Consider the following 124,373-nt stretch of genomic DNA (forward strand, 5'->3'; position numbering starts at 1 on the left):
AATACACTAACGGTACACGGCGACATTCACGCACGCCACAGGAGGGAGCTGCATCCCACCTGCACACACGCCTCCCTACCTCTTACAACAGAGTATGACTGGGGAGTATATCTGGTGTCGTCGGTGCTGGTGGAGATGTCGAGGGTGCAGAGGTTTAACCTGCGCACTGCAGTGGAGGAATGGTTGCGATAGAAGGTAAAGGAGTGAGGTGAAAGGGGGAAAAGTCAGAGATGGGCAGAAGAAGAAAAAAGGAGGCCGCATTTAAAGGAACAGTAGAGGGAAAGAGAAGAGATGCCGAAGAAAGATTGAGGAGTGAGAACGAGGAGCATTTAAACCAGGAGTAAATGACGCCGCTGCTGAGAAACTCCTCCACGTGGTCGACGTCATCAGCAGTCACAAACCTCAAACTGTCATCCCGTCGATGTAACCTCGGTGTGTGTGTGTGTGTGTGCGTGCGTGCGTGCATGCGTGTGTGTGTGTGTGGCCCCCGTTGCCACTTGTCGCAACCTGCACCACCCAGCCTTGTGTGAGTTGTCAACTAACTGAACCCTTAAACGCCTTGTATTACGATGGTGTCATGTAGGAGAAATGTACAGGATTTACGTGAGCGATCAAGAGTCAGTGTAAATACACAAATGGACCAGATTGGATTCACAGATTTAATAGATAGAATATTTAATTCTATATATATATAAAGAGAGTATAAATAGTATAGATAGCTTGCATATTAAAATCACCCCCTCCGTGATATGGTGTAAATAATGTAGGTGTTATAAAATCCATTCTGTGTTAGTCCATCGATGCCCCACTCTGCTGGTCTAGGATGAGTATGACGAGCCCTATATGTGTGTGTGTCTGTCTACACCAGTCGTTTCTGCTGCCGATGTTTTAATAGTGCAGTTATAGATTATGGATGGTAAACTGCAATTTGCCATAAGCACTTTTTTTGGTCTTTTTAAGACTCTTATTTTGCCAAATTATTAACTGTTTTTTCCTCCAAATCCCAAGCATAATATTGCCAGGATCCTGTGTTTTGTTTGTATTGTCTTTCAGGACATGAGTTTTTAGGTCATGCAGACATTTTACATGCATCAAGCGCGAGTCGAACAATCATGTAGAAATAGAGTTAACAGATATATAACGTCAATGAGATTGCATGGCTGGCACGTGCCAACTAAACTGTCCCTTTACACTTCATGTAGTTTTAACTACATTTCTCAGCTGGCCTTTATAAGTTTGATGTTACGGGTGCCTCTGGCCACATCAGCCACACAAAGATGTAGCCAATGGATCATGAAAAATACTTTTCTTTATTTAATTCAGTCAACGATTTAGTTTTTGAGACACGCGATTCATGTTTCAAAAATGATGGATTGCTCAGACAACTTTATGTTAAGCAATAAGAGCGCTGGCACAGGTCCACTCTGTTCATGTTTTTTATTTGATGCTCGCCTGCGTGGTATTCGGGGGTTGTGTGGCGGCGGCGTGCGGGTTTTAGGTGTGTTTGTCATTCAGCAAATGCACATGCCAGCATATTGTGTGTCAAGGCTACTTATATGGATGCAGGCAAGCAAGGGGTGTGTACAGTATGTACACTTCTGTCCATGTTGCACATGGATGGGTCATCCTCTGTGTATGAGTGATGACGCACTGGTGAGGTTTCACAGTCTGAACTTTTGCCCCCTAACCCACACTAACACAGACTGTCACAGTCACGAGCTCAGTGACGTCCACGTCGGTGGTAGAAAATGTAGCAGTCTGAGGCAAAAGACGAGTGATAGTTTGATGTTTATATCGAGGATGCTGCTTCTTATAAAAAAGAAACAGAACAGGGAACCTTTACAGGGCCATAACGTAATGGGAGAATAAATTTGCTGGTACAGGCTTAAAAACCTGTTCACAACCAATAGTGATACATTTAAATAAGTCGGTGCTTCTTCGTGCAATTCGGTTAGCTAGCGCTGTGTTTGTACCATTGACTTCTGTCTGCAAACCCATTTGTTGAGCTGTTAATACTCCTGTAGCGGAAGTTCAAAGAAAAATGAATTAGCAGCTAATAAGCTACGATAGCGTCCGCCATTTTGGTTCTTCGCCGCCTCAAAGGTCAGCGTTCTTAAGGCAGCGGCGAAAAAATGTATGGGTCAATCTTGAACTCTGTGCAAACAATTCTTTCACTGATATGCTTTATGTTGGCGTATATATTTTGGCTCCATAAGTAAATTGCAGTTCAGCAAAGCCAAAAATATCTCAAGATGATTTGAGAATAGTGTCTCTATTATATCGTTTTCACAAAGTTTTTTTTTTTTTACTTTTATGTCCCGCTCAGTACATGTGTTGGTCACAGAATGAACTGAATGAAAGGATCCATCGCACAAATGTTTCTTTTCTATTATGTCTTACAAAATATTAATTGCTCATATATCTTTTTTGGATCAAATCTGGTCGACAACCAGTCTCAGCAATTCCTTGTTGGTCAGGCCCTGCTGTGAGGATGATGGACAGAAATGACATTTATACTGTTTTCAAAAAATATGTAGCATTAACACGTAGCAGTTTATATATATATATATATATATATCTCAATCGGCAAAGAAGTATATGTTTGGAAGGTGTTAGGTCATTGAGGCAACATTATGAATCTGGTATTTCAGTGAGACCATGACACTCATAGTGATGATTTATAGATGGTTTTACTAAAGAATTTAATGATGATTTGATGACAGAAAAAAAAAATCTAAAATTTTCCTCCGTGTGGCTTCTTTCTCTGTAGAAGTTACATCCTGGATTCTCTGTCGAAATCAAAACCTAAATGAAGCCTTCAGGGAGGAGACATTTACGTGTGGGTGTGTGCTGCAGTGCAATAATATAACCTGAAACTGAAGAAAATGAACTTAAATTTCCATTTATTTATTTGTCTTAAACCCCCTTGCCTGCATGTTTTTGCCTTCTCTCTTCAAAAGTCAGATTTCTGCCTTATGATAATTGACTGCTTAAACAGAGTTCTTTATGCCAGTGCCAGCATAGGATTTATGTTTTTATATTTCACATTTGTTAATCAGCTATTTATTTCAGGTTCGTTATATTAGTGATATAATGATGCTGGATGTGCTCAAATATTGTTGATTAATATTTTTGGTTATTTTGCACAGTTCTAATTATGTTTACATGTGTTCTCTTATCTGGCTGAGAATATCTATCAAACTACCTTATTGTTCTGTGTGTTGGTGCAATACTGTCGATTCTCTGACTTTCTGTCGACGTGTAACACTGAAGAAAATGCACATTTTCACCCCGCCAGTCATTGCCGTGATTGCATGTTTGTCCATGTGTTGAGATGTCATTTGGTAAATGTAAAATATTCATATCATAATATTACAGCAGTTTGGTGTTAGTCCTTTGTCTGCTTCAAACAGCATTGTAGAAACAGTTGAAAAAAATGAAATACTGAGGTCAAATACCAAACTTCCTGTTGGGTCTCAGCTCAGCGGGCTGAGGTCGTCCTGCTGATCAGCTGATGACCGGTGTCTCTACTCCCTCTCACCCATTACAGGAAAAAATAGCAAAAGTCCTTCCAGATCAGTGTCCGTGGGCAACTTCATCTGTCTCAGTGTTCCCCAGCAGTAAAAGGTCAGAGGTCAGGGGTTCAGCCCTGTCGCGTGAGTCCCTTTCCCATCAAGATTTCTGCTTATAGACTGTAGAAGCAATACTGCATTGTCTCCTGCTGTTGTGTGTGTGTGTGCGCGCGTGTGTGTGCGCGTGTGTGTGTGCGCGTGTGTGTGTGTGTGCGTGTGTGTGTGTGTGTGTGTGTGTGTGTGTGTGTGTGTGTGTGTGTGTGTGTGTGTGTGTGTGTGTGTGTGTGTGTGTGTGTGTGTGTGTGTGTGTGTGTGTGTGTGTGTGTGTGTGTGTGTGTGCAAACGCAACTCATCAAACTGTAAATAACAAAGACAAATGAATATTTGGAGATGACCTAAAAGAAATTGTTCTGTAACATAAAGATTTCAAAAAAAAGATTCTTATGAATGTATCATACCTAGAGATATAAGAAAAAGCTTTATGACAATGGATTACACATAATATTTCATTAAATATCGCTGTGTTATTTTCCTCTTGTTTTGTTTCAGTTATTTTGTTCATCAGCGAGTGGTAAAAATCACATCTGCCTGCGGAGAAACGGCTCCGTATCAACACTTAGAGGTGGGTATACTCGGGCATATATCTGTCTCGTAATCCCTCTCCCTCTGCGCTTGCTACCGTACGACAATACTAAGCCCACCCAACAATGCTGGAGGATTAGCTCGCTGCCCTTTTCTTTGTGCTCGTGCTGGTGCTTTGGAGAACGGCAGAGGAAGAGAAAAGGGAAAGTCGTGGGAGCACCACTGAAGGGACGGAGCATGGGTTTGGGGCGAGAAATTGTGGGGGGGGGGCATGAAAAGGGAAAGAGACGACTGATATTCGACGATTCTGGCTGGTTGCATTTCTGTCACCACTGCGCAGAATCCCAGGGAGATCCCGTCCACACAAGGCCGAGGAGACAATTGAGAACTGACAATGACACCAGAGTAAAAACCCTCTCTGGTGAGTCGGAGACGGCGTACTCTCTGTCTGTCTGTCTGTCTGTCTGTCTGTCTGTCTGTCTGTCTGTCTGTCTGTCTGTGTGTGTCTGTGTGTGTCTGTGTGTGTCTGTGTGTGTGTGTGTGTGTGTGAATAATGCAGAGGATGCCTGTAGGAGCGTGAGGGCCAGGAGGAGGGCAGATGGTCGCCTGCTGATAGGACAGAATCCAGGCAGTATGATCCTCTAGAGAGCTGGCTGTGTTTAGGCCTGGCTTAACATGCACACACACTCTCACACACACAAATATCTGTCTTTTCTTTTTTCTTTCACAAATCACTCGCCTTTTGCCCTAAATCTTCACATACTCTCTCATATTATAGCGGAGATGAGACAATGAAATAACCGCAGCTGTAAACAGGCAGGATATGACAGGAAACAGAATCCTGTCGCTGAAAACAGATTAAAAACAAAAAGACGAAAATATCTCATTCACACTTCCTGATGAAAATCTTCACCCCAAATTTCTCTATTATTATTCATACATTTTTGTTTCAAATTAAATTTGTGATTTGGGCAATTTGACTTCCCTTGACTTAAGATAAGAGCGAAACAGATAAGAATTCTAAATTATAAGTAGGGTTATAGCCATGATTTCAGAAACACTGAGGCCATAAACCAGGGTTCCCTGAAACCACTCACTCCTTCAAAATAAAGTTTTAAAATCTTTTCAATGACTTGTGTATGTGATGTCAAGGACACTCCTTTGACAGTGGCCTGAAAATCCAACAGAACTAATTATATACATAATAAACTCTATAAAACTCTATAAAACCCTCAAAATAACAAACTCTAGAATTTATAATACACGACCTCTTGTCCTCAATCTATAGCCATGATCTGGTTACACATTATAATTTGAAAGAAGCAATTGTTTTCATAAAAGTTAAAGAAGAAGTTAAAAAAAAAACCTGACCACTAACTAGCCACTAGGTGGCATCAGTACACTTGTTTCAGATTTGGCCTTTGATCAACCCAATGAGCAAAATTTCGCCATGAGGTGAAGACAACCATAAGGAGAGAGATATGCTGAAGAACAATAATTTAAAAAATATATAATGGTGAAAACTCTTTTGCTACAGAGTCCTGGAAAATGTCTGAAGCCATAGTGAGGTTCGGCGTGTGAATGTGCACCTCGCCCAGGAACACTGTCACCCCTCTGATTTTTTCATTGTTTTTCACTTACACACATTTTTGTCAGTGTCATATTTGCATGTTCACAAGTCTTGAATTTCTCAAATATTTAAATTGCGCCATCAAAACAATACACAAGATTCGTTTTTCTAACATAATTGTATGATGTGATGAAAACAAAAGGCCATATTTTCCATAAAGAAGTCTAATAAGTCCAGTTGATATTATGTCGTCCAGCTGTAGTGAGGCCTGCCACATCCTGCATGTGAGTCCTCTCTGAACCATCGTTCACTGACAGGCCTCCCGTTCTCCTGTGCACACACACACAGCTGCATTCACTCTCTTGACATCCTTCCTCATACTATTGTCAAACTAGTTTTCCCCCCATATTTATCCCGATGAAAATATTAGTCAAATTAATGTCGTGTATTTGAATTCAGGGCCCATTCACTGACTGTCTGTCTGAGCATCCTGGCCGGATTATCTCCCCCCACACAACAATATCGGTGCACATCAGCGCTGGTAAACACTTTGCAGAAACAGCTGAAGGACAATTCTAAGCAGCCGAGACGGATTGATAAAATCCACGATCACAATGCAAGGCCGCGCGCAGGGAAAGAAAGAGAAAAACAAAGAAGAAAACAACAATAACAGCTTGTTGCCATGTTGCCACTTTTTTCCCCCTCGGAGCTCAATAATCGTGCAGAGACTGCAGGGTTTGTAGAAAACAATTACGATTTAATGACAAAAAGCATGTAGAAATTGTGCAACGTTGATTCCCCCCCCCCTCCTCCTCCTCCTCCTCCTCCTCTTGGTTTGATCACAGATTTCAGGTCAATGCTATTTTGTTTTGGTTTGGTTGATTTTCTCTTTTTTTGTCCTTCCTCAGAAACTCTGATTCATCTGAAGGATTGAAAGGTGATGCAGTCAGAATTACAATCGTCTTATTTGGGGGATTACAAAGACATTAGGTGTTATCTAAATCAAATGTTAATTGTAATAATAATTATTGTTATTATATTAATTATTATGTAAAGTACCCAAAATATTGCTACGCGTATCTTTAATTTTTTTTCAAAGGAAGTGTTTGGTTATGGATCTACATTTCACATTGTTGGGCCTATAAAGTTTTTGAAACACACAACACCTCATGTAACAAGTCTCAAATGTATATTAAGGATCTATTGAAATATGACATTCCTTCACCAGCCACCTAACGCCCTTCAGTTGGATTTGTGCTTCTGAGAGAGGAAAAGAAGAAAAAAAATTAAAAATCCATTATTTTCTTTGAATTGAAGCCAGAGAATAAATCTCCAACCACTGGTGGATTGTTCCCCCTCGAACCCTCCACTGATCAGATCAGGTTTATTAATCACAGGACTGAAGTGGCACAAGAACACGTGTCCGTGTTTTGTGCTTTGGCACAGACTGACAGAGGAAACGGAACAAACAAGTAAACACACAAACGAACGAACGAACGAACGAACGAAGCCGTACAAAAACGGATGGAGATACATCCCACGAATTGTCTTTGAATGAATGAGTCACACAGTAAGTAGAATGGCCACTGCGGCCAAGAGCTGGTACCAAGATATATTCAGTTCTTTTTATCGTTATTATTATTATTATCATCATTATTTTGTATTTTTTTTCTTTCTTTTTCTTCATTTTTCTTCTTCTTCTTAGGAAAGGAAGGCGAAATGGGCTGGATTGCTTTGAGTGTTCCAGCCGGACAGTCTCGGTCTTTATCGTCACAGCATTTTGGAAAAACAAAACAAAAACAAAAACAGAAATAACATAATAAACAGCAAAAACACGCACTGTAAACAGGCCCCCAGAAAATATCTGCACACGAGAGAAGCATTAAATTGAACCAATACTCAGTCTGTGTGGTATGATAAAAAATCCTCATTATTACTATTAGTGTTATTATTATTTTTATTATTATTATTTAGTGATGAGAGAGATTTTTTTTTTTTTTACCATTTTAAGCAAAGTAAAATGTAAACGTACATAATATCATATAAATGGTGGATTGGATTTGGCATTTGACACAAGACAAGAATCAATGCATCCGATATTTGATTGATTCTGACGACTATATAATAATAATAATAATAATAATAATAATAATACAAATAATAATAATAAAATAATAACAATAGTGATTGGCTGGTATTGGCTCTCCTTTGTAACACTGTACAGCAGGTGTCTGCCATCTCAGCCCCCCTCAGCCACACGCTGCGAAGAGCCCCTGTTGCTTTTGTTATGATGGGAAGATGGCGTGTATTTACCCACTCTCACTGCGACGTAACATCGTGCCTCGGAGCGTGTGTCCATGTTCCCCCCCGCGGACACCCCGTGTCCACATCGCGCCCTCGTGCCTCTCTTCAAATGACACGTTACACAATGACACACCGGCTGCCCCGGTAGCAGGTAAAAGAAAAGCATAATCGTCTCAATGTCGCTGTGATTTTTTTCCTCCCTCGTTTTGTTTTTTTTTTTTGGGGGGGGGGGGGGGAGCGAGCCCCCGCCAGCCGTATGTATCCCAATATGCTTGGCAGTTCCACGGCGTGAAGCCTCTTCCGCGCAGCTGCTCTCTGCTATGCGTAATTTCAGTGCCACCGCGTGTGTATATCCCCGCCGCGTGTGTCCGTGTGGGTCCAACGTGTGAAAACTGGGCCGAGGTCCAGTTCCGAGCGGTCCTGCACACAGAGAGTCAAACAAATGAGGAGGGATTACACCTCCGCGAGGGGTCCGTGTCCTGCCCTGCACAACTGAGGTCACTGCACGGGAGTTTGTCCTCCGTGGTGAGGAGGGGTGTCCCCGTACATGTCCTCTCCCCCTGGCATCTGTCCCCCAACCGGTGTCATCCTCTTCTCCTTCTGCCGCCGGTTACAGAACCAGACCCGCACCACCTCCTTCTCCAGCTGCAGGCTGTCCGCGAGTGAGGTGATCTCCGCCGCTCCGGGCTTTGGACATTTGAGAAAATGGCTCTCCAGAGCCCCCTTGACGCCCACCTCGATGGAGGTCCTCTTTTTCCTTTTCCTCCCCTGCGCCGCGATTTTATCCAGGCTCGTGGGGCTCCCCGAGGTGGAGTCCGCCTCCTCCAGCCACTTGTTCAACAAGGGCTTGAGTTTGCACATGTTTTTGAAGCTGAGTTGAAGCGCCTCGAACCTGCAAATGGTGGTCTGAGAAAAGACGTTCCCGTACAGCGTCCCGAGAGCCAGTCCCACGTCCGCCTGGGTGAAGCCCAGCTTGATGCGCCGCTGCTTGAACTGCTTGGCGAACTGCTCCAACTCGTCCGAGGTCGGCGTGTCTTCGTCCGACTGGTCCTGGTGGCCCCCGTGCTGGTGATGGTGCGAGAGAGACTGCTGGTGGGCCCCGGGGCCGCCTCCGTGATCGCTGAGATGCGGACTGTGGCTGTGGTGGTCCTCGTCCCGAAGGGGGTGGTGGTGCATCGCCCCTTGCTCTCCCCCCGGCATCAGGCCGAAGCCGGACTGGGAATACACCAGGCTCTGGCCCTCAGACGTCGCCATACCGGGGATGTGCGTGGTGGCTGTGCTGGTTCGCCATGCTCTGGCGTCGTGATGCGCCTGCTGGTGCGCTAGGTGAGGGTGTCGCTGTTGCTGCTGCTGCTGCTGCTGCTGCTGCTGTTGCTGTTGCTGCAGATTGCTGGAGTTCTGCAGCTCCTCTCGGTCACTGTCGTGCAGCACGGGCTTCACGTCCTGTTCTCCGAGGGGACTAGGTGGCCAGGGCGCCCCGCTGTCACCGTGCGACAGCGCCGTTATCCACTGGTGCGCGTGGCTGAGAGGATGTCCACCGCCCGGCAACGTGCTGTAGTCGTTCTGGAGCAGGGTGTGCGCGTCCCTGTACGCTGCCGCCTGCTGCATGCTCCCGGACTCCGAGTGCGGCGGCGGCGCGCTGCTTGGGGTGGTGAGGACGCTGTAGTGGTTGGACGTTGCGGTCGCCATAACTATCGGAGCCAGAGTGATAGCCGGAGTTAAAAGGAGGCTGTCTTTGACAGTAACTCTTTTGCGCCACGGGGCAGCAAAGCGTCTCTCTCCAGCATCTCCCGGGCGCTGTGCCAAGGGGACGCAGAGGCGCGCACCTGTGGTCCGCCTCGCTCCGCTCTTTATTGGCCAAGAACGGTTGACAGATGTGGTTACCCCTGACAGCACCCCGCTCATTGGTCACGGGAGATTGTACAGAAGCCCCAATCACTCTGCCCAACAATACTCGCAGGCCTGCAGCATGCGAGAGTACAAAGTGGAGAGGGGAATCGCGCTGCCGCGTGTAAACACAGAAAAGACCTAACAAGCTCAGCAATAAGAAATAATAGATGAGAGGAGTTTATTAACCTCGATCTGGTTCTGTGCTTCACGTTGGTTCGGTGCGTCAAAACAATGCGTAAAAGTTGCATAAGAAACACAGAATTCTCACATTTATTCATGTGGTGACCACATTTGTGCGCCCCAGGAAATAACTTTCAGAGTCCAAAATCTAAAAACTGCAAAACCACTATTCGATTCCATTTCCGTGCATTTAAAGTGGACTAGAATAGTTGGGATTTTTTTGCGCCACGACACGGTAAGCAGCGACCACGAGGGGAAACTTCCAGCTGCCTCTTTGCCCCCAGGACGCGGTCTAGAGAGAAGGGGCTGCGTGCTTCCAGGGCCTCTGCCCCGTTGCCATGGCGAGCGCGGTGAATGGAACAACAACGCCCACGTCACAGCTGCAGTTCGCTCCTTCTTTTCGTTCCGTTCCAAAGGGCTCATTGGGGCCGCGCGCTCGGCCGCCGGGACAAATAATGGGGGGCGAGTGGAGAGGGCAGCTCGGGGCCAAAGAGAGGAGGCTGCAAGAATGGATCCTTCAGCCCCGCTCTGCGCCCACCGTGCCCCCTTCCACCTGCTTGTTGGGTAAACTTTGAGACGGACGCGGCCACAGTGGCACGCGAGGCTGGGTTTCCCCCAAACCTCAGTGAATTTCATTAAAACGAGGAAAGAAATTCTCTCTAAAGATTTCACTGCACATAAACAGTGATGCCTGTCGTGGATTCCCAATTTTTCCATGACAACCACTCGAACAAATGTCTCAATATAGCATTGGTGGAAAAGTAACTTGGAACATTTAATCTAGTGTTGTAGCGTTTAAGATATATTTTCATTTGATTCCACTTTATACTCCACTACATTTCTGTGTCCTTTAATAGAATATGAATTTGTTTCAGTCGGATCCACATTGACCTGCTGCAACATTTGAATCCTATATTCTCATAAGTACATTTTCTTGATAATACTTTTTTATCACAGTATTTTCACACTGTATTTTTTTCTTCTTGATCAAGACAAGTAGTGCTTCTTCCATCACAACAAATGACCAAAGAGGTGTTAATACTATCTTGTCATGGTCAAATTTACCCAAGCACTTTAGTTTTGCCCTTTTTGCCAGTCCTACCTTTAAATGACTGCCATGCTATTGCAATTAAAATAATTCTCATTCTGTTGAGCCCCCCTGAAACCTTGTTTTCAGACCCTTGGGGGGTCCCTGGACCTACTTTGGCAACTCCTGGTATTTAGGAGATGTGATTTTATTGGCTCAAAGTGGGACACCAGCTGTAACAGGCAACAGCCAGAGGTTACAGGAACCTCCAGTGACAAAAAGAATATGCAAGTTTCACCTTCAAAACAGGGAAACCGTGCAACAATTGCGGGCACCAATGGTAGTGAAAATATTTGTCAAATTTGAAGTCACACTTGAAAATACAATACAATTCCCTTTTACTGTTTATTAAAGGCCGCGCTACGATAAAACAACACATAGGCCGTGATAGCTCAGCCAATAAATCATATTCAAGCCAAGGATGCGCACACCGACGCACATTGAATTATAGAGATTGAAAGTACACTGGTTTATGATTAGGGTGTAATTCTCAGAATTACCAAATGTGTCGCCAGGGGCTCTGGCAAGCCGTGTGTTGAGAGAGGCAAAACATATTACCCTAATAGACTAATATGCAAACTACTGGCTGCCCAATTACAGGACCTAATAACGCATAAACGATGCGAGTCCTGTTCTTACAAGAGGAAGGGGTCGCTGTTAATTCAGTCAAAGGGCCGGGTAAAGCTGTCAACACAGGCCGCGGTTCCACGCGCACATACTGTCTCTGTTTCCCTGTAACTCGCTCTGTATTCACGAGTGAGAGTTAATGATGGAGAATCTGAGCGTTAAATTAACTGTAATTATATGGCCCCAGTGCTGTAAAGATTCAATTTCTTCGCAAGTCTAATGGGCCAAAGTGTCCCTGTGCGCGGGCAGAGCTCTCTGTGAGATATTTATGATTGAAAGGCACACCGACACAGAACAACAAAAACACACACACACACACACACACAAACCAACGTGCAGGTAGAAAAACTATAGAATAAAAGCATCTTTGGCTTTCTACATGTCGATTACATCAGTTGGAGAAAGTGTGGTTCAAGTGCGATGTGAGGCCGTTTATCTGGATGAATGTTTGCGGGGGAACACGTATTCTTGTTGCTTTCACTTTCTCTAGGTCAGTGTGTGACCGGCCCATGTCCCTCCCCCTGTGGGAACCCTAGAACAGGGGTAACTAGGGCAGGGGGGCTTCTTTATGCTGCCGGACACAGGGAGATAATGGCCATTCCTCCACAGCTGGCCCACACAATCAAAGCGAGAGGGGGCTCGGAGGATTCCAGCTTTAACCAGGCCATTGTCTGGGCTAATTACATCTGAATGCAAGACCCCGAGAACCCACCTCCCCCCTGAGAGAAACCTGCACAGAATACCCCGAACAACCCTTCAGGGATGAGGGAGAGTGCACAGACATGGGGTGCACACAGAGAAATATATAGACCCCGGACTCCTTCATTACCCCTAAACATAAGCACACAAGCACACACGCACACACTCGCTCATTACCAACACACACACACACACACACACACACACACACACACACACACACACACTCACACACTCACATCCCCCTCATCAAAGTGTTGTGTCTCTCCCGCGCGCACACAACCAGTCACATGTGGCACTCAGCATTAGATCAGATCTCAGCTTGCTGCTCTCAGATGAGATGAGGAGGCCTTGGAGGACTTAAGTTGAATAGAAAACTCACTGAAGAGCCTTTTCCCCCAGTGCACCGCCATAATCCCAATCTATACACTCCCTCTGCCCCCGACCGCCAGTGCCCGGCTCCATCTGTGTAGCCTCGGCTCGGTACAGCGAGAGAGCAGAGTGATGTCAGGATGTCAGGATGATGTCACAACGTACATCCAGGTTATCTGATCTCATCCCGTATGTTGAGTGTGTTTGTTCTGTGCACGTAGGACACGTGAACGATCCCAAAGAGAAACTCAACACAAATTAGAGAGCGCTCACTTATGCTGAAAATTACAGGCGCAAACACTAGTAACGGGCCAACATTGTAAATAGTTTGCGTCTGAAATGCTGAACGGGAGTTGCAGTACAAGTACAAGCTTTTACAGCTAAAGTCGAAAGCACTGAAAGGGTTCGAAGTGTCTTTTGAAGTGCCATCGCTGAAAGCGCGTGGAGTTTTTGATTTAGCGGCGCGCTGACAGCTGAGGTGCGAAAAGATGAAAGCAGTTGAACTGTCATTCGAAGTTGAAGCGCCAGAGACGGAGTGAAGAAGTTGAAGTGTGAGTTCGCATATAAGAAGTGACAACATCGAAATGGCTGTAAAAACATTAGCCCGAGTGGCCGCTGATGTGCACGGCTTGAAAGCTGAAGAAAATGTCTGCTGAAGTTGAAGCGGTGGTTGAAGAGTGTACACTGTAAATGGTTGAGGTGTCAGGCCGCTCAACAGTAGGTAAGCGGTACTGTGATGATGTCACCCACTCTGGGTTTGACCACTGTGCCAATACACACTGGTACAGAAACTACCCACCAGCCCCCTTTCCCATTTCTCTCATAGCGAATGTGTGTGAGTCCAGGTTTGTCAGGACTTTGTTGGACTTAAACACCATTTTCCCTGGACACGTTTTACATTTTGCCCGCGTGTGACAGTGTCAGGGTTAGGAGGTCTCACTGGTGCTCAGTTTAGCATTGATTTATTCTCTTTCTCCAATTTATTTCCCCTTCCGTCCCAATCTGCCTCAAGGAGGACAAATGGAGGAGAAACGGCAAGCCCAGTAACCATCCCTCACACACGCACAAACACAAACACATACGTACACAGTGACAAATGTTTCCACAGGCAGAAATGCGCTCAAATTCATATTTCTGCATTGGACTGGCAAACGCCCACAAAAACAACACGTACTCGGATACCTCCACATGCTGCTGCAACTCAGGTTCTCAATTTCCAACGTTATTGTGCTGGACCAATCAGAGAGGTGACCAGTCTGTGGAACTATAAATTCACAACACTCCCCCAAGTCCCAAGGCACCAGGGCTCCTATAAGACTCCCATGTTGTCCCATATAACTGTCTTCAGAGGACCCATAAAGACATGAGGGGGAAGCTCCCACCTCTGGGTGAGTGGTCATAATTCATTACCAGGTATTTTCACCGTGACATTGCTGTCGAGGTGCACAGATTCATCTCGTCTCCTGCTTTATTATGACCTACACAAACTCCGGATAGGGGAAGCATGAGTGCAGTCATATTTTAAAAGGCGGCTCGCTGTCACGTCCTGGTTTAGTGTTGAAAAAGGAGAGCGTGAGAGGGCTGTTCGGGCCCGGGGGTCCAGCTTTAACACCTCACGTCACTTCTGCTTTGGGGTGCAATAACGAACCTCTGCCTTTCCTTCCCGAGTGGAAAAAGGAGCACATCTGAAACGGGGGGAGCGAGGGACAGAGGGAGGGGCAGGTAGGTCGTTAAACCCACTTGAAAGCTCAGCGCCCTGATCGATAGTCTTGGGCAGAGCAGGGATTAAAATCAGTCTAAGTCTGTTCTAATCAATACTGATGGCTCACCCCAGGGTTAAAACTGGTGTAAATCTCCATACGTCCATACACACGTCTGCACTGTGGCCTACAGTACAGATAAATCTACAGCTATCCATGCAAATGGACACACAATGGGTGACCGTGCGTGGCGCATGCAGTCGATATGAATGAGTGCTGTGTGGGCCTTCAGCCGCAACATATTTAGTAGCATCTACGTGAACGTACACTCCAGTGTCCAGCTAAGAGGTCGGGGCAGTAAATTTTGACCTGTCGTCGATGCAGATGAACAGAGTGAGTAAAGCTCTCGTGAGAAACGAAAAGCTCATTTTTTTTGCGTCTGTGCCTGAACGCACAGCAGAGCAATGAAGGAGGGAACGACTTAAGACAGAGAGCTGACATGCATGATTGGCGGTTTCACACCCTGGTGGTGGACGGACGTCGCCGCTTGGATTGATTTTTTTACAAGCACAGGTCTGCGCATCAATTACCAATACTGATCAGCGCGGCCACGGACAGACAACAGCACGGAGGAACTGTTGCACGTCTATATCCTGATCAGCTAATTCTGCCGGTGTCGAGATTTATGTCTCCTTCTCCAATGGTTATCCGTTTCCTCTAATCACCGGGGACAGGTCTCCGAGCACAAAGCAGTCCTCGTGAAATTGATCATGTTTCAAGAAATTGTTTTATGTTTTTTGAAAACATGCTCATACGCTGTGTTGCAGAATCTGGATTGGCTCAGGCCCAAGAGAGGGGAAACAGTTAGCCTCACATGAAACCACAACTTGTTGTTTCTACACATCGGGGTTTTTTTTTAGATAAAACAAACGAGTAGTGTTAATTAATGACCATGAAAGGTGCAGGCGGGTGGAAACTGTTCCTCCTGTTTCCAGCTTTCTGTGCAAAGCTAAGCCAACAGGCTGCTGGTCTTTGCTTCACATTTACTGTGTGCAGACATTTTGTCGTATCAAACTACTTCTGCAAAAGAAGCTCCAATGTGACATGAGGATATGTCTTACAAATCACCAATTTTTACAGCGAGTATTATTTTAATACATTTTATAACACAATATACTGACAAATAAACACACAACCCCCGGACCAAATCCTTGAAACCAGTAGAAACAAGATTTTCTGCCTTTTTTTCAGCCCCTAAAATGGCAATTCTAATTCTAAAGAGGTTCTAAAGAGGTTGAGCGGGTCATCTGCTGATTGGAGGGTCAGTGGTTTGATTTCCAGCGTGTCCCCTCCACGTGACGAAGTGTCCTTGGGCAAGACTTTATCGCCCTTGACGGCATGTTTATGAGATGCATGACTGATAGATACATGTCGTGGTACTGTAAAGCTCTTTGAGTGGTCAATAAGACTGGTAAAGCACAGTATACATTCAGTCCATTCACCATTTATTTTTGTTATTATTATTATTATTATTCCTCACCACATTTTGCACAATCTTCCTGATTGTTCTACACTCAACTCTCATGTTCACCTGGACAGTATTGTCTTTCGAAATATAGTGAAGCAAAAACGTTCAACCGGCCACACGACTCACGGTGGAAACACTAGTTATTACTGAATTGGTCAATTACAAATCAGAGCAGGGGGCAAAAGGTGGACTCTCCTGTTTCGGAGAATAGTGGAAGTGATGCAGAGACACATGCAGGGACAGGAGAGTCAGAGGAGGAAGATGAGGAGGCGAACAAAAGCAGAGGATCACAAATTTTTACTGTCGCTCCCACCAGTTGTACTTTTACAATAAGAACATGCAAGTGAGCTATGCTCCCTATGTGCTCTTATTAAACTCATTTAGCGCTCACATGCCTATACCAGTTTTCTTGATTATTGTACTTTGTAATTCCTATTCTGCACTTGAATTTCACGTGTTTGTTTGTCACATTTGTTGTATGTGGACATTTAAATATCTGAATTAAGTTGAAAAAAAATCAGCAGTATCATCCATATATCATCCAAATACACTATATGCAGATACATACAGCCTCTTAAGCTGAATAATGTTATACGTATTTATATAATGATGGGGTTTGTTTCTCTGTAAGAAGGAGCGTTACTGCTTTTTATCATCCTGTCCAATATATATGTATCTGCATATCTACATTCATCATTCATTTTTTACTGATCAACTTTTTTCTCCCTCCCTTTTGCCAGAGTCTCTCCTCCATGCTGGGGGACAGGGCCTTGTGTCGCCCTTTTAAACACCCCACCCAACACAAGGACCCCCTTCTGCAACATGCAGCGCCCACATGCAGAAGCTTAATTCATAAGAAAACTCTAACATCTCTTTTCCCCGTCACCGTTAAACCACACTGAACTGAAATGAATTACAGTGCTGCTGAAGCTGTCTTCAACTTTTCCAAACATCAAGGTCACAATGAGTCCTACCCCAGTAGTGATGTTGTAAGGCGCGACTAAAACCACGGCTTCATTTGGAGATGGTGTCCTGTAACTGAGCCAAGATGTACGCCCGGGGATCGAACCAAGATGGATGGGGAGGGACCTCGGGGAGCAATAGCGGTTGTTCTCCGTGTGGTAATCAAACTAATCTCTGTCTTGTTCTCTTACTTGTTTTATGTCTCTAACGCACAAGCACAAACGTTAGTCTCTCTTTCTTCTCAAGGTCTTTTGTTGCCTCCCTCTAAATGTATCTCTACTTAGCAGGGACAGTTTTCAGGACATTCAATCGTAAGGGTATATTCCCCCAGTGTGTCCTATCTGTAGTCACCATGGGATACAGATGTGGTTACAGTGTCTCTCAGCATGTGGAATTTGTGTGACTCGTAATGAACGGACAGATACACCTCCACATACAAAGTGAAAAGCGGTGCAGCGTGTGCCGAAAGGAAATGTTCCTGCTGGAGTGTATCTAATATCTGCTGCTCCGAGCTGTGCTCCAGTGGGTTATTAGTCTATATGTTCAAGCAATTACACATAGACTGCCATATAACCCTCATGCTCTCATTATGTGAATGGCAGATGCAAACACTTCTTTTGCGATGGAACACTGCGTTACACGCTCCCCCCCCCCCCCCCCCCCCCCCCCCCCCCCCCCCCCCCCCCCCCCCCCCCCCCCACCATGCATATCAAATGTGTCTCGGCAATTGGAAAGCATCATTCAGGGTGGAGGAAAAACAGAGGAACTGCTCTTGGAGGCAACCTTGCCAATTAATTTGCTGCTCAGATCTCAAAGCCTCACTGGTGAGGTGCTAGGCTACATACCACTGGGCTAATTTGCGTAGCAGGTCCGTGTTAAATATATGCATGAGGCAAATTCAGTTAGTGTCGTAGCCCCGTGGCTGTGGTGAGCACGGCGCTCGCTCCCATTAGCGATGTTTCTGCCTCCAGTGGAAATCAACAGAAGTCGAGGGCGAAGCCGCTTTTTTTCTTCTTTTTGTTTTTGCATAAAGCAAACAAAATTAAATTTGCTTCACTAAATCAAAGTGTAGTGCCAAATTTGTGACTCTCTCTCTCTCTCGCACTGACTCTCTCTCTCTGTTCCTCTCTCCCCTGCTGTCTCTCCCCCTCTGTACATCCGTCCGTCGGTCTCGCTCTCTCTCTGAGGGATAAATTACTCCAGAATCATAAAAGAGTCGGAAAAAGAAAATACACACAGAGAGGAAAAGAGAGATTTCAGTCAAGTGGGAATCCCCCTCCCAAACAATCCCAGCATGCTCTTGCTTACCGAGATGTTGGCTCATGTGTCTGTCTGAGCATGTTCCCCTCTGTCTCTTTGGTTGTACGCTGCATGTATTTACAATATTTGTGTGTTTCTCTCTCACAGGAAAATTTGCACTTATTTGTACAAAAGCCAATGTCATATTTTTTGTGTGTGCGATATGTACAAAAGTGTGCTCAACACTACTTTTGGAATCAGGAGAAAACACTGTTTATTTGGCACCGGCGGTGTTATACCCAGAGAAGACGGATGCTTGACAATGTCACACCATCATGCAGTTTATTTTGTGCAGTTTTATTGTCAGGTTCAGTGTAGAAAGAATATAGGGAGACAGAGTGTACGTGTATGTGTGTGTGTGTGTGTGTGTGTGTGTGTGTGTGTGTGTGTGAGAGACAGAGAGAGAAAGAGAGACAAGGAGTGGGAGCTCCTTGCAGTATACTGCAGAGCTGGTCTGTTAAAAAAATAAAAGAAATAAAGGGGGCCGCTTGGCTGTTCCTATTGAACTTGACCTGCGGGCCAGATCAATGTATGTGTTAGTGTTTATGTGTGTGAGTGTATGTGCGCGCATCCACGAGCGTGAGTGCGTGCTGCCAGATCAATGTGTCTCCGTGTGCCACGGAATGAGAGAGCACACTGATTACCCAGGGGTGGCGGGAGGGAGGAGGGGGAGGAGGAAGAGGAGGAGGAGGAGGAGGAGGAGAGGGCGGTGGGAGGGATGAGAGGATGGAGGAAGAGGATGATGATACAGCGGGGAAGGAGGGAGGGGAGGGAGACGGGGGTGATGAGATTGAGCAGAGGACAGAGCTGAGACCAGGATCAGGGGAGAAGCTCAGCTCATTTCATTTTCATTTTCCCTTCATTTCACCGCGAGCCGAGCCGTGTGCGTCGGGGCATTCCACATGGATGGGGTGCCAGAATTTAGATCCACAGCCAGATGGCATAGATCAGTCGGGAAATAGCAACACAATCTGGATGGATGGGGGTCAGTGATCCATGCTCCTTTCCCCCCCCCCCCCCCCTTTTTTTGTCTGCAAAATACCTGAACATTGATAAACCGAACACTAACATGGCCGGAGAGATGTGCCTCTGTTTTGTAAGGTTCTTTGGAAATAAAACCCTGCCAACCTCAAGGCCACGCATGACATCTCTTTATGTGTGTGTACCAAAATGTTTGCTATCTGTGTCCTCTTCTGTATGTGTCTTCTCGTGCTTTTTTTTTGATGTTTTCATCGTCGAGAGTATGAAGGACTGTGGCCCAATCGTCAGCGCTGCAGGGGCTCCTCTCATCCCTCTCACTCTCTGTATTTGCAGTCACTAGCAGAAGTGTTTGCAAACCCCTGCCCGTGTCCAATCAGCACGTAGCCAGGGCAAAGTGTGTGCGTGTGTGTGTGTGTGTGTGTGTCTGTGTGTGTGTGTGTGAAAGAGAGAGAAGGAGGTATGAATGGAGGTGGGAGGTTTTCTTCTGCCTCCTCTCTGAAGGGCTATATTTCATCTGTGATGTATTCTGTATGTGTACACACAGCCCAGGAGACTTGTGCACCTCATCCCGATTGTATTAATCTGTAATGGTGTATGTCTTTATGTGTGCATGAATGAAAGAGTCCAGGGATAGTCTCAAAACCGTTGCCAATTCCCAAAGTTGTGGGAGAAAATTCATTTCCAGATTTTTGCGTTTTAATTAAAGCTGCAGCGTTGAGAGAGAGAGAGGGAGGGAGGGGAAAAAAGAGAATGTTTTGGCTTTCACACCAAACATTCAAGTGCAAAAATTGTTCAGGGTAAGACCTTTATTCTCAGTGAGTGGAGCTCTGCTGTGCATCTGTGCAGAGCCATGGCAGAGCGTTTTTTTTTTTCAAATAAATTGAACTTTGACCTCCAAATACACTGACTGGCATTCCAGCATGGACGGTCTAGTCATGTATCTCAACTCTTTCAAAGTCTCAAATGGACTTCTTTTAAAAAAAAGAAAAGTGGAAGAAAAGGAAGGGCAGGAAGAAAGACACAAAAGATGGATGGTGATTCTAGTTGTCAAAAAATCATGGTGAGATTATTCAAAATGTTACAGGCCAAGAGTCACTTCACTAAATTCTGCCAGGAGAATCATAAACATGACTTAATTAAAATTAAATGAATTAATTATTTGAGACAATGATGAATAAAAAAAACCTTGCAATACATTTCTAAGGAAGTTGGAATGGTGTCCTTTCTACAGTGTGAATATGTATCGTGTGCATACTCTCACTGCTGCGGCTTATTGATGGTTGGAGGACTGTAATACTGTATTGAAGCGAATTTGACTCTTCCACTGTGTGTAAAGGAAGTGTGTGTTTTGGGGATCCACACAAACACACACTCACACACACACACCTCCCTCCCTCTAACCCCTGTCTGTGCGGCTCTACCTCAGGAGGAAATTGAATTGGAGAGTTGACCCTACCTGACACCAGGCAAGCACCATTGATTTTTATTGAAACCTGAGCCATCGATACTGAAATTGCTTTTGATTTGTGGTGAGTCTGCTTCCACGTATTTGTTTCCCCCGGTGAGCGGCACAATCTGGATCTGATTGTCATTTCGGTCATCTTCTTGTCACAATTTGAGTTGTAGCGCACTTATTTGCAAAAAAATTAATCATAAAATAAAATTAGATTGTTGTAACTTTCAAATTAATATCAGATATTTACAAAATAAAATCGGGTTTCGTGATTAAGCTTTTATGCTGACAGCAAAAACTGAAATGGAATTTGACTTTCATCAACTGAGTTGATAAGGATATGATTTATGGGCCATGTAATTATTAATTTTGGAAACAGAAGAATTCACTTCTTTATATTAAATTTCCAAAGTTGAGTTTCAAAGTTGATTCTTGGCCTTGGAAACAGCAGTTGATAAAACAATCTCATCTCAGGGTCCATTTTGTAGCTACTCCAGAGCTTTCAGTAGTATATGACTTGATCTTCATCAGCAGATGGAACTCGCTCAGTGTCAGGGATTTGCAGATTTTCTAATTTCAATCATTTCTAGAGCACTTTAGTAGTATTAGTTAGTATTTCAGTAATCTGAACTGCTACTATTCGACAAATTCCATCCGCTGATGAAGAGCATGTGATATGATCAAACGCTCCAGAATAGATATGATTTTCTCTTCTTCTTAAACAAAGGTCCTACCGGAAATTGTACTTTTAATTAATTTAATTCTTGAATAGCCTACCGCATACGCCCAGAGATTTTGTTTGTTTTTCTTTTAATTTTCCAAACGATTATTTACCAATTTCATTGCATTATGAAGATAAATTGCTTGTTTGGCCAGGGCTCACCAGTCCAGATAATTTGTCTTTAATGTTAATGTTTACAAGTCAAACTAACACACAACACTACACTCTGCAGGATAATACTATATTGTGACTACTGTACTTTTATATTAAATACTAGAGTTTCATTTTGATACAAAGATATTACTGCTGTGGAGTGTGTATATGTATTGCACATAAATCATTATAACAGTATATCATTTAATATGTTACTATGTGCATTGTACCATTATTATTATTTTTATTTGTATTACAAATGGTACACAAATTATGGTTTAACAACACACTCATTCATACATACACATGCGTTCACACACATACATACTTGCCTGATGAAATCCTGTGTGGAGAGGCTGTGGTGGTGCATACTGATGCCCAGCCGAGAGCTCCCTGCTGGGCTTAACTTGATCCCGATGCACCGCTGGATGGCTTAGCAACTCTGGAGACCTCTTCTGTGGTTAACCTGCAACATATACACTCAGTCACTCTCTCTCACACACACACACACACACACACACACACACACACACACACACACACTTCCCACAGAGCCAAGCACACCCTCTGCTCTGGTATATTTTATGAGTCTGAATTTGGCTTTCAGCAAACAGCCGCAATTCACTGTCACCAGAAAACAAAGCACGGCGACCTGTGTGTGTGCGTGTGTGTGTGTGTGTGTGTTGTGTGTACCTCCACACTACTGCTTGTGACCAGTGTGTGAGGCTGTCAGCGCTGCTCCTAACAGGGACTTTCACTCTTTCCCTCTCTGTAACGCTTGCTGATAGACACTCATATTTCCTGTGGTAACAAGCGTGAAAATGGCCTCATAAATCCAAAGTGGTTTTACAGAGACCACATCAGCGGCCTAAAGGAGATGTATTATTTAAATAAAACAACACGCCATCAGTAATACTGGCTTGCCACCAGATCATAATGGCTCAGTGGGAGACTTTTAGTGGAATACAGCAACAGTTCGATTAGGTGTGTTGCCACACATATATGTGTGTGTGTGTTTGTGTGTGTGTGTGCGCGCGCGTGCATGCAAGCTCCCACACAGACACACTCCTTTGCTACATAATTTGATATTTCATCGGAAGTCTCTATCCCAGCATGGTGTGGCTCTTTGCAGCCTGCCACGCTCCAACGATCTGTCAGCAGCGCACAGGGAAGGCAGGACCAGACCAATCCACTTCCTTGATGCCACACACACACACACACACACACCCACACACACACACACACACACACACAGAGTGTATTAAAGGTGGTGTGTCTGTGTGTGTGTGTGTGTGTGTGTGTGTGTGTGTGTGTGTGTGTGCATGTGTGTGTGTGTGAGTGAAAGCTTGCACACAAACATAAAATGGACCTGGTGTTGAATGTGTGCTAGAGCGGTACTTTGAACACAACTGAGACTCACATTCAGTCATTCAAACCCAAATGCGCGCACGCACGCGCGCACGCACACACACGCACACACACACACACACACACACACACACATACACGTGCACGCACACACATGCCCTCACGGCTTGCCTAGCTGCGACCCCTGATGGATTGGCTGCACTCCTGCCGTGACAGACGAGCGATGGATGGAGAGCTGAGAAGATGAAGGAAAGAAAAGGATGGAGGGGGGAGAGTTTGTGTGTGTGTGTGTGTGTGTGTGGCTGTGTCGGAGGAGAAAAAAGAGCTGAGTGCAGTGGTCTTGGTGCCAGCAAGGATCTTACATGAGGCCAAGCAGATCATTTCCTCCTCAGCAGCACGTGTCATTTCCTCTAAACAAACAAACCCTTCTGTGGAGGAGAGAAGGCGCCTCACCTCCACCTGCCTCCGTCTCCTCTGTATGTGTGAGGAGGGGTGTGCATATTTTGTGCATATGAATGAAAGATTAAGTACACTATCGCTACTGCTATTTCAGTCGCGTGTGGACCCTTGGGCCCGAAAGCATCGCCTTTATGACCCTAAGATTATGAGTAATTAAATTGTTGTTGATTTGCAGCAAATGTATCAGTGAGAATGTTCAAGTGTTTAAAAAGGAATTTTTTACATTTTTACGGCTGAAGATCAGTTTATGTATATCATTCATCATATATCATATATCATATTGTGTATCATTCATACTGTGGATCTGAAGGGAGTTTAGTCGTGGAAGATCTGACAAAATACTCTATGTTTGAGTTGCATTCTGAGAAAGGTCCCAGGTCCCAGCACTTTTGGAGCTTGGCACATACTACGGACTAAAACACGTGTCAGCCTTTGTTGCTTTGATTTCCTTTTTTAATGTGTCCCAATTTTTTGGAGGTGCAATGTCAAATTGCAGTAGGAGTATTTTTCTAAGGTGTGGTTAAATAAGATTATCAGTGTGAAACATTGCATTGATGCAACAGGTTGCCGGGTTAGGGTGGATTTCCTGGCAGAAACTAGCTTTACCTATACGCTGCACTGGCAAGTCAAATACAGGCAGCCCACATTCCGAGGTAGATTACTTGCAAACTCTGTCCTCGTAGTATTATACACCGCTTTGTAGTGCTAGGTTGGTAAGCCTCTGAAGCTATGGATCAAGCTTAACTTTGTGGATCATATTTCATCGTCTCTCCAATACCTTTAATAATATAATATATGCAAAGATTCCCTGCTGTTCTTTATTTAATGTCATCTACAAAACACGCTCTTTGAATATGTCGCCATGGGCTCTGAGAAAATATTCAAACACCTTATGAACAATAATCAATTAAATGAAGAAAAACAAACGAGTGATTAAGAGGCATACTAAGTAACCGAAAATGTCCTTGTTTTGATTCCAGACGGGGACCTTTGTTGCACGTCATTCCTCACATATCCAGACCTGCCAACTGTTGAATAAATCATGAAAATAATCATTAGTTGCAGTCCTATGTAAAACACAAACACTGCATATGCAATAGTGCGCACACCTTAAGGTACCTGCACCACTTGCCGTTCCTGCAGTAAATAGTCATGTTGGGCATCGTGTCAGACGTAATTTGTGTTTTCTAACCAGGAGTGTGTCGTGTGTACAAACCGCCAATTATGCTTGCTCCTAATTACACACTTAAAGACATAATTAGGCCTGTCTGTTCCATTGCTACGCAAAGCGATATCACACCGCGGCACTCTGCGCGGGGAGAGGGTTCACACATGGAAAGGCAAACACGTAGACATGCATTTTAATTAACATATTAATGGTGCACACTTAGCATGTATGGAAAACAACGAGGCAACAAATATAAATGGCTCCTAATGGGTTTACGTGCTGCCGACGGTTCGAGAGAGCAGAAGATATGTGCCAATATAGAGACACGTTCTGATGGCAAAACAAATGTCACATTAGAAAAAGCAAAAAGAAAAGTATCCACCCATCCATTAACTATACCTCTTACACAACGTCAGAGGGAGATGACATTGGGAGAGGTTGCACCCTGCACAGGTTGACAAACAACCCATCTCACGCTCACGTACAGGCAATTTTTTTTAAGACCAGAAGTAACCATATTTGGTGGAGCAGGGGGTGGAGCCTGACTGGGCGCTTGTGCGCTGCATGTCCACCTACACCTGCAGGCTGCAGCCCGCACCCATTGGACTCTATTAGCTGTCAATCACGGACTGTATAGGAGGAAGCCGGAGAATCCGGAGGAAAACCCACACGGACACGAGGAAAACATCCAACGTCTACACAGAATTGATTGATGCTCACCAGTGCACCACCACGTCAACCTGCAGATGATTAGATATGGGAAAGAAATTAGGCACCACAGTCACACAAATTGATTGATTATCCGATTGATTGCTGACGAATTTATGAAGTCACACGTTAATCCACGATGTTGGGAAATTATTGAAGGGGGGTTTAACATTCCCTTCATTTGACACAGTATAATGCATGTTTATTATTATCAGGCTCTTCATATTATTCCTCGGAAACGTTTGTGTTATAACTACGTATTGTTTCTGTTCTGTATTTGCGTCTCTTGTCGAAAACAGTTGCCTACCGTGAGAGTGAAACACAGCTAAGATGTGGGCCATAAAACTGAAAACAAGGGGCCTAGAGGACAGGCTAGAAACCACCGTAGAGCCGAGGGCTGAAGTGGAGAGTCGGCTGATGATTCCTATTGGGTTCATCACTGTGAGCGACCACTTTCACATAACGCATGGACATTTCAGCCGATGTGAAAACAAAGATATTGAATGAAGCAGCTTTGAGGTACACTGTGTATTTAGGTATTCTACCCACTGTAATTTGATGACAAATTGGATCAGTCAGGGTGTCCTTGCACTCACTGAGCCAAAGGTATATTTTATAATTCCAACACGCCGCTGAGCACCCTCTCCTTCATCCTCTGTTCCCTCTGTTTATAATGCACTATGTAATAAAAATGTCTCCGCCTTAAAAATAACCTGAAAAGTCGATATGTGTGATCAAAATAAAGATATGAGGCCCTGGGAGATCACAAACAGAAGCACACAAACACACCTAATCGTTACCTTAACAAGCATGCTGGGGCTCCGAGGCACCGGGCTACAAGAGGAATGAGGCACAAGCCTTCGTCTGAACCTTGAGATACGAGCGGTGTCTCAGTGTGTGTGTGTGTGTGTGTGTGTGTGTGTGTGTGTGTGTATTTAGCAGCCCTCACTCTCTAGCTGGCTGCTTAAGAATCCAGTCACATCTCTCGCTAGCAGGCAGGCAGTAAGGCGCTTTCACGCTCACAGGTTTGCTTTGGTTGGGTCTAATGCCCCTTTCTCTGTGTGTGTGTGTGTGTGTGTGTGTGTGTGTGTGTGTGTGTGTGTGTGTGTTTGCATGCACATGAGCACATGCCTGAATCTGACTATGTGTATCTGACTCCCCGATTCTTTGTCTCTCTACTTTCAGTTTGTGTGACAGTTTTGTGTTCATGTTTATACCGTGTGTGTGTGTGTGTGTGTGTGTGTGTGTGTGTGTGTATGTGTGCGTGTCTATGTGCATGCACGTGTGCATGTGTTTGTGCATGCGTATGTGTGTGTTGGCTCTCGGCAGAACTGATAAACCCACTTAGACTCTCCCCTGATCTCTTCGCTCTGGGCTGGTAGCCCCCTGCCTTGGCTCAAACACACACGCACGCACACACACACACACGCGCACACACACACACACACATGCACGCACACACAGCCCTCTGCTTTAGCTGCTAGCTGATCTGTGACGGCCTGCCACTCAAACGCAGCTCTGTTGAGACGCTGCACAAAGGAGGAGAGGAGGCTGGGAGTGGAGGGAGGAAGAGAGGACGAGGGGAGGAAGCGGTGGGGGAGAGGAAGAGAGAGAGAGAGAGAGGGTATCAGTGTCTTTCTTAAGGGTGCCTGCTAGCTCCCGCTCTCTGGCTGTCTCCTTATCGCCCTGCTCCTCACTCTCCTCCAACTGACTGGCTTTGGCAGCTGCTCTTCACTCCCCAACTCCCCCAACCCACCAGCACATTACCCCCACCCTCCCTCCCTCTCTCTCTCTCTCCATCACTGCCCCATCTCTATTTCCTGCTGTCTTTATTTTCCTATACCTGACCGAATGTCGGTTCATCTCCCTCTCATTCACTTCTCCAGACGGGAAGACTTAGCAGAAGATGAAAGGCAACGAACGGGAGGCAGAGCAACGGGACAGTCCGCGAAGGCGTTTTGGACAAATGTAGCCAACAGAAGAGAGAGAAAGATGGTTTTGCAGAGGAAGTGCACTGAATACGCCCAAAGAGAATCACAGGGAAGAAGAGTTGAATGTAGAGAGGAAGAGCAGAGAAACCGCCTGGTTTCCGTACCTGCACAGTTTTTTGATGAGTGTGGGCTGCATGATGCAGCGAACAGTAATAATCTATGAGCAGCAGCTCAAGACTGGTCGTGTACTGTGCATCTCCCAGTGATTGAATTTCTCCAGCAACCCCGTACATATACTCAATTACCATAAATTAACCACACAGATAATTGAAGGATGAGTTTTTCTTGTTTTCTTGCCTAATTTGGAGCGATGACGTCAAAGGCTTGGTTTCCGTCTCTGCCAATAGTACAACATGAGATTTTGTTTGTAAGATATATTGTTTGTAAAATTAAAATCCAACAGCAACGTCTCTCTCTGTTATTCTGGATAAACCACAGAACAACAGTACATAAGGACTATTGTTTTTGTCGTAAGTAGTTCCAATAAAAATCTTCATGAAAATAAATCCAAATCTGTCTGCATGAATAGAGGTAGGCGATTTATTTATTCATTTAAAATTTTAGTTAACCCATCCTTTATAGCTGTGTGCTTATTTTTATATTAAAGCTACACTAACAATATATTTGTATTCATTTTGGTGTGAGTAATTTAAAGGTAGAGAAGAACCCATAGATAATTATCTATCTTGCCCAGATCTGCAATTCCTTAGCCTTAGAGATTTTTTTTTATCGTCTTTCAGCTCATTGTTTTGGTTATAGAGGCCTGCACCCTGATTGTTTTCCTTCACGCTGTTTTCAGTGAAAAAAGCTCCACTGTACACTACCTACCAAGCACCAAACAGCAGACAGTTCGCAAGTAGCTGGTGAACACAGCAGAGCATTCAGCGGCTAAAGAGACAGATATTTCCCTCAGGAGTTGGTGGAGACCAGAACGGAGCAAAAAGCAGACTTAGATTTAATACACACACAACTCCAATTGTAGCAACTGAATGCTAATGTTGCTCTGTGCTATATGTGTAAATAGGCAATTGTCCTGTTCACTACAAAATCTCTGTAATGCTACTTAAACACACATGCTTTGCTTACAGCTCGTCGTCCTGTCCCAAGTGGCCAAAAAGTAAATGAAAAATAGGTTTAAGGGAATGAAAAAGCTGCTATACTGAAAAATAATTTCCCCCGATCAGCATGAGGCTTGGAAACCAACACCACAACAGCTTCTGCCTTTGTGTTTCATTAAGGTGAAGATTGTGCGACAGTGCGAAAACAGCATGTGACAAAACAATCAGGAGTGCAGAAGCTTCTATACGTAGTGGGGCGGAGGGAGGGAGATAAAGAAAGATGCAGTGGGACAGAGCCGCGGAGGCAAAGGACAAGTAAGCATTTGGGACAAAAAAAACGGAGCCGTGATCGCCACAACAAGCCGACACAGACGACAGCAACAAAAAAAAAAGTTGGCGATAAGGTTGAGGCGGAGTAAAGAGACAAAGAACGGAGTTTGTGGTGGAGAAAGCGCGTGCTCAGCATTATGGATCCATAGCCCTGGGTTGGTGAAGACAGAGAGAACTCTTCATCAGCACCTCGACTGCTGCCGATATATCGCTGAGTCATCATCACCCTGATACACAGCTGCAGGATGATGAAGAAAAAACAGAGAGAACTTCAACATCACCACCTTCATCCCTCATCATCGGCCTAGTCACTGTCACGATATAAGATAAAAGCCGTCATTTGTATCATTTGACATAAGACATGGCAAAAATGTTGATTTAATTCATTTTAAATGAATCAAACTGTTGGTGGAGTTCATCCCCCTTTACTATTCCTCCCAGAGCCCAGTGGGAGAAACGCTGGAGCTGTTGGGCATCTTTCCCGGTGCCAGCCTCGCACCTGCCCCTGGCAAAAACAGAATAACTATGCGAAAACTCTCTTTCACTCTTGCGAGATCTCGCTCTCCTTCCCTGTTTCCTCTTTCCCTCTTTCAGTTTTTAATTAAACAGAAGCAGAGGGCTGAGAAAACCTGCTACTAATTACACAGCCGCTGCCTCTCCCTCTCTCCCTCTCTCCCTCTCTCCTCTGTTTGCTTGTTTCTCTCCCTTCCTCCGTCGCTCGCTGAGCTGAACTGGAGCTCTGCCAACAGCCTGTGGAATCACTTACCAGCTTCCACGACGGGGGAGAGAGCGCATGCTTGTTGGGCTCTACACACACACACACACACACACAAATGTGAGGCACCACATGCACGCGGATTCATTGGCTCAAATGGGTCCATGTACTGATGCATACAAACCCAATCACAAGTCAAAAAGTGCTAAATGCGCACGCACGCACACACGCACGCACGCACACGCACACACACACACGCACACACACACGCATGCACACACACGGCTACAGTGTGAAAGCCAAGCCGTTAAATGGGTAACCACAAGTGTCAGGATGTATCTACTGTGACCTGTGTGTGTGTGTGTGTTTGTGTGTGGGTGTGTGTGTGTGTGTGTGTGTGTGGCAGGCACGGGGCTGATCAGCTCCCTAATGAGAGAGAACACTAATCATATTTCACAATGACAAATACACAATCACAACATCTGTATCTACTGTGGCCCAACCCCCAATGCACAGCAGCCCTCCTGCCCCTCGCCTCCTTCCCCTCCATCTTTCCCATCAAATTCCTCACTTCCCAGCTTTCTACAAGTCCCTACATCCCCCCCCCCCCCCCCCCCCACCATCCTCTCCGGAGTGATCAAGCAGACACTGACTGCACAGAGATGGCTGAAAGCTGGAGGCTGACACCGCACTCAACCTACTGTCTCTGTCCGCCTTCATCAAACTCTGTATCTCTTTCCTTCCATGTCTCCTTCCCCACTCTCCATCTTAATAAGAAGCGTGCTCTCTTACTTAAGCTTGTGATTTGAGCGGGGTGGCGGCTACGCTGTAATTTAACAACGGGCAGTCCAATCCATCACACAGACAATGTACACACGCCGCTGCCATGCATCACCTGCAGGCGAGTGTGTGTGCACTTGTGGCGGTGGCGTGTTTGAGCAAGAGGGAGTAAGTAAATCAGTGAGAGGCAAAAAGGGGCAAAAGGGAGGGAGACGGAGAAAGGGGAGGAAATCATGGCAGAGATAACACAGAGTGCGATATAAGGACAAGTGTAGAGACACATCCACAGAGGAAACACACAATAATGGCTCTGGGCAGCGTTTGACAGAGCAGGGAGTGATAAAACAGGAGTGCTAGCTTGATGATAGGCGGTAGGGGGAGCGGACAGAGAGACGCAGCTTCATAGCTGAAGTAGCTGGACAGCAGGAGTGGGCGGGACACAAGAGCCCCCTCTGCTGCAATCAAGCCTCTGTCACCATCTGGACGCCATTTTAAAACCATCAGCTCTGGCTCCCCATGTAAACAAGGGCGCGACCCCAAACATGCTCCCCTCACTAAATGGGCTTATTTTCTGGCAGATGCAGACCCCAAAATGGCTGACTTTGTGGGGCGAGAATCGGAGCCAGAATGGCTGACCGACCGTGTTACAGAGGAGGGCGTTCTGTTCTTCATTACTGCAGCAGTTCTGACTGCGCACGGAAAGATGTTATGTTGTCATTTATGCAAAATGTGTGTTAGCAGAAGTGAGTTTAGTGATCCGACGTCCCCATAACTGATGACTCCGAGGACAGGGGAGGCACGGTGTCTGGTTCAGTTGAATTTTACATTTGTTCCAGTCTGTAGACAGATAGACAAGATAACGACATATGTGCTAACTCATCACTGTTGTTTTAATGTCGACCAATTCGTATGGGCCTAATGTTCATGAACATTAAGTTAATGTGATTCAAAAGTGAAATCTAATCTCGGGTGTTTATGCAGTCTGGTTTCAAAAGGTGGTGAAACTCTCAACTCGTTCTATCACCCATGTAATAAGGGTTCAGACAGCAGGTGACAATTTTTGGGATGGATTGATGGATGGATGGATGATTTTCTAAGGATTATTGGGTCGATAAAATATAAAAAAAAAAAAACTTGGCCATAACAATTTCAAAGCCCATGGAGACATTTTCAGATTGAATATTTTGTCTGACCAACAATTTATATCCAATCATATTTAGCTTACAGTCATAGAAGACTAAGAAAAACCAATAAATATTTTCAATTGAAAAAGAGAGATCTGATTAATTGATGTTTCTCTTTTTTTAAGGACAAATTCTGTTGATTTGCTATCTGATTAATTAACTAAGAGTTTCAGCTCTTAGTTAATTAAGTTAATAGTAGTTTATATAAATAAATAATATTTCTATAAAGTCAACAAAATAACAAAAAATTAAAAAAATGATTGCTTTGAGCACAGTACAAAAATTAAGGTTCACTTCTTTTTCCAAAATAAAGCTATTGTGGGCGTTCCATTGACAAGTTAATTTTAATTGGCATTTAGATTAACACAAACAAATAAGCAAACAAGGATTATGAATGGCAGATTATTGAGAATTATGATGTGCTTACATGGATGTGGGACAGAGATAGAGAGATAGAGTCTCTGACAGTGAAGAACAGGGGGAGCATGTCAGAGGGATGTGTATATTCCTGTGGGGGATAGTGTGTGTGTGTGTGTGTGTATGTGAGTGAGAGAGAGAGAGAGAGAGCAAAGAGAAACAGTTGAAGATCTAATGCAAAGTTGAGACATGCACACGCGTGTGCATGCACACAGACAGACACATTTTGCAGACTGCAATACTATAATGACATGGAAATGATATGGTAATGATATGGTAATCTGGCAACATTATTCTGCCCACCAGAGACTGGGAAGGAGAAGAACCTGCCACAAACTACACCAACATGCTCTCTCTCTAACACACACACACACACACACACACACACACACACACACACACACACGGAAATGCACTGAGATAAGGTGAAAACTATGAGCTGACATGGCTAAGAAAAGTTACACTTGTGTATGGTAAGGGCTGTGTCGTTGTCAAAATGTTGATGGTGAGAGGGAGTATCAGTGATTGCGCACCACACACACACACACGCACACACACACACACACACACACACACACACACACACACACACACACACACACACTCACACACACACACACACACACACACAGGCAAACACACACACACACAGGCAAACACACACACACACGCACACACACACACACACGCACACACACGCACACACACACACACGCACACACACACAGGCAAACACACACACACACACAGGCAAACACACACACGCACACACTGCAAAGAGTATCACTTTTCAAAATGTACAAATACAAAACAATGCTACACTACATAAATAAATGTGAATATAAGGAGTTTGACAAAAAAAAACGTACCACAAGGTAAACTTAATAGATTTTTTCAGGAGCTTCAGAGTATTATCACCTGTGATAACAACTGCCACAAGATAAGATCAAGAAGAGGACTAGCAAGGTAATTCTGAATTCATCCCTGTTGCCATTGTATTAGAAACACCTACAACAAATTAAATTATAATAGTCAGTTTTTGTTTTGACTTATTTGAGAGACAGTTTTGTATCGACTTTATGTAGGAGGCTGTAATATTATTCTCCAACACATTTATGTCAGTGTGTAAGCTTGATACCAGACGCACCTATAATAAAACCTAGGATTTATTGTTGGAATATTGCATTAGATTTTAGAATTAGTCATACCAAGCTGTACCTATTTGGATACATAGGGAGTATATACTGCATCATTGAAGCATGAATAAACCAAAACAGACCTAAAGCATGGAAATAGAGTCGACCATAAAGCACTGGACTATTAATAGACCATTACACAGGCTGAAACTTTTTACACTGAATACAACACTGCCACCCTGTGGATAAACCTCTATGCTGCAACTTTTATGAAGTACATTGTATTGTATTGTACATTGAACTAGAATAGCACTAAGTAGAGTACACACCTCCACCAAGGGCCAAAGGTCCCCGTAAATTCAGTCAAGCTACACCAAATTGAACACACTCATAGATATCAGTCAAAATTGAATGGGGTCTTTCTTGGCTTCTTTCGTGTCTCATCCTTCCACCAAGTTTCATGGAAACCAGTTTAGGAGTTTTTGCGTATTCCTGCTGACAAACAAACGAGTAAACGTAGACATGGACATGGGCAAAAATAAAATATCCTTGGTGGAGGTAATAACTGGCTATGAAATGAAAAGAAAATGAAAATGTGCGTGTATGACTATGGGTTGTCTGTGAAAAAACAGATCACTGTATGTCAGTGATATTATTGCAAAGGTATATTTTCCATAGATTACAATTTTGATGATAGTTTTGTTATGATATTTGTATCCTTATAAAATCGACTGCAGGATTTCCATATATATATACTACGAAAAGACACAAGACAAAAGTTTATTCTTCACCTTGGAAACAGTAGTTTTACCAAAATAAATATTTTTTTAATCTTATAATGTACTTTTCCAGAGCTTCTTCCACAAGCAAATTTGTGTTTACTCAGTTTTGATTATTTCAGACAACTTCTACAATGTCTATACTGTGTATTTGTTGCTGGGGGAGACAGCAAAATGCTCAGGAAAACTGAGCTGCCTCTTTCCTTTCCTTCCCATCTTCCTCTCCTCTTCCTCCCTAGTTGTAAGTGTTTCCCTTGCTATTCCCCTTTAAGTGGCTGTGATTGACAGGTGGGCTATATCCATGCAATATCACCCAGCGCACGTTCCTATTCCCTCCTGGAGCCTTCATCCGCCGGTCAAATTAACCTTCCGTGCCAACGGGAGGGGTCCCTGCGTGGGCCAATCAGCAGGTGATTAGGCCGGGGGTGGGAGGGGTGAGGGGTCACCGCGATGGGGCCATCGCAAGCCTGATTGGTTTCAATCAGCGGCCAGTCGCAAGGACAGCTGGGAGCTGAGCCGCAGTGAGCGCTAATCAACGCGTCCCGCAGTGAGGCATGAACAGTCACTGCACACACACACACACACACACACACACACACACACACACACACACACACAAGTGAATAGATGTTGGTGTATACACACTGACAACATGGACATCACTGTGTGCACACTTTCACACGGAGACAAGAAACACAGACAAATACACACAGCAAGACATGGGGAGCAGAAATGAACAGTCAAGGCCACAACAGATAAACAGAAAATCCCATAATGGAAAACCAGAGAAAAGAGAGAGAGCGAGAGAGGGAGCCAGAGAGAGAGAGAGACATGCTCATAGCGACCACAGAATCTCACAGTAAATTGAACGACTAATTGCATTGGATTCGTTAATTTGACCACTGGCACATCTGATAGGGCGCCCGTGACGTTGGTTATCAATGCTCTGTGTCCTACGAGCCACAGTGAAACATCTGCTGTGACATCTGAAATGTGGAACGATCCATATTCTCTCTGCCGTGTCTCATGTTATGCTAATTCTTGAAGCGCAGCACTGACCAGCAATGATCAGATTAGACGAGAGAAGTCACAAGCAGCCTGTTATATACTGTAGCAGCTCTTCGGTGGGATCTTTGAGAGGAATGTCTGCAGCAACAGGAGGAGGACTTGAGTCTGTGAGCTCGCTCTTCATAAATGTGAAATATGTTTCCATTATTTGGACTTTTAATGGCACTGTCTTACACAACATGCCAAAGTTTCTATATTTCTTTTCTTTCTTAAAGCAAAAGCATGGAAAAAATGTGTACTTTCTTCATAATTCAACTAATTCAACAAGAGAAGGATTTTCTATAAATTGCGTCATTCCTCAACACTATGAGTCATCTTCAGTTTACTTTTTGCAGAAAACTGTTGAGAGACTCTTCTTTTGAGAAAATACAATGGGCCTAAGGGTAATGGATAATCAGTCAAAACTTCTCTGTCACTTTCTGTCTTCACGGGGTACAAAGAAACTGTAATGTATTATTCAATTTTTTTATGAAGGAAAAGTTTCTTTTCAAAATGTTCAAAAAATAATGACTTTCTTGTCTTACGTTTGTGTGAAATGGTCTCGTCTCCAAGAAAAGACATTCCTTATTCTTAACCATCACATACATTTTAATAGATATTAAAGCACAACAGAGACACAGGGATACATAATGATTCAGAATAGTAATGCAGTCATTACAGAGTAGAAGTACTGATTGTAGCTGCAGGGGCATCTGAGAGGAGAGAAGCAGTTTTTGAACATTCAGGGGGGGGAAAATCCGGATCTTGTCCGATAATTCATCCACAGTGTTGAATTACAGCTTTAACACAACTGGGAATTAAAAAGACTGCCCTCCGCTTGTTTGTTCAAGCAGATTATTACGGCATTTTAAAGACATTACATTTTGTGCTACAGCTGTGAATATTTCAGTTCTTTTTTTTAACTTTTGTGAATCACCTTGTTGTTTATGCTGGTTAAGTTAAATATCTACCAGCCTCTTCATGTTGTCGCCCTACAGCCTTAATTCCTCTTAACTTAAATAAAAGGACTGGAACTCATGAGTGGGTTCTGGTCAGTCAGTCGATCGAACGACAGTGACTATGATGCTGTTGCTCTCTACGTCCACAGCAGTATGTTGAATCCCTACAGAGCCAAATGAAGATGAGACCCAGTCACAATCCTCATCTTGGGGATTTGACCCAGGGGGTAATTCCTAACATCCTGGCGGAAAGTGTCGGCTTCCTGCTCAAACCGACTCGTGTAACACTTTGTGAAGAATTGGCAGAACAGGATGTGATAGGACGAGATGGGGATGACGACCATTGGGCAGCTTTCTGCTCTTGAGAATGCATACACAACAGGGGTATTTCAGCGTGCAAGGCAGATGATCTCAACAAATGTAAGCAGTGGCCGTAGTGCAGTAAATGCCAGCAGCACATCATGATACGTGATCATTCAAGACACTTGATCAAGATTCTTGCTGAAACACCTGTAACTTCCCACGAAGGAGCAATCGGTCTCAGTGTCACACTAATGACCCCCATGTGGAATCTGCAAAAAGGACAAAAATCATTGTCCATACAAAATTTCACAGCAATCCTTACTGCGGAGATATTTTTTAACGCTCCGCTTTCAAATGTGAAATCATTCCAAGTGAAATTAAAGCTGTGACAAGTGCAACGTAACAAACCGTTTCCAACATTTCCGAGTATTTCTTTCCGAAGACAAAAGCCTGCTATGACATCTGAATATGCTGGTGCGTGTGTGCAAAAGTAAACTTAAACAAAAAGCAACTATTTGTTCAGCTGTTGATTATGGAACCAGTGCCTGACTGCAAAGTAAGGACAAACTCAAACATACAGTAGGTACAACAACCTCCCTTTGCTCTAGCTCTATACAAACTATGCGCAACTCCTGAGGATATTTCCATTCAAGCCTTTCGGCTGACCAAACCTGGAACCCGCTCTGAGTATCATCATCATCATCATCATCATCATCACTACCATCTGACACCACAAACCTCCCCAAAGAGAAGCACTTCCCGCTGTTGAATTATAGAGGTTAGTCTGATATATGTTTAGTATGGCCCTCAAAGGAAAACGGAAATGGCCCTTGATAGGAAAAAGGTTACCCACCTTTTAAACTGTAATCAAAATTGGCCACAAGTGGGGGGAAAAAAAGTTTTCATCAGCGTGTGACATGAATATATCAGAAACTACCAATGGTAGTTACAAATCAAATATTAACACTGTACGTAGTCTATGTGGAAAATTACATTTGTATAGGATGGTTTCCAAAAAATCATAAATATTGAATGGACAATGACTGTGGATCATTTTAGATGACTATTGCTCTTATCTAAAATCTTGAAGCCGGTCGGTCACATGACATACAGTGGAGAAAAGCACAGTATGTTCTGCATTCATTAGTGTGGTTACAAACAAAGGCGTGACTTGTAATGCAGAACAAATAACCTTGAGTTAAACGTGTGGTAGTATGATTGTTACTTTCTGATCTAGTAGAAAGAAAACAAGCCTCTCAAGTCTCTCTCCATGGAGTGGATGCCAGTCTGAGGTTCGCTCTATTGTTTTGTCTCTTTTTTTTCTGTCACTCTCCTTCTTCACCTGTTTCCTCCTTCAACAGAATTCTTTATCTCATGAGAGGTTGAGTTATGTTGTCAATTCGGCTGTTCCACCATCTGCCATTTCCCTCATTGGGGGGTAGATACAGAGAAAACGTTATTTTCTTCCTTGTGTTGGTTATGCAATGGATGACAGTTCCTTTATGCCGTAAATAGAGTTGTCATTTTCCGTGTCCCTGGTGACCTCAGAGAATGACACGGTGATAGCGAGGCTAATAGGGGACCAATATAAGATCATATAGGCAAGTTTGAACCAAAATGCTGTCTAGTTCCTCTTTAACTTCTGGAGCAGAACCTGGAGGTTTCAGTGTCAGTGGCACTCGGAAAAAAGATTTTGATACCACTAGTGTCACCCCCTAAATCTAGGCCTGTCACGATAACAAATTTTTGTTGCACGATATATTGTCCGAGAAATTATTGCGATAAACAATATTATTGTCCTTTTAAGACCATTTTTTAAATACTGAATCATGTGAGCTCGCGGTATATTGGTCTTACACGACTTGTGTCGCGGCTGAGAGAAATGTAATCCAGAGTTTAGACCTTGTGTTTAGCATGAAAGTTGAAGACATGGTGCCTTTTAGAAAAATACTAGGAAAATCCATATTTTCTGACATTTTATAGACCAAACCGGTGACTTAATAGTCATACGACACGAACAGATGAGAGGACAGAAGCGGCGAGACTTTGCTGGACTGTTGCTGACATTTATTCTTATGTCGACAAACACACATGGCTGTTATTGAGGTCCATACAAATTATTGATTTCATATTCATGTACCATACGATCAGTCCATAATGTAATTATCGTGACAGGCCAACCTAAATCAAACATTTATATTGCAGTTTCTCTCAAGGACCTCCCCCCAGTGGTGGGGTCCTCACGGGGTGAAGAGTTCCACTTCCCCCCTTCACCACTTCATGTCCCTGCCTCCTCCACTTCATGTGTGCGAACGACTCCCTCAACATTCGTCAGTGTTTCTTTCCCTGCCTGTGTTCAGCTCCCGGCAGTGGACACTGCTCCCGTCTGCCACTCAGACACGAGTGGAACGTGTCCAGGGTGAACAGAGGGAGGCTCCTGTTCGAAGTCTCTCTCTGTGGGCGCTCAGGAGGAGCGAGCGAGTGGAACCCGGAGCACGAGTGCGCCTGCGCAGACGCGGTAGTTGAAGGGGACGGGAAGCAGAGCCGAGGAGTTCTTCATATCTCAGGTATTTACAGTATAGACAGAAGTTATCTACATTTTTATATATATAAGACACGCGTCCGGGTAGGATTGTGTACACGGTAAACAACTTTGCGAGGCGGCCTGGGAACACGAGTCGCGCGCTCTCGCGACAAGTTAATGGGGTTCGTGTGGCGGGTGTTGACATATGTATCTTTCGTTACTCGAAGGTAAAGCAAACCTCATTAGCGTCAGCTCAACTTTCCTGTCACTTTTGCGGGCGGCAGCCGCCCAGTGTCGCTTTAGTAAGCCCCGTTTGATTCAACTTACGCGTTTGTAAAAACTTTCGGCTCGGTACGTGAAGTGACGCCACGACAACGCAGCCAGCGGCCGCTCGTCACCGTCGGTTCAATGTCACATAAGACGAAGAGGTGTCACTCTGAGAGAAATGCCTGCACTCAAAAGTGGAACGATAACATTATTTCTCTGCTCTCTTTTAAGTTTGTTTTTTTTTTGGGGGGGGGGGGGGGGGGGGGGGGGGGAGGCAGTGGCTTTAACCAACATCAGAACTCACAACTGGGTTCTCGTGACTCCGCGAGCGAGGTCCATCAATTCAAGGGGAGGACACTTCGATCTTGATCGTGGCGAGCGGGATTTGACACGGACTCCAGTGCTGAAACCGCAGTCTCTTACTGTTGTTCCTATCTTTGCTTTATTCCAGTCATGCCTCAGCGTGACTAAACCCCCAGATTCTTCCTTCAATCATGGGAAAAAATTAAAACCCACAGGCCTAATGCTGCTGCTGCTGCAGCAGATCTTTCAGAGTGTACTGTAGCTACTCAATGCAGTGGTGTAATGTGACTAAATACCTTGTTGTTTTTTTATCAAGCACTGTAATCAAACACTTTTCTTATTTATAAGTACCTGTACTTTACTTGAGAACTTTGGTTTCATGGTACTTTGTACTTCTTCTCCTGCCGGGGCAGATATTTGACTTTTTACTCTCCACATTATTTTCTTTGACAAAACACGTAGACAGTAACTCATCATATGTCTAAGGCTGCAACTAACGATTATTTTCATCATCGATTAATCTGTCGATATTTATTTTTGATTAATCGATTAGTTGTTTGGTCCATGAAATGGTGAAAAATGTTGATCGTGTTTCCCAAAACCTCAAGATGATGTTTTTTGTTTTAATCCACACACCGGAGATATTCAGTTTACTGTCATAGAGCAGCAAAGGAACCAGACACTATTCAAATTTAAGAATCTGAAATCAGAGAATTTTGACTTGTACCGATTAATCGATTATCAAAATAGTTGCTGATTAATTTAGTAGTCGATTATTAATCCATTAACTGTTGCAGCTCTACATATATCATGTATCAGAGTAATATGCCAACTCCACACAGGAAGGGCCCTGGATGCTCTGAAACAGGATACAAATCAAGAAACTTCTGGCTGTGAGGCGACAGTGCAAACCACTACACCGCCCTGTGCTGCCCTAAAAATAAACAGCAGATTAAATCATTGTCAACACCGTGGGACCAGTTTTGGCTCTGGGAAGTGAATTAGTCAACATCTCCTTCTGTCAGTCTCTGCAGACAACTCGCTGGTTCCGGTTCCAGCGATGTCATCCCTGTGGTTTGTCCCAAACGGCACCACGCCCTCTGGCTTCCCGGACAATAGTACCTGCTTCAGCTCGACACACAATACTGTACTCAGTGGAGTCCCCTTTGGAGGAGTGCCAGTTGTGCTACTGCTTGACTTTAGTGTCTTCCTGGTATGTGTCTTCTTGTCTGTTTACCTCTGATGTGATTCAGATAGAATTAGTGTAGAAGTAAAAATCCCGTGACACCAGTTATCTGTACTTCTGTCAGTCTTGCTTTTAGAGGAATAACATTTTCTTTATTTTTCTCAATAAATATCTCTTTGCCCAAGAAAGTTCTTTCCACCAGGCAACGCTGAGCTATAAGGACTTTTCTTTGTCACCCAAAGGTGTTGCTGGTCATCTTCTCTATTATCAGGAGGAAGTTTTGGGACTATGGGCGTATAGCTCTGGTTGCAGACCAGGATGAGTAAGTTAACAACCTGACAAACTGAGGCTTCAGGTACATGTGGTAAACATGTTGACCTGAACAAGTGTAACGTTGACACTGAACTTTGTGTTTCAGGTTCACCGAGGCAACACACCGTCGCTATGGTCACATGTCATCCATTGTGTCCACTGATGATGACTTTGAGTATGAACAGGTTTGTAAAAGAAAATATTTTTTGGTTTTAGCGCCAAAATTAATACTCATAAAGTATAACATTCAAGTAGAAATGATTGAGTTGAGTCGTGACAAAACCAACCCTGCTGTTTAAAGATTGTTTCAGTCAACTGTTCTCTAGTAATCATTTTGACCCACACATAGCTACACTTAAAGATCAATGACATGACATCCTACTGTATGGTTATAGTCTCAGTATGCTTTAGGTAAGACCAAGAAGAACCAACCAAGGAATACTTGAATTGAATTGAATATGAATTGTATTGTACCTTAGTGTAATCAGAATATCTCTCTTTCTGTCTTTGTCTTTAGGGATTCTGCTCTTGGCTGCCTTACGTCATCAGGTTGAAGTGAGTGACTCTGTGGTTTGATGAGTCTTTGGCTGGTATTTGGGTTGGTTTCCTCTAATCTGTGTGTGTGTGTGTGTGTGTGTGTGTGTGTGTGTGTGTGTGTGTGTGTGTGTGTGTGTGTGTGTGTGTGTGTGTGTGTGTGTGTGTGTGTGTGTGTGTGTGTGTGTGTGTGTGTGTGTGTGTGTGTGTGTGTGTGTGTGTGTGTGTGTGTGTGTGTGTGTGTGTGTGTGTGTGTGTGCATCAGTGATGAAAAAATGAAAGCCAAATGCGGCATGGACGCTGTCCACTACCTGTCCTTTCAGCGCCATCTTATCGTCTTGCTGGTTATCATGACTGTCGCCTCCCTGTCAGTCATTCTGCCTGTGAACCTGAGCGGAGACCTGCTGGGTGGGTTCGACGTTACACTCTGTCTCTGATTATTGTGTACACTGATCATAACACCCGTTGTCTGTTCATGGCTAAGATTAGACTTCCCTTTCACATTTTCGAGGCTGTTTTATTTCACGTTTTTTTTTATTGATTCAGCTTTTGCATTTAATGTATGTTTTATGGTTGCTTTAAACGTGGCTCAAGTAATCAAACTGAGGAACTCCATAATCAGTGGCTTGTCTATAGATTGTGTTTTTTTTTAATTTGTAGGTCAATTTGACTGAACCCTGGCTTAGGTTGCCTGTATTTTTTTATTAAATTCCTTCTGTTGTTTATGTGTTTCAGGAAATGAGGCCAAGGATTTTGGAAGGACAACGATTGGGAATCTTCAAAAGGGGTAACTACTGTAAAAGTGTATGACATTTTTTTTGCAGGTATATTTGAGTAAAAGATTGTATCGCACAGGAGTTTGGTCATAAAAAAATGTTTCTTGGTGTCTTCTTTTCGCTTCTAGAAACAACCTGCTCTGGCTGCACACAGTATTTGCCGTTCTCTACCTGATCCTGACAGTCATTGTGCTGCGACGTCACACTACACAGATAAAAGGCATAAGCAGAGAGACGGCGAGTCTTTGACCACTTAGCACTAGACTGTATGATTTGTCTGATGTTATTGGTCTGGATGTTCTCATTAGTCCTCATTACTTGTTTGACTTTTTTTCTATTTATTTACAGTGCATTGCAACTGTCTATGAGGAAATGACATGAAAGCCATAACAGATTAAAGTGTATCACATTAACCAAATGTCACCGACATGTGAGGGAATTTGACTGACTGTCATTCTGCCTTTCTCTTTGTAGGCCAGAAACAGCTTGTTTGTGTGTTCGGTTCCTAAAACAGCAACAGAAGAATCTGTTAGGGTCCATTTCAAGTGAGTGTACTGAACAAATACATCCACCGTCTCCATCTTGTATACAGTTGACTCTCAGTCTTGACGAGTCACGCTTGTATGTCACCATAAACAGGAGCATTATAGCATTATAGCTCCACTCCTTATTGTCAGTTCTGTTTTTGTACAGAGAGGCATACCCAACTTGTCAAGTGTGTGCTGTGACCGTGGGCTTTGATGTGGCCAAGCTCATGCAGCTTGATAAGGAAAGGTAGGAAATCAGACGTAACTAAATAAATAAGAAAATCATGTGACTCTTGTCCTCTATGGCCGTGAGTACATGTCAGCATGTGCACTTGAACAGGCCTCAAAGTCATACTGGCTTATTGCCTATTGCCTATTGTTTTTCTGGTTTGTGCTACAGGATTCATCGTCCTCTAAAGTTTCTCATGAATAGTGTTAATTTTGATGGTGAATCCAACATTTGTTCAATGTGAAATCGGTGGCTTGTAGCTACAAACCCAGAGAGAGAATTGTCACCTATACCAGAAACTCTTCTGAGCTTTTATAGACTCTTAAAGTTCATCATTGTGTTTTATGGGGCATAACTTTACTGTATGTTCAGCCTTACGGTGACTGTTTGATATTTTAAATGGTTTCATATGTTGTTTGCATATCTACAATGGGGATGTTGCAAGAACCAACGTGAGAAGCATATTCTAAATTTAGAAGCATGTGTTTAAAGCATTGAAGCTTTATTTTTACAGAATTAATGCAAGTTGTATACGTTTGCTTTTTCACCCCAGGATTCAAGCTGGAAAAAACCTGCGCTACTACGAGCGTGTCTTAGAGAGAACGGGACAACCTGAGTTGATTAACCCCCGTTTGTGTGGGCACTTGTGTTGCTGCGGCAACTCTGAGAAGGTGAGATGAAATTAATTTTGCTGACTCTCTGGATGCATGTGGACTTTTTCACAGGAAGGATTTAAGCTGATAAACATTGACTCTGTTATGTCTGTTTCATCAGGTTGATGCCATAGCATACTACAGTACCAAGGAAACAGACCTGCTGAGAGAGGTGAGGAAGCAGGTAGAACTGGTGCCACAGCGCCCCCTGGGGATGGCCTTTGTGACCCTGCAGAACGAGGCTATGGCCAAGTTGTAAGTAACTCTTGTCAGTGCTTGTGTTTGTATTTACAGCAGTAACATCTGTAATATCCGATGTCCAACAGTAATGCAACCAATACTAACTTCAATTGATATATAAGGGTTTTCTTCTTTACTAGTTTCCATTTTGCTACATTGCTGTCGTGGCAAGAAGTGATTGTTTGGGAAACAGTCTGTGCAAATGTTCTCTGCAGTCATGTTTTTTTTGCAGGGTTGAAAGCAGTAACACTATGGGGGCAGACTGTGCCATTCCTCTGGCCTGATCAGGACCGTTTCCCCTCACTTTTACTGTCTTCACATGACTTTTTATTGGAAACAGACCTTTGCTTTTGTCAACTCCTGTTAATGTCAAAAGCTGGTTATGTGTATCACTAACTGCTGCCATTTACTCACCTCAGCATTCTGAAAGACTTCAACGCCCTTGAGTGTGGCGGCAAAAGCTGCTGCTGCGGGAAGGAGCCCCAGCTCTCGTCCAAGAGTGCAGCTCTGAAAGTGAACAGGTGGAGTGTCAGCTTCGCACCTCATCCCAAAAATGTGTACTGGTAAGGTCCGAGACACCCACCTCTCACACAATATGTGCTCCGTGTAGATCATGTGACCTGTAAATTATAATACTGGTGCCAGTAGGGATGTACAATTATTCAATATTATCATTCGGCGATTTTTAGAGGAATAATATAGTGTTATTATTTTACAAAATTCTCATAACCAAGCTAATGATTCCAATTAAAGCCTGCTTAATGTCCTTGAGAATTCCACATAATCTGCTAATGCCCTGTAATAATGTCATCTGCAAAATGTTTCATCTTTAGCTAAATATATGCTGATAAATCTTTGTGATTTAGTTGCCTGGTGAAGAGGAGTAGACAGAAGAATGAGAGTGTGCCCCCACACTGTTACGTTTTCTCTACTTTGTGCTGCCTCCATGTGTGTAACCGTTTTCCCTATTATCCCGTTTTGTCATGCAGGGAAAATCTGTCTGTGCGGGGTTTTCCCTGGTTCATGCGTTACGTGATGCTCAACTTCTTACTCTTCTTCCTGCTGACCTTCCTCACGACTCCCACCATCATTATCAACACCATGGACAAGTTCCGTGTGACCCAGCCCATCCACTTTCTCAACGTGAGACTCACACACAGACACACACACACACAAGATTGCTTATAAAAAATATGGGAGAATCTTCTACAGTTTGTTTTGTTTTGCACCTCAGAGCCCCATTATCAGTCAGTTCTTCCCCACTCTCCTGCTCTGGACCTTCTCTGCATTACTACCTACATTGGTCTACTATTCTACGCTAGGAGAAGCACACTGGAGCAGGTACCACACACACACAGACACACAAAGAGAGAGAGAGAGAGAGAGGCAATGCAGTGATTTGGTTCCTGTTAGTTTCAAGGAAAATGTTTTTACCCAGTGTCCTCTGTCTTTCAGGTCCAGTGAGCAGCTGAGCATGATGCGTAAGCTCTACTTCTTCCTGCTCTTCATGGTGCTTATCCTCCCCTCGCTAGGACTCACCAGGTACTTTGTACTTCACTTATCATCAGTTTACATTAGCAACTGTTCCAAGCACCCATGTTGATTTCCTATTTGCATTAATAATTCCAAATTTAGCAGTTAGTGTAGGTTAAACACAGTTACAAACAGGGAGCTTACACACAAGGCGTGAGTGAGGAGGCTTTAGAGTTGAATCGCAGATGACACGTTGATACAGTATGTGCTAAAATGCTACAGTGAATATCAGTTGTCTGTCTAATTTTCATGGAGTTGGATTGAGGAGGAACGTTTTACAATTTTTTCTCCCCTCTTCAGTCTTGCAGTGTTTTTCCGCTGGCTGTTCGATAATGAGTTTCTCTCAGGCGGGAAACTGAGGTTTGAGTAAGTAATCCCTCTCTTCTGTTTTTCTAAAAGCTTTTTAAAATGTGTGGGGGGAAAAAAATCTTCTTGCATGTGGCCTGTTGGTTTTCATCATTTGCAGATGTAATTTTATTTTTTGAAATGTTATCCTTTTCTTTAAAAGGTTCTACTTTAATCTGTGTGTTTTCTTTTCCTTCCTCACACGAGGTGTGTGTTCTTACCTGACCAAGGGGCATTTTTTGTCAACTACGTGATCGCAGCGGCCCTGGTGGGCTCCGGGATGGAGTTGCTGCGGTTGCCAGGGTTACTGCTGTACATCATTCGTTTGGCATGTGCACGTTCTGCTGCAGAAAGGAAATATGTCAAACAGGTTCGTAATGGCATTGTCCAAAAAAGGAAATGCTACACCAGAGCCCAGGATCATGCTGCCTTTGTGAAAATGAAAAAAAATGACATTGTATGTTTTGAACATAATTGATTGTACTTCTTAACTGTAACTTAATTATAATATAAATGGCTACCATATATTCAGAATATGCTTTGCTATGTAGGGGAAATCTTTGGTCAGGTGTTACATAAATAATTATTATAATAATTATTATTATTATTTTAACTAGACAATGTTTTCTTTTCCTGAAAACTCAAGTCAATGAAAAGATGAACAACAGTGATGAAATGTAGTTTCAACACTGTTAACTGTCATTTAAACATTTCTAAGTTACTCGAACTCTGCTTACAGAACCAGGCCTACGAATTTGAGTACGGAGCCATGTATGGCTGGACCCTCTGTGTGTTCACTGTCATTATGGCTTACAGCATCACTTGTCCCGTCATCATGCCTTTCGGTGAGTAGTTAGCGGGTCTGTACACAAACACGCTCTCCAACACACTCAAAACATTCCCTCGTGTGGATTGATCAGACTTTGCCAGAGACCTCAATGTCCTTTTGACACGTCTATGCATAAGACCATAAGTCTAGTCACTGTGTTGTGTGTGTGTGTTTGTGTGTGTCTTACTCTATCAGGTCTCCTGTACATGCTGCTGAAGCACCTGGTGGACAAACACAACCTGCACTTTGCCTACCTGCCCACCCGCCTCGACCGTCAGGTCCACCTGGAAGCTGTCAATCAAGCTCTGGCTGCACCCATCATCTGCCTAATATGGCTCTATTTTTTTTCCGTCCTCAGAACAGGTAAGAAACCAGCGTTGGCTTAACTTGAAAAAAAAAGTTAAGGTCAGCATAGTCACTATAATTAAAGTATGTGTGGATATTCTGTGGCATGCTGCGACATGATGAAAAAAAATCTTCACCTCACTCTTTGTGGCATGTGCCTGTGTCGTGTTTCAGGTTTCTGGGCCCCCACATCTCTTTTCACCCTGGTGGTCCTGTGCATCACTGTCTTCATCTGCCTCAGCTACACCTGCTTCGGGCATTTCAAATACCTCAGCCCACACAACTATGCAGTGAGCATTTCCTCGTACCTGCATATGTCAGACACATCTTTTTGCCATCCCTCAGACCGAGCGAGCCCCCGTGATGTTTGTGTTGTATTGCAGGTAAAAGAGGAGGACGAGGATCCTGCAGAGGAAATGGAAGAAGACGCAGAGGTACTTAACTTGCTCTATTACATATTCCACGGCATGAATATAACTCAGACATACTTAAATTTGCAGTATATTAATTCATACTTGTATTCATTATGAAAGCAATAATTATTTACCTTAGTCATAGAAATAACTACAGTACAACAAATAAGGTAATTGTACAATTGAGGTACAAGGTTTTTTATCTTCATTCCAAACATGTACACGAAAGAACGGAATTGTCAAGACTGAGGTCTCAGTGCGCAGCAAAAATAAAAACCAATAAAATAAATAATTAATATCTTAGATAGAGAAATAAATATCTAAAATAAAGAATCAACAGAACAGAATTCCTTAAAGTCTTCTTAAAGACATTTGAAGAGATTTCACCTTTCTTCAGCTCCACATCTCTGTCCTTTTTGTTGTATAACTACAGGTCTACCTTCCCAGAGTGCTTAATCCCAAATCACGTGCCAGCACCACACAGGGGTCCAAACCTGATCAGTTTTATGGCGCGACAGATGGCAGTCTGGCCGGCAGCTTCAGTCCAGTGGAGGGAAGCATGTCAGACAGCTGAATCCAGAGTATTTCAACGCCTCAGAGTCAGAATTCCTTTTTTTAACGCCTGAGTGTAAATCTGCTTCTTTAACAATGATTTCAGTACTGAAGTGAAGAGTTTGAATTCACTTCAACCTGAAACCACCCGGCTCATTGAGAAAATCTCCCGATGGTTCAAGAGGAGAAAGAGCTCTGAAGTCTAAAGACCTGCACTATGCCGCCCCACACTAGTCCAACTTCTTTACTTTCTGTTTATAAAAATGAGTTAAAAGTATCAGGGTGGACAGTTTGTCGAATTTGACTTACCATGACTAGCATTTCGCACACCTCCATGTGAAACCGGCCAAGCCGTCTCTCTTAATCATGTTTGTCAGAAAATTACTTGTTGTATGTTTCTGTCTAACACCTCTCTCTTTCATAAGTCACCAAGGAACGTTTAACCAAAACGTGCCATTTCACACAATCAGTAATGTTTATTGAAAGAATATTGAAATTCATTTATTGCACATTAGTAAGAAGTGAACTATGAACTCAACTAGATATTCAAGCCTCCACCAATCATGCCAAAGAGGTGGACAATCCGAGCCTTCAGTTTTTCTCCAGACTTCTCCAGTCCTTTTTGACCCAAGAGGACATAGCCTGCCAAGGGAATTATTTATTGTCTAATGTTAATTTTGCACTTTTTGTATCAAGGGAGGTCTGTATGTGTGTCTAGTGACACTAGCTAAATATTTTGACTTCTGCAATAAGTTAACAGAACAAATGTTTGTATCAGTATTGCTAGTTTTGCAACCAAAAACTGTTAATTGTGTAAGCTATACATGGCTATGGTTAGAGGGGTTATCTGTGTTGTTGGTCAAGGTACGAAAATGAAATTATGCTGTATCAATATGAAGAAATTATTTTTCTTCATTTCAGGTCAACTTTTATTTGTATTTAAATAACTTTGAAATCATGTTTTTTCAGCTTTTTTAAAATTTGCAATTTAACAAAGAATTAAACCCTTCAAGCAAAGCTTAGTGTTGGATTGTTTCTTTATTATTGTTTAAAAAAAACAACAACTTCTGTAATGTTTATAAAATGCAATCAAGAGGAACAAGTGTAGTGTTCTACGTGCCTCTTGTCATTTGGGGGCGCTGTTGAGCTGCGCTGCGGTGTCTTAACTCTTGAACTATTCATAGAGCAGTGGAGGAAGACAAATGCAAAGTGTTGCATTGAGGATTTCTAACCTATTCTGGCATTGGTATGAGACGTTTTAGAGGGCGACAGTTCTAGTCGCTCCACCTCCTCACCTGATCTTTCACTATTGTCTCCCGTTCGGTTCCCCTTTGCTTCCTCTTTTCTGCCTGCCCTTTTCCCCTTTCTCACCACGGTACCTGCCTCAGCTGAGAAAGACCTCTGTTGTCATTTAAGAGGGTTTTCTGGCTTAAATATGGTTAATGAAGTGCTAAGCTAACAACATATCTAGGTGAAAAGAAGGGTTTTTGGCTACTGGGTGAGATTAAGGGCTCTCAAACAGAGCCTGACAATGGTTCTTGAACTGAACAAAAAATCAGGACGAGCAGCTGCTGGAGTGGTTTTTAATAGCTTAACAGTAAATGGGCACTTCCTGGCTCAAGCATCTGACACACTTCTCTTAGGTTTCATTATTTACCATATGAATGTGCACACTACACATTAACAGTCTCTGCTAAGCAATTGCTTTCACTTTTTTTTTGCATTATACACATTTTGTGTCATCTTAGTGCACTAAAAAAAAGTTACTGACTGTACTTTACCCCGACTGTACATAACTTGTTTACTCTTTCTCAAGTATAATTTCATTGTGTGTGTGTGTGTGTGTGTGTGTGTGTGTGTGTGTGTGTGTGTGTGTGTGTGTGTGTGTGTGTGTGTGTGTGTGTGTGTGTGTGTGTGTGTGTGTGTGTGTGTGTGTGTGTGTGTGTGTGTGTGTGTGTGTGTGTGTGTGTGTGTGTGTGTGAGAGAGAGAGAGAGAGAGATTTGATTTTGATTTTTAAAACACAATGTTTATTAAGATTCACCAGAGAACATCACGGTCCTCTACAAATGAAATGAGAGAGAGAGAGAGAGAGAGAGAGAGAGAGAGAGATTAGGCAATACAGACATTATTTTCAGTGTTAGCCAATCTCCAATAGGCTGGAAGTGACAGTAAAACTCACAGCATAGCCCCATTCCTTGATGAAAAATCACAAAAACATACACTGCATGACTCCCATGCAAAGAGAATTCAAGACAGATTTGAAAAGAAAAGGCTGTACCTCGACAAAGTCACATGAGAAAGCTGTGCAGGGTCAGGATGTGGGGGCACTAATAACTTGCAGATATTCTCATGTGGCTCTGAGGATGAGCTGGGAAAGAGATGAGCGTTTTGATATTAGATACCTGATATACAGTCCGTTGGTTGAGTCCATTTAATATGCGTTTAATACATGCTCTCTGCTGGAGACTCGCCGTCTGCTCGCTCAGCGGAGATGGCGTAATGTGGATGTTAAGGCTGCTGGAGCCTGGGAAGTAGCTCGGTCCCAACATCAGCAGCCAGCACCACGGCACACAACTTTGCAAAACCAGCCGTCAAACATTTGACCTGATGGAAAACACCAAAAATCCACTGGCTCAGTTTCAACACACATGGTCCTTGACCTCTGGTAATGGCTGTGTGAAAGTCTGATCTCAAGTTTGATTTAATTGCATGCAAACTGCCTTGTGCAAACAGCTTGATCACGTGTTCACATTGCCAATGTTTGGTTTTGCACAAGGTGCAGTGCGCCACCTTGACACAAACGACTTCTCATTCTTCTTGCAAAATCCTTCAGATCTCCCTCAGATATTTGGTAATGCTTTATTTTTACTGATCTGCAATTTTCTTAATAATCTCCCATCAAATCATCATCAAGCTGTTTGTTTTAATTGGAATCAAATGGAAATGTCACTGTGAGTAAATGTCTAGGCCATAATAAGGATATGAAAGGACAGAGACCAAGCTTTGCCGTTCGTTTCTTTAAAGTAATGAACCAAGTCAAAATGCGTTTTTGCCGAGAGTTGGATGAGATTACAGACTTTAGCTTTAGCCTAGCACACAACCTGCTGTAAAGTCAAAACCTGATGTTATTATTTCTTTTATACATATTGAACAAGCTAGACGTAGCATGTGAATTAGTTAGCTTTAGGGATGCCTGTATGGCTGATCTTGTTGTCTACTGTAGAGACAACTCTGGGCTAGCTCTGTTTCCCCCTTATACTTTGTGCTAAGCTAAGCTAATAGAGCTAGCTGTAGCTAAATGCGACTGGCATCAATCTTGTTCTCTAACTCCGACCGAAAGCAATTAAGAGTATTTGTTGAGTATATTGTGTGCATATATAAATATATAGAGAGAGATAGCTTGTATTGAGTACATTGTACAGTTAAAAAAATAAAGTGTCAGTGCTCTCTGGTGGATAAATTATGTAATGAGACACTGTAAAATTCATCTCCAATATATCTTTTGTATTTTTATACTGGAATTCCTTGTTGGACGACAAATTAGCTACCAGTATATCTGCAATAAGCTTATATTGCCCAACATTATAGCCTAGCCAATTTATCGGTCTAATTCTAATTTAAACTAAATCGGGAGAAAATGTTTATACTACATGGATTTCGAAGATACAGACAAATAATGAATGAGAATAAAAGAATACATTTTGAATTTTGATGAGAACGGATAAAGCCTATTGATTATGATAATAACATTTTTGGAGCACTTTGTTGGCACCCAGGCCAAATGAAACAGCAGTGATTTAGTCTGTAAGGTATTACTAGTTTACCCAACACGCCCTTCTTTGGATCAAAATATTTATCCAGTCTTAATCCAAAACCTCCGTGACTGTGTTTTTTGTTTAGGTGTGCAGCCCACTGAACCCAGTGCCCTCAATGCATTCTTGGTATTGTTATGGTCTGTGCTATTGTACAGCACAGACACTATTATTTAGTCACTTCACTCCCACTCTTTCAGTATTCACTTAATGCTGCACTCCCAGGCCACTGGACTTCAGAAAGAGCCGCTGTGTTTGTGTATATGTGCTTTTATGTGTACATATCAAATAGGAATTAAACCCATTTAGAGTTCTGAGGTTTTGGGGTCAGGTTTCCTTCATGTCACCACCAAGATCGATGGATATGACCTCTGACTGCCCCAATTTGTATATAAACATGGCACTGGCCAATCACTGCATCGCGTGGGATCGTGCCAACCAATGAGAGCGTCTGGCAGCATCATGCTCTGTGGCACTCCCATCTTTTGTCCGTCAGGATTAGTGCCGTGGCAACGCTGGTCGCCTGGGAGGTGAGTTTCCCAGAGCAGCAGGACAAGGACAGAAACAGGCCGCTTCATTCCGAGTATTACTTCCTTCCCGGCCAATTGGGAAACACAAATGAAGTGCTGTGTGTGTGTGTGTGTGTGTGTGTGTGTGTGTGTGTGTGTGTGTGTGTGTGTGTGTGTGTGTGTGTGTGTGTGTGTGTGTGTGTGTGTGTGTGTGTGTGTGTGTGTGTGTGTGTGTGTGTGTGTGTGTGTGTGTGTGTGTGTGTGTGTGTGTGTGTGTGTGTGTGTGTGTGTGTGGCTTGCAACTCCAAAACTTCCACCTAGACTGCCAACTCTAATGAGGTGCCATCCAGAGCAACAAGCTCAAAGTGTGTTTGTCTGCGCGAGTGAGTGGAAGGGTTGGTGAGGGGCTGTTCCTGTGCATTCTCTTCTGTGTGGGGTACTTTGTGGTGAAGTCACCCCACTCTCCCTCCCTTTTCTGTTGGTGGACTACATTAGCCAGGAGGGCAGCGGGCCAGGCAGCTGAAATCACCGCTGCTGATCAAGCATGTGACTCCAGACCGAGCCCCTTTGTTTTTGACAATTACAGCCAACCCACAGAGCCTTGCATCTGCAGTGTGGCATGGTAATAGGCGAGCATGGGAATGAATGGACATTAGGAATTATTAAAACCCGCTTGTATTTTTTCAGATTGCTATTGTTAAGAGAAATTTCCAATGGGTTATAACCTTTCCATTGGCAGTAGCTGTCGTGGTCGTTGTCAGTGGTGGGGTCCACCATTCTACCACTGACTTTAAATTGCTTTCACACACAGAAGGAATTCACAGGAATAGATGCATGCCTGAAATTCACATTTCCTACATGCTGCTGTCTCACGGATCACAGCTAAAAGCAGCAGCGGCAGGAAACGTAAAGTTAGCATTAGCAGTGACCCACAGTGTTGATACAGCTGCAACAGTAATCATAATTATATTAATTTGATCAAATTGATGGTTAATACAAAAATGCCTCAATTCATATGAATGTTCATGTGAAAAATGTCTTTGGAACATGAGGCTAAAAATCAGAGGTCAAGTCGTTCAGACAGAGGCGTTCCCTGGAAAGACTATGGATTACAAAACTACCAATTGCAATATTAAGCGATATTCAACACAGAAATCACACAGAACATACAGACACATAGAGTATCTAATTATTCCCCCTCTCCCATGCTAGGTCATGTCAGCTATTTCCAAATCACCTCTGGGGCCGAAGCTCTAAAACACACACACACACACACACACACACACACACACATACAGTTGGAGCCTCATTTTCAAGCCCTAAATTGGATGCATGATATTGCCATAAGCCCCAAGGAAGACAGCCTGCCGTGTGAATTTATGTCATAGGTTAGTATGAATTATGGCCAAGGGGGGACATAATACATTTACTTCCACAATAATTCACTGCTAATTACAGGTTAACAACGCTCCCATGCAATTTCTATTCTCAAACATGCACACACACACACACACACACACACAGGAAGTGCATCCTGTGATTATTTCCAAGCACTATTTCCTCCTATTCCCGTGTGGCCTGCAGTCATATTACAGACCCGAACGTTTCATAGACCAAATGCACAGGTACGCTCCCTCATATTGATGATGGTTAAATTCCATTTACGTGATCGAGTGGGGAGGTATGCATCCTCAGTGGCATGGCTGAATTGGACACGGATCATTTACTGTATTGTCACCCCTGTGCTTTCCCTTGCTGAGTCATTAAAACTTCTCGTACTTTCTGAGGTGACGTGTGGTTGCTTGGCAGAACTATCGCTAAAGAGAAATTAATTTTGAAATTGTACGCAGTTTATGTTGCCATTTACGTGACGGATGACATCAATAAGTGCCCCTTAATTATGGCACAAGGCTGATCCACAATGACTTTCTTTATTGTGTGTCTTTCTACTGTAAGCAACGAGGCTGAGACAGAAGAGAGAATCGTGGCAAACAAAAGACATGTTGACATGTCGATGATTCAGTCCCTCTCTGAGGGAGTCCACTCGCTTCGAGGGGCCCCGTCCATGACGTCAGAGCAGACGCCCTCGTGATCCGGTTTGGTTCATATTGTGGCGTTGAGACACATTCACCCCGAATGACATGTTTACGTGTTTGTTTGTTTGTTTTTCTGCGATATGTGATGGCAGCGCGACACGAATAAAACACTTGAATTTTTTTTTTTTTTAAAACAACGTAATTTTTTTACCACGACAACCACACCAACAAGGACTGTCGTCATTAGCCACCACCGTAGTGACGTTCGGGCCGAGGAGGGTCCGGCTGCGGCTGTGGAGCTCCTCCAGACCGGAAGCAAGTGACCTCTCCGCTCCACAATAAGGAAGCAGCTGGGTGTTGCTGCGCGGGGTTACTATGACAACCACGCCGACAAGGTTTGTTGTCATTAGCAACCACTGTCGTCGCGTTCGGACCGTCGGACCGGAAAGCCCTTTTCGTGTTAGCTGTTATGTTTGCTAGCACTTGTTGAGACGCGTTATTATCCAGCAGCCGTTTTTTGCAAGTGCGTCCCGCCACAGGCTGCTAAATACTGATCCACCTGACCTCTCCTGAATTTCGGAGTTGGTCTTCCATTTATTTATTGTAGAATTTGTGTCCGGTGTTGGAATGTTCATCTCCAGCGTTTATTGACAAGTCCATTTCCTCTTCGATTGGCTGCTTTGATCTCACACGGCGACGTCCGACACGACAGGAGACGACACGACACCTCGGCAATAACCTTCACGACATTGACCCACATTTCCTCAGTTAAAACACAGAGAATCTCAGACTGAATGGTGTTTCATTGTCACGAGATGTAACTTCCCCAGCCCCCACCTTCGATATCTGAGGAATTTCCTAGGCTACAAAAGCGTTAATTAGGAGAAACAATGGACTCCAACTTGTTGGGCTATTCCCTGGAACTCGTGGCCGGAAGCGGGTGCACCCTGAACGTGGAGAAAAGAACGGCGCTGGAGACCTCCCTGGTGATTCTGAAGAAAAACTACAAATTCCAGCGAGTCTTGTTCTGGGGCAAAATATTGGGATTGAAGGAGGATTACTTCGTCGCCCAGGGGCGAGGAGAGGACGAGATGGAGGACAAGAAGAACCTGTACAGGTAAAGGACGGCGTCAGCTGTGATTCTCTCTGCCCCTTGACTGTAGACGAAATACCTGACTGACTGTGTGTCTTCGTGGCTGGTCCCCTCCAGCTTCAACTGCATCGACTGGTTCCTGCTGCCCCCCGCCACAGACGCCTTGATCGACCTGGTGTCCAGGGTCACCAAGGGTCGCTTCATAGGGGACCCCTCCCATGTGTACGAGCAGCTTGAGATCCACAGGCAAGGGGAGGGAGAGGGGGCTGTGGAGGAGGAGGTTGTGGTAAGTATGATCAATACTGCGTGTATTAAAGTGAACATGAAGGGCTGTCGGATTAGATTCAAGACCAAGAGTCACAGACACACGTGTCATTTGAGTGTACAGTACTGCAAGACTAGACAAAGTGTTTAATTCCCCTGGAGGTATAGTTTACAAAAAATAAACTCCTTTTAGCACAGCATTATGAACTACAAAAATTAATGTAGGACAAAAATTACACATACAATAGGAAATGGCAGGAAATTGCAATTACTTTTGCATTGAAACTCTTTTCGGCGTAGTGTTTCATGCTGGCGTTCAAGTGCTTTTGTTTTCCCTGGAAGAGTTTGTTAGTGCAAAAGAAAAATCCATGGGGTATTCCAGTGATTCATTTTTGTACGGTCATGAAATTCCAGCTATGTGATGGGTGACTGTTCTTGGTTTTAGACCACAGTGAACGAGGAGAACAGGCTGGCAGTGACCGTTCATCTGATCGATGAGGACGTGTCTGTGGTACCGCGTGGCGCATTCATCAAGAATCGACGCGGCCTTGTCCAGATGAACCGCAGCTTTGGCGGTAAATACATTATTGTCGTTTCACACGACTCGTGGGCCAGTGGTGCACGTAAAACGACTCTGTGGAGTTTCATTAAGCCTTGTTGAAATGTGAAAATGTCAAACAACATTTTAGGAAATGTTTTATAATGCTTTTACAAATCTGTTCGCGAGTTCAGTTCCATGTGTAAAACGCATTTCCTACGTGCTTTGTTCAGGTCTGTCTCACTCTGAAGTAGCGAAGCTTGACAGTTTCCTTCACTTCAGCAAACCAAAGAATCTGAAGAAGAAAAGCATCCTGGAGATGGGTGAATTGAACCCAGCCCTCGACTTCCTGGACGTACTGAGTGATGACATTCCTAAAGGTGAAGACACAGTGCTTGATCTGCCCTACACTAAAACATGTAGCCTGTTCTTTCATTTACATATAACTAGAATGATATCTCATTTTACAGGACTTGATGCAAGTATGTCAGTACCTGAACACCCATCTCAGCCACCCCCATTTTTCATTTAATGATCAGTGAGCTATTATCAAACCAGTCAAGAAAATGGCCATCATCTAATCTGGAGCGAATCTCACACAGCTATGATGAGGATATTGTCATGTGTTGTGTTGTGAGGCCATTACGATGCAAGTGATTCAACCTGACTTTCGCGCCATATTACAAATGACATGTTATTGGAACAGGAATCATTGTGATGATTCAACTGACTGGAAAGTGATGCGGGGGTTTCTTCGCAACAACTAAATCATTTTTAACTGGAAAGTGAGATTGAGCAAGGCTCCAATGACAGAGTCCACCAGTCAGATGGGAAAGACTTTCTGGGAATATGTGGTAAATGGTTTGGCTTTTCCTTTTCACGTGAAGCTAGTGGTTTGACCATCAAATATACTGTTTACTGTTTGATAAGAAATGGGTTGGCTCTTAATCCTGTAAGGGCCCACGTAGTTTGAAAGAAGAGGACCACCAGAAAAACACGGGAATGCACACATCTGTAGATCCAACTTAAACAATTCTATTAAAAAAAAAAAAACTTTTACGACTGCCAGTTACTATCAGGAGCACAAGAGTGTTGTCGATTTTTCCACATTTCTCTGGGCCTGTAAATCTTTAGAGCATTATGACAAGGATCTTGGGAGAGATTTTCTTTCTTGAGAACGGCAATCCCCCCCCCCCCAGGCAACACTGTACGGTCTCTAATAATTTTTGTGTTTAATTGTCAAATATGTCGGTGTGGCTATGAAGTTAGAATAATGAAATGATGATGGTCTATGGAGTCTATCAGGTTTGTTCAAATGCAGGTGGAAAACTCAAGACATTTGAGACATTGAACAGTGTTCCATATTACGGGAAAAAAAATCCTAACCCAGGAGGCAAACGCTAAACAAACATCAATACTGTAAAAAAAAAAAAAAATCATGTGGATTTACTTGTTTTGATGTGACTAACAAGTTTGTGAAGTTGGTTAATTTAGCTAGATGTGATGCAGATACAGTGGGCTCCTGCATGTACAAGCGTATGCGTGTGGAAGGAAACAAAACAAAATACTTCGCATCCAAGAACAAACGTTCAACAGATGTTTTTTAAGAGCACTTCAACATGTGCATATATGTTTGTCTACTTCCAGTTGATATTGATGTCAACATTGTCATCACTGCAGCTCAGACACTATACAGCTGTTTCAATGCCACACTCACTGCAGCCGTCTTAATAGCAGTTTGCATACGTTCGCTGAAAAGGAGAAAGTTATTTTTTTTGATGGGACTCTGGGGAAAATGCAGCCTGACCCATCTCCACCAAAAGACAGATGCTTTCCTCTGAGACGCCCAAGCTTTGCTTCCCCTTTTTCCACAACCGGTGTCCAGCCCCTGATTTACAGCCTTCGGTTTCCCCTCCTGCAGCAGTACAGTAATAAGCTGCCGTTACATACATACATACACACTTTTGAATCTTTTACACCATTAGTTGAACCATTCTTTGCCAGAAAAGATTATAGGGCAAAAATAGGGAAATAATTGGCTTATTTCTGAGAAATATTTACCTTTTGTGTAATGGCCGTCCTTGTATGTTTACACAGTAGATGATCTAGTTTTAATGGGTTAATGGATTTATTGGAAATACTCCTTGGCTGCCCCTGGCACATGAATAATTGAATTGTCTGGGAATGATTTCCAAAGATTATTGCAGTCATCTACTTTGCAGTCAGAGGACATGACGTGGCAGCCTCTTGCACATAACCTCAACTGTTTACAAGTGTTCTGCCTGTGTGTGCAGGATCATGGAGTCTCCAGTTCGAATGTGGCAGCAAAGTGTGTGTGCTGCGCAGCCTGTTGTGGCTTGGCCTGACCTTCTACCATGTGCCAATGACGCCACTGCACGGATACGTCTACATCGGCGATGGGAACAAGAATTTGGACCTCCCCTTCATGCTATGAGGATACATACAAGACTTATTTAAAATGTCTCATGTTTCTGTGCTTCTCCCCCCCCCAAATTCTATGAAACATATTGCAGGACTTTTAATCTTCTCTTAAAACAAATAAATGGAAGGGGCACAGTCATGCAGTCTGTCTGCAAGCTTTTTCTTCTTTTTAGTTCTCATGCATAAAGGGTATTCCTATACAGTAAACAAATGTTGAGGCAGAATAAACAGATATTTTATTTGGACATCTGCATTGCCTTGAGTTTACACAGTCAACATGCCACCTACTTTGAAAGTGTAACACTGACCCAGTTGTTGTTGTTCGCATGAAGCTGTCGGTGAATTCACTTCAAGGGCTTTTTGCAAAACCCACAGAGACAAAATAGATGACTCTGGGTGTGTCCGACCACGATTCACTAAAAGAATGACGCAGCTTAATAAACAAAAGTCACAATAGCAGATGGACGAAGCTTTAGGCCTATTCAGGGCAGTTTAACAAAAGTCAGTAGATTTCAGATCTGGTGGAGAGACATGGAAATCCAATGCATCCCTGCACTTCTGACAGTTAATGTTCTGATTCGTGATTCTCTCCTTCAGTGTTTCATGTTAAGAGGCTTGAAACCGTAACGCACGTTGTCCTTGAGTGCTGGGTGGCCAACGGGCATGCGCTTCTTACACCACTTCAGTCCACTTTTATAGATGGGTTTCACTGAATCGACGGACCAGCGGGTCAAATATCTGCACAAAAAAATTGAGATATAACATAATTATTGACAGTTTTACCCGCACTGGTCATACATGATGAGTATTAGTAGATGAGGGAGAAAAACAAACACAGATGCTTGTGTCACCTGTTAAGTTGTTGCTTGGGCCTCTTTGGAACATGGCCCTCTGGAAGTTTGGGTTTGTGGTCAGGGAGGAGACCTTGAACACAAGAAAATCAGACAATTTAAACTACTCCTCAGCGAGTATGGTGGGAAAAAAGGTACAAGGTAAAGATACAGTTCAGTTGGATTCTATTAAAAAATAAGAATCACACTTTCCACCCTCATTATCCCTGTCACCAAACTTCCCAGCAGGTGATGGTGTTAAAAATCACATTGAACCAGCATTCTGACCAATATAAAATTATGAATTGAATAAACAGCTTAGAGGTAATTTACAAGCAAACAGTAAGGATGCAATCTTAATATACTGGGATATAATATGTTAGGGCATAGGCTTAACCGTAACTATATCCTGATTGAATGTCTTGGCCCAGTTTCCACTAATTCATGTCAAAATCAATACCTCCATATGATTATTCATCTCTACCACTAAACTGTGATAAGAAATTGCTTCAAGCCCAGAATGATACATCAACATACTCAAGAATTGAGGATATTGATCAATCGATAGATAAGATAGATGGATGTATTTTATTGATCCCAAACTGGGAAATTCTGGTGTTGCAGCAGTGAGTTATCAGGCACACAACACACCTTACTAAAATAAAAAACAAAAACAAATACAAGTGTAAAAACAGTTGGGCAAGGGGAAGGCAGTAACACACCTGCTCTGTGAGCCATCTTCACGCAGACAGTAATCTTGTGATGTTCCTCTGAGCAGAGACCAGTGATTCTCCTGGGCAACATCCCTCCATCGGACCTGATGAACTGACTGAGCAATAGGACGTCCTGGGAAATGAAAAAATTTAAACAGCTGGTTACACACAAAAATATCTCCTATCCTTTCATCATCGCATGCCTGTGAATGCATTTACCGTGTAGTTGTATTTGTGCTGTAGGTCCCATCTGTAAATAGGACACTTGGCTGTGGGGTTTGGAGGTTGTGGTCCCGCAGGAACGTCCACGATATGTCCCTCAACCTGACAGAAGAAGAGCATTACCACAGTTAGTCTAATATGAAGCAACGGTAGCCTCTTTGTCGGGCCCATCTTTTTGAGTCAGAGTTGTGTGACTCATTGCTAATATTTGAAAAATTGTGTGCTTTGTCGGGCCCCTTTTTTTGAGTCAGAGTTGTGTGACTCATTGCTAATATTTGAAAAATTGTGTGCTTTGTCGGGCCCATCTTTTTGAGTCAGAGTTGTGTGACTCATTGCTAATATTTGAAAAATTGTGTGCAGTGACAGGAAGCTTTTAGTTTTTCAACCCTAAGTCCCTCAATTATATTATATAAGTGGTTATTATAGAAGTCAGGTCAAAGAGCCTCTCCTTAGGAAAACTGTAGATCTAATATATGCTTCAAAAGAATTATTACATTGTTTTTGATATTTAAATCAACATCAAAACATATTCACATATATATTCAACAAAATACCACAGCATATAGATCACATGCACAGTTTCCTATGCTCTTACTTACCGTTGTTGTTTTACCCTCTTGCGTCTCTACCACTGAAAAAAAGGATACAAGGTGTAACATTAGACATTGATCATGAACAAAAAATAAAGCACTTACTATTTTTCTACACATATTTATTAAGGTGCCAAGTGACACAACCATTTATTCGTTTGACTGCAAGTAAATATAATTTAACGTCAGTCTCCAACCCCACCTAAATCAAAAGTGGCAATAAATATGTTTACATATAGTCAATCTGGACTGGTGAGGATACAATTACTACAATTTGTTGATATTTTTTAAAAACCCCGTGTATATATATTTATATTTAGAGTGAAATGCATTAGCCAACCACTTTCAAGGACGTTTATTATTTCAAGAGGAGTTCAAAACACACTGAATGACAAGATGTGAGGTCTACAGGAATGCGTCCCTGAACGCATCACTTCGGTTATTTTGCATTATTTATGTTTGACTTTTAGTTTTTCATTCGTGACCTGTTTGTATACAGTCTATGTTTGTGCCACTGCGGAGACGAGGCAGCGGGTGTTGAAATAACTGCGTCTGCGAGATGCCTGATGTCGCTGCCTTTACGGTAACACACACACACACACACACACACTGACAACGGCTAAATCACGTATCGTCTTGCATGAAAACTCTCACCTTGGCGGATCCCTCTGCTCTGGACGGTGGACGCGGACAGTTGGGGAGAACTTGTCGTTCGGAGGAAGCCCGCGTTGGTTCCTAATCTGAAGCCAGCGGCTGAGGTCCACACAGACCGCAACACACCGCGCAGCGCCATGTTGAATCCCTGACCTTCTCGCCTGCTTCGCTTCCGGTCTGCGAAGTCTCGCGAGAATGACAACCGCGCCACCGCCGGAGCTCATTTCACTAACAAATGTGTTGAGGAATGAAAAACCTTCACAAAGTCAGCAGAAACGTAAGTACACGAAATCAATTTGAATTGCAGTCTATGTCCGTTTACCATGTGTGGTGTTTGATCAACTGTACTTGTAATTAGTCTTCAATTAACCACACAAAGCACAATATCAAACAAATTCAAACAACAAAGTGTGGCAAGACATGGTGAAAAGTTATGATAACGCTTGAAGAGCCCAGAAAGCATTAATAACACTTTTCCATGTACTTATTCTGCAAATAACATGTCAGTGCAGATGAAAACTAAATGCAGCTGTCTAAACAAGTGCAGGATGCATCTTTGGATCCCAGGGATTACTAATAGAGGTTTTTTTTCTCATCTTTGTGTTGTCCTTGTTTAGGTGCTGAGAGAGTTCATAACAAAGACGGGATCACTGTTCATGCCGCCATTCATACCAGGCTCATCAGATGAAAACATGAGGGGCACTGCGAGGAGCAGCGCAGGAACATGCCAAACTTTTGTTGCAGCTAGCGGAAGATACAGGTAGATTCTTCATGCTCAGATAAAGAGGCTCAAAGAAGATGCAGAGTTTGATGTTTGATAGTGTTATCGTGAGAACACTGTGCCATTGTCCGGCTGTCGTGTTTTTGTTGTTGCTGTTTTTTACCTCATGACTTTGTCTGTTTGAATATACCTGCACACAGTAGTCCTTCCATAGATGCAGGAAAATACATTTAAAGGAATGTCTTGTGGAAATTAGAGCACCAAGATAAACTGAAGCAGAGCCACAATGAAACTTTGCCTTTTTTGTAGGATCTCCTACGATTGCACACATTTATGGTGGATATGAAACTTAGCTTTGAGCTATCTATTCTCATTTATGGATTACTACTATGAGAACTATTACCAATCCTTACAGGATTAAACCCTGTGGAGGTTTTGCCCTATTTTGACGGTATTGTGTCCAGGCAAAAGGATTCATATACGTTCAACTTGAGCAATGTGATACACATTCCTGCCCAAAAAGCAGCAAACAGGTAAACAATGAAGTTTTCAAAATATTCAAAAATCAGCTTTTGTGTTGAAGCAATTTCATTCTATGCATTTGTGGACCTCAAGGATAAACACTACCTCAGCGCGACTCTGACTATACTAAACTAAAACTTTTTTTGGGGGGGCCTAGAAAACTGGACAGGGGCAACTCTAACTGTTGCTTCAGGATGTTTGATTGTGAATGGAGGCATGTCAGGATGTTCACAATCATGGTTCCTTGGGTTCATTGCCGAAAATGTGAACAATTTCTCCGATGCTGTCTTAACTGTGGAACCTAAAAGAGCTGCGCACTGAGATGCAAATGGACTTCTTCTGTGACTGGTTTGTCTACAGAGCTGAGAGGAGATAGAGATTACCGTCGCCCTGCCTCCACAAAGCAGACATTGTCTCAGTGATTAGGTTCCTTCGTCAAGGACACTTAGGCTGCCGCATTCTTTGAGAGAAGCCCCCAAAAAATGGCATTTAAAGTGTCTGGCCACCTCCTCACGGGCTTTGATATTCAAATGAAACATGGCCCTGTTCAAACAGACGCCTCAGCTGAGGAAGGCAGGGGGAGAGTAAATCAGATAGGATTTCCCGGAGATGAAAAGAGCTTGTCTGACATTTTCGCAGCGAGCACTGAGGGACACTGAGGCAATGTTGGTTTGATGTCATGGTGGGAAGTTATTGCTGTGTGGAAAAGGTTAGCGTTTTCACCCCTGCCTCCCTGGATAAACTGCTAAAACGCAGCATGGAACAAGCAGATGAGCCAAGGCCAGAGAGAAGATGAGTGGGCACAGGCTCATAGCACGAAAACAAATCCAACCCACCCTGCTGCATTCCTCTTTTATTGTCACACTGGTCAGTTTGTTTGGCCTTTAATGTTTTGGTGTAGACTGAAGGGCCCCTGTTGATAGCTGCTGCAGAAGAACAAAAAGACCTGCAAGAGGGTCATAACAGCAAAACCTTTGTTGAATTTAGATTGGTACCGTTAATCAAAACCACGAACTACACAACTGTTGTGGCGTAATACCTCTTCCTGCTGTATGTTTCCTTAGATGAAGATTTCTCCTGGTGAGAACCAAAGGTTTTGTGACAGAATCTCTCATTCCCATGCAGGTGGAATGTGTGGATTTGCTGCCAGTAAATTGATGGGCACAGTCTGGTATGCAATTAAGGCATAGCTGTCACTAAGAGGCTTTCCTGGGTGATTAACTTGTAAGGGCTGTTGCATCCAAGGAAGTCAACTGAACACAATTAGCCTATTTCCAAGGCATGAGTTTGGTTTAAGGCCCCCGCTGCTCTTAAAACGAGGTGAGGAGGAAGAGGTTCGCTGAAGCAGACAACTTGAAATCAAGATGCGGCTCTCATCGACCAGGGAGCGGACCTCAACGTCCAGAGTGACATTCAATGCGCATTCATTGCTCCTCTTCTTTTTTCCCCCTTTTGAAGCTGGGTAAAGCTTTCCTGCAAGTGATATGAATCTTTATCCATCCAAGTATTCGCTAGCCCCCCTGTGTCTTGTGTTTCTCAACCCTCTCACTCCCTACCCTCCCCATACTTATTTGGGTCTACGTGCTAAATGGCACTGGCCTCTCCAACAAATTCACTGCTCTTTGAAGAGGCTCTTATCCCCATTTTTCCTCCGCTTGGCCCTCAGAGTGGCAGCTTCTATCCTCCTTCTCATACACATATCCGCACATACTCAGCTGTGAACACACACACACACACACACACACACACACACACACACACAAAAACGCAAACCTCTTCAGATGTTAGAAAACATTTTGTACTCTCCCTTTGCATTTCCCTTCCTGCTGGTGATGTAGTTCTTGTTTGAGCCCATTGACTATTTGCAACAAGGAAGTCAATTAAAGCAGAATGGGAATAAGAACTGAAAAGTGAAAGAGACAACCGCTTCGTTTTCACCGGATCACTGTCACTGATCAGGAATTCTCCCCTCCATCTGTTTTGAATTGAAGAATCACGTTTCACCTGTAGGAACAACAACCTGAAGTATAACCAGTGATTAATTTTAGCTCGGAGGGATGTTTTAATGTGATGCAGGGATGTCTCACGCTGCGCTGGTTTGTTCAGCAATGCCCGGATAAGTTTCCCACCGTGGCTCCCCTTGCTCTTACCTTCCCCCTTGTGCATGTTGCCATGTCGCCTGCAGCAGCATTTTCACATTTACCAGATGGTTTCCAGTCAGCTGCTGTCCTCCTCACTAAAAGGCCGTCTGCAGGTGGCCGTGTGACATGTGAGGTGAATATTCAATGGGGCTGCAATATATTTTGTTGTGCCAACCGTTCCTCCTGTTTGATTAACTGGATGAATTTTCCTCTTCAAGTTGTATCGGTTGTTGTTTTTTAGTCCACTTGGGGGCAGCACAACAAACTGTTAAGACAACGTTGACATTCCGACCGTATAAAGTCAATGTAGTTTTGTAAAATTGTAAACAGTGGAATATTTATATTCATTTGTAGTCCTGTTTGTGCCCACCTGACCAATGTCAGTCAAATTCACTCTTTTAGCTCTGTTTTTGGTCGCTACCAATTCATGTGGGAAATATCATTCTGTTTTACCAGCTAGCTTCCCCATGTTTACTTTGTCTATCTGTTTGTTTCTGGTGCTTTGTGAGAAGCATAGTATGTTTATGAGCCTTTTCTTTTCTTTTTTTTGCTAAAAAAAGATGCTGGAAGTGAATTAAACAAGGCACAATGTTCTGTTGAGCTGAGGGGAATTTCAAGATTGTCTGCAATTATCTGTGGCTTTATAAGTGTGCCCCCTTTCACACTAAACGTAACCATCTGATTAAGTTTATATTTTATTAATGATTGAATAGATTAGCTTTAAGACAGTTATATATCAAATCCACGAGGGTGTCGAGTCAGGAGCAACTGGACAGATCTGTGGTTGACGTCTGCTCTGATATGAGCGATTGGGGAAAAAAGTGATGATTTAACTCCACAGCTTTATTCTGCTTTTGAACCATTTATATTTATTTATTTTTGTGTTGCCATTGTCCTAGGTGTAAACTGCTTGACACACAAGCCTAACAAACCTTTTCTTAGTTGATGTTGACCCCAGAAACTTCTGACAAGGTGTCACTTCATATTAGGGTTATTTTTGTCCATTGACCTACACGGGAAATTAGTTGATGACAGTTAGCTGTCTCATGTCTTGTCAGCCTCTGTTCCAGAACAAAATGACTTCACGTGAATCTGAAATAAGTTGGGGGTGCACTGGTGCAGACACCTAAAAGTGATTGTCATCTGCCTGTAACTAATTATTGCCCTGCTTATAATATGTCTACAGCTGCTTTTATGTGGGTCAAATGGTCATAACGTGCAAACACACATTACTTTATGTCTGTCTATAGTAATAGCAAAGGAATGTCTTTGTACCTGTAACTGTGTGAAACGTTTTCAGTTTATAGCGTAATCAGGCATGACATGCGTGATTATGGAGCCAATAATATGCTATGTGTGTTTGGTGTGTCTAGTTCCCTTGTTTAGGGACCTTGTCAGTTTTCCCTGTATCAATACAATAATGTCCACAGTAGCAGACGAACATGTGAAGTTTCTTTGAAGCTGTGCTGCATTGACAAGTGTGGAAACTTCCCTCGTTCCACAATGCTGTTGATTTCACGATTTCGTGATTCATGCATAAGAGCACGGTGGCAGTTGCTAAAGCCAGAAGTGGTGAACGTAACATCTGAATAGACGTCGTTGACCCTGACTTTTAAGTATGTAAATATGAGAATCGTTACACAGGAAGCATTTCAAATCAAGAGCTACAAAGCAGGTGCCTTATCCCACTGTAGGCTGTAGATGAGTTGGGTATTTATTCAGACACACCTGCGCTGGCTCTCCATATCCAGGGTCATTTGGAACTTGTTGAGGCTGTGGGCCCAGGGGGGAGGCTGTGTTAGGCGTGAGCTGAGTTGGCACTAAACTTGAGATGGCTTGGCCTACTTTGCTGCTGTTAACGTTGCTATTGTTTTCATGATCTACCTTTGTGCCTGTGGCTGCGGAGTTCGTGTTGCTGCCTGTGTTCGACTCTGGTCTTCCCAACTATTTACGAATATCCACGTGATGATATTTGGAGAATTAACAAACACTGGTAGACTCTGTAGTTTTCCAGCCGTGGTTAGAGGCAATCAAACGCAACTCTGCAGACCGACACAACGCAGAGGACCTGCACAATGTCAACGGCTGTTTTACAGAGGGCATTGCATGAGGAGATCACGCTCTACAATGTGAGGAACATAACGGTAATAGACGACATGAACCTTCAGCTTGACGGTGTTGTTAGAGATGGATAGATAATTTGATTCCCATTTAAGGGGGTTCATTAACGGTGCTTTGCTTATTTACAGAACATTACATGAATCCTTATTTGAATTACTTATTTCAGCAAAATGTGAACTGATTTACCTGTTCTGATTACAGCTCTCATAAACTACAATACAGAGTGGGGTTTGTAGTATAGAGTGTGGGAATAGCAGATATGTGGATGCCCTATTCTCCCTCTTTCTGAGAACCACACTTTGCTTGAAAAGATTCCTAATGACAGACAAGATCACTGCAGGATTTTTGAGACCCTCATTTGTCTGTTGTGTCTCCCTCTGTGACCAGTATGGAACGAGAGCAGGCTGCATTGCAGAAGGGTGTAGCCCAGCAGGGGGCAGTAGTGATGCTCAGGTGAAGCTGTCTCACTGCTTCCCACCTCCTGTAGACCGTCACTCCCACAGCAACCAAGACCTTGAGGATTAAATAATAAAGCGTTATTAACAACGCAAAACAGATTTCACAACCTTAACGGCCTAGTAGGTTTCCGTCATTGCTACATCTCAGGCAGTTACGGTACTAGTCAGATACAACATAAACCTTTCAGTAAACTGTATATTAATGAGGGTTATAATGGCAGGACGACAGAATAAACAATGTACAGTTTACAGCTAGAATAAAAACTACCGAACACTTGATGACTTTTCCTCCAGAGCAATGTGCTTTCAAATCTTCTTTAACTTCTCTAACGCAGCATGGGGAACATGATCTTTGTCCCTTGTTCTCTTCCTCTGCCAGTCGGGGGCTTATTCATGGAAACAACTTGAGACCGTCTTTTTTTCTTATTTTTACTACCGTCCTTTTTGTTGTATTTTTAACACCGTGTCCAATACATCTTATCCCTTGAATGAGAACGTAAAAACCCTACTTCCCGTGTGTGTGTGTGTGTGTGTGTGTGCGCGCGCGCACGCGCCATGTCCTGGTGAGAAGAAGTCGTACAGTCAACGGCAATCAGTCAAGTGTTTCTCCAGTCCTTCTGCATCAGGCTTAATTGGGAGACATTCAGTCGCACAAAGGGACATGATGCAACAAAAGGTTGGACGCTGAAAAGAAGCAAACCTGAAGTCCTTCCATCTCCTATTCATTCACATGTAGGCCCATAAGGACTGGGCAGTCAAACACAAGGCAAACTCTCCAGTAAAATTCCATCACTGGAAAAACACAGGACTGAGAACTCGATAAAGGAAGAGCTCTTTTTCCAAGAACTGCTTGTCGTCTGGCGGAAGTGCAGGCGTGTGGTTAATTCTTTCCATTTACACCAAATTATGACGACTGTATGTGGTAACCAACTGTAGCTTCGTGGTCAAGTTACAAGTTAAGAGCTGCCATGTTTCAAATTTCAGGACCAGCATTCACTGACGGATTGAGTCTTGTCTTAAAGTGGAACTGTGTGGCTTGTGAGGCCTTTGTGGCAACAAGTGGCAATTAAAGGGATAACTGCACTGCACATTGAATTTGGTCCCATTTCCCCAAATTCTTTTGACTAAGTTGCTTTGAAAATAAATTGTCCTTAAGCACCCTGACCAAGGTCAACTGGACAACAGACTGCTGTTACTCATTGGATCTCGTGACATTGTTAAGGTAACAATACAAATAGCAAATTTAGTTTCTTAACAAATATGGACCAACTGGCTGCAGGTTTTACTATATTATTTTAGGATAATTACAAAGCAGGTATATTGTAATCAGTGGCATTTGTCTGTCTGTCTGTCGGGTAAGGACCTGCAGTATCTATTTGTTCCATCAAAGTTCACGGTCACTTAGATCACTCATTTAGCTGCCCCACCAACATCAACTTATCGGCTTTGGTTGGAGCATTTTTCCAACCCGTCGTCTAGATTTATGATTAATTTGGCTAATTTAACATATGCTATACATTTCTTATTTGTGTTGGATAATTCCGTGGATTTTTGTACTGCAGCTGGTTCTGCAGACCAAATCGACCTTGACACCCGGGCATATTGCCACTTTGATTCGGTTTGTTGCCGACCCAAAAAGTGTAATGTAAATCCATTTGAGATATAGCACAGGTGTCAAATCTGCTTCTGCTATAGACTTGAGCTTTTCAATTTATTACCTACTATATTCTCTTGCTGGCAATGAAAAGGAAGATCAATACATTTTCTTCCGTCTCATGTTTAAATTTTTTATGGTAGTTGGTTATATTTGGTCATAGGGTTTGGGCTCAGTGTTAAACATCTGGCTGACATAGAAACAATAAATGAATTCCTACAAATGAAAGACAAGCAAGAAAAAATTGTCCAGGGCAAAAACTTGGAAAAGAAACAAGTCAATGTTATTATTATTAAATCCCTTACAGCTCATAAAAGTTGCAGTGATGATAAAAGAAATCTTCAGGATCTCACTTGACGCTCAAGATCTGTAATAGGCACAGAGGACTTGCATCACAGAAACTTGGAGGAAGGTGTCAACCGTGTAAAACATTGAAAAATGTATTAGATCTGATTGGATCACACATTTTACCCTCAACCTACGCTGTTGGCTGCTGAGATTCGGGGGAGCAGACTTCCTTTCCCCGGCTGAAAAGCTTGTTTTAAAAGACCTGTCCAACTGGCAGGAGCCCATTTACAAATGTGCAATGTTTTCTCTTTGTTGTGGTGAGCATAATGTATCCCAAGCACCGGGAGCTCACGAGGGACCTTTGCGGGCTGTGATGGTGGAAAGAAAGGAGAAAAGAAAGGATTAAAGAGGAGAGTTAACAGCAAGGAAACACAGAAACAAAGTGAAGTACCACAAAGAACAAACACAAAGTCCTCTCGGCTGATTTAAGTCTTTTTATGTGTGATAAACGCCCTGGGCTAAGAGTCTCCCTATATGCTCATATTGGGAAAGAAAATAACCACAAAAGCATCAAAGACGGGTCCCTCATGTCCCCTACATTTGATCAGTGCTCTTTCATGTTTTTGATGCCACAGCTGTTGTGAGACCCTCTACCTGTGTGGGTTTTTTAGCAGGGGTGATCTGGGTAATCCTTTCACTATAAGTGATATATTTCATGAGAATAACCACATAGAGTCCTGAATAGTTAAGTAAGAGTCTTGGGAAAACATGAGTGATTGTACCTCAGGAAAACTTCTAGTGTTTTGAGCTAAATGCTAATGTCAGAATGCAGACTCACAATGACAATGCTAACTTTAAAAGTTTACAGTCTGTATCACCGAGCAAGGTCAACTTTGCATGGCTCTTACCTGGCCCCACTTGACCTAACATTGGTTGTCATAGATAACCTACATTTTTATAAATTGAACATGTATTCAACACTAACCACTATAATGGGATGGCTGGAACTGCTTCTCTTTGGAAAGGCCTCTGTTGTTGGATGGTATGATGATGATTATGATGATGTCCAAAGCTGCTTCTTCAGGTTTGGGTCAGCCAGTCTTTGCAGGTGTAAGTTTTGAACAGAACTGCTCATAGTACTTGGTCGTTCCAAACTTGCAGAAAATTAAAAAGTGCATGTCTCCTCAGAAATTGTAAAACTGTCAACTTCTTGCGGTGTCCCTGTGTTTTTTCAATATCTTGTACCATATCAGTAATCGACTCCGCAACAGTTCCTGGAGACACACAGACACCTTGGAACAGTTTTACTTTGTTCGGTTCTGGCAGCGCCACAGCTGCAACAAGGCTCCTTCACAAATTCTCCTTCTGAATGAAGTTTCAGCTTCTTAGCTCTAAGCTCACGCACCACAAATCGTACCAGTATTACATTGCCGTTTGTCACAATGCGGTCTTGTGAACGCTGCTTGTTGGTCACGCACAAAAAAAACGGTGTTAACTTTCTCCAAGTGCATTTGCAAGTCATCCAGTTTAGCTCCAAGTTTCCAGCTGTAATGACGCTTGAGATTGCCAACAAAGCAGACCAGGTCCACTGGGTTGTCTTTTAGTTTAACCCAAAAAATAATAGTTTGTTCATTTCTGCTGGAAAGTGCAACATTCGGCCTCTTTTTTCTTGACAGAGGATGCTTGTCAGTGATGACACATAACCACATAAATGTGTGTTGGGTTCAACCTGACCATGGCCCTGACAGGCAAACAGCCGGAAGGGACCACCCTGCTGTTATTTTCCTTTAAGCGCAGACAAATTGTTGAGTGGTTAACTACAAGCAACGTCATTGGAACCATTGCATCAAAAATATTTGGTGGGATAAGAGATGAACAAATGATACCCGAGGGTAGAATATTAAATAGCGTCAGCAGACAGTGATACTCAACAAGGTGAAATGACTAATCACTTAATCTTGGTGATTAATCACATGACTGACATAACTTGAATGAAAGCCTACTGCCATCATCTAATCTGCGCCCGACTCCGTTTTCTGTGTTTATGAAGGCTTTTCTTAAAAAATCTTTTTTGGCTACATCTGGATTATGTCAGTGCTTCACTCCCTACAGGAACACGGAGAAGTTTTTTCCATTTCTAAATAGAGATAGCTCTGTGAAGCATCTCATACTTGTCCAGAGAGAATTTTATTTTGACATATTCATACATCTCAATCCACGTGTATATAAAAATGTTTTATCATTGATAATATAGCAGTAAATGATGGGTTGCCAGTCCTGTCCAACTTGTTTTCATCCTCTTGGAGCACATGCCATGGGTTTATCTGCCTTAGCGAACATATATGTACAGTGCATTTTCCATGACACTGATTGAGGAAAATCTTTTGCATGGACCCCTCCACCTGTTAGATGTTAAGGAGATCCATGTACTGTTTGTGTAAGTATTCTGTATGATTCAATCACTACTGGAGCTCATCTACCACTGATCCCCAGGAAATCTGCGGATATTTGATCTGTGGAAGATCTCTTTGAAAGTTCAAAAAGATCTTGTGTCTCCGCTTCATGCAGAGCCAAAAGTTAAATGAAAGCCGGACAAAATCCATACCACTAATAGCTATTAGAGACAGTAACTAAGCACTTCTATGTACATCAGTTTGTGCGTATATTTCATTGATTTCTCCTCAAAAATATCAGAATCGGTTGGTAAATTTATCAATGGTTTTCAAGATGTGAAAAAAGATTACTGATAGAACTTCAAGTAAATAGTTTGACATTTCGAGAAAAACAATTTCTCACTTTATCGAGAGTTTGATGACAATATATGTATCACTCTTATGTCTGTTGGGTAAATATGAATCTCTAGCCAAACAGCCAAGTAGCTTATCTCAGCAGAGAGACTAGAAGGCTTTAAAAAAAAAGTCCACCTACCAGCACTTCTAAATCTTACTCATTAAGATGCTATATAAAATTACCAGCCAGGAAATAGTCAAGCACATAACCCTTAAAATGAATATATGCCACCACCTGACTTTTACACTTACACTGGTTATTGAACTCATTGAACATGTTGATGTGACACTTTAATTAATGAGCTTCATAGGTGCTACAGGAGGATTTGGTTATTTTTGGACAGAGCCAGGTTTACGGTTTCACCCTATTACCTGTTCTTATTCTGAGTCCAGCTACATATTTACCGTACGTATGTCAAGAGTTATATTTATCTTCTTGTTAAAAAAATTTTTGAAGCAAAAAACTCAAAAAGGCGAATTTCCCAACTTTCGAAATTGACCGACAACTGTAGAACATTCATAATCGTAACCCTGCTTTGCATGTGCTCGTGGTCCAGGAGACCAACACAGAAATCCCAATCCTCGGCAAATTGACGGTACTATCACTACCTGGACCTCATACATCGAGAAAGTTCCCTCCCTGCAGCAGAAATGTGGGTCTGATTATTGGAGCTGTATGTTGAATGAGTTACAGGGTAAACCTTGGGAGGCACAGTATAATGTGAAACAGGCGCACTATATCTTTAACACAATAGACCACACTTACAAGGAAGACATACTTTTGTCATCATCCAGAAAATCATATTAGATTCATGCGCTTTGGGCTGTGAGCACCGCTGTTCAAATCCAGATAGCAGACAACAGTCTCTGAGGACACAGACAGTATTACCTGCCCACTGAATGAGATTCTTTTCCCTGAAGTAATATCTGCCTAGCCTGAGGCACCAGAGCATTCACTGACAGGCAGTATAGAGCTCGCATGCCACAAGTAATAGGATAGTCCAACATCATTAACCTCATGCACTGTCAAAATATTTGCAACTCTATTTCAGGTAAGTGAAGGTTCTTCAGAATCTTTGGTGGATTTTTGTAGTGATACTTTTTCTTTGTTATTCAAAACTGCCATTTTGTGTTGAATTTAATGTTACTCAGGCTTGTATTTCAACATGTTGAATATTCAATGAAAGACTGGATGAGATTTAAAGTTAACTTTATTTTTTGTACTTTTTGTATGAAACCTCTTAAAAACCTGACTTTTGCTCCGACTTTGAGCAACGTTAAACGAATGAGCCGTGATGTAAAACGTCTGCCTTGTTGCCTCTGTTTTTGGTTATTGTTTTAAGGCCGCAACAATATCAGACAGGCCGTATTCGATGTCCTTACGTATCTTTACACGACTCTGGAGAGGATTTTAAAGTAAGCTGTCTATTCAGGCGCTAATTCTGTTAAACAAGACACAGACAACCTCTAACCTGACCATATACAGCATATGAAACTCATCTCTGAACATTTCCCTGGGACGTTGGCCAGATTGCAATCACACCAACTGCCAATCAAACAAAAGAGCCCAGAGGTCTGCGTTTTGAAATGAGTGTTTGTTAGCCATGTTTGTGTAATCTTTAAATACATTTTATCCTGACAAACTCAAACGCAACAGCTTACTTTTTCAGTCTGAAGTTTTACAATAGCCCAAATCCTTGCAATATGTTTAAACAGCTCATACAATGGCCTATTGGAAGCAGTATGACCACAGTTATCTTAAATCCCACACAGGGGTGTAATTTCCTTACCTCATTCACAAGTTATGGCTGAATCCCAGCAGTGAACTGAAGGATAATGAAAATCACAAAACCCTGTATCCCCATTGACTTATTAAGACGCGCACAGGAGATTGTTTTTGTTGTATCCATATTAAATGGGTTTGAAACACAGTGAAAGTTTGGCAGGACCTCGGGGCCCACGACCAGGGGTTCAGCCGTCACAACCACCCTTTAAACATGGAAGTAAAATTGAGATTGTCATCCGCTGCAGGTACCTTAATGACATATCATTATTAAAGACATATACACAGGGTGAGAGCCGTGCGGTGCTCCCAGCAGAGAGCCTGTACTGGTCTGTAATCTTGACATGCTAGGAGGGGATCCTGGTGGATCCGCTCGAAGCAGAGTACGCCTCTGTGCACTGGGGCCCTGCTGGAAATTAAATTACCTCTTTTTCATAAAAGCATGGTGGTCAAATTTACAAAAACATAGGGAATAATATTACTTTTTAGATGACTACAGATAATGTTGATGAATAGATACATGGTCCCTTTGGCAACACCAGTTTGCATTACATGCTCACTAAAACACACTGAAAGGATATTTTGTCTGTACGGTATTGAACGGAAAATACATTTTTCACGGATGGTCCCTTAATTTCATGCCTGTTGCACAGCACAGACCGTTTCACCATTTTAAATCGAAGGACTCTGGTCTTTTCCCAAAACATGTGCTGTATAATACATGTGCAGCCATGCGTCACACGTGCGGTATCTAAATTTGCATTGTCAAACCTGGAATTGGAATTGGAAGTGGATTTTCTATCGATATAATTGAGGGATGTTAGGGAACCAAATGACTTCCCTGCTGCTTGGGAAAATCTTACATGTGGCATCATCTTTTAGTTGATCACCATGTTTTTAACCACACCAGCAATGTGGTCACGTCAGTCTGTCTGCCAGTCCACCAATTTGGACGAAACTCAAATGTCTCAACAACTATCGTAAGGATTGACATGAAATTTTGTACAGGCATTCAGGATCCCCAGATGATGAATCCCACTGATGTTGTTTACTTTTCATTCAGTGCTACCATGAAGTTGATATTTGGGGTCCAGAGTGTTATAGATCACATCTGAAGTCCTGACTTTGTTGAATTTCCTCTCAGCGTCACCGGCAGAACATTTGCCACAGATATTTTTAGGCTTAAAAATTCTAATGAATTCAACATCTGACAAAATTCAGATTTGTCCAGTAGGTTTATCCAAATACCCACAAAACCAATGACATTCCCATCAGCCTCAGCTGTAGTTACTTACTCACAGAGCCACTATGGTGTCTACAGTCTCTTCATTTTGAATTCAAGCAACTGGCTCTGCAAGTCAAGCTATTCTACAGCTTCTCATCCCAAGAATCCTCCGGGTAATCTTGCTCATTTGCAATTTCTCTTCACTTCGTCGTCAATGCATCGTGTTCTTGTTAGCTGTTTTGGGCCGGAGAAGGGTTGGTGTTTTTCTCAAATCAATCAGCAGTGAGTGACACGTCTGTGCTGCTGATGGCATTTTCAGTTGACATGAAAGCTGTGATAGTAGCAGAGAACACTTTTTTCAGGTTAGTCTAATACAAACACATGTAGAGAATGTTTTCATTTTTAATCCTGACCATAAAGCTTTGACATTATCAACGGCAGACACATTTGAAATGCAGAAGAAAAGGAAGAAGAAAAAACCCTGAAATCTGGGCAAAGATTTAGAGGTCTGGAACCAGACTATAGCCTTGGGATCAACAGTGAAATATTGCTCCAGTTATTTATATTTCAATTCCATCCAGACATCAAACCAACTCGAGTGATGTCTTCTAGAAAATTTGTCTATAAACCAAACAAGCAAAGAAGGGCAAGAAATAAAATTCTTGTCTGTCGTATTAATCCTCCATGTTGAAAAGCTGCAGTAGTCTTAAACTGTCTCTCTCCATTTCATCTTCTGTTTGTTTTGATTTACATCACTCACACGGCATACATCTTCCAAAGCTTTTGCTGTCTGGGTATTTAGTCGTGAGCAAGCATTACAAATTGTGTGAGTGATATCCTGATCTCCTGGCCAGGAAGCATTAGCTCATTCATTTGCTTTCATTATCGAGGAGTCATTTGTGGAAGTCAAACCCACATCAAGGCAAGACATCTTGTAACCCTGAAGTCTAGACATTCATGCCAGTTAAATTGTGAACACAACCAGATAATGTTTCCAGTTGCCCCGTTAGAAGATAATTTACCATATTTCTTTTCTGTGATGGTTGGTCATTCTTTCTCATTACTGAATGTTGCGCTTGGAGTTGCAAGAAAGTGACTCTGTTTCTGAAAAAGAGGCCGCAAACTGAAAAAGCCACATAAGTCATGTCCTCAGCAGAACGAGAAAAATGCTCTTTCATGCTGCGCCTCAACGGTGTCAGAAGCGGTGCTGTGGAGTGTTTCAGCTGTTTGTTTGTGTTGCTTAGGGGGCTCAAGTCCGCCTCGGATGAAAACCCTTGACAGTGACATATTCGGAGAGGATTCTTCAAAGTCTCCTCTCCGTGTGACCTCCATGCCTCTCATTCTTCTCCTCTCAAATATCCACGTAAAAATGACAGAGAGGATGGATGGCCGTTAACCAGTGGAGCTTCTGAGGTATCCAGTCGTTGCTCTGCCCCATTAGTTATTCAACACATCTCAACAAATCACCAGACACAACAAGATGAAACGCAACCCACACGGTGACATCCCAACAACCTCAACAAACATGACCAGAGCAAGATTAATGAAGCTTCTTTTTTTTTCCAGTCTAAAAAATGTCCTTGCATTCTGCAAGAATGATCTCTAATTAACGTTTTCTTATTAAATTGGATAAAGTATAGTTCCTGAATAGAATGAAGAAACCTGCAGGAATGATCTCAAACGAGAGTATCTGTATGATGCCCTCTGGAAGAAATCTATTATTCACATTCAGTCTGCGCAGCGAAGGTCACGAAGTCTCCGGTGCCGCACGCTATGAGAAGTTTTCTTAACCCGTATACTACACAGTTTATTGTCGTTTTCAACAATGTCTGGCTAGCTGCCTCTTGGCGATCCTGCCCCAAATGTATTTATTTCCTGTCAGATGCTTGTCCTCATTATCCTGTCATTCCCTGTGGTCCCACCACACAGACAGCACCGACCGTCATCTCTCTCACCTTTGGCCCCCTGCCTCGTCCCCAGAGGCAGTGACGGCCTCTTCCCCCTCCTTACTCACCCCGCAAAGTTCTCCCGCTCCCACTGCTCCACTCTCCCTTTCTCTTCAGCACTGTTTTCCCATCTCGTTGCTGCACCTACCTCGTCCACACCCTCGTCTCTCTGTTGACTCGCACATCTGGGAAAGGTTAAGAGTGCAGAAATGTTGGCTTTGTGGTCATTTAAGTTGAGAGGCTTCGTAAGAGTGTTAACTCTCCTTGTTCATGACATATAGGAGGATTCATTCACCTGTTAAATATTGCTTTCAAATAATGCAACATTTTATTGGTCATATTTTAGAGGATCTTCAAGTGGAGTCAGGCCAATTTCTCAAATAATCTCCATCTTTAAGCCTCTTGAACAAGAGTTTACCAGTCTCTAAATGCTCAATGAAGTGTGACCATCAGGTTAGGAATTTGGAGCAAAATGAATTGGGAGGCAGATAGGAAGATGTGGTTACGGATAGACGTTGTGCTTGTTCTTGAAATGGACTGGTTAGTGCGAAGTGTCACATGACCTTCTGAAGGCAAAGGTGTTCATACAAGTTCCAAAGATTCAGTGCTTGTCCTTATGGTAACGCTTGTCTCAATTTTGCTCAACTGAAGGTTAACTGAACGAAAGATTTATTTTAGGCCTGAAAAGTTCGTCTGTGGCTGTGACACCTGCAGACCAGTGGTGCTGAATGACAAAAAGAGCAACACATGGCTCATAATTTGTGGTTTTCCAACAATGTTGTGGAGCATGCAGTGAGGACTTATGGGGACATTGTGGGGAAATGTACATATTTTCTCTCACTTATGCACAACTGGCCAATTACCGCATGAAGGAAGTTTCTTGGTTGATTTGTCAAGTTACAGATTGCTGTCAGTTCAGTGATCCAACAAGTGCTACGAAAGAAGCATAGTGATGCCTTAAATAGTTTGACATTTAGTTTTGAGATTTTGGGAAAGGTTGTTACTGTTCTCATATCGGTCCCTTAGATGTAAATCTAGAGCCAGTAAACGGTTAGTTTCACATAAAGACTGGAAAATGTCTCTGTCCAGAGAAAAAGAAAAACATCTACGAGCACCTTTAAAGTTCAGTGTACCTTTACTGTGTGTTTGTTTTGTTTTTTCAAATCTGTACAAAAATAGATATGAGGCATTTTTCTCATCTAACTCTTAGCAGGAGAGCAAATATTTAGCATTTCCTAAAGTCTAAAATCATTCCTTTAAGGTAGCTTCGAGCGGAATATAAATATTTTACTATATAGGAAAGGAGAACTTTTTGTAAAAGAGATAAGGAATCTGAGGTATTTGAAAACAAGATTATCAGGACGTTGGCCTTTTCCGCATAAGCTGTGAAGAACCCATACCGTACACAGAGGCAGGATAAGAGCCATCACGTGAGCGAATAGGATGGGAAAGTTAAGGGCAATTAAGAGGCGTTGTCAGGACCTCCAGGTGAGCCTTACCTGGCTGAAAATGGTAGACCACCTTAGACGAAATGAAGACAAAGTGATACTTAGCCGTCTATCCTGAGGCTGCCGAGCACATCTGGTCAGAGAGTTGTTAAAAGAGACCTGCTAAATCCATTATCATTGCAGAGTAGCTTAAATTACAGCAGGAGAACAAGGAAAAACCGCTGTGAGAGTGATAACCTGTGAGAAAACTCCCACTAACACAGGCCGGCAGATTTACAAGGTGAGAGATTGACTACCAGTGGCAAAATAAAATCGGGGAGGGTGTGTTTCTGCGTCAGTCGGAGCGTAATGCAATCCCAATGTCACAAGACACGAGGGGGGAAAGAGGGAAATGTCCTTCTGAAGCCACATTTTCAGTGAGGGAAATCTTTGTGCCTATTCACATCTTGTACGTTGGTATCTTGGACGTGAACCTAAAACTCCGTCACTGAGCTTGAGTTTAAGTTCCTTCCTTGGAGACGTGCTCTACAGGCGGAATCGTGGGGCCTGACTGGAGGCCCCCCGCTCTTAAGGGGGCCCTTTGGTATTTGAAGGATGGAGTGATGACAGTGGGACACTGTTTGTGTATAAGGAGGAAACAAAGTGAAACAGCTCTGAACATGTCAGCCCCCTCTGCTTGTCACCTCACAAAGAAATGTGTGTTGACCCGTCACAACTACAAGTCTGGTAGCCCCCCAAACAACACTGTTTGTGGTGTGCTGAGGTTTGCGTGTGAACTGCTGTGGTTACACACAAGGTTATTTTTGCTGCCTTCCGTCTGGGGTTTGTTTGCTTGAATGTAATTGTTTTCATTTCGCTCCGTTAGGCAGGATTTAAATTAAAGCTATAAGCCTAAATGAGCTTAGGTCACCAGGCTACGTGCCTCGCTATACATACCTTGTTTATGGGCCAAAAACGTAGCTCTAAGACTCGCAGGCAAACAGAAGTTCAAAAAGAAAAGTATGGATTTGTAAGCAGAGGCAGGGGCTGGGAAGAGTGACAGGCTGGCAGAGCATGACAGACGAACGGGAGCATAATCCAAAGGGTAAATGACGAGGGCTGAGCTGAACACGGTTTGACGGCAGGTGTAGCAGGTGGATCTAAGGGATCACCAAGAAAACAGAATTCATGCATGGAGCAGGGAAACACACTGGGAGAAAACTCAGCTTACCATTTCTACACTTAATTTTTGTGTGGAGGAAACTACTGAGATGCTTACATGTACATTTTTTGTTTTGGGACTAACTTGTTCATTGAGGATGATCCGCCAGCATCAAGAACTTTTGAAAGACTTTTCTGACCTTTTGTGGATTTGCAGTTCTTGGTACATATATTTGTGTTTCAGTTGACTTGCTTGAACTTGTCTTTCTTTAGTATTTCCTGGTTTACTTTAAAATCACTTTCCTCATGTGTCTGCATGTTGGATCCAGAAAACCTTTACAAAACCCTAACACTCAGGGGTTGGTCTGGGACACATTGAAGGAACAACTGGCCTGCTACAGTTTCATGAGGAACCAAAAGTACTTTTACACTCAGTGTTTCCCATCTTGTCACATATTTGTGGCCCCCACACCAACACTGACCGCCACATTCTCTTTCAAATGACTTATCTGTATGGTCTGACTGGGTCCGTCTTCGCAAACAGAAATGACGCACATGTGTTTTAGCGTATGGAGCAGGGAAATGAGATCCGATCACCAGTGGTCACAGGAGACGCATTTAGGACGCATTCAAGTGTGAACTGACGTACTCAGAGCTGTCCACTTGTGATTGGATCTCTCGACATGGATGTCAAGGTTAGGCTAACCTCTCTGGGCTCCAGCTTCATATTTACTGGCATAAGAGTGGTATCAGGCTTCTCATCTAACTCCCAGCAAGAAAGTGTTTTTCCAAAAATGTCAAAGTTCCTTAAGTTTGTTTTCATAAATTGCTAAATAGAGAAATAAAAGAACATCTTGAAACATATATTGGAAGTCAGTCTATATACTTTTCTGTGTTTAAATAACAACATGATCAGTTCCAGTCCTGCGAGCAGTACCCAACTGGGGATCCCTGCTGATAGAATCAAATGACCCAGCTCGTGTTGCTCTGTGATCCAATGTATACATTCAGTTTATCTGCCCAGATGCCTGCTGCATTATTTTTTCTGCAGGACAGTGGAGATCACCCCGTCAGCCTGCAGGGTCAGTCCCGTGACACATCTTTTGACCACACACCAACAGTCCTGACATGAGGTTTGTCAGCCAGATAGTGTGTTTGTCATGGTCCAAGGTTTTGGCAGCCACACAATGTCGAGAGGCAAAGGGCACAGAAATGTCACAATGCTTGGACACCACTAATAATGAAAACCACTCGCGGCATCTATGATACATTACTGTCCCTCGCGCTTCACGGGAGCACACCATGCACACCGTCCTCTGTTACAGCGTGTGTTGTGGTGTCGAGTCTGTCACCTGTGTTGTGAGGGTGCTGGTCAGGTGGGGCAGACAGCTGCAGGGATCTATTTCAGTTTGAAATGAAATAGGACCACCCAATATAGGCATGAACACGGGGTATGACTGTGTTTGTTCTTCCGTGGCCTGTATCACAATGAGGAATTAGTTTCTGATTCGTTATCAACCGAAGCAAAACATTATTGGAGAATCCAAATATTTCTCACCGTTGGTCAAGTGTTGACTATTTCAAATTAATTTCTGGCTAATGCACCTATAATCTCAGATACTGCACAAGGACACACACACACACACACACACACACACACTCTCTCACACTCACAGGCAGGGTGGTCAATGTGTACTTGTTCAACTCTACCGTCCATGCTGAATTATCTGCCTGACAGGAGTTGAGCTTGGCTGAGCAAGGGCTTCCCCCGACATACTGGCCCTCCACCGCCTCAGAAGGAGGGCTTGTGTGTGCGAGATTGTGTCTGGGGATATCATGATCCAGTATGCTAGCGCTTTCCAAAATACTTTGCGGGGTGTTTTCCAAATGAGGCGTCTTTTTAGGCGTCTTGCAAACTACCCACCTGTGCTGGCACCCACTCCCCCTCCTCCTCTTCCTCCTCTCTTCGGTGGGAGAACCGGCGAGCGCTGAGTCGGAGCTGCGTTTGTTTCTAATCCTCCTTATGAGGGAGACAGCTCTTATAGCGGGAGCCAGCTTTGATCCCCAACAGATGAAGACAAAAAAACACTTAAGCTACTTAGACAGCCCCCTATTTCTTTCACGTCGCTCTTCATCTCTTGACTCATCCCTCGCCTGGCTGCCCCGGAGATCTGCAACGTCCAAGGAGGGGGTCAATGAGGTTGTGCAGGGCAGCGGGCCCAACTTTTAGCATGCATCAAGTTTTGACGCACTGGGGCTCTGAATTAGGTTGGAGACATTGGTAGTCTTTATTGTACGTGAAAGTACACAAAATACATATACTTACTCACTCACGGCATTCTGGACCTCTTGTAGTAGTCTGATGCTTGACGTGTTTGTCTGTTTTGTGTACGAAATGAAGCTTAAAGCTAAATAAAAAGCAGCTGTGTTGAAACTAGTGTCAACACACGCACACCTGCATGTGGGGATCAGTGCGTGAGGTCAGACGACATGTTTCATTCAACCATGTTTGCTGTTATGAATACCAGGAAACAGTGTGAATGTGTGCGGTGTGCAAATTCCTGTACAACTTTGCATCCACTGTTTTAGTTTTAGTTTTGAGTCTTGAGTCATCACTTAACTTGTTTGTATGTCGTCTCTGCCACCGCACACAGTAATGATGATGAACACGTGTGACCGGTGCCAGAACCTGCTGACAAGAAAATGATCGCACATATGTGTGCGTGTCTGTTGGTGTGTTTGTTTTCCAGCTGCAGTGACATGAGGGACCTCTGCAGCGACCCTTGAAATGAAAAGTATACAGATACAGACATCCTAAACACTCTATTCAAACTCCAGGTGTCCCACACACAAAACACACACACACACACACACACACACACACACACACACACACACACACACACACACACACACACACACACACACACACACACACACACACACACACAGACTAAACAATGATAATGTCCATCCACTGATGTCTGGACAAACTCTACCCATTAATTGTTAACTATTCATGATTCATATTATCTACGTTTTATGATTCCCTGTTTCTGTCTTATTTTCTCTCCCTCACACACGCAGGGACACACACACACACAGACACACACACACACACACACACACACACAAACAGTTTGAAGGTTAAGGAGTACAGCTGGGAGCTGCTGCCAGACCCCCCTCCTCTGTCACTCTCAGTAATCAATCTGTCAGTATGGTAATTAACCTAGCGAGTAAAGTAAGCACGACTACTGAACTGCCCCACCCCATCTAACATTCCTCTCCTCCTCCCTCTGATTCTCGCTCCGACTCCCCCTCATTTGGTGGCAGGCGGAGGTCGCTCATTTGGTGATTGTTGGGGGCTGTGATGTTCTTCAAACATGAGTGTAAAGCGAGGGCCTCTTGTTTGACGCTGCTGCATGTAGAAGTAACACATAGTACATTTCACCTCAGCTTCATCGACTGCACCGCTACAGTTTCTTAAAGAATAATTCTGGTTCATTACATCCATTATATTGTTTCCTTCTCGAGTGTTGTCCGCCATTTCTTTCACTTCTGATAGTATTGTACGCTCCAAATTAACTGCTGAACTCTAATGTCTAGTTCACACTACACAATTTTTAGCCCGATTCCCCGCTCGCCAACAAATGTTGGAACTCAGCAAAACAAGCTCCAGATCCGAGCCAAGTCGGTGTTCGATCGGCGACCAATCACCAGTCGCTATGTATGAACTCCTCAAAGACACAATTCAAGACATCCGATCCTCCGACAATAATTCTAGCGGGGTAAATTTCTAGAGGAATCGGCGTCAATTACAGCCAATCTAAGCTGTATAGTCGGGGGTTTCTCCTTGTGAAAGATCGTGTAGTGCGTGACAGCCAGTCTTGTAGCAAGTCGTGTAGCGTGAACTGCACGGCATTCCGACGACATTGAAAGTCTTGCAGTCTGAACTTGGATTTATACTTTTGATATGCTTTTATACTTTTGAATGGGCAATTAGTAATTTATCAGTGTTTTCGAGTAACTTACCCAACACAGATGGTTTTACATTAATGACCAATCAGATGATTTTAAACCTGAAGATTTACCGTTAGATTTATTTTCACCCCTCGCATCAAACTATTATTCAAGCAATATCAGTTGCAGATCTATTCAACAAAAATAAAATAAAAAACTCACTCTGCTCACTTTAGACTTTATAGGGAGACAATATATCATGTCTGACATGTGACAGTGTAACAGTAATACCTTTAAATGGTATTACTGTGACAGGAGGCAGGTGGTTTATATCCCTGAAGGAGGCTTCATACATAATTTGTTAAGCAGAGCCATTCACTCAAAGCTGGTACCGTCTAAAAATGAGTAACACACACACACACACACACACACACACACACACACACACACAGACACAGTACACACAAATATAGAGCTGTAGACTGTGAAAAAAAGAGCATCAGATAACTTCTCTGGATGAATGAAGCCGTGGGCTGTTCGCCTGTGGAAAATACAGTCCAAAATGGAAAATGAACTGAGGACTGAGATTGTTCTTGGACTTGAGTGAGGCTCAGGTAAAATTGAACTGGATGCTCGTGGGTCCGCACAACAACATGAGGACATTTTAGAGCCTGTTAAAGTGATGCGTCAGCCGATTGCTACAAAATAAGTTGCCAAACCTTTTCATTTCACACTCAACAAAAGTGTGACTGCGCCCATATGGTCAAGCCTGTCCCTGTCATTGCTTTAGAATTTTAGCCGGGGTTGTTCAAGGAAAGGAAGCTATAGTTGGTCCATCTGGGCCACACTGAACATTTCAACAACTACGGGACAGATTGTCATCATATTTTAGTGGAAACATTCATGTTTCCCTCAGAATGAACTCTAACAACTTTGGTAATCCCTTTGCTTTTCATCAAGTTCAAATTTTAATTTGTCCCGTAACCCATGACATTTCTGTCCAAAGTCGGACTACGCCCTTAATTGTACTGTGGGTTTGGATGCAAAGCTATCATAATGACCATGGTACATGATACCTACTAAATCAGCAAGTCAACATGAGATTACATGGTCCCCATCTTCCCTGTGCTGTAAGGATGCCCCATTCTTTTTTGGTAAATATAAACGCATCTCTAAATACTCACATTTGACCTTTTCCCAGGCCAGTAGTTTAAGTTTGGATCATTGCATCAAAACAGTAGAGATGCTGTTTAAATGAAGTAATGATACTTCTTCTCAGGCAAAAATAAAAGCCCAGTGCTAGAATTCAGCCTGACACCGTAAATAACTGTGTCCTCAAAGAACACGAGAGGCCAAAAGTTCCATTGTATCTTTCCTTGTTTGACCTAGATCCAAGAAGCATAGGTGGCTTACAGCCGGTGCCACATGGGCACTTGAGAAGAGTGATGACGGGACTTTCTGTAAGTGGAAAATGTATTTCGCTGGTGTTTCTTGAAGACCTGCCAATAACTGTAACTAGTTGAATACTTCCCTCCACCGGGACTCTGTTTGTGAGTTAACCATGCTGGAATATCCCTAATCTGATACCTGTCCTTGTTTGATGTTTTTTTAGCTTGGTTTTGGCAGTGTGTCTGCCGAACGCAGAGGGTGGTGATGTGAAGAAGAACAGGAAGTCCACATGTAGACTTGTGAGGCAGAGTGAAGAGGCTGATTCTTTGAGTATGTGTGCAGCCCTGAACTCGCACTGTTTAGGTTCACCGGGTGCTCAGAATAAATCCCCCAATTACTGTTTATAAACCATTATCTGCATTGCGTCCTGCAGAATATTTGAGCAGGGGAGTGTCTTTGAACTGTCTGAAGTGATCCCTACTGACCCGGGTTTCACAAGTTGCACACCTCAGATCCTCAGCCAGGCCAAAAACTGGCATGCAGATTATTCAGAAACTCCTTCTACACAGTGTTGGGAAAAAGTCTCCAAGTGCCATAAAAGATAATACCACTGTTGGAAGAGTTTAAATAACCTAATTCTTTTCCAATTCCAAGTGGAAATCAGTATCACGCCCATACTTGGGAGTAAAGGAGGATTGCTCGGCTGGGTTTCATCAGCACACCAGCCAAAAACCCAGATTCATGTTCATTTTAATAAGAGCGCTAGTTTGGGACTCAGAAAAAAAGCGCTGTGGCCCAAAAAAATATGTAAAATTAAAAAAGAAATGCTTGAACTTGGGTCGACTTCATGTCATCAGTGAACTGAATACACAAAGTCCTGATACTGTAGAGGAGTCTGTCTTGTCTATGCTGGCTTTATCTGGCAGTTGTTTCGAATAGGAAGAGTCTCAAGGTATTATAAATCGCTGTAGGCTACCTTCTTTTGTAATGAATTTATTACTCTAACCTGAAATCTTCTCTTCTCACTAACCTGTAACAACATTTTTCAACACAGGGCTCTATTCAGCAAATATTCAAACTGTCCAAACAAGATCAGTTGGTCACATCTGGCCCTGTCCTCATGCTTCTTTGACTGAACGGTAATGGTTTCTGCTGATTATGACATCATGTTCACCGAGAATTTCCATTTCAATCTGTAGAAAGTAAACTTTTTCTTCACAGTCAGAAGTTGTATCCTCTGAATTCTTTTAGAAATACTTTCTTCTTCTTGGTGGGAACAGCACAGCTTGCTCGGTTCCCCACAACCGGAGGACTGACCTTGTTATGCACAGATAGAAGTCAGGGTCAGAAATAGAGTGCAAGTAAATCAAACAAGTAACGTCCATGTCTACTCAGGTAAAGTAACAAATTATCGCCTCCTCAGTTGCTACTTCGCACGTCCTTCCTGTGCCTCTTAGCCAGGCATCCTCGCTGTTGGAGACAGCACGTTCTCATGCGGGTTTGTTGATAGCGTGGAATACACACACAGATACATCTGCACATTCCTCTCCCACACAGACTGAACTGCACCTGTTCGCTGCAGTAATGGAAAATCTCAATGCTCTGATGCTACTGTACAGTGACGGGATGAGATCACATGCAGACTGACGGCTGACGTGACTCGGAGTCACGATCAGTGTACTTTGGGGCGTTGTTTATTATTTCAAAAAATTAAACACATTTTTCTCTATGTCAGTTTGTACATGTCTGGATCAAACTGTCACTTTGATAACTTTAGGAGACAAACACTACAACACAATAACAGCTGCATTGCTTGGTTACAAAGGCTTCAAACTATGTTTTTTGAGATCTCTATCATTTCTGCATCACATTTCAGTATCAATCCTTCTGTTTTCCTCATATGTCTAATAAATAAGCAATAAAAGACTTGAAGCCTAACAACATACTTTTTGTCTGGAACTTTAAGATGGCTATAATCAGCCCTGACACATTTGGCCAATAAATGATCTGCACATTGAAATCAGATTTGCAGTTTGGCAAACTTTTTTAGTTTGATGGTTTATATTTCATTTCACTTTTGGTTTTAAATATGTTCCTCTGTAAAATACATCAGACTATATCAAACTATTTGTTTAACCTGAAATAAAACCAAAACAATATGTAAGTTAATGTTTCGACCCAGTATCCATTCCTCTTGCAAACAGTACCAAAAGCTTTTAAATAACGAAACGAAAGTATTTGACTGAATACTGAAAAAAAGCACTCGGCTGTCTCCTAGAATAAAACCTACAGATCAATTTGCTGTTTACTGATGTCCATTTGCTTCTTAAAAGGGGAACTAGAAGAAAAAAGGTTAAGTTACACAAGGCCACTTCCCATAGCCTGTTGAAAGCAAGAGCTAGAAGAACAAGCCTGTTCCAATTCATTTCACTGTATACAAGTATTAACTTACAGTCATCTTATACGTACTTGCAGTTAAGAGAGAATGCAGAGAGAGAGGATGTCAGGTATAAACATATGTGAATAAAAGAAACAGAGACAGACAGTAAGAGAGAGCTTCATCCACTTAACCCAGCTTTGATCTCCTTAATGGGGTGCTGGCCTCACTCCAGGTGGGATGTGTCGCCAGGGGCAACGGGACAGGAGGAGGCTGATAAGGCAGGCTAGCTCCGGGCTTTTTTGGCTGCTCAGACAAAACATTCTCCAAACGCTGGCCTGCTCACTGTACAGTACTTCTGGAAATGACTGAACGAAGCGGAGAGAACGGTTGCAAACCGTGATCGGAAATACCGCCAGTGTGTTTTGGCATATAGGCAAGATGAATTCACAGCTGCTGCAGGATTACCATTTTTTCCAGGAGCATGCACCATTTGGAAAACAGAGAAGTCCGACAGCGTTCCTGTAAAACTATGAAAAGCCCAGTGTAAATCCAAAACGCTTACAGAGCATTATCTGATTTAAGCGATTCAGCAAGAAACGGCTAAACAGTAGTTGGCCACTGGGCAAGTAGCCCATCACAAAAGGTTTTCTTCTCTTAATTTTACACTTGAACTCTCTCAAGGCTCTCCCAGGTCCTCCTCCTCCTCTCCTTTTCTCTTTCTCCGTCGCCTCTTTGAACTCCCCTGCCTATTTCCTGACCTCTCTCCTTCCTCTGTCTCTCTCTCTTCCGCAGCCACTCTCTCCCTCTCTCTCAGAAGCGTGGACTTCCTTTTGATATTCTGCAGGATTAGCTCCGAGCTGTCTGCCTACGTGTTGTACGGATGCGTCGGATATAGAGGCTTTTCCGTCTAGTCTCATGGCTGCCTGGACTGGAGCACGCACAGGCACACACACACACACACACACACACACACACACACACACACACACACACACACACACACACACACACACACACACACACACACACACACACACACACACACACACACACACACACACACACACACACACACACAGACACACTCACTCATGAACGCAGAAAAAGTCCCCAGTAGATTCACTGTGTCACTTTAATTATGAGTTGAGAAGTAATTCCCAGATGTTCCTAGATCTAAACATCATAAAAAAAAGAATCTAATCTTATAAATATGTGGATTAATACATTTTGAGTATAGCAAATGTTCGAATTTCACCCCGATAGAATACTGCAGGCAGTACTGCGCTTTTGTTGGTAGGCCAACTCTGAAGTGAACATCATCCTGTTTCCCCCCGGTGAAAAAACCCAATGTCATTTTTTAAATTTCATTGGTGTTTGGATTAAAGTGATAGTTACACATTTTGTTCAGCACAATAATCTTCACCAATGTAGACCACTTTAATATATCTTTTTAAAAGTCTCCTTTTTAAGGACATTTAAAAGCTTAAAGGATTGAGGTCTACTGGTGTAGTTTATGTCGTACAATAAAACGTGAAAAAATGTCTTGAGCTTGTGTTAACCACAGACCATATTTCAGGCATCTGACCAAAACCCCATCAACTTTGAGACAAAAATGCAAAACTCATTTCTGGCTTTTCCTGCAGTACTCTTTTTTTAAATTTTTATTTTTGCCTTTTAACAACTTGCAAGATTAAGAGTCTAGCCATGCAATGGCGATATTTAGCTGGTAGCCTAATGTGTATCGAGTTAGCATGGTAACGTTTCTTAGCCGAAGCTCATGGGAATGTCATTAGCTGTACTGGTATCTGGACAAATCTGACCTCACAAAATGAAAAGGTCAACACGAGGTATTAGATTGTTTTCGCAGATGACATTTTCACCTGTGATTGGCGGAAAAGCACACGTTAACAAATTTCACTGGCGATGGCTCAGTTCCATGCACAAGCATGCACAATACTGGTGGACCCTAAAACTATCTCACTGAAACGTAGAGCATGTGGTTCTTTGTTATTAATCACAGCAGTGCCATTCCTCCTATGATATACCAAAATGTCTGTAAAAAAAAAATTGCGGACCAGCTGACCGCTCATAAAAATCCTACTCGCCACATGACACTGATGTCATCGTTCTCCCCCAGGGCTACGACCTCCTCCTCCATCATTTGATCTCGGTCACCCTCACAGGCGCTCAAGTGTTATTCTGTTCCCTGCAAAATATTATTTTATTCCACATAACACATGATAGTAACAATGCAGGAAGTTACACAGAAGGGTTAATGGGCCACATGATAAAGCTCATGGGAAACATATCGCCAACTCCCCGGGAGACTTTCCTCACACTGATGAAGAGCGGGGGTGAGAAGAGGTGGAGGGGAGGGGGGGGCAAAGCAAGGTTCACTGGTTCCCAAACTCCTGTGGAGCTTCAGTAGCCTTCACTGCCACCCTGAAGCTCCTCTCACCCCTCCTGTCTCCCCTCTCTCTTCCCCTTCACTGCCCTCCATCACCGCTCTCAAGCTTTTTTGCCTTTCTTTTGTCCCCCACCCCCACACCCAACGCTCTCACCTACTGGCCTTTAAACACCACCTTCCTCTCATCTCTCCAGAAACTTCTCTGCCTTCCCGTTCTCCCCCTCACACCTTGTCCATGTTGCACGATCCGTGTGTGTGTGTGTGTGTGTGTGTGTGTGTGTGTGTGTGTAGGGGCAGGGCTCTCTTGCTTACCTCACTCGGTTTTACTGTAGGCCGATGCAATGAATTACATAAGATCTGACAAGCTGCTTTATGACTGAAGGTCAATATTGACTTTCTACAAAACCAGCATGGTGGGAGTGAGACATAAAAAGCCAGAGAGAGCGAGAGAGAGGGAAAGAAAGAGAGGGGAGATTGCGAGAGGGAGATGTGAGTGTGCTCTCGGAGGCTTCCTGCTTCACTTTTTGTTTGTGTGCCCCTCACGTTACATTATTGAAACTGGCAGGAGCTCAAAGTCAACAAATTTAGAGATTTTCCTCCCTTGAGAAGAAGCTTTTTGCTTCCATTTGTTTATGTACAGACAAAGAAAAACTTCCAAACTATTGAAAATGGCCCCGACTACAGTAGATCATTCACTACAGAAAATATGAGGCCTAAATATCATCATGGCACCACATCAGTGCAAAAACTCGGAGACCCCTCAGTAAGCCCGGAAACGTATTCCAGGATGGATAAGTAAGCTGTACACAGCTCATCAATCAGCATGTTATCTTGTAAACGTTACTCTGAGACAAATCTCTTTTTATCCAGTGTTATTTTTTAAAATATCTTTCACTCCGCAAAGTTTTTATTTTAGATATCATGAAAAATTTATGAATGTTAAAATATGTACAAACATATGGCACAGATTGCAGAGTGACTGATGGGAAATGTGAACCAGAAACTAGACATTAACAAATGGACTGTACTTCTGAATGTAATCTCTTTTCGAAGCCGCTGGAGGAGGGGAGCTAAGGTCTGTGAAAGAAAACTAATCAAACGGAAAATCTGTCTCTTGAGGCCCATTGTGCCTTGTAGATGCATAAGTCAGACACACACACACACACACACACACACACAAATACACACACTCAGGCTATATGCTGTCAGGCCTGTCGTCTATCTACATCACATACGAGTTTTGGCATGCAGCGGTCCTCCGGGTGACAAAAAGCGCAGTCTTTTGTGCGTCGACAACTATTCCTTACATCCCTACATGGCCCCAGTAGGCCTTTTTAGAGGTGCAGGCAACCAAAACCACACACACACACACCTACACACACACACACACACACACACACACACACTATGGTTCTTTTTCTCTTTTGCACCACTTCACACTCACCTCCTCATGTTAATTTAACTTTTTTTCCCCCAAACAGACACTTCTGTGGTCAAATTGTTCAAATCTCCCTCACTATGGACTCTGCATTCCCAAAGGGACTAAAGTAACCTAATACTTAAAACTCTCCTTCTGCCAAAAAGAAAAAAAAAAAAAACTAAGCCCGTACGTCATCTGTGCAAGCAGCTTATTATGACCCATAGTTATGTTTTATTGTTAGCTGACCTCTAATGGCTGTAGTAGTTATGGTGGGAGCAAAGGAGGAAGTCGGGTGATGGAGTATAAAGAGCGACAAAGTTCAGGGTGGATGGATGGATCAATAAAATACAGGAAACTCCTAGTCGGTATTGTATGTTTTATCCTTGGCTGTTCCACAACATTGGCCGCAAATTTATTATAGTCCCCATGATGACGAAGGTCCGGTCCGCCTCTCGCTGGTATGCCCCCATAGGTCGTTTCTGAGGGTTGGGACAAACTACATATAGTCGCTTAGTGTTGGAGGACTCTGCAGTGCTGCCTCACGAGGAGTGATAACGAAAATATTAAATTCGTAGATCATTGTGAATTAATCAAGAATGTCTGTGTGAAGTTAAGCATTTTTTAATCCTTACAGTTTTTGTTGTGCTACTTTAAACAAGATGCATAGCAAGTTTCCACCAAGTTTCCTGATTGCTTGTTTCGTAACCTTCTCCCTCTCAAGCTCAGTTAGTTTCAGATTTTGGTTTTCGGGCATTGTGCTTCTGTGGATGCAGAAGTGTTATCTTTTTCTAGTCCAGAAATGACTGGCAGTGCCAAATACTTGACAATATATACATTTACATGATCTGTGTTGAGGCTATTGTCTATAATACATTTAAATTGGTTGCTATGTTTGCAGAGGAACCAGTCGGGCAGATTGTTGGTTTCTATATCAACGGTTCTTTGCACTGCCATTGATGATGATGATGATGATCCAGCTCTGGTTGGATGTTTATGATCTCCCCGGTGAAGTTTACTTAGTAGTTTACAGGCAACCATGGCCTCAAAACCAAGTCCGGGTATATTGCACGCTTGCGTGGTTACACTCAGAGAGGTCAAGAGGAGAGGAAATTATGTGGCTTACCTCAGACGTTTATCATGATGGTACAAAATCTTGTGTTTGTCCAGTGTGTGTGTGTATGCGTGTGCTGTAGGTGGTAGATTTAACATCCTGGTGTGCTGAGCTACCTCAGGAGAGAAAACAGGCATCCATCTGTTGGTCTGGTTGTGTTTGAGAACTTCCTAAACCACGGGCGGTCGGCGGGAATATTTGAGGTCTGAGGGTGACCGCCGTTTCTGCCTGCGTTGTTTACCTGGCCAAAATGTTTTCTTTTTTCCCAAACAGGAAGATCTAATCACGGCAATTAGCCGAGTTTTTTTCTTTCTTTTTTAAATAAAGCCGGTGGGAATAGCTGAGCCTGTGGATGTTTTGTGGCGGAGGCAGGGGCATCCGTTTGAGTGATCAAACCAAGATCAGACGGTGTTGTTTAACCCCGGCTCTTAATTAGACGACGTCTCAAGACATGTGTGCCCACCTTTGTTTGACACTGCCTTTGTTCGTTGACCACCTTTCCGATTGGTGAGAACCGAATGACATGTTAATGCTCAGTGTTTTGGTTGATGGTGCTCACTGGATGGATCCCCGCCTTACTTCAGCAGAGGTCATCCGCAGGTCAGAGTGCTGCAGGGTCAGAAAGTATAGTCCTTTCTCCCCGCTGTGTCCTCAGCCATGTGTAGAATGTGGGTCATCTTCAAAGAGGCTAAAGTATTAGCCTTCGACACAAAGCATCTGCAACTTCCACAGTAGGGTGAACTCCGGCTTGATTGGAACGTGGGACGTGAGAAGCTGAGGCTTTAGAAGGGGTCAGTGGTTTACAACTACAACACTAAACTTGCTCTCCCAAAACAGGTCAGAAAGAAAAAGTGTGTGTCCGTGTGTGTGTGTGTCCGTGTGTGTCCGTGTCCGTGTCCATAGTGGATATGTATACTGGTCTTGTGTTTTGACACAAGTTCTGTGTGTTTTCATTCCAGTTTACCAGCCTTTGGTGCCTATTTGGAGCTTGGGATTCAACTAAAACACATAAATTCTCAGGTGCAGGTACTTTTCCATACAATATATTTCCCAATCACTCAAAAGTATGAATTAACTTAATAGGGCAGTAAATAATAATGTATGTCATCATGTCCCCTGTTGCACTGTATGGGCGGGAAGTTGCAGGTGTTTGGATTGAATTTCCAGTCCCAAAAAATGAATACATGCACTTTTAATTCATCAGTGGATGACGGCTGTGCAAGCACTGCAATATGTTCTAGGGGTTAGCATTCATTGCACGTGTGGATTTCCTATAACAGATTCAGAACTTCTGCTATAATGAGCTGCTGTGAATAATAGTATTTTATGTCTGTTACGACTGTTTGGCAGTCATTGCTCATTGGAGGGGGTCCAGCCAGTAGACTCCTCTTTGTTGAGAGTGGGTGTTGATACAGGTCTTGTCAAAATATATTTTAATCAGTGCAGGGTCAGGCAAGTTACTTGAAAATATAATTACTTACATGTCACAATATCAAACCCTGGAAATAGTAATCAGTTAATAATTGTACATATGTTTGCTGCAAAGTGCCCATTAACAACTCAATATCTTCCTCACCCTCATAGTATCTGTCAAATGAGATGAATGTGTCCTGGGCCACAGTGAAGAACTATACTTACTCATCTGACATCCTCTGTCTCCATGGAAGTATGTTCTCATTCAGCTGACTTTGTCCACAGTGTCTAAAGATTTTAGAAAAGCCCATAGAGATAGATTACAAATGTAATAAACATCTTGGGGCGATTTGGAACACATAAGCTATATTCAGACACAGAAAAAGGTTCGCAGCGTCTGCGTAGAGCAGCAGGAGGCAAGACATGGCCTTATTTCTGCGGAAAGCAGTGTTTTTGTTTACAATCATAACCGAACATGCAGAGATTTTCCCGCTGTATTCTCACATGGGCTCTAAATTTTACTAGGAGGCTGGCAGGAATAAAAGGCCCGTCCCAAGCAACATATAATTCTCACATAACCTTCTGGAAAATTTGAGGAAAATGTCCAAACTTCAACACTGAATAATCTCCATTAGTCCTGGTCATGAGCAGTTTCAATTTCCAGACACTTCCCCCTCAGCAGATGGTGACTAAAATGGGCCGACGAGTTTGTCTTGGGCTGGTGATGCCATCCATAATTGCATACTTTAATAAAACCGCAGTTTGTGTCATACATATATCTCACCGTCTCTGCATGAATGCGTTTGGAGCCCTTGCTCCGTATCTTCTGTCTCCAGTAAACGTCTCCAGCCTGTTGCCATTGGCCTTTTATCAGATTTAGTGGGAAATGCTGTTTACATCAGCTAATGGACCTGAATCACCAACATTGTCTTCCTTGCAAAAATACAATATTTTGACAGGGACCTCATACTTTACGTTTGGTCCAGGAAAATGTTCATCTCTTTCCAGTTTTGCAACAAGCATGGGTTTACTTGCTGCTTTATCTCACTCCGACTCATGCGTCACCGTGTTAGCACGAGCCGTTTAGCATCCACTCCACAGCGTCTCCCATGTGCTGCAGCCAACTGATCATAAGGCCTCCCGAGGTTTGCAGAGTGCAGTGTTGTATCATTAAGTCTGCGAGCGGACCACACAGAGCCGACGAGGGTGCCTGTGTCCTTATTAAAACTCTGCCTGGGCAAACCAGAGACCGCCAATATACACAGCAGATAAGACAGTTAGCAGCTCGCTCAGATTTACAGCCGCTGACTCGGGGAGTGAGAGGACGAGGGGCAAGGCGGAATATGGGTTCACATATCGTTTAATGTCAGGCAGCCAGATGAACGAACTGAGAACGATCGGTGATTTAAAACGTATATGTATATATATATATATATATATATGGGTGTGTAGGTAAGGTGTTTGACTAACAGACAGCAGTGGTATTGGTCGTAACAGATGTGAGTGAGAGTGAAAAGGCCAGAGGCGATACAGGGAGGCTGGTAAATGAGACGGATGGGGTGGGAGAGATGCGCGATGAAGCAAATGGGACAGGTAGAAATGTGAAAAGGAGATTTTAAATGACATGCTGTGGCCCACAATGATGTCACATTAATGTGTGGTTACTTTTTCAGCATTGACAAATGCATACTCCACGTCGTCGGTCAGTTAGAGCGGCTGACAAATGCAACAACTCTCTGGAATACTACAACTCCCAGTCATTAGCCAACTCCAGTTTTACACCAAATGTCAAATGTTTCTTGTCAACACCAGAAATCAGCCTGAAACCCCAACTTGATCTCTCACCTTGTTCACATAAATAACTCTCCCTCCAGAGCAGAGGTCAACTTTGTCTGATCCGCCCCACTCTCGCTCTACGTCTCTTTTGTCTGTCTTTGATTTACATCTGCCGTATTAAAACCTGGGCATCCTGCTCTAGAAAAACACCGCGTCTTAATTTCTTTGAGTAAATTTTAAGTGCCACGGGCTTGTTTGGCGTGTTCAGTGTCAGGTTTTGCAGACTCCCCAGTGTGCAGGCCCACCTAGTGTGACACTGCACCTCGTAAAGAAATCAAGCCGGAGTTTTGGGAGAGGCTTTCCTCCCCGGGTGAGTGTTGGGTTTCACTACCAGTCTGTGGATTGAGTCACAGCACAACAAGCAGCGCTAAGTAAGACAAGGCCATTTAGCCACCTGAAAGTGGATACACGCACACGTACGCACACGTACTGCAAAGTTCCTCTGCTTTCAATCACACTTACTCTGTGCAAACTCCGTGCATTAAGTCTCTCATTTTTTTCCCCCCGTCAGGTCAACATCTGCTTCGTGAAACATTTTTGAGATCATGCTTTTTTAGTTCAATCTGAACATTTTTGAGGTCGAATAAGTGTCACTGTGAACATCTGTGGATTTTAAACATTCGTCGCTTGGAAAACTATGTTTTTTTCCCCCCCTTGCCTGTTACAATGCACACATTGTCTTAAAAATTAAAACTAACCTAAAGTACCCCAAGATACTCACACATGTTGCTTTGCCCGCTCACACACTTCCCGGCAAGTTTTCCCAGAGGGGTTTTCAGCGCCAAGCTGCTGGCACTGGTGAGTCAACCACAAACATCACAAACATGAACACAGACCACAACAGTCTTGTGGAATATTATTGTGTTTGAACTTTGTCAACCTCTGTGCAGAAACACCAAAGGACATTGGTTTTCTCTAATGTCAGGTTGAATGGATGCAAAAGGCAACGCACAATTATCTGTTCCTTCTAGTGTTGCACTGATCCCAGAAGGACAAACATAATGAGAAAAGTGTAACCTTAACTTCGACCACTTTCTTCTTCTCTGGGAAACCAAAAAACATGACGATATTTTTCACCCGATGTGTCCCGTCCTCGGAGCATCAGAAGAGATGTGAGTGGCGATCGTGTTCCTTTGGTTTCTTCTCTCAGCAGGAATCTGCTCCACCCGCTCCAGAGGCAGCTTTCTGTAGGTGATCCTGACCTCCGACCCGATGAAGGCCAAAACATGTTGGCCTCCTTTGTGACATGTTTTGCCTTCAAATTGCTTCTTTTTTTTTTCCACCAGCACCTCGCATGTAGCTGGGTAAAAAATAGTAGAGCTGCTGTTTATATAGCGATTAACTTACCATATTTTCACAAGGCAAGTCTTAACCCGTATTGTGAAGCTGACTAGACCAACGTAGACCAGATTAAAATATATAACAGGAAAAAAAATGTAAGAAAGATAAAATAAAGACATTTCCTTCCATATTAATGTATGATTATACAGTTAATAATGCAGTATAAGGATGACATTTCTTCAGCAATTCACCATTAACACTTTATTTTTAATGAGTAACGCCAGACTCAGATTTAAAATCTATTCCGACTTGTTTTGAGTGCAGATGGGATAATCTAGTTATGACTATGCAATGCTGTTTGTTTTAATTCAAGGAAATGTCCCTTGCCTAGTCTTAATCAGCAGTCATATCGCACTGTAATGTTTTGCTAAAACAAGGGACAGTCGGGATCTCCAGACACTTAGCCGCAAAGTTTCAGGACAAAAATATTTGTTTAAGATCTAGTCTTTTGGCTCGCGCGATGGTATACTCTGAACATTATCTCGAGACAAAAGATTTGACCTTTTGTTCGCTTAAGCTCAGTGGTTGTTTTTCAGCCTGTCACATTTCATCTCATTGACAACGATAGCGCTTCAGTTTCGGTCTTACAATAATCATGAGACTTAACTCCCCTCTTCGACGATGATAACGATATAAACCAGAAGAGCACATATCACACATCTACAGCAATGGTTCAACCTTTAACTCTAAAGTAACGCCACCATTATTGGTCAATGATTTTCATCGAAGGAGATATTTTCCGCAATGTCTATTGTTAATAGACATAATCCACAATACTAAATAGTCTGCAGGCATGTTCCCGGACCAGTGAGGCCGTGGGTACTGCAGTGCTTTCAATTAAATACTGATGGCAGCATTTTAGCAGGTTGAACATGTTTATAGTGGAGGCAAGGAGTCCTGGTGTGAAGTTTTCAAGACTAACACTCATTTTAAGTAACTCTTTTAAGTCTTGTTTTACAACTTCTGATACTGAGGCATTGGGACCTATTGTATCTTAAGAAATCTTATAACACAAAGGCAGATTCCTTGTTTCAGATAACTTGTTTCCAGCCAAAGAAAGCTCATATCTAAAATGATCTCCCCCAAATTTGATTGGGCGTGTTTGCAGTTTAGTGTATCCTCACTGTTCCACTAGCAGATAATGAAATCTGATAGTGTAGTTTATATTGTGGCCAGTTTTAGTTATTTTAAGTGGAGCAGAAGCCAGTCAGAGGGCCGAAAATCAGAGCAGCAGTGAATTCAAAAGGCTTCGTTGTTGAATTTGTGAATGAAACATCGCAAGCACAGAGATCAATTCAGAATCCAAAAGTGAATTGATTCAAGCTGCAAATAGTTGTTTTTTTTCTCAACACAGTAACGTTTAGCTTCCGCTCGCCGTTAGTAGCACACCTGCCAGATTTGTAACCTTAGAGACTGGATTATTAAAAGAACCACACCATTTCCCATACTTATTCATCTTTTGTGCTGAAAATTTGACTAGATTTAGATCTGATGCAGACCCCAGCCTCAGTATTGGCCTCATGTTACATTGTCTATGGGAATTAAAATACCTTCAATACATAGAATGTATAAAAAAGTCCCCGGATCCCGAACGGGAAGTGCCTGAAGCCTGAATTATCTGGAATGACCAGCAGAGGGCGACTCCACTTGTTGCAAAAAAAAAAAATGTTTCTATAGAAGTCTATGAGAAAATGACTCTGTTTCTCACTTGATTTATAATGTCAGTAAACAGCTTCCTGAGGAGTTTATGGTTCAATCTGTAGTTTCAAGTCTTCTTCAACACAGCACGATGTTCATTTTGGAACTCGTGGTCCCATGTAGAATAAAATAGACGATAAAGCGCGGCATGCATTGGGCCTCTCATATAGCGTGATTGACAGCTGACACCGTCCAATGGGTGAAGGCCGCAGGTGTAGGTGGACGTGCAGTGGGCAAGCTCTCAGTTAGGCTCATCTCCCCACTCCTGCAAATATGTCTACTTGTGTTTTTAAAAAAACAAGATGGCGCTGGTCAAAGTGCAAAACTCAAGGTATCAAATCTACAAATCACAAACCAGTGGGTGACGTCACGGTGGGCTGCCACTTGCAACTCTTCTTCATGACTCAATTCTTCTTCTTCCAGGATTTGGCCTTGTAGCAAATACTGTTTTCAGCAATGGGTCAGGAAATTATCTCGGCCCCTCAGCTCTGGGGAAATCATGATTAAAATCAAGTGAATTATAGAACACATTATTGCAAATGTGTCTTAAGGGAGATATTTTTTCTATTGTCGAGTCGTGAATAGTGATTACACATGGAAGGGCAGAGATATCCAGGGACGAACCCAGTGATGATTTTAACCAAAGCTGAGGTTTCGAAATGATCAAATATGTTGGTGATGTAAAACGGATGTTTAACAAGGATTACGTTAAGTCTCCCAGCTTCAAACTGTTTCTCATCACTGACCCAACCAATGGGTGGTTCCACTATTCCCGCCAGGGTCACACACAGGTCAGACATACTGTATATCATCCATGGAAAAAGCTTGCTTCTGGAACAGGAGTGTGTGGGAGTTCATAGAAAAGTCTGATTGGACTTAAAAGAAGTGTAGAAATAAAACTATCACCATAACCTCTCTGGACGTAAATGTGAACTGAGGACATTTATTATGTTCAAGGGGGGGAGAAAAAAAAAACACAGAATGATGGCACCTTTCCAGTTTACATGTAGCAGGAAGGAGCTTCCTTGTTATTAAAAAAAAATTCAATGCCTGATTGATTAGGGCTAATAGCAACAAGACTTTCTTTGGAATTTGGCATTGTAAGGTTCCCGCTTGAACATATTATATTTAGACAACCACTCATGCAGTTGACACGTCTTGGTCTTTTTTACTGTACACGCCGGTGGGCATGTGAAAACTTTTTTATAAAGTTTCATAAAGTCGGGATTAATTCTGCTGTAGTTTTTTTAAAATAACATCCTGAGGGTCCCGTTCGAGTGAAACATGCTGGCACACTGTTGTAGGGAGGACTGGAAATCCTGCTCTGATAAAGTAGACTCCTCAATAAAGTGCCTCCTTGCCCACTAAGGGGGGAAGCCTCCTTTTAAAAAACAGATTAGTTCCTTTAGTAATCCTTTTTTAGTGTGTGTGTGTGTGTGTGCTTAGCCACAACACTAGTCAGTGAATGTTAGTACCTTGCCCCATCAATCAGGTTGAATGTTACTTCACAACACCAACAAACTCACGGAGAGTGACTCATGCCTTGAACTCCCAGCCTGCCTCAGAAAACAGATGAAAGAGCTGGCGTATTCTCCGGATGCCTTTTTCCAAACAAACGGAGAAGGACACATGGCACCGAGCATGTGACTGGCAGACAAATTGTGTGATCATTGCTAATTGCAGGGTGCTGCTCTCTGGCAAAACGGCACACTCAATTCTTTTGGCAGGATGTATCACGCTGTGATTATGGTTTAGGGCTGAACCTCTTGCGGGGAGGGAGAGGTGGTATATCGTTATGATGCAACATTACGTGTAGAGGAATGTGGTGTGGGATTGGGTTTAGAAGATCTACTAATGCGTGACCCAGTGTGTCTCTTGGTGGATCGATGTCTCTCTCTCTCTCTCTCTGTGTGTGTGTGTGTGTGTGTGTGTGTGTGTGTGTGTGTGTGTGTGTGTGTGTGTGTGTGTGTGTGTGTGTGTGTGTGTGTGTGTGTGTGTGTGTGTGTGTGTGTGTGTGTGTGTGTGTGTGTGTGTGTGTGTGTGTGTGTGTGTGTGTGTGTGTGTGAATTGAACAGCTTACTCCAGGGGGAGGAGGGAGGTGGTGGTGGTGCACTCTACCTGCCTCTCTTACGTCGCTGGTTAATTTCCATGCTTTTGATTACCTGAAATTCCACATGACACAGTTCCACAAAACACACACACACACACACACACACACACATACCTTTTGAATACAGTGTAAACATGTTCAAACAAAATACAAAGTCGTACACCTCCTCTCGAGGGCACCTCAATATCACAATTAGTTAACCGAGTGGTCTAGGTGGAGCTTCATAAAAAAGAAACTGTGAAGTTTACAGAGCCCATTTATAAATCAAGAGGTTTATGGTGCACTTGTGGACCATGTTACATTTTATGGGTAAGGCCCTTTTGATGTTATGGGAGTAAATACTGGTGGAGTGAGTTCATTCAATGCATGCCTTACAGTATTCCGCATGCGCTTTCAGCACCACGCGAATGCTGCGGTTACAAATTCAGATTACGAACTGCAGAGGAATCTATAACCGTAATGAATATATTCCCAGACAACGATTACAGCAAAACCATGCTGCTGAACTCCATGCCTGGAAAAAAGCCAAAGTCATTTCCATGTGCGAGAACTTGTCTTATACATTAACCATTACGTGTAAGGAAAAATTGAAGGGCAACAACGGTTATTTGTGTAAGCGGCGGCCAGGGCTTGGGCTTGCGTTTGCTGCAGACAAAAAGGTGGTGGTGCCCTGAGCTGATGGCCAACGTCAGAATGCCAACATGTTCACTATGACAATGCTAACATTGTGATATTTAACATACATAATGTTTTTCATGTTCACCATCGTAATCAATTAGCACTGAACACATCATTTAACAAGTCAAAGGGATCACCAAAGTCATGAGAGTTCATCATCTGGGCAACACGAAAAAATTATTAGTTTTTTTAGATATTCTGAATTATCCATAACGTGTACTGCCAACAGTCTCCACGGGGACTATTTCTTTGTTGCTTTGAAATCCAGTGCCACTTCCTGTGAGTGTAAAAAAAGAAAAAGCCCCAGGTATACTCAGCTTGTTAAATCAGCTGCCGCTTATCTCAGCTTTACAATGCACCAATTAATGGGAGGTCAAGCCTGAGGTCAGAGGTCGGCGTTTGTGAGGAGTGGCGCAAAGAGTGGATGTGTGTTTGTGTTTGTGCTTATGGGGATGCCTGTGTGGCCGTCAACAGTGCAGGATGGGAGAGTTGTGACAGGCCCACAATGGAAGGTACACACAGATAAGGCCGCGTGTGCGTAAGGAGAGTGACTAACAGCGAGTTCCCAAACACACCGGAGAGATGTTCTCACAAGAGATAAAAGCTCTGAAAGCATCTCCAGCAAATACCATTCATTAAATGGCTTGACATTTAGGATTGGATAAGGTTTTCCTTTGTGTTCACAATGAGGAAGTGTACTTACCTGGGGATTATTTAGACTGAGTGCGACCGACTCATTGATGTAGTTTGAAGATCTGTTAAACAACGGGGAGATAAGTCTCGCTTAGCTCAACAGTCGGAGAGCACGGTCAACATTTGTTTCATTTTGGCCGTGCCAGCAATTGTTCTCTTGTCTTGAAGCTGATGTTAACAATATTTTATATTAACAGTGGGTGGGGGCGGGGGGTGACTACATTTGATGTTGCTCTTCAGGACCGATAGATAGAGAACAATCACCTGACTCTTTAAATCCCCTCAGATCAGTGGAGAGTTTCAACATCTCTCAGCTCAGGTGAATATAACTTCCCCGCCCTGTGTTCACCATAACCACTTTCATCAACCTCATTTCCAGCAGCAGTAAAATCAACTTCAGGCAAAGTCAGGCACCAGCTGGAAAACATGGAGGAGCGTTTAGCAGGAACGAGTCCATAGCCTCTTGCGGTACTCCCGACCTCTAACCTCGGGATTTTCCAAAAGCTCTGAGTTCACAAGATGTGTTGTAATTTTAGTCAAATAGAGATTTTCTTTGGAATTTTATTAGGAAAATGTTTGCATTTCCTGCATTATGTAACTGTAAGCCACTTGCCAGCCTCTCTTCTAGCCGTCGACAGTAACGCTAACGTTTTAGAAACCGTTGCCTACACGACTTCCCATGTCAAAAGAAAAAGGTCACTGCATCTCTGACTGAACGGTCAGGATTTGAGTTGCATTGTGGGTAAAGGTTATGTGCCAGGTTTAGACAGAAAAAGAAGAAGAAGAAAAAAAGATGGTATCTGTTTCTGCCGCATTAATTCAATTAGATCTTTTTTTAACCCTCCGTCCCGTGTCGTAGGAGTTCAATCGGACTTTATTAAATCATGGTCGCAGCAGATCAGAAACTGCTTACTACAGTATGTGCCACTTCTGGAGGAGAGAAAGGCCTCGTCTGTTCTTTAGGTATGGAAACTTGTTCTAATGGGATCATTCAAATAATTTAAACAAAATATTAATATATTCCTTTCAGAACAGCTGCTGCAGACCCCAGAGACACCCAAAGGCTTAGCTAAGCCAAACTAAAGACCTCGTACAGCATCAACAACAGTAAGAGGGTCACTCTGTGTAAGTAGGACAAGCATGCAGGAAAAATACTTCGTTATAGCATTTGAAATAAGAAGTTTCAGATTAATTTAAAACAAAGACTGACCTGAACCCATACTGCACTGAGCCTGCACAAAGTCCAGTTGGGGAATGAGAAAATGCCCTGAAGGAGGAGATTTGCCTGCTTCTGCTGTGTGACTTCCTGAACATGTGTTCCCTCAGTTCTCGTCCCGACATATTGAAACATGATCAATGTTGACAGGACTGGCCCTTGCTCGGGTTAAAGAAGTTTATACTCTTCACTCTCTCGCTCTTTCCTTTCATTTTTCTTCTGCGCTGACCAAATAGGCTTATGACCTCTTTGAACTGCTTGACTGAGAGTACGCAAAAGAAAACTCACTTACTGGAACTGACCAAATGAGACGAAGTGAGGAAAGGAGAAAGAGAAAAGCGGCGAGGGAGTGGACTACACTGTTATCTTTAGAATAGGAAGAACTTGCAAAGAGGAGAAGGGGGGGAGCCATTTTTCTCACTTGTTAGAGTACTTGAACATTAGCTCTCACTTCATCTGAAGCTGCTTATCTACTCATCCTAATGAGAGAGCGGGACGGAGCAGGAGGCGAGAAGGGCAATGGAGGTCAGGTGGACGGGCGCTGCCGCTGTCCGGCACGCTCCTCGCAGCTGGGCAGGGTCGACGGTTGCATCTCTGATCAGCTGATGATTCATAAAGTGAGGGAAGTCATCTGCGCCACATTGAGTCCAAATGGCTGTCAGATGATTTCTGTGAAGAATGGAATGACATTTGATGAATATTAACTAAAACAGAAAGGGTGGCTTTGTCCCTGAGATATGATAAGACACAAAGATCCCCTCTTCTTCTTCTTCTCTTGCGTAAGAGAGAAAAGTTGGCTGAGGAGGGAAATTTTGATAAGTCTTTGATGTTTGCTACTGCAAGTCACAGTCATTTTCTAGTGATGTACACACACACACACACACATCTCTGTTCCTTTAACTTGGAAAAATCAATGTTTCGTTTCTTCTTCTTCTTTTTTTTAAACATAATCTCAGAGACACACACATTTGCACGAACACAATTGGCCCTGAACAAACAGACACACCTGAGTCCACACACACACATACAGTACATCTCATGAATGTATAAATGTGCACACATGAATGCAGCTCGGTCACGTGGTGTTTGACAGTGAACGTTATCAGAGCACACAAGCGGTGAAGGTTAATTCCTGGATAATTTATACAAGATTGGTTGAGAGGTCGGCTCCGATAACACACGCAAAGACGCACATTCTTACAAAAGGGAAAGAGAACAAGGTGCAAAGGAGGAGAAGGAGCAGAGAGGAAGAATGTGTAATTTGGCGCCAGGTGATAAAAGAGTGTGGCAGTCAGCCATTAGGCTTTTGGTAACGGAATGCCTCTGTTACATTATACATTTACACAATGTGACTTTCATCCTCACATGCTCTCTCACACACAAACACACACACACAAACCTTTCTGTGGAGGAAAATCATTCATTGATAGTTTGAGCAATTTCAGGCTTAAAAATTAAATTTCTGTTCGTGTGTGATCAAAATGAAAACGTAATGATTGTTTTTTCTAAAGGAAAAAATGAATAAGTGATTTGGGGTTGTTTTTGTTTTGTAAACTTTTACACAAAAGCTCAAACGTTTGGTTATCATCTACAAACATTGCTGTATCAACCTGATGATGGCGAAATCATTAAAATCATTATCCAACAGATTTCCATGAAATGAAAATCCCTTTATATGGCCAACAATTTTTTAAGCAGTTGCAATTCAAAGTATTTTCAAAGGTTTTCTATTTTGGTGGCTGCGTCCACCGTTTCTGTGGGACTCCATTTGCCACGCATATGCTTTGCAGCAAACAATGCATGTAATCCAGTGTTACAGGTTGTAAGTATAGCCTCACTGTTGACTGTTCACTCTCCCACAGTCAGATCAGAGCGGTGCTACGTTGTTGCCGATGCTAACCAGACATGCTTTAAACATTTCAGAGCGATTTGTCACCAGTTTTAGCATTGGACGTGCATCTTTAAAACAAGACTCGAGGGTAATGAACCGAGGAGCAGCTTAAAGCTGAGTTGTCGGATGAAGAGCTGCAGGCAACAGGTTGCACACCTCCAACTGTTCAACAAGGTAACCACGTCGTGTTGCCGCGTCCTGCTGTTGCGGGAAAAAACTATTTGTGCATAATGGGGGGGGGGGGGCATATTATTCACAGACTTCAAAACGTGACTTTGGCTTTACCGTATAATTTATTCATTTGTTTGTTTCAGATCGTGTGCCCACGGCACAAAAAACGGAATCGCCCTGATTTCCCTGTCACCATGATGACATTTATAAATGTGCGTCAGTGTGCATGTCCATGGAGGGGAGGCTGTTTATTGTACTTTTAGGAAAGGACCATTTCATTAAAGTGTGTGTGTTTACATATCCGAGTGTGTTTAGTCAGCACAAACTGGGATGCCCACACACACACACACACACACACACACACACACACACACACACACACACAGAGTGTATCTACTGTAACCTTGCCGGCTTCAGCGCGCACATGCACACAGGCACACACTCTGAGTCAGCAGAAACGGGAGCACGGTGACCCCGCTAATGAACCCGAGTGTTGTTCTTCAATTAAACGGCGGACAGGTACCGAGGCCGAGGGACTCCTCTCAGCACTGCTCCGGTTACAGGACAGACGGCTCCCTCTCCTCCTCCTGAAAGCTCTCTTTCTCCTTATCTGTCACTGGCCTTGCTTCTCTGCTTTCTTGCTCCATCACGCCTCAGTTGTCTCCAATGCAAAGTCTCCTTGTCTGTCTTCCACCCCCCCCCCCCCCCCCCCCCCCCCCCCCCTCCCCTCATTCCATTGAGACGCACAGTAAGGTATGAGTCGTAGCAAGCAGGCCTTGTACGCTCGGGCGCATAGCTGCCAACTTATGTCATTACATACTGATCAGCTCTTTCCACTTCCTCCGTGTCTATCAATCTGTCAGTGAGGAGTAACATTTGTAGCCCTGCAGTGGCCCGTCGGTCCAGCAGAGGGCATCACAGCTATTTGTGCAGATGTCACTGGCATTAATGATATTATCTAGAAATATCACTTTTGTATAAAAAATCATGAGGGAGCATTTTAATTGACATTGTTAGATTGTTTAAATGTGATCAACGTTGCTCATGTGAAGTGACGGCATTATAGGTGTTGCACAAAATGTATTCTTTTTATTTTATTTTATTTTTTTACTTTTCATGCTCCAATTTAAATCAGGATATAAATTAATTCAACAAGCCAAGGAAAGTCATTTCCCCTCATTAGTTTGACATAGACCAGTGGAGGGAACTGGTGCATCTCTTCTTCTTTTTGAGGTACTTGTACTTTACTTGAGTATTTCTGTTTCACGCTGCTTAATATTTTACCCCGGTACATTCAATCGTCAGGTCATGATCCTAGTTACTTTTCAGATTAATCACACACAACATATGGTCTGGTTATAAAATATGAAGCATGGCTATGGATTAAAAGACTTGTTACCACCTACAACATTGAAGTACGCCACTCTTTATATAGCAATACATCCATAATGATTATCCAGCAACACAATAAACCACTTACAGGGCTGCTATTATTATGCATGAGACCTGTTCTTTTTATACTTTGCTACTGCTTATTTTTTGGGGGCCTAATATTACTGAATACAATTTTTTTTTATTGAGGACATTTACTTGCAGTAGAGGAGAGCTCATATCTCTTCCACCGCTGACAGGAATGTTGGAGAGGAGACGCAGAATGTTTATTTTCCTTAATTCCTCAATGTCATCATCATCGTCGTCATCATCATCATCATCATCATCGTCGTCGTCATCATCATCATCGTCACACCATCAGCGTCACTACACGCGCAGTCACTTCCTCAACAGCTCGTTTCATGTCCGACAGTCGCCCCCTCTCCCCCTGTGTGTCTGACTCCTCTCTCCCCGTCGTGATGTTCCAGCTGCTGCTCGGCACCGACCGTCGCAGTCCACCGCCGGTCTCGAATACCGGAGTGACAGGGGAGGAAGTCACGAGTCGCCGAGTCAGAGACTCACCCACTTTTCCATGAGGCGCGTGCGCGCTGTGACGCGCCCCGAGGCGCCTCGGAGCGGCGCGGCCACTGACTCGGACGCGGTCACATTCGGCAACGTTGCGCGGCGCACGCACACACGCAGCCGTACTGACACATGGCATACGTGTCCGGTCTCACACACACACACACACACACTCACACTCACCTTCTTTTATCGGAAAAGATATTTGCCATAATCTCCAGTCACCGGGGCACGTGGGAGTCCAGGGGAAACATATGTTAATATAACATTTGTCATTTTATTTGTTATTTGCGCGCTAAAAAAATGTTCCCCACAAAGAATTGGCCATGGAAGTGACTATTCAGAGACGTCGTGTAGACGTATACAAATATAGAGTACGACATGAATCACCCTTACAGTTGTGTGTGTGTGTATGTATAGCCTATTAATAGGCCGTGCCCTTGACAGAAAAAGACGCCATCTGATGATGAAATGGATTTCATAAGCATGGACACACAGCGGGTACAATCTGACTAAACTATCACAACGTCCTGTTCTTTTTTTTTTTTTCTTTCTTCTTTTCTTTCTCTCAAACGAAGAAATATATATTTCAAAATAAAGAAGAAGAAAGAAAATGGACCGGCGCCTGTGAACTCGCCGGCGGCGGCGGTGTGGTCACATGAGTCGACGTCTCGCGGATGAAAGTTGGAGCGAGAGACGCGCAGTGCTGTACATCAACCCATAGAGGACACACCTACCCCCCTCTCTTTTTTCTCTCTCTCTCTCTCTCTTCTTTTTTTTCTCTTCCTTCCTCTACTGATCCGCAGATCCACGTCTCCGCTGGTAATCGCTCCCACTGAGCCACAGCGCGAGGGACCGTGTTCCGTGTGCGCGGACCTGCTCAGTGCGCAGCGGCGAGCGGACAAAGTTTCCTGCGGGACGAACATTTCTCCGCGCGGTTTTATTTTTCACTCCGCGTCAGACCCGGGTCCGAGGGTTCGAGTTGCGCAGGGGAGCAGGCGACAAGTTTCACATGGACAGTTACTGGGAGACGGCTGGCGCAACAAGCATGGGATTATTTCTGTAATGTGGATTGCAACCGCCTTGCAGGAAAACACAGGTCCGCTGCGGAACAATGTGAGACGTTATGCGTCTTGGATTTTCGTGTTTCTGGATATCTTGAAAAGCATTGGCAACAGTTGAGAAGGAAGAAGTTATGCGCAAAGGATTTTACCCTCCAACCCCTGGACCAGCATGGATTTGCCATTACAACCCCCTTCCCCCTATTTAGAGAAGTTGTAGCCGGTCCACTTGTGTCATTGTACTTGTTGTAAACTTCATGTTCGAGAGCAAATCGCCTCATCGGCCGCTTGGATTTTAAAACGTCGCCTGCCTTTGGATTGGATTTCCAACACCATGAACTTTATTGACAGTTTGACACTACTATTTTTGACGCTGTCAGCTGTCAAGGTGAGTCGTATGTTCCGGAAAACGTTTTGGATCAAAAAAGGGGGGGCAGAAAAACAGCAATCGACCTTATTTATGCGACCTGGTCATTAATGTGTAGCTCGTCCTTGTCTTTCCTCTGGCTAGGTCATCGCTTCGTGTTGAGACTAGCCGAAATGTTTCGTGGCTCTCCGGAGATTTAAACAGCCATTACGCAGAGCCGACACCAAACCGAAGCCACACACTCGCGGATCGGGGGGTGGGGGGGCTGTCTGTGTTGCAAATGTGGTATATGAGATTATTTTTACATAATGTTGTGAAGTTTGACGCCTGGTGATCGCAGGCCTGCTCTCAATCCGACCCCCGGAGATATTATTACGCTTTAAAGGCGCAGTGGCTCCATTCTGAATTAGGACATGTGAGCAGGTTCACTCCTGGCACGGAGACGACCCTCATGGTGAAGCCCGCTTCACTTCTCACTGAGTCCTAACACTCGGCTCCAGGAGGAGAAGGAGAAGAAGAAGGAGTGGGGGGGGGGGCAGAGGAAAAACCCAGGCGTCACTCCACAGATTAATCGGGTTCACTTGGGAATTTTAATGGCTGTTTGAGAGCGCCCTGTAAATCGTTTTCCATATAATCATTAATCAAGCGCAGTGTGCCCAGGGAGGCTTTGAGCAAAGGTTTCAAGGTGAAAACATAATGCAACTCGCCACTTCGAGAAGCACCGACATTTTATTCCCCAACACTAATCGACTCATATCATTTCATTTTTTTTGTTGTTAACGGGAGTTTCGGCTTTCACTTCGGCGGGAGCGAAGATGTCCAAAGTAACAACACAGTTCCTCCCCAGAGCATCTTATGGAAGTTTCATGATGTGTACCCCCCCCCCCCCCCCCCGGTCCGATGAAGTGCTTATTTGACTTAACTGCTTGATTTAACGACGGCTAATTCATCCAGTCGTCGCCGGATGGTATCGGGATGTAGTCCCAACTGCTCGTCTGCAGCCGGCCTATCATCGCGCGGCTGAAGGGCCGGTGTTCACAGCTTGACACCATCCATTAGTACTAACACGCCGGGGTCCCTCGGCCCTCGAGGCTGGACCCTCTCACGCCACCACAAAGGGGGAGGAGACTGCATACAACCAGATCTTTTTTCTCTTTTTTTTTTCTTTTTTTTTTCTTTTTTTTTTTTTTGTTCCTTTCTTTTTTTTTCTTTTCTCTTTTTTTTTTTCATTTCAGAAATAGAGACGAGTGTCTGCGCTTCCCTCGCGAGGCGGCCGCGGTGAAGACACGCCGGTGCTGCGGGACCGGGTCTCACGCAATATTGGCGAGATGTTGCGTGTGTGGAAAAAAAAAAAAGAGGGAGGGAGGTAGAGAGGGAGAGAGAGAGAGAGAGAGACACACACACACACACACACACACACACACACACACACAGAGACAGAGACGAGGGGGCGCGCGAGGTTGCGCGTGTTCGCGAAGGCCACAGAGGGTTGTGCGTAAATGCGCGCACAGATGGAAAGTTGCCAAAATCCTTTGTGGTCCGACTGGTGAGGTGACAGCTACCCCCCTGTGAGGGAAAGAAGCAGGCTGGAATTCTTACTGGTTTTAAGGGCAACAGTTATTAATCCGCGTTGCCCAGAGGCGGCGGAGTCGCACGGTTTGTCAAAGGTTTACCAACTGACACAAAAGCGACAGAGCAACCTCAACAGTCTCCAAAATGTTGCCACGTAGCCGATGTGTCAGAATTTAGATCAGCTCGTTTGGCCCGTTCTACCTCTGGTCAAATATTTGGCCATATAAGGCCTTAGCCAGAACGCAGACAAGGATTTATGACAGCTGTAACACAAGCAACTTAACGAAGAATCGTATTCTGAGATGTTATTCCAAATTTTTTTTTGAATACGCGAATTCATAGCACAGCTGGCTTTTACTTAAAATGTGATATTCAAAGACATATTTGCGGATATGCTGTAAGATAAGAATCATGCTCTAAACCATATTATTTCTTCAGTGCTTATAGACACAATATCAACTTTTGACTCTCACTGCCCCCTGTTCAGAGAATAGGCCAGGCTAAGATAAGGCACATGATGTGCTCTGTTCATATTGTGGCAGTGGTCAACAGGAATGTCCAAATGCAAATATATATTGTTTTGCGCAACTGGGGATAAGTAAAGGGCATGGGCTGCATTTTCTCAGCTCTTGCACAATCTACTGTAACTAACGTCTTTTCTTTGCCTTTTTTCCCCATTGCAGAGTGCCCACATACCGAAGAACACAGCAAGAGGTCCACATGACGGTAGGTGTCCCACAGGGCACCGTGGGAATACAGTCTGCACTGGCACACAGCCAAACAGAAAGGGCTGATCTGAGGTTCACCTTGACATTACAGGCAGATTATCGCCCCCTGGTGGACAACTTTGTAACTTGACCCTGCCCACACATATCTCCCCCCCCCCCCCCCCCAAACTCACATTGTTTTTGTTTTTTTGTAAATGAGCAGTTTCACCCCTAAATCTCAACACGGGGACGTTCTCATCTTGTACAGAATTCCACTTTTGTTTGGGGTTAAGCGGGGGGAAATGTTTTGGTGACCAGACTCTTTTATAGAATGGAATTTCACCCTCTTGGCTCACAGTTCCACTTTGCACAATCCCAACGTTGCCCAATCTGATTTGGAGAATCAGAAGCTGAACTTCGTAATATTGTTCAGGCCCAGTGTGTTTGGTTTGGCTCCCAAGAGGGATGTCAGGCCGGGGGCTGTTTTAGGCTCACTAATGTTCTGCGTGATATTTTGGAGGTGTTGTCTCTCCGTGGTGCGAATGTGTTTCTCAAGAGCAGAACTCATGCGAAGACGGAGCGAGGAGGGGAGGAGACTGGAGGTGAAAGAGCAGACAAGAGGTTATTATTGTACAGCTGTGGCCGTACAATAACATAATTCAGCTGGATCACAATGGGTCAGATGTAGAGCTTCTGCAACAGCAATTATTTGGTTCAGCAGTTCAAAGCAGATATTTGAAATTGTATAAGCAGGTTAAATCTCTATTTACTTGCGTAAACCAAGGTTACCAGGTGTTTATCAATTGAATAATAGAAAGTAAAACGTGTGTGTGCATGTATGCGTGTGTTTCCTCTCCTCCACTCCGACTCCCTTGAGGGCCTGCCAGCTTTTTTAAATTCAAATTCGCCCTGTAGTTGTCTGTTACTGCTACACCACACAGGTATTCATCAGTGGTTTAGTCTGGAGCGCCTCTGCCGTTGTGTAACCACGCACCCTGTGATCCTGTGTCTCCCAGTGATCCCTTTAATGGAGGTGTACAACAAGAGCATGTGCCAGCCTCGGGAGCAGCTGGTGGAGATTCTGCAGGAGTATCCAGAGGAGGTGGAGCACATCTTCATCCCGTCCTGCGTGGTGTTGACGCGCTGCGCCGGCTACTGCAACGATGAGATGCTGCAGTGCATGCCGACATCCACCTATAACATTACAATGGAGGTCAGCAGCTTTATTATTACAACAGTAATATTTTTGGGGGTGGGGGGCGTGCAGTGAGGCTCACAGGGGCTGCTTTATCTTCTTTTTTCTTTAGAAACGTCTATTTAACCATTATGTTCCTGTGTCTGTCTTTAAAACTTTAATTTTTGGCCCAAATGTTGCAGCAGAGGAGGTCACGCAGTGCGGCTGCTCAAGTGTCCCTCTGACTGGTCCAGAGCCCTGCAAAGTGCCCTTGTCTACGGCATGAGACAGACACTCCCGAGTGCAGTTTGACCAAAAGGCTGCTCTGGTGTGACATTTGGGCCTCTTTTTTTTTGTCTTGGCTTGCCCTATAAGCCCGTCAACACTTGGGGTTTAGTCTGTATGGGGAGTGTGGTTGAAAGGTTGTAGACGCAAAGAGGAGACTTGCATGCATCTTAACTGCCTGCGCTTGATTTGACTGAAGACTTATAGTATAAGTATAATAGTACGTTAGCATCTTTACTAACATCTCGAGTCCCATAGTCCTTTTTTCTTTCTTTGCCCCCCCCCCCCCCCCCTCATGATGAACTAAAGTAGATGTTTTCATCTGATCAAGAGCTTAACACCCCTGCTCCATCTAATCCTCTGAGGAGCAGGGTTGGAAACAAGTGACCTTTCTGTACGTCTTTTCATCGATCCTGGAATCCATTCCTATCTGCATTTGTCTAGTCCGTAAATGCTAGGTTTATAACTCACGACACAAAAGACCTGTTGGATATGTAGAGCTGCTGTCAATCAACCTGTATTTTAATCAACTGTGTGACATTTTCTTCTCTTCTCTTTCTTTACAGATTAAAAGAGTAAAACACCACATGCAACAAAATGATATTTTCATGAGTTTTACAGAACACAGCGCATGTGAGTGTAGGTAAGAAACCCTGAACACACAACCGTATACACAACACACCACCGCTGAAACACAAACCACTGTACTGTTATTCATCAGAGCAGGGGTTGTCTTCTCTGTGTGCCTCTCCGACACGTTTAGCAGATCCATATCAGGACGATTCATACACTATCTCATCTTATCTTATCTTCACATGGCTGATCTCAAAAAGGGCCGAGCAGTTTAAAGCACATCTCAGCAGACGTCCCCCCATATCGCTTCAGGTTATCCCCGTTCCATCACGTTGCTCAAGTAAAGGGAATACGCGTGTGTGAGTGCAGCGCCGCCTCATGCTTTGTCTTCCCCCCTGCTGCGCGCAGAGGTCATTCGGGCTGTGGTTGTCGCTCTCTGAGATAAGTAGTGTGTCGTCTCGGTGAGGCGACTTATCTGTTGGACCTGGTGCTCGGCGACTACAGATTCATTTCACAACCCAGTTGTTGTTGCTCTTTCATTTTTGTTTTCCCAGGCATCTAAAGTGTTTTAAATCTAATCTATTAGAGCCTGTTTTGTCTTGAGGACAGATTTGAGATGTGCGACATGAATGAACTGTGACACAGCAGCAGCAGCAGCAGCAGCAGCAGCAGCACAGAGGGCACATGCATCATCCTCCCACGTTTAAGAGCAATCTAATAAGCAAACAAATGCTCCGCAGAGGATTATTGGCCAGGGGTCAAGATCTGTTGTCACTTTATGCCTCATCTCTGAGCAACTAAATCGAAAGTATGTTAAAAAAAAAAAAAGCCCCAGGTATTCAGACGTGAAATTTATGGAGTGTGGGTTACTGGTATTTGTCATGAGTTTTTATTGTAAAACAGTTTGGACAGCTGTAAACATTTATAGCACCTTTATAAAAAAGAAATAGCGTCTGTAATCAAGCTATTTTACTGCTGTTTTGAATTTGTAACTTCACTGTCGTGTTGAGAAAAAAGAGGGTAAAAAAAAAAGTTTAACAATTTTAAGCAGTCAGTATACAGTATATTCAATAATAAAATATTAGTATATATATTATATTATAATTCAAGTACTTATATATTAATATAAGTACTTGAATTATAATACACGTTCTTCATCCAACACACTTTATTTATTTAGCACTATTCTTAACAAAGTTACACAGTTCATAAAACAGAGGATTAAATACCTATGTCAAACATTCATAAAAGCTTTAAAATTTCCCATACTGTACTACTACAGCTATGATTAGTGACACACACATATTCATGAGATAAAATGACAGTCGGTGACGCTGCATTACATCATCACAGGATCACAACACAGGAATGGCACGCTTTAAAAGGTGCAGTGTGTGAGCATCAAGCCGTGTTGGGTACTGGATATGCTTTCCTGGAAATAATAATACCGACATTTATTGGAATGATAACGATTACACCTTCATACACTAGTTATTTTACCCGTCTGTCAGATTGAAACTTGGCCAGTGTCTGTGTCCTTTCGCAATGAAATACAATTTCCCCACACCTTTGGCTCCGGAGTGTGCCAGCGGATTCATTGCTCCACACAGATGAATAATGAAACACATCTGACAACCTGCCATTGTAGCTGTGTGTGTGTGTGTGTGTGTGTGTGTGCGTGTGCGTACACAGCATTATTTCCCAACAAACCTAGTTCATTTATTAAGCTAGGCATTTGAAAGTGAAAGACAGTTTTATCACAGTTTCTGGTCAAGGAACACATGATGTAACAGGATTGATGATGTGTCTGTTTACCCGGAAGACAACAGCAGGCCGTGATCTAACGTCATTCTTGTTTTGCTTCTGCGTTCCAGGTTAAAGCAAGAAGTGAAAGAACAGAAAGAAAAGTGAGTACAGCGCTCTCTCTGCATGGAGACTGGATTTTTTTTTCAGGGGAAACAATGGGGATTTGAGATTTGATCCTTTTTTTTTCCGGTTTTGCTCTGGAAACAAATGCTCGGCCACCTGCAGCGCCACATTACCCCTTGTGCTTTTTGAGCTTAATTGATCTTTCTGTTATTTTCTCACACCACCCTCTCTCTCTCTCTCTCTCTCTCTCTCTCCTCTTTCACACACACACTTAATTAAACCCCCAGCGGACAAGCCACTACACGAGATCATGTTATGCTGAGATTAGCATGCAGCTCTCAGGTGATAAACACGGGGAATACCATCTTAAACCACTCCGGTGAATGAGTGACACTCGATGGGGTCATTGACCTCTCTAATCCTGTCCTTTGCACCTTCCCCTCGTTTCTATCTTATTTTTACATTCCTCCGCTCTCATCTTTACCGTTTACATCCCACATAACTTCTGGTTCTCCTGTTTCTTCTGCTCTGATACAGATAAAAGTGTTTTTGACCTGTTCAAACGTTTGTATTTATGATCCTTGCTTAAGTGATCCTCTCTTCCCATGCCACACAAGTCTGTGTGTGTGAAGAGTCATAAAACTCCTCCCACTGTGACCAGTTTTTAATATCTTTGTATTGCAGAATGGCCGTTTGTTGTATTTTGGTTTTATGTCAGGTTGTCTGTCATATAGATAAGGGTTCGTTTTGAGACCTCCTCTTTAACCTTGTGTTCACTCTTTACGAGACCCACTCTGGAGGCGTGCTGCTACAAAGTGATATGGTCTTAGGGTCGTTCAACCCCTGTTTCTGACGCGTTCATACTTTCATGTTAGTTTTAACATTGGCCGCTGACCTCTCAGTGCCATGAGGTATGCGATTCTGTAAGGACCAGTCTTCCTGCTGAGGTTGTGAAACCAGTTCCACAGTAAAACCTTTGAACAACTGAAAGAGGAAATTCTTACATTTACAACACGTCAGCTTATTCCTGTTCCTTAGTCAATGGGAACCTATTTGTCATTGAATCTCAGCTGTGTCTGAACACAGTTATTAAATGAATTGTTATGAATGTGGTTCATATATTCATTGGTTTGAAAACTGAGCACTGTAAAAAAAACAAAAAACAACTGGTACAATTTATTTGGTTCATTACCCAGTACTTCAAATGTTGTGTAGTAGCAAATATTCGCATGCTGACAAACTAAGATGCTGAACATGGTAAACATTATACCTGGTAAACATCATTTTTTAGCATTGTCATTGTGACCATGTAAGCATGCTGATGTAAGCATTTAGCCCAAAGCACTGCTGTGCCTACATGTATATACACACTCACAGAGCCGCTGGCATGGCTTTAGACACAGTTTTGTTTTCACCTGTTATCCAGTTGTATGTTGTCCAGGACAAAACCGACATTTGCTTTTCTATATTTTCATAGACTCAATTGAACATTTCCTTGGCCTACGCAGAAAAATCGATGTACCTTAGAGTGAAGAAAAAATAGAAGAGCAGAGCATTATGGTCTGCGGGACTATTGATCTGAAACCTTAGTTTTTCCCCACGAAAAAACATTGTAGCATTCCAGGCAGAAACGAGATCTACAGTATGAGATCTGGAAAATATGTTAAGGGTACCTGCTTCTGGGTAACAGGTAAAAAGAAATGTGAATCGCAGTGCGACCAGATAATGAAGTAACAAACAACTGGGCTTGTTCGGATTCTATGATGTACTTTATGATGTATATTTATACGTACAGAAAACTCAACTTGCACTTACGCAGACCCATATTTTAGAACAGCCTAAACCTGTGAAGCTCCGGCAGTTTGTTCTCGTGGTGACGCGGCCTGAAACAAGTTGAATCAGCCAAAGAGCACTGACCCAGATAGGCTGGAAGATAGTTAGTACTTGTGGTGGTCAAGTTTATCGTCCTCAATCCATGGGGAGAATTTCAGGATAACTGCCCCAGCCGAACCTCAGAATATCAATCTCTTTCATGCCCTGCTAAGTCGTTTCACTGCTTCACAAAAATGAAACATTTGTTATTCATCACGTTCACACACTGCAGGATGTGTAAGGTGCCTTGCTGTGGTCAGGATGAACAAATGGTTGTGTCAGGTTTTTTTTAAAAATATATAAATTTTTATTTCAACACTTGGTTGGCCTTTAAAAAAATCATCCCTTGCTGAGATTATTGAAATCTGGGCCAGACGCCCTTTGCCTGCTGCCTTTCTCACAATTGTCTTAAGTTATTATCCCAAAACAAATCAATCAGTAACAATGATCGAACTAAACAGTCGCCTGTTTTTTGAACTGCTTATTTATTTATTTATATTTCTTTGGCTCTCGCGTTAACGGAAATCAAGGCAGATGCTGTCAATTTAATGTTGACCGTCAGTTCCTCCAAGCACACCGACCTAACACGTCCAGTCCATCTCTCTCCTCAGTCTCTCAGGCCTCAATCTGCGCTGTTGTCCTCTTTCTCTTGCAGACAACCCCGGAAAGGCAAGGGTAAAGGCCAAAAGAGAACGCGAAAGAAAAACCGCGACAAAACAATTCACGACGCGTACGTCAGCTCCGCCTTCTCCACCTACTTGCACCTGAGTGTGGCGCTTCTCATAATTAAACTAATCTGGGAGGAGCTCCTTTGCCCCTTCTGACTTCTGCACCATTTAATTTTGTCCGATAGCCACGTCGAGTAGCATGCCGCCTCCCGTGCATTGTCCTAACCCTGTCTCACCAGTCATGCTCTACACGCTCAGAAGTCTGTTCGTCTCCATGTGGCCCTGTCTGCTAACACGTGTCCGCTGACGTAGCCGTAGCACAACCGCGCCTGACAGCGACACAGCCTGCGAGCCGTGTCCCCCCCAAGAGATGAACCGTCTGATCTCCTCCCAGGCTCAACCGGGACAATGCCCTTAGAGAATGTCCCTCCCTGTAAATGAGACCGGAGCGCCTGGCTGGGACGGGATAGGGCAGCGTTTCACGGGAAAAAAAACAAAAAACAAACCCCCCAGTGGAACCCCCGAGGTACAAGTTGCTCCTAACGCCATGTCAGATACCGAGTATCGCGGTTGACAGTAGCCACGTTTAGAGAAGCTGGAATAAACAGATCGCGCATCGACTGTTCCATGTAACTTGAACCTTCCCGAGAGAACAAATCACGGCTCAGGCCAGCATGGCTTTGCGAGCCGCCTCGTACTGTCCTGCTATCTGCTCTGGGATCAGCAGGATTCTAATCGTGGCCCCGTGTTCAGTGTTGAGTCTGTGCTGCTTTGCTATGTCTCGCGCCCGCCTCCTCTCCACTCTCTGTTCTTTTCATCTTCACAAACAGGTCTGCTTGTCCCGTGGCATAATGCTGGTACTTTTTCTTTTTTTGTTTTTGTTTTATGTAATGTGAAGATAAGTGATGGCCATCTATTGCCTTTTTCTTTTTCTTTGTTGCCATGGGGGATTTGTAAACCAGCAAATTGTTAAAGCGAGCACTGTTTTTTGTGTCTTTTGTTTGCGTGCTTTTGTCTCTCAACCCCATACGAAAGCACCCCTTATTTTATTCAGAAATAATATAAAGATGATCTCACGTTTCTTCTAGTGCTCATATGCTGTGACAGGATACATGTTTGTGTGTTCATTTGTAATTTTGTATATTGAGATGTCAATGGAGTACCTGAGCCGTCATTTGTCAATTTTTTTTAGCCTCTGTTCTGAATCTAATGTCCCTCTGTGAGAAATGCAGTCCTCAGTTTTCACTCAATAAAATGAAATCTTTCTTAACGGAGAACCAAGCAGACCCTTGAGTCTTCTTTATCAGGAGTTCAACGTTTTGTTGCAGTGAGAGTGAGAAGTGTCTTGGCGGTGACCTGCAGTTCAGAGCCAAGATGTGCCATTTTGTGTCGCAAGAACAGGCCCGGAGCTTCGCTCACTGCACGTCTAACATACACGGCATCTGCGAGTGGTCCAATCCGGGCGGGAGGGTTTGGGGGGGGCGTGGGGAAATTGACTGCTTGAGTATTCGCCTGCTCTGTGGGAAACCTATCTGCAACGCTATCAAACTGCCACACGCAGAACTTGTCAGGCAGTGGCATGAAAGAGCAAAGGGGAGCACATAAAAAAGTGTTGGACTAGGGGTGACCTCTCTAACGTTTGGCCTCGGCAAATAACGATAATCCACCTCTCTCCTTCCTTCCCGTCTCTGTCTTTCTGTGTCCAGTGTTTGTGAGCCATGTTGCGATCACTGCTCAGAGAGGAGAAAGCGTTTGTTCGTGCAAGACCCCGCAACCTGCCGGTGCTCCTGCAAACACACGGACGAATACTGCAAAGAACGCCAACTAGAGCTCAACGAGAGGACCTGCAAGTAAGAGTTACTGCTTTTAGAAAACTGTCGTGAATCAGGAATGTCTGGGTTCTGCAGGTTGCGGGAAAAACGTTGTTACAGTCATCTTAGTTTACACCCTGTTATCTATTTTTTTGAGGAGGCTCCTTCGCAAGTTAGATAAGAAGGTTGACACCACTGTCATGTTTGCATGGTAAATGTTGTGCTGCAGCCAACCGCTGATCCGCCTCAGCGGACGCAATGTGGCACAGAAGTGGTTCGTAGTCATAAACCTCAGGTGTCATCACCTCAGCAATATGGAGCCGTCCACCCCGCAACTTAACAATTTTTTGGTTCACTCTCACTGCTGATAGCATTGTTTTCGGCCACAGCCGCTGCAGCTGTCTCCCTCAGGAGTTACCGGAAACATGTCAAATATTAGAAAATACATCCATCAGAAGGCCAGAAACACAAACAAACACTTGAGTTGTTCTGAGCTGCTGTATGTGCTGATATGCAACTGTTTGCAAGCGACGGGCGAAGTCATACATGTGATATTAATCTTTTCTAACTCAGGGAAGAAAGGAAGCACATTCTCACAATGCGTAGCCAGTTTAGAGAATGGACAGGGATTTAGACCTGAGTTTTTGTATTAACTAAACAAACTTGATATATGAGTTAGCTTTAGAGTGACTATTAGTAGATGCTACTTCCTACTTTCAAATAGAGCCAGACTAACTGTCTCATTCCCTTATTCGAATCTTAATGCTCGGCTTTTTTGAAAATGTATTTTTTGTTCTTTTTCTATTTCTTCTTGTTTAGATGTGACAAGCCACGGAGATGAGAGAGGTGGGATCACCAGATGTACAAGATGAAGGAATATTCTTGAGATATTTCACAGCACAGCACTTTGACCTTTGAACCGTAAGCTCTTCTTTTCTGTGGAAAGCATTCCCCTTGGACTGGCTGAGAGAGAACACATAGAAAGACTGAACTGAAGTCTCCTCCCACTGTATATTTCTGTGTATATAGACCACGACAAGAGAAAAAAAGAGTACAGAATTGTTATGCTGCTACAGAAACGAATAACTAAACCCATCATTTGACAAAACGCAAATATCCGCCATGTGGTTTTGCATTTCTAACAGGCTTGCAGTGCAGGTGTACTCTTGTTGTCAATTTGTTGTATGCAAATTTCTTCACTGGATATGAGTCTACTGTGGTTGTGTGTCAATCAAAAGTTGCAAAACCTCTTAATCTAAGATATATTTAACTGCTAAAACAGTGGGCGAGGCCGAAGAAGACACGGACCTGGCCTCCTTTCAATTATGATGGACCGATCTCTGTCAGCCAGTGTCTACTTTTGCTTTTGGACTACAACAGGAAGACACTGCGACAGCTGATGGAAATGTTGAATCTGTGTCTTCTTGATATCGCTTCCTTTCCTCTGAGGACAATGCAGGACTGATGTGGACAAATACAGTATTTTTCACTATTATGATCAGCTCGCAGGAGAAAAGACTCTGGAGTGCCATACACTTTTAAAGGGATACTGGTCATCAATAATAGCATTCAATGTTTTGCTATGTTCTTCATGAAAACCACTGAAAACATCCTATACTGTAGATTCCATTTTGAAAAACTGTGCCTGACGAAATGTACTGAGAAATCTTTCGAGTGCTTTTTAAATTATTTTTTTTGGAGAGGGGATTGTAGTTTTATTAGTTGTTGAGCTCAACACAAAATCTATTGATTACATATCTTCTTCTCTGAACTTGTACATACTTAATATCCCTTTATGCCATAGTCCATTCTAGATAATTTATAATATTATAGAGTATTTTTCAGTATTCAGTCTTCTACCCATATTTAATTTGGTCTATTTATATATGCAGTGTTATGTACCTGTGGCTGTCCTATCTCCCCCATTTGTAAGGTCACTGATGGCTGCTCTCAGCATGGAGGTTCTCTGTGCTTTTCTACAAAAAAAAGAAAAAAATCAAAAATGATTTGTTAACATTCCCTTAATGGATCACTTGTTTTGATGTACTGATGACATCTCTGGATTTTCAACCCCTCTTGTCTACGGGCGTGGGTGTTGTGTAGAATTTTAACATATCGGTGTGTCTGTGTATGTTTGTGTATGAATGTGTCCACGTGCATTCGCTGACTAGCACATCGGTGTTTAGGTGTTAGTAAGTTGTATTTATGTATTTAAGTATGTAGCGGACCTTTGTGTGTCGTCCGTCCTGCAAGATGCAAATACAAATAAACTACTGCTAGCAGCTCAGCATACACTACTACAACACAAATTTGGATAACAATCAGCCATCAGTCTTAGCGCCCTCATTAGTTCTCTTTGTCTCTTCTTCACTATTAACATGTTTTCTGTGTCTATGTAAAACAGTAAAGCATATTTATTTTCAAATTATATTGTTTTTATATAAAATAAGGAAAAGGTTGCTGTGTTGTGAATGCTGTGTTTTCGAGAGGTTTAATTAGGCGGCATGAGTTTTCCATGTTTTTGTGCAGTAAGTTGATACTCACACATCTACGAAGAAGAGGCCGATGCAGAATGTAATCTGGATGAAAACAGAACAGAGAAACAAGAGATTCCTGCACGCTTTTCATGACAGACAGACAGACATTCATCCTTATGAATAAAATGGCACTTTGAAGTAGTGTGCAGTAATTTGATCAATCTGACTCTAGACGGCTGTTCAGGAGCACCGGAGGAAACGAGATGTCTTCCGATGGCTAAAGAAATTCACAACAACAGAGGCCGTCAAGAGGTTAGGTGTCGGTCCTGGTTGAACTAAAACATACACGAGATTTGAGCAACCTGCGTGGTTATCGGCCGAAGCACCTCTGACTGACCCCCCACTGGAAGACCAATTCGAAAATACTTATTCCCTTGATACCAGAACTCACTGAGTGGTTTGGTGTGGCTCAAGTTAGTTAGGTAAAGCATGTGGGAGGACCGCCTCTGCTCATATTTTCAAAAGAGCAACCCACTGAAGTTTTGTGGTAATAAAATGCAACGTCACTTTGCCAATCAAATATATGCAAATTCTAATCCTTCGTCATAGACTGATGTAATATTGTGCAGTGCTTTTGCATCTCAACCTCACGGACCTGTCACTTGAACCAGCCCTCCCGGATTGTATTTCACTGACTCACCGTTACCTGAAGCAACACAACGTCCCCACCTAATCTGCTCTTTGCATTTGTTAATGACACAAACAAATCCTGAACGACACCAATCAATACTTCCAGAACGGGAGGTCAGCGCCATAACGTCTCTTAAATGTAGCCTATAGCTGTTTTGCAGGTGATCCTTCAGCTGGACTAAATCCGTGTGAGGCTTTATCTAGCAGCACTTGACAGCAGCACTGGGCAAACACCTACTCTCACCCTTTTTTCCACCACAAGATCTTTGCCAGGAATTCAACCTTTTTAAGAATCTGGAAACATTACCTGGAACAAACGTCGCTGGAGCACTTCCAGTGTTTCTCTCCACCTCACTAAACACATTTTCAGTTTCTCCCGCCTCTCTTTTCCCCGGCGCAGAGAGCGCTCCGCTTTACCAGACTGTCGCGTCACCTGTCCCCCTCGTACAGCGGGGAGGACAAAGAGCGTGGGATCAGTGACTTGTTCAGTGTCACTTCAGCAGTAGCTGATCTCCAGGCCCCTGGACCAAATCTAACCCCTATGAATGTAGATTAAGTTTTTTTGGATCTTTGGCCATGTTTGTTTTGAAACTCGCTCCGCCTTAGCCCCGTTGCTTGCTACTTCCCGCTGGATTAGCTCTTGCATGGCCCTAATGCTCTGCTCGGCGCTCCCTCACCCATGCTCTTTATGTGCATACCTAAATATAAAGCACACCACATAGTCCCTGGAAATTGTGGGGCCCCCTTCACTGGGTAAAACACCCCGAAGAATGCCATAAACCATCTAATCTGTGATTTGCCAGGAACCCAGAACCCCACCTGTCTAGCCCATGACCAAAACTTTTTGGATTTAAAATCAGTTGCGACTGGTTAGGTGGTTCTAATTTGACACTGAAGGAGCGGAAATGACTCAGCATCGACCCTTTTCTGTTTAAAATAAAAGTCCTCAAATGAAGTTGCCTTTCACAGCCTTTAAAGGGGGGAGTTGTTATTTCTCCAATGTATACACATGTAATGTGATTCATTAAGCCCAGAGAACTGCCCAGTGTTATTATGGGAAACTAAAAGGTTCATTAATCCTTGTTTGATGTAACTCTTTAAACATTTATTCTGACCCATTAAGTGTGGAGAGAAAAGCTTGCATCAGAGCACATTAGTGACTGATTCCCCAGTGGCAAGTGAACTTGTACGTCAACTTTATGGTCGAGGTATTACTCATGTTGTGGGAACCTAAATCTGTCGACACAGCCACATTGTGGGGTCTTACGTATGGGGACGCAATGCAAGTCCCCATAATGCAGATCATTCAATTTAAAGGTGAAGGCGTGTTTTAAGGTTAGGGCACGGTAAGGGGGGGTTGTGGTTGAGGTTTAGAATTAGTGTTTGGCAATTGTGGTAAAGGTTATAGATAGACAATAAGAGCAAGGAAATGAATGTCAATTTGTGTGTGTGTGTGTGTGTGTGTGCGTTAGAGTTAGAGAATGAGTTTTATCTAATCTAGACTCCCATGTGGGACGTTAGACTTTTATAGACTAGAACGAGAATAGGGAGGAAAACCGTGATTCAGGATTTATCAGAACTCGTGTTCTTATCTGGCAAAAGTTTAATTGGAAAGTGTTGAATGTTATCTGCCATTCACCGCCGATGTTGCAACTTTGCTCTATTCAAGTTCAGTAAGTCATTGTTTTTTTTTTCATCACTTGCTGTAAAATTTAAATAAAAGTATTACACAACAATATTAGATAACAAAAACAAAAACAAAGAAGAAAAATTAAGAGAAGCATGCTCAGCAGTGCAGGCTAATTTCTAAGCTATGGGTTGGTAAGCCAGCCACAGTCAGCCGTGCCTTAACAGTCATTTTTTGTGCACATGGCCGTGTCCTGTTGACAAAGGTTGTGGTTTTGTCAAGAAGAGAGACGAGCAGCAGCTTTGGACATTTGCGTGTTTGCAATATGAGCAGCACCAGTATTTTTTCACTGAAGCATCTTA

At 43.2% G+C, this 124,373-nt stretch overlaps 6 protein-coding genes across 9 annotated transcripts in view; 4 read left to right on the forward strand and 2 right to left on the reverse strand.

Moving 5' to 3' along the window:
• The window catches only part of faxca (failed axon connections homolog, metaxin like GST domain containing a), a 10,683-nt gene extending 6,578 nt beyond the window's left edge, over positions 1-4,105 (forward strand). The window contains exons 7-8 of one of the 2 annotated variants that reach the window (XR_004786224.2): positions 1-432; positions 3,551-4,105. The exon at positions 1-432 is cut by the window's left edge and continues 311 nt beyond it. The gene's annotated coding sequence lies outside the window, so the exon portion shown is untranslated. The other variant, XM_035616646.2, reaches the window with a different exon arrangement.
• Positions 4,106-7,410: 3,305 nt separating this feature from the next.
• Positions 7,411-9,933, reverse strand: pou3f2a (POU class 3 homeobox 2a). Its single transcript, XM_035616643.2, has one exon. It carries the CDS (start codon positions 9,931-9,933, stop codon positions 8,527-8,529), a length of 1,407 nt encoding a protein of 468 aa, XP_035472536.2. The 3' UTR covers positions 7,411-8,526.
• Positions 9,934-38,360: 28,427 nt separating this feature from the next.
• tmem63a (transmembrane protein 63A) lies at positions 38,361-48,668 on the forward strand. The gene is made up of 23 exons (XM_035618143.2): positions 38,361-38,650; positions 40,203-40,390; positions 40,606-40,685; positions 40,782-40,860; positions 41,193-41,230; positions 41,475-41,617; positions 41,945-41,996; positions 42,114-42,222; positions 42,460-42,530; positions 42,679-42,759; positions 43,295-43,412; positions 43,516-43,649; positions 44,054-44,197; positions 44,624-44,777; positions 44,869-44,975; positions 45,090-45,176; positions 45,468-45,533; positions 45,720-45,882; positions 46,252-46,357; positions 46,537-46,704; positions 46,861-46,976; positions 47,070-47,120; positions 47,533-48,668. The coding sequence occupies exons 1-23, from the start codon at positions 38,386-38,388 to the stop codon at positions 47,671-47,673; spliced, it is 2,661 nt and encodes an 886-aa protein (XP_035474036.2). The 5' UTR covers positions 38,361-38,385; the 3' UTR covers positions 47,674-48,668.
• Positions 48,669-54,123: 5,455 nt separating this feature from the next.
• rsph9 (radial spoke head component 9) lies at positions 54,124-58,485 on the forward strand. Its single transcript, XM_035617033.2, has 5 exons — positions 54,124-55,126; positions 55,220-55,388; positions 55,812-55,941; positions 56,138-56,284; positions 58,199-58,485. The coding sequence occupies exons 1-5, from the start codon at positions 54,900-54,902 to the stop codon at positions 58,357-58,359; spliced, it is 834 nt and encodes a 277-aa protein (XP_035472926.1). The 5' UTR covers positions 54,124-54,899; the 3' UTR covers positions 58,360-58,485.
• A 74-nt stretch (positions 58,486-58,559) lies between these two features.
• On the reverse strand, positions 58,560-61,532 carry mrps18a (mitochondrial ribosomal protein S18A). Its single transcript, XM_035617037.2, has 6 exons — positions 61,356-61,532; positions 60,711-60,742; positions 60,109-60,213; positions 59,899-60,022; positions 59,198-59,270; positions 58,560-59,084 (listed from the first exon to the last, which is right to left on the reverse strand). The coding sequence occupies exons 1-6, from the start codon at positions 61,492-61,494 to the stop codon at positions 58,940-58,942; spliced, it is 618 nt and encodes a 205-aa protein (XP_035472930.2). The 5' UTR covers positions 61,495-61,532; the 3' UTR covers positions 58,560-58,939.
• On the forward strand, positions 61,485-121,676 carry vegfab (vascular endothelial growth factor Ab). 3 transcript variants are annotated; one of them, XM_035617036.2, is made up of 9 exons: positions 61,485-61,632; positions 61,973-62,115; positions 110,942-110,984; positions 111,982-112,178; positions 112,991-113,067; positions 114,872-114,904; positions 117,394-117,468; positions 119,113-119,256; positions 120,037-121,676. In XM_035617036.2, exons 4-9 carry the CDS (start codon positions 111,993-111,995, stop codon positions 120,056-120,058), a joined length of 537 nt encoding a protein of 178 aa, XP_035472929.1. In that variant the 5' UTR covers positions 61,485-61,632; positions 61,973-62,115; positions 110,942-110,984; positions 111,982-111,992; the 3' UTR covers positions 120,059-121,676. The 3 variants fall into 3 exon arrangements, with proteins under 3 accessions (XP_035472929.1, XP_035472927.1, XP_035472928.1); XM_035617034.2 differs by lacking the exons at positions 61,485-61,632; positions 61,973-62,115 and adding an exon at positions 107,837-108,707; XM_035617035.2 differs by lacking the exons at positions 61,485-61,632; positions 61,973-62,115; positions 117,394-117,468 and adding an exon at positions 107,854-108,707.
• Positions 121,677-124,373: the final 2,697 nt, after the last annotated feature.

The sequence above is a fragment of the Scophthalmus maximus genome, chromosome 18 (genome assembly GCF_022379125.1).
Source record: "Scophthalmus maximus strain ysfricsl-2021 chromosome 18, ASM2237912v1, whole genome shotgun sequence".
NCBI classification, from domain to species: Eukaryota; Metazoa; Chordata; class Actinopteri; order Pleuronectiformes; family Scophthalmidae; genus Scophthalmus; species Scophthalmus maximus.

Coding starts and splice junctions, on each gene's coding strand:
- pou3f2a (XM_035616643.2), bottom strand. CDS start 9,933: ATGAGCGGGGTGCTGTCAGGGGTAACCACATCTGTCAACCGTTCTTGG.
- tmem63a (XM_035618143.2), top strand. CDS start 38,386: ATGTGTGCGAACGACTCCCTCAACATTCGTCAGTGTTTCTTTCCCTGC. Junction 42,760..43,294: donor ATGCAGCTTGATAAGGAAAG/GTAGGAAATCAG, acceptor TTTTCACCCCAG/GATTCAAGCTGGAAAAAACC. Junction 43,413..43,515: donor GCTGCGGCAACTCTGAGAAG/GTGAGATGAAAT, acceptor CTGTTTCATCAG/GTTGATGCCATAGCATACTA.
- rsph9 (XM_035617033.2), top strand. CDS start 54,900: ATGGACTCCAACTTGTTGGGCTATTCCCTGGAACTCGTGGCCGGAAGC. Junction 55,127..55,219: donor GACAAGAAGAACCTGTACAG/GTAAAGGACGGC, acceptor GGTCCCCTCCAG/CTTCAACTGCATCGACTGGT. Junction 56,285..58,198: donor GAGTGATGACATTCCTAAAG/GTGAAGACACAG, acceptor CTGTGTGTGCAG/GATCATGGAGTCTCCAGTTC.
- mrps18a (XM_035617037.2), bottom strand. CDS start 61,494: ATGGCGCTGCGCGGTGTGTTGCGGTCTGTGTGGACCTCAGCCGCTGGC. Junction 60,023..60,108: donor AGCACAAATACAACTACACG/GTAAATGCATTC, acceptor TTCATTTCCCAG/GACGTCCTATTGCTCAGTCA. Junction 59,085..59,197: donor CCCAAGCAACAACTTAACAG/GTGACACAAGCA, acceptor TTTTTTGTGCAG/ATATTTGACCCGCTGGTCCG.
- vegfab (XM_035617034.2), top strand. CDS start 108,654: ATGAACTTTATTGACAGTTTGACACTACTATTTTTGACGCTGTCAGCT. Junction 117,469..119,112: donor GACAAAACAATTCACGACGC/GTACGTCAGCTC, acceptor TTCTGTGTCCAG/TGTTTGTGAGCCATGTTGCG. Junction 119,257..120,036: donor CTCAACGAGAGGACCTGCAA/GTAAGAGTTACT, acceptor CTTCTTGTTTAG/ATGTGACAAGCCACGGAGAT.